This window comes from Lagopus leucura, unplaced genomic scaffold (genome assembly GCF_019238085.1).
Source record: "Lagopus leucura isolate 7727_CA_CO unplaced genomic scaffold, USGS_WTPT01 Super-Scaffold_73, whole genome shotgun sequence".
NCBI classification, from domain to species: Eukaryota; Metazoa; Chordata; class Aves; order Galliformes; family Phasianidae; genus Lagopus; species Lagopus leucura.
Window position 1 is genome coordinate 13,698,611 of NW_024962252.1, and position 144,179 is coordinate 13,842,789.

Here is a 144,179-nt window from a genome sequence, read left to right on the forward strand (position 1 = left end):
CAAGAGATTTTTCATAGAATCATAGAATGGCTTAGGTTGGAGAGGACCTCAAGGATCATCCAGTTCCAGGTTGCCACCCACCTTATCAGTCTGCCCAGGGCCCCATCCAAACTGGCCTTGAGCACCTCCAGGAATGAGGCATCTACAACCTCTCCGGGCAGCCTGTGCCTGGGCCTTACCTCCCTTTGAGTGAAAAATTTCTTTCTAACATTTAATCTAAATTTCTTCCCTCTTTTGAAGTCATTCCCACTTGTCTTATCATTATCTGATTCATTGCCTAAAAACTCATTCTTCCTCTTGCTTGTAAGCTCCCATAAAGAATGGAAGGCAGCAGTAAAGTCTCCCTGGGTTGCTTTATGATTTCCAGTGTACAGTATCCTTTGTCATGATGTGGCATCAGAAATATTACCACAGGGCTCTATAAATAATTAGAACTACTGCAGAAATGAGGAACTTCATTTCTAGTTACCAAATTGTCAAGTCATGTGAGGCTATGAATACACTAAAAGCATCTGAAGAAATCAAGAGCTAAAATATTAAAGCCATGCTTCAGAAGATGTCTTTCATAGATGCAATATGTTTTCCTGGAAATGTAGAGAGAAAAAAGCACAAGGCCATCACTGAGGAAATCTTGCAGGCAAAAAGTACTGCTATATTTCCTTTCATTACTGTTCTGATGTTTCCTCCAGTAGCTAACAAAGCTAATGCATCTTTTTTTCTGAGCTCTGTTGCAGGTCTTGGTCTACCCCTGAATGGGAATAGCTGAGCCATTACTTAAGCCTGTACACATGTAAACTTCCTACAACAAGAGGTTGGGATAAGACAGAGAGATAATTCTGAAAGACCACATTCACTATAAAGGATTTTAGCACGAGCTCAACTTTAAGTACTTGAATAATCCTTTTGATACCCTGCTAAATCTCGGGTTTAAAAAGGTACCTCTTAGAAAAGAATTTCTGTTTGGGAATTAGAGGGGTCAGGAAGAGGTGCCTTTAAAGAGGAAGTTTGTACCAGGCCATAATCCAAATTTTTTTATAATTAAAATATTGGATCATTTTTGGATTGTAAGTGCCCTGCTGCCTAAATTTCAATACCACCGAATGACACAATATTGCTGTTCTCCTTTCTACTCTGTACTGTAAATAACTACAATGAGAAGGAGAATTTTTTTTTTTTTACTTACCTGGAAACAGTTTGGAATCAGCCCCTGCATGACTATTTCTTGCCCTGTTCTGCTCCCCAGAGCCCTCAGGATGCACTCTCACATTTTTGACATCCAGCCATGCCCTGAGGAAATAACTTAAAATAGAAGAGAGCTCAAGTGTTAGGACAGACAGACCAGGCTGTATGTTCCTCCATTTCTTTATAGAAAATAAATATAGCACAAGAAATTTAAAACAGAGTGTAATGAGGACTTTAAAATTTTCCTGCAAACTTACCTTTTGCCTCCTAAAAGATAATGAAATAGGAGAGCAGGAGTTCTGTAAGTAAAGTGGGTTTGCTCTGTTTTATTCCATGCTAATTGACAGCTGCTTCTGAATCAACATCTGTGCTCACTGCAAATGTACTCATTCTACCATGTCTGTCTGCATAGATCTAATTCTTTCAGACTGAACTATAATTTAAGATTGAAGGGAGGAAGGCAGAAGTCTGCATCAAGGAAAGAGTAGTCCTACGTTATGAGAAGGTGAGAAAGATCCTTAATCAGAATTATTTAGGAACTTTGGATAGGTTAGAATTGTCTGGTTAAAGGCATCCCTTACACGTGTGCATAAGAAAAAAACATGACTTAAAAGTATGTTTTTCACATATCAAAATTTCTTATACCATGTGCTGAAAAATCTTAGTTGCCATTTAGTGACTTTCGTTTTGATCCCATTCTAACACAAGTGAATTAAAAATAGATTTTGTTGTTTTAAAATACTTTGAGCATCCATTAATTGCCATAATTATGTGCTGCAGTTTTGGTGACTAGACTCACTCTTTGTGTCATTACCAGCCACGTTACAAGGTGCCATTAGGTGTGCCATATATTCCCAGAAACATTGTCCTTATTTCCAGGCGGAATAACAGGAATGTGATTGTTTCTTTACACTTGTCACAAAGCCTTGTTAAGGACCTGTTCCCTTCCTTTCCCGTCACTCACGCCATATGACAAATCTCTACAGGATTGCTCACCAGTGGAGTAGAGTACTATCACTGAGCCCATGCTCATCAGCTCAAGCAAGCACTGCTGTGCCATCGCATCTGGCAGTGTCTGAGCCACCGCAGCAGTGCTGTGTGCTGCCAGCATCCATGCTTCTGCCCTAGATCTACCAGATGAAAATCTGGGAACCCTACAGGCTTTGAATATCCATTTTAGTTGGTAGTAATCAGGGATCCTCAGAGTCTCACAGAACTGTGTGCTTTGGGTTGTTTTCTTTTTTCTTCTTTTTTTTTTTTTTCTTTTTTTCTTTCTTTCTTTCTTTCTTCCCCTCCCTCCCCCCAACGCACATTGATATATACCTCTATGCATATTAATTCCTCTTATGTTACCTATGTGAGGCAGAGAAATCTCTCTTAGGTTGACCAGTGACATTATAGAGATGGAAACAGTGAGTAGGAATTGAACTCTCTTTACACCCATGTCAATAGGCTTTTTATATAGTTGCTGTGTCTTAATATATTGCAGTCATGTTCTCCAAAATCCACGGAGCTCTTAAGCAGGCAAGAGAGAGGCTCATTTTACAGCCTGAGGCATCAAGGGGATCTCATGTCTCTACTTATAAGATTCTGGGGTTTATGGCTCCTCACTGATCTTCTAAGTTACTGATTATTTTAAATCCACAACCACTTCTAAATAAAACGTTAAAACTGTTTTCTCACAATAAACTGTTTGCCATGTGCTTGGTGTCGCACTTTTAACAGAAACTGTTTTATTTAGAAGTGAGGTCTGTCTTTTATGAGAATACAGCTTAAACTGCATATGTGTTAGGGCTTTTCTCTCATCCTTATATCACACCCTTACTGCCTATTAGGCTGACCTCAGTTTTGGGAGAATTACTTGGTTAGTTCTAAATATAGCATTGTATCTGCCCTTAAATGGGAGCGAAGGGGCAGTAGCCTTTAGAGAGGGGAATTATTTTTGTTTTCCTCAGCCAGAGTCCACTAAGCTGGGAAAGGCTGATCTTCTCTGCTCTGCAATTTTTCTGTATCCCTTGGTAAGTCCATTCTTCATCTAACTTACTCTTGTTCAGAAGAAAGGGGAGTGATTATGGGGAAAGTGTTGCATGTCGAGTGCCTTTCTGTTCACAATAAATAACTTTCCATGCTTGGGGAAAAGCAGCAATAAACAGGACATTGATAAAATTATAAAAAAAAACAAACAAAAAAGAAAAGCAGAATTGTTTCATTCTGTACATAGCCAGTTGATTTTATTGTGTACTGTGTGCTTTGTTTTACTTTTTTCTTTTCTTTCTTTCTTGCTTGCTTGCTTTCTTGCTTTCTTTCTCTCTCTCTTTCTCTCTTTCTCCCTTTCTTCCTTTTTTCCTTTCCTTCTTTCCTTCTTTCTTTCCTGAATATAAAGAATTATGTTGTACCAATATATATTTCTATTGGTATATGTGCATTCACACTTGCATGTGTATTGATGGCGCACTTTTTTTTTTTTTTTTTTTTTTTTTTTTTTTGTGGGTTTATGCTGTATGAAGAGATAAAGCATGAGTTTTATGGTGGATATACTCAACAAATAAACATGGAATTCATCCTGTACTAACTGGCAAAACTATTTGGCATGCTGAATAATGAAAAGTAGCTGAGACAGAAAGTTTTACTTTTATTTTTACTCTACCATACTTTTAAATGCATCTTCAGAAGATGCATTCTTAGTGCCTGTATTGCTTTAGGCTACGTGATTGTTCTGTGCCACATGAAAATTCCAGGCAAATTCCACTGATAGCGTCTGGGGAAATCACGTTCATGCTCTTGAAACTTTGCCTGTGGGATGATAATACCTGTGAGCCAATGAAAGCGTCATAATTAAAGATAATAAAGCTTGGGATTATGGGAAATGGCTGACTTTCATCATCTCACTGTCTCACATTCCTTGCTGTCCAGCTGGAGGGATTTACTACACTTGCCAAGCAAATGGAAATCTTAAAACTGTACTGGAACTTGTTGCAACTCCTTAAATATTTGGAGTGCTGGGATGGCAAAGTTTCAGGTCAACATGGCCAAATGCAGCCTCATTTAATTTCCAGTGAAATAATAACATAAGAAATCTTCTACTTAAATAGAATAGAATATATACTGCTTGGCTTATAGCAGTGATAAGGCAAAATATGTTAGATTGTGGCGGTGAGTTGTGCGTATGTCCTCCCTTCCATCACAAGATTGTGGAAAAGCCAAAATTATAGATTAAACTTTCAAGAGTGCAAGAACCAATGCTCCCCACATGGCAGTGACCTCACTAGAGGGGCGGGTAGCTGGGGGGGGCAGAGCTATGGCCCTGCCTCCTGTCTGCACACTGCAGAGTATAGCTGGTGCTGAACTCTACCAAGGGTTATAGCTGTGACCATGTTATACTGTAAATTGCCTTCACGCTTGCTGTGATGGTTGAAGGTAAAACATACCAATAAGTCTTCGCAAACAAGACCACTTGATACAGTGAGATGTTAAATGTCTACTCATTCAAAATGTGAACTTATTAACAGAAGACAGATACATCTATGATGGCCAGTATCATCAGATACTTGAAAATGTTGCTTTGTTGGATGTTCAGATGCCTAGAAGCTGGTCAGAGAGTCCTTTTTTTTTAGGCTTAAAGAGGAAAGTGATGCATGTATTTCTCAAAATGATTTTAACCAGATCAAACATCTTGTCCACAAGATTTCTGTTTAAAACCAATTTGCAAAACTGGCAAACTCTATTCCCAGACAGCTGAGATGTGATCAGTAAAATACGAGACCAGCTGTAATGTAGCTAAAAACAAGACAAGAAAGAAAAAAAGACAAAGAATCTTGAAGCTTGATGACTAATGTCTGGAGTTCCATATGGTTTAAACATTGTGAATTCCATATGCTTTTTTAATTTCAGAAACATTTATATTCTGTTGCCAAAAAAGTTGAAGCTGATTTCTTATTATGCAGAAGGAAAAAAATTCAATGGGAAAGACAAGTGTCTTAAACTAACAGTAGATTGTGTGGTTTTTTGCTTTTTTTTTTCTATTTATCCTCTTTCATACACAAAATATAATTTTTTTGTATAAGATCTAAATACAGACACACACAGAGATAAAAACTGAAGAAAAATATTAACATTTTAGAAGTTTATTATTAAAATGGAGATGTTATCAGACCCTGTACATGCCATTCTGTTATAGGCTACAGCGTCTATGAGTGGCACAATGATTCATGCTATCTTTACCAGATTTTCACCAAAGTGAAGTTTCCTGAGGGAAAATGTTCTTACGTATCTGATGTAATTTCTATGGAATTGATTAAGCCATCTGGAAAAAACTACATGTTTCCTGAGGCAGTATGGTAATTTTGTAAGAAGGATATTAGAAGCAAATGATGTCTACATATATTTTTTTTCCCTTCCCCTTCCCCTTCCCCTTCCCCTTCCCCTTCCCCTTCCCCTTCCCCTTCCCCTTCCCCTTCCCCTTCCCCTTCCCCTTCCCCTTCCCCTTTCCTTTCCCCCTTCCCCTTCCCCTTTCCTTTCCCCCTTCCTTTCCCTTTCCCTCCCCTCCCCCTTTCTCTCTGTCTCTCTTACAGGTAAGTAATAAGGAATTAATTGTATTTGATCAGCTAAATATAACAAATTTTAATGTACAAGAGAAGTATGAGTTAGAAAACCAGGGCTTCTGAAAAACTTATATTGTGTAAGTAAAAAGAGCTACAGATTTTCAGAGGGAGCAATTCCATGAGGAAATCAGGATGAAACTTTGATTCAGTGCAAAAGTTCAAAGTTATTTAAGAATGATGATGCCAAGGAGGCTCATGGATTTATGCACATAGGAGCAGGATGTACTGATCTTACAGCCAGAATGAGAAAGATAGGCTATGTGTACCAAGATAGGCAGACAAGAACCTGAGAATCCTTTTTGGCACTTCTGCAGATGGGCAAGGACAGAGATGAGCAAAGGAAGTGCACGTTGCATGGTATGGCATTGACAAGTCAGGCAGTGAGAGTACATACTGTATAGTGCATCTCTCATGACATGATCCTCCTAAGTCTGAGAATGCAAATCTCAGTCTGTCTGTGGTGAGCAAAACCATGTTCTCTTTCCCATGATATCTGTCAATCCCACTCATAAATTTATTTGGTTGTGAGCCTGCTCTCTGAGGTTAGGTAAACAATCATGCTAGAATTTACTGCCTATCCTTTAAATCTTAAATTAACTCACTTATCAAACAAACAATGTCTCCATATCAGACGCTTGGCTTCCTGCTCCCAAATGTGGCCCCTTGTCACATGGCCATAGATTATTGCTTTCTATTCAGATCAGTATTACTATTGCATGAAGCTATGCATATCTTGGCCTGGGAATTCTTCTATCTATTCCTGAGTTTTCTCTTTTATTCACATATATAAATTGTTATACAGGTGCTACCAAATGTGAGGAAATATGTATTTGTGTAAACTGATCTGAACAATCTAACTCACTCACATTTTATATCATTAATTCTCATGGGCATTTTGGTTGATGTAATATTTTTGTTTGTGTTTGATAGCCCTCTGAGTGCTTTATATAGCACACAGATCCTGCTGATATCAGAACCATCATTTAGAGTCAGAGAGATAAATAAGTGTAGGAAATAAAAATGCAGGAATAAAAAGGTACTATGCACTGCCAAAAGAATGAAGGTCAGATAAGAAACTAAACACCTTGACCTGTAACTCCAGATCTTTTTCTTGAAATCCAGGGAAGTTAACTGGATCTCTATGGATAAATTTCAAGAGCTGTTTCATGACCAGTTCCCTCTAAATCTTGCAGTCACATATCAGTAGAACTTCATGAATAAAACTAATACTATTAATTTTTTACAATTGTTCAAACAGTTAATTTGTCTTTCTCTTGGCCCATTTATGTAATTTTTTTTGCTGATTTCTCAGTTTCCCACTGGAAAATGTACGTTTTTTTCTTTGATGCCTCTATCAGATCATTTTCTGCATCTTGCTATTGGGTTAGTTCCACTGTTTGGCACACCAGTATAATCAGGGCTCCATTAGTAATAAAATCCTGATTTACCTAAGTCAATAAATTCATTGTGGCTAAGTTGTCACTTGTGCATCATGTTAACTAACTCTGTTTCTGTTGACTAAATATTAATATATATTTCAAATACCTTGTATAAATGTATATCAGCAATAAACTGGAAAAAAAGCCAACATCTTATTCCTAGGAAGACAGTAGAAACTTCCCTTATCCTAAACTGAAGATACCCTATGGGTTCTGTAGACTCTGCTAAAGCCGTTTTTACAGTAGGTCTGCAATTTTGTTCTTCAGATTGTCATCTTTGCAGGACTACTAAGTATTAAATACATACTCCGCAAGCATCATTGTAATTAACTGGTGATTATTATTGCGTTTGGAACTGTTGCCAGGCAGCTCCCCTCTGTGTTAACAGAAGGTACAATGAGTCTGGCTGCTAACAAGCTCTGCTAATTGCTTGCATGTAGGCTGGGAGCAAAGGGCTATGCCTGCTTCCGTTCTATAGATGCTTAAGTAAATGTGAAGAGTATCTGAACTGAAATTTTGAGATTTGTGTGCTGATTAACAGAAAAAGACATGCTAGTTAAAATGTAGGTTTTACACTTAGTGGAAAAAGTGGAACTGTAAATGGCAAAGATGTTTGTTCCTATCTCAGAAATGAAAATAACCTAGGCTGTGATCCATCCAGGCACCTGGGAATTACTGTGCAGCCCTTGTACACAAATCAGATCTCAGGGGGAGTTATACACATAGCATACACATAGCAACGCATAAGTTGCATGTTGATAAATTCATAGAATTGTTTAATGGGGCCACATGTAAACATGAGTAGCCCTTCACAGCTGAGTCAGCTGAATCTATGGGTTTGCCATTTGCAGCTTCATTTAAGTGAAAGGGCTAATTAAAAATAGAACAGATGGAACATTATACTATTAACTATTTGGTTAACATACAAACTTTTGAGAAAGACAAATATATATGCATAATAGTCACACGGTTAAACAACTGGAAGAAAATCAGTATTTGATCACTGCAGGCATCATGTCATGTACTGATATGAAAAGTAGGAGAAGCAAGGCTGCTAATCTGTCTGTATAACTGTGTTTATGTAGCTAAGACAATGTGTTACTCCTATAATGAGTTAATAGATTCAAGTCAGCTCAGCACTGCATGAGGGCACATAACCAAATCTGCATTTCTGCAAGCTGTTGCACCATGGTGTACTGACTTGAATGGTGTTAACTTTTTTATTTCTCTAGAACTGTTATAATACATTTCTTTAATGTCTCTTATTAATGCTGTAAACCTGCTTTATTTTTGTCTCACAGCATATGGTATTTTGCCTAAAGCTCTCATTCCTGCATGTGTGACTAGTAACTTTCATATCTCTTTAAAAAAGGAATGAAAAGGGAATGAAGGCTAGAGACTATGCAGAAGGTGCAGCTGTCAGGTGCTAAAATATAAAACATATAAAACATTGTGTGATTAAATATTATGGCTTTTTTTTAATTAAGATCTTTCTACTATTAAATGTAACTACTAAATACACCTAAATATACCTGCAGAGATTTTACTTTGAAAAGTAAGACTAGCTGGTGTGAGAATGTCATGACTTGGGAGAGTCTGATTCAGCTTTTGAATACCTGAAACTAACACTCAGATGCAGCTAGAATTTATAGTATCATATGCTGGAAATTGGGTATTTGTAGGTGCTTTACCAGAGTTTAAGATTCAGTTTCTTAGCCTTTTAAGCATGTCTGTTTGCTTGTTCGCTTTCAGTTAATTTGGATTTAATTTTGTAGGGTTCAGGCAAATTGCTAAACACAAACACAAAGAGGAGGGACATATTAAACTGAGTTGCAATTTTTCAGTGAATCGTCTTTTCTTCTTCCTAAAAGTCTAATGTGTCCTGTAAGAGATCTAGCTTTGATTTTTTCAAGAACAACAAAATGTATGAAGTAGTTTCTTCTGCATACATGATCTGGCTAACAGTACAGTTAGGAAAATCTTTAAAAGCTCCCACTAAAAATGCATGCAAAATTCTTCATTATATCTGTGATTTTCAACAATTTTATAATTGCTTACCTATTCTTAAATAGGAATTTTTTTTTTTTTTTTAAACATGAGATAATATTAAAAATGCAGGTACATGACAGAAAACATCACTGCTTTCAGAATAAGTATTTAAAAGCTTATTTTCAGTAAATGGATTGCACGTGCTTTTTCCACAATACAATTATTAATTAAGTAAAATAAAGTTATTGAAAATTGAAAGTTGAGAATGATGTGTGACTAAGATTATTTAGTTTTGAATTTCATTTTAACAGAAATATCTGTTTTCCAGAAAGAGTCATTCCTCTGATTTTGATGTGTGTATTAATTTTTCTCCCCAAAGCACAGGTATCTGGTAGTAATTAGAAATCAATTAAAATTGGTCATTACTAGTGTCTTTGAAATTAATTAATGGGAATTCCCATTGTACCTATAGGAGCAGGGCCTGTGTGCCCTAGGATAACAGGGAAGGCCCAGGAAGGTTGGGCAGGGACAAGTAGGTCCATGACTACCATGGGGCCTTGAAATCTCTCAGTGTGGCCCCTGGTTGACCTAGTGGTGTTTCACATCCCAGAGTGTGTCCCAGGCCATGCCAGAACTGCTGGCCAAAAAACTGCATAGGAGTGTAAATAACTGGGGCATTCTCCTATCCTGGAAGAAGGAAATCAGATGTTCTCTCAGGAATTTGCCTAACTTCAGGCTTTGGCACAGCTACTTTATAGACTTTATATAGGGAAATTGCTTATATTGTTACTAAAGAGCAGCCATCTCTTGGAGAAAGTGTCTGATTTGTTCGCCTGCTGTTGTCCCTCAAAGCCACTTAGACCAAGTAGCCCAGGAGCACAGAGCCTACATCCAACTGAGAATACGAGTAGGACTTACAGTTGCATAGGCTGACACCTTCTCAGGATATAGCCAGTAGCATTCCACACTTTTGCAAAAAGTTTTCATCATTTTCCTAATGAGCATAAAAAAGATGCGGATACTTTTGTCTGCTTTTAACAGCTTAACTGGGAATTCGGTAAATGCCGACACAGTATGCTTGCCAACCACATGCTTTTGGGAGCTCCCTGAACCTTCTATCATGATCAAACTCTGCAAATGTTTTGGAGGCATTCTGCAGGACAACTAGAATGACTGGTCTACAGAAAGAAAAAAAAGAAACACATGAGAAAAAACAGCATGAGCCAGCTTTTTTTGGTTTATATAGGAGAGCTGATAGGAGATGTGAATGCAGTGTTGGAATCTTCAACATGCTGATGCAGAGTGGATTAATACGATCTATTTTGTGTTGTCATGGTGAACTGGGCTAGAAATGGTGAGTGTAAATTGCAGGAAGGGATAAAGCAAAATATTTGAAAAGTGGAGAGATGAAATAGCTCGAAAAGGTCCCAAAAGCTGTCAGATTTCTGTCCCTGGAAACTTCTAAGGAGGTATTAAACGACATCTGGAAAGAAGAGAAAAATCATTCATCAAGATCTTCTTGCTCTATTATCTATGATTTTGTGGCTTATTTTGTGGCTAATAAACAGCCCGATGTGCCCATGTATATAACTGACGGCTCTGTTTGCGACAAAGTGATGGAATTTTGTACATCTGTGCTTGTACATATGTATATGTATGTAAAAATATCAAACAAGTATCTGAAACATATGGCTAACTGTGATTTCATTGCAGGAATTGCTGGTTGTAACAAACTGAAGTATGTCATCAGTAGCAGTGCCATTTTACCAGAAAAGACACAAACACTTTGATCAGTCCTATCGCAACATTCAGACAAGATATGTACTTGAAGAATATGCAGCAAGAAAGTGAGTACCATGTATTTCTCATGTATCGCATACAGATGTTTCTATACTGGATAATCAGTCAGTTCTTCGAATGCAGATATTTGTATTCTCCTCTCCCTTGCTGGTGATTTATTCAGAATGGTACTTTTTGCAATTCCTTCCATAGAGATGCTTCTTGTCTGTCATCTTCCACCAGCATAGCTAGACTATCTAGTTAGGTAGCAACCCATCTACACAGGCTTTTTATCTGAGGTTTCATCCTTTTTACTGCCTCCAAATTGGAAATTCCATTTTTTAAGCTCTGATCGAATCTCACTTTGTCTTAAGTAAAATTGCACTGAAATAAATTGTAAATAATAGAAGCAGGTTTTTTATCCATTCTTCCATACAACATGAGAAGAATATTAATTCTCCCGAAATTGGCTATTCCTAATTATGTTTTTTTTTGTCATTCAAATTATTTCTTTCTTAAAAAATCAACTAAGCAACAAAACAGTTTCAATTCCTCTCATGAAGTCTCTGAGTTTTAGTTTTAAAGCCTGGAACATTGAATCTGGGTTGCTTAGGAATTACTGTCCTCTCTCTTGAGTAATTAAGATGCCTAGCTAACTGTCCAGCTTCTGCAGATTCCCTTATGAAAGAGGGTTTTTATGAGGAAGATTATGTGAAGTGTAGAAAGGCAAGAATATTTAGAAATATGCAGTATTATAGGGATTCTGTGTGCACTGATTATTAGACAAGCTGGTTCCCTTGTGATTCATTTAGCAGTGCTACCACAGCACTTAAAGGACTGAATATGGACTATAGACTATTTAATAGAATCAAATGAAATAAAGTGTCTAATGACCTCAAGTGATTAATGATGGGCATTAAGCCTCTGAAGGTCGACTGGGAATCAGAACATCCTAGTAGCACTGCAGTTAGTAAGGAATGCAAAGTAGCATCTTTACCAAACTATGCTCGATTACAGAATTTAGCTTGCTTAAAGTAATTTGTTTGACTTTTATGAATGCATTTTTTTCCCAGAACTGTTGGGGTATTACAGTTTTGGCTTTTTTTTTTTTTTTTTTTTAAATATATTTGAAGGGCTGCTTCTAGGCAGGCTGCTCACTATGAATCAATTGGCCTGGGAAAAACAACATGCAGACTCTGTGCCAGGAGGGCACGCAGCTTGGCTCATGAAGCAATGCAAGAATCCAGAAAAAGGTAAAGCTGTGTCCCACCTGACCTGTGTAGTGGCTCTGGTTCCATTCAGTGTCTCTTTTTTGCCAGGGCTCTCTTCAAAGTCAGCAAGACTGGAGTCTTCTCTGTCACTGTTCAACACTAATCTATTTTGGCTAGAATACTAAATCACCAAGTATCATTTTCATTCTCATATTTCAAACCAGAGTTGTTCCCCTTAATCCCCAGCATGGTCCTTGCAAATAGCTTTAAACTCAATACAAATTAGAATCTGCTCAGGATCCAAAACATTTTCAAACAGATCTACTGCACTATTCCTACATTTCTGGTTTGGATCAGTTTGAACATTTTGAATTCTTTCCTTAATATCAAGATGGCTTTTTGTCATGTCTCAATTACAGCCTTGGTATGAAGTCTTAGAATAAATGTGCTGGCAGCAATGCTCCAATTAGAGAATTTGACTGTTTCTGCTCTGACATGCTTTACAGTGACTGTAACAAATATATAGACAGTATAAGATACAAGAATTAATTCTGCCTTATCTGTAGAAAATTTGTTGAGAATATCATACACATATTTAGGGTTCTTGAACTTTTTTTTGAAAGATACATCCTAGGAGTAGAATGTTCCAGGGGAATAAAACTCATTAGCATAATACAACTTATCTTTTAAAAAACATCTTAAATTTTATTAATATTAAATTATACATGGCAAAACAAGGCTGGTGTTCACAATACACTGAAGTGAAAAAAAACAGATACTTAAAAAATAGCAGTGAAAACAATATCTTGATCTACTTGTTCACTGAAGATCATGCAAGTCGTCTTCTTTGCTTCACTGCATCTTGGGTTATACTTTAAGAGTCTGTAATTATAGCCGTGTTAGAAATTGCTGATAGCTCCTTGCTTTTGTGCTGTTGTCAAGGCCAAGTAATGTAGGCTGCTTACAGAATCATCATGAATGAAGAGGCGTGAGTTAGCTCCTCCTGAAAATGTTGAGGTTTTTATAAGAATTCTGAAAAATCTATGGAGTCAGTTCTTCCTCAGTTTCCCCAGGTGGCTCACTAACCCTTTTAAAACCAACAAATTTCTCAAGAGAGTCTTTTACTAGCAGTTTCTGTAGCATGTCATCCTTGCGCCTGTCCAAGGATAACTTTGGTGTATGCAGCAGTTCATCACATCTTTGTGAACTCCTTGGTCTATATCTGTCAGGTGAGGACATTTGATGCAACCCTTGGATCTAGAAGTGATTCTCAGGTGCTAGAGCCAGGGACACACTAGAAACATGACACAACTTTTATCATAATATGACGTAGGCATAGAACCTGCCTTCACTACTCTGCCTTATTGCATCCATGGGAAGGAAAGTTAAAGCCAGAGTGAAGCCAATCATGTTATTGATCTTGAATAAGGCTGTGGAGTGTCAGGACAGTATGACCATGCCTGCTTCCAAGAAATATGAAGCTATGGCACAACATATATGGGGGAAAGACAGTGTAAGAATCACAGAATTGTGAGGGTTGGCAGGAACCTCAAGAGATCATCAAATTCAACTCCCCTCCTAAAGTAGGTTACAAAGATAGGTGTCCAGATGGGTCTTGAATATCTCCATACAAAAAGACTCCACAACCTCTCTGGGCAACGTGTTCCAGTGCACCGTCTCCCTTACTGTAAAAAAGTTCTTCTGCATGTTAGTATGAAACTTCCTATGTTCAAGTTTTAGACCATTATTCCTTGCCCTATCACTATGCACCTCCACGAAGAGCCTGGCTTCATCCATTTGCCACCTACTTCCCTTTAGATATTTATAAATATTAATTAGATCCTCTCTCAGTCTTACTGAGGCTGAACAGACCCAGGTTACTCAGCCTTTCCTTGTACTGGAAATCATCTATCATCTTTTTATCATCATCATTTATCATTTTTGTGAGCATACACAGGGCTCCTTCTAGAAGATCCCTGTCTTTTTTGATCTGGGTAGCCCTATGCTGGACTCAGTAGTCTATATGTGGCCCCACCAGGGCAGAGTAGAGGGGGGGAATCACCTCCCTTGACCTGCTGGCCACACTCTTTTTAATGCACTCCATGACACCATTGGCCTTCTTGGCCACAGGGCACACAGCTGGCTCTTGGCCAACCTGTTGTCCACCAGAACACCCAGGTCCTTCTCCACAGAGCTCCTCTCCAGCAGGTCAGTCCGTAACCTGTAGAGATGCATGTGGTTATTCCTTTACAGGTGCAAGTCTCTGCACTTGCTCGCATTAAACCTCATTCAGGTTCCTCTCTGCTCAACTATTCAGTCTATGCCATAGTCATATGCACCTCACAAGCTCACTAGGATAAACTCATAGACTGGTAGACTAATTCCTAAAATAAGTTTTCCATCCTGATGTGGTTTCAAAGCCCTTAGATGCCTAATGTGTGTAACTAATAATCTTAAAGCTTTATATTGATCGTTCTTATCTGACATTTTTTCTTGTTCTACAGGACTCATGAACAAAAGTCTCATGCTAGTGATGAAAAAAGGATCAAATTTGCCAGTGAGTTGTCATCTTTGGAAAGAGAGATTCACATGGCCAGGCACCATGCTAGGGAACAACTGGATAGACTTGCTATACAAAGAATGGTACAGTACTGAATATTTTTTTGTCCCTATCCAAGTACAATTGTAAGATATACTAAAAATTAGGTGTATGTTTCAAATATTAGTAATGACTTAACATTTTTTGATATTGTGAATTTGAGATTAATCTTCTAGTCTATTTGAATCTAGTGCTAAATGCTTCCTTTCTTTTCCTACTTCTATTGGTTTCCTTTGTCTAACAGGTAGAAGAAAATATGGCTCTGGAAAGACATGCTTTTGAGGAAAAAATAAGTCGAGCTCCTGAAATCCTAGTGCGCCTGAGATCTCACACTGTCTGGGAAAAGATGTCTGTGCGTCTTTGCTTCACTGTACAAGGATTTCCCTCCCCTGTTGTTCAGTGGTAAGAAATTGGCCTTATCCAGGCCTCTAAAAATGTTGTTTAGCTTTTCCCATTGGGAATTTATGGTGTTAGTGATAAACTTCACACACATAATGGCTATTTTAAAACACTTCGTAATCCTCATGTATGGGCTTTATCCTGGTACTTGACACTGCAGTGGGAAGAGTGGGTGGAAAGCTTGCTGAATGGCCATGCGCAGTGCGAATTGCAGCAAAATTGAGCATTTCAGAAGGCAGATTGTGGAAAGCATTCCAGTCTTTTTGGACATTCATTTCCCTGAAGATGAAGTAGAAAATGGCACAATATGCAAAGTTCACAAACTAGGCCCAGGTTAACTTGCACAGCACTATTGTTGTCATAGGCAATTGCCACAGACTGAGTGTTTGCTTTGTGTCAGCCCCTCTTGAGGTGGACATTAATGTAGAGACCCTGAAGCTGCCCTCCTGTCTAGATATGTTCTGTCTGGTATATGGAAGAGCTACAGACTGAACTGTGAATATCTTACCCAATTGCTATTTCCCTTTTGTGAGCTGAAGTGCTCTACTCTGATCAAAGTTTGCTTCCCATCTTGTGTCAGGGCTAGTGGACTGGAAAGTTCAAGTAACATCCTGTCTTTCTCTACTGCCATGTCTTGTAGTCTGGGTACATTCCTTTCCACTATCTACTGCAGCAATGGTCCTCCTTCACCTTTGTGGCCTGAATTGTATTTATTCACATAATATTGGAAAATACAGTTAGAGAAAATGTATAGAGTTCTCAGATTATAAAAAATGATTCCTGAATGTAAAAAACAGCCAAATCATTGCAATGAATAGAAGCTGCTATTAATTCATTCATTTTTTCTTGATTGTCAGGTACAAAAATGAGGAACTGATTACGCCAGCAAGTGATCCAGCAAAGTACACTGTTGAAAACAAATATGGAGTACATGTATTGCATATAAACAGGTACAGTAGATTTTTATACTCTATTCAAATTCATCACATTTCTCTCAAATTTAGGCTAGACGTGGTTCACTAAATAGCTGGATACTATGTCATGAAAATGAGTTGAAAATGAAAAAGTAGATATTTCTATTATTTAGCTTTGACAGTCTATAAAACGTAAAGCAGATGTAAGTGGCTGAACGAAGTAGTTATTTTTTTTGTTATAATTTTGTTTTCTTGGCAATCAAAGTAGAAAAATGTGTATTTTATGTTCTTTTCATGACAAAGCTCTTTAAGTTACCTAGAAATTCTGCTGGCCATGGCAAAGATACACAATTATTGGTTTTTGTTTTATTATATGGCGGGTTCTATTTCCTTTTGATCTCCATTTATTTGTTCTCTGAGAACTAAGGAAGTGTTAACTTAGAAAGAAAAATCTAATTTAATTTATTGTTTTTCAAAATGATGTTAATCTTGAAATATAGAAAATGCCTGTATAGAACATCTTCCTAAAACTAACACTCATACCAGGCTGTCCTAAACAGCTGAAATGTTGCCTGTTGCCTATGGCTCAGTACGAATTCTTTTTATAAAATATAAAATGCCAGAGTAAAATGAGGATATAACAGCAGTATTCAAAAAAGAAAATGAATATCTAGAGAAGAGGCACAAAAAAGACCTTTGCTTTTAAACTTCTCCAGACATGATTATCAGCTGTGGTCAAACAGCTGGAATATTTGTAGCTAGTCCTTATCTAATCAAATGTTTCATCTTCTACTCTGTCTGTCTACCTGTCAGCAGTGGAAGAGACCCTGAACTTGTGAGAAAGCGGAGCAGAGAAAATAACTGCATAATTCTTTCTATTTTTGGGAAGGAATGCTTGTCTTTGTTTCTGAAATGAAGTCCAACTGGACTTTTCAACTTTCTGTAGCTCAGGACAGGAGAAGCATATCCCTGTATAGAAGTTCTCAGCCATTACCACTCTGTTATTGCTCATAAGAGATTTCTAAAGGAGTAGTAGTACTTGTAAGTACCTATAAGATACTCACAGCCTTCAACCCCAGGACATGAGTAATTTCCTGGCTGCTCTCTGTATCTATGAGATGTCTCATCACAGCTAGTTCTATCTCACTAGCATTACTTTTGGAGGTGAGGTTAAAAGAGAAAAACAGGTTGCTCTATTGCAACCCTCTCCCTTGCAGCAGATGAAAATGAAAAATGCTCTCCTCTTTCTGGATCTGTGTGGCAATGAGTGATAGATAAAATATGGGTAACTTAATGCAAGTAAATGATTGTACTTGTGTTTATCTTGCTTAGCGTTAATAAGCTGCTGCTTGGTGAGTCCCGACATTCAATATGTAGCACAGTTTTCTTTTCTGACTTTTAGAGTGTAAATTGCTTTTTGAGGAATCGAGAATCAGTGAGGATAGTGCTTTTAGAGCATCTGTAGCCATCATATCAGAGGTATCTTATAATCCCCTGGTACCTTTTTGTCTTCTGTTACTGGTTATCAGTCATGTAGACAACATTCACAGCCACCTTTGGGATTGTTCAGATAGAGTTGTACTTATTCAGACATACCTTAGAGTCATTCACTGGCAAACACTTAAGAGTCCACCCCCACTCATCATCATCCACTGTTTACCAGGCACAGATCTGTGTGTATTCATATGTGGTCACTCATGCTCAGTTAAGCTGCCCTCTTCAACTACTGTTGCTCTGTTCCTTTTCTGTTCTGTCTGGTAGCATGGTCTTTATGCTAGCTAAGGTCACCTAGGTGCTCTCTGACAGATCTCCCTTCTCCACTTAAAAGACTATTGGGGGATTATTATTATAGACCCAAAGCTATGATTTATTTACCATAGACTTTACACAGTTCATCAACATAAAAAAAGGTCTAAGTTTAAATAGAATTTTTAATTACTGATTTATTTGATTTCAAAACTTGACCATTAATTTCTTAGTGCTTCCCAGTAGTTGGAAAATCAACCTGTGGGAAATGAAAGAATGTTTTGATAGTTTTTCTATTGCTTTTATTATATGTACTAGTATTTGACAAATTATATGTATTTGGTTAAAATATGTATTACTAAAGTTTTAAGTAAAAACATTTATCAGTTCACTTTGGATCTTCCATAAATATCTGTATGCATGCATATTTGTAGCACTATTTTTTTCCTAGAAGTAGAACAGTTTGGATTTTCCACCTATCCACTGCTGTGCTCTTCTCAGCTGTTCATACCAAAGTGCTGAGCTGCATATCATCTGATCCACAGCCACTCAGAACTGCCTTGGAATTTCTTGGCTACCTTTTTAGTGCTTCAGGGAAGCTCAGGGAGTGAACTTTTCCTTCTGATGCAAGTGTGATATTTATTCCTACGAGTATTCCTTGATCCCAGTGGAAAAATTCTTGAGGCGCCAGAACCAGGACGTCACCTTGTCAACTTAAAACAGTAACTGGACACAATTTCATCCCTTGTATTTGCTGTCTTTGAGGGCCCATGTCTATAGAAGATCATTTTCATTTCTCAGTCTCCTATTTTCATGATGCCTTGTGCTCAGTTTACCATATTTTCTACATTCATTAAGCACTATAATTACCATATAGTTCCCCTCTCTTGCTCATTATAACCTTTCTCAATTCAGAGTCTGAGCTCAAGATTTCCCTTATGCAGTAAAGAAGGGGGATATGGAGCTTTCATGATAAGTTTTGAACTTCTCACAGTTATAGGGCTTGTTTAATATTTATTTCTTTATTCCATTTAATTTAACTACAGATAGTCAGATGATACAATAAAATATTTCTCTATCAGAGGTAGAAAAGATTAGTACACTCTGTTTCTCTATTGCATGGCTGAAAATATTTTACATGTTAGTGTCTATCTCAGTACTTTAAATTTTGGATTAAATTAAAACATTTTGGATTTCTTAGTTGATGCTATTTGTTTAGCCACAGGTTTTTGTTCTATTCTCTAGTGTTTTTTTTTTTTTTTTTTATTTCTTATGATGCATGGACTAGTTCTTTCACTGATATGAAAGTCAAAGTGCTTCTCCAATGAATCACTTGGCTTTACACAACCATGAAGGGCTATACTATGTATTCTGATATGGTGACTGGAGTATAGAGCGGACAGTAGCATGCTCCCAGTATTCCAAAAGCCCTGCAATGAGCAGGCAGATGAACTGATGAGAAATGATAAGCAGAGAAAGACGTTTGATTTTCCAGAGCAATGTCAGCGTGGTGCAGTTGCACACTGCCACTTTTACAATCTCAAAATTTGGCAGTGTTTTATATTTCATTAGGGCTATCTCCCTTTCCTGTTCCAGTTCACTGCTTAAAAATGCTTCTAATTGCAGCAAGAGTTTGTGGTTCCATCAGTGAAAATGCGTGGCAAAGCCAGTAGAGTGCAGTGTAATACCTACTGCCAGAAGGCAGAGCTAGTCCCTAATCGAGCACTCAGCTCCTAAGCATCGTCAGCATTGCTTTAAAAAAAGAAAAAAAAAAGCTTAAAAATTGAATGAACCTTCTTTTCTAACTATTCTCATTTAATAAATGACACTGTGCAGTCAGTACAGTGCTATTTTAGTTTGATTAGGAACAAAAGGCTTGGAATAATTTAAGCTGGAACTACAGAATGAGGCCTGCCCTTCCTCCTGCTGTGGGTGGAAGCAGGACAGAGTGCAGGCACTGCAGCAAAGGTACTTCTCCAGCTCAGGAGGCAGAGCCTTGGAGCTGCATACAGTTGATTGTGTGGTGATAGGCTGCAGGTCCTGGCGCCTTGCAGGTATGCGCTGCCAGTGTATGTATAGGCAGCAGGTATGGTGTGCTTCAGTTCTTTTTTTCATCGCAGAAATACAAACAATATCCCCCAAATGAAATTATCTGTAATTTTCTGGCCTGTCAGTCACTTTCCTCTACAAGCTGCAATAGCTGGGAGCCAATGAGATGGGCATGAGACAGTGTCAACCTCAAAACAGAGGTTCTCTATTCAGTAAGAACAAAACCTAACCAATTGAAAAGAATCTATCAGGTTCAGTCTGCCTAGAGAATCAGAATATGAGATGGTGATCCTGCAGAGTGTTTCCACATTTTGGTATCATATAGATGTAATGCTGAATATTTTGTCATTTAAATTCAAGGAGGCAACTTTAATTCTTGAAATGTACTATATTATGCTTCCTACTCTTGACATGCACTAAGTTGTGTTCTAATTCAGGCAAAAATGTTATCTTAGTCTCAATCCCTATGTTTAAATGAATATATGCATTTTAAACAGAAGTATCTGCCTGGGGAATATTCCCTTCACAACCACAAGAGCTACAGAAACTTGTGTGGATTGAGGGCAATTTAATTTTCACAAAAGTTATTAGTACCTTGGAACATGTGTGAGGTGCCCTTACACCTCATATTTTCTAAATGTACTCTAAGCATATTTTAACTGACCTTTGTAAAGGTTAGATAATACATTCTCCATCATGATGCAAGGAAAACTGGTGTACAGTTTAGGAATGGTCTTGACTCAGGGCACTTTATGGTGTACCTAGGAAATCTATTTTTTATATTCACAGAAAAGGAAGTAGTTTCCAAGGTAATCCTCAATCTGAATATTATCTGGCACCAAAGGAGAATTAGGACTTGATGTACCTTGCCATCCTGTTCGACTTGTGTCGACTTGCGTGTATTAAGCCAATGCACTGTGTAGTGCTAACCTACTAACCCCATATACCTCCAACATCAAATTTAAAGGCAGGCCATTGAGTGTGAGGCTATCTAAGATGGTTTGATTTATCCCCTGGTGAGTTCAGTTAGAGGTTATGGGAGAGTACTATAAAATGGTTTCAAAGCAGTGACCTCCAGAAAATGGATAGAATTAGTAGGATCTCTTAAAATGCCTGGACTGGGGAATTATTATCAGTATGTTCATAATAACAACAAGAATCTTGTTCCTCATCATAAAAGAAAATGTACTGTAAAAAATAAGCGTGCTCCATCCTTTTATAAAATTAGTTCTCACACCATCACTAATCTAAACAATTCTGTCAGATAGGTCCTTTAATACATCAAGATGGTTGTGCTAAAGAAACAATCCTTTTGTGACTCTTCTGTCTGTTCTGGAGACTTTTATGGTTATATTCTCTTTCCTCTACCTTGGAGACCCAAAATACATAGAGGCATTTTGCTGTTCCTTATGAGACTGCAAAGTTATGGAGAAAGGACTGAGAGTAGCACAGCTATATACCTATCAAAAAGTTAATCAGATATTTGATTCATGCTGTTCCCTCATTTTCTGATTTTTTTGATGCTTTAAGTGGTCAAGCAGAATGTGGCCTCACATTTGTTCTCTATTTTCTTAATTATTTCTATGCCAATTTGTGGTTAATAAATTATGTTTCAGTTCCTGAATCCTGAGTGATTCTTATAGAAATTAATTACTCCTGATTGTTTTATCTGCTATTCTGCTGGAAAATGAAGCCAACAGTGAAAGCAGATGCTGGCTATTTTAAACTGATAGTTGAATTAATCTCATTGTGTTGAAGAGCAGCTAAGTAGTATTTGAGAGAGGCCTGAAGTAGTGCTTTGTTTATGAAAGGGAGCAGCCTGGTACAGCAGTGATGAGGCAGCCATCCATCACTCCATTATGGTGTCAGTGCTGAGAGCTGCCTGAACTGTGTGCAGCTGGGGATGGATCAGCACTGGCCCTGCAGCATGTCACCTGGAGAAGCCTGGAGGTGAAGGCTGGTGAAGTTGCAGTACACTTCTATAGGTCTCTAGACGGGTTGGCCTGGACAGTGGCCTGGAGAACAGGAAGTCTTTATGGGGCATGTATCAAGGGATGAGGTCTGCAGGGTATGCTATGGCACTGCCTGCCACTGGTGACTAGGAATTGCTGTCCTTCTATAACGAACTAAATGCATCCTCTTCTACAGTGCTCCCCTGGTGTGCAGTGGATGACAGCCACGCAGCTAATCCTCTTATCCTTCAGGACAGAGCAGTTACAACCAGGATGCTTCCTGGGAAAAGCCCCTTGCTGTCTCCTGAGCTGTGCCTAGCAGTCCTTTGGGAGCTGTTACATGCTAATACATGCCAAGGGCTGTTCAAGCAGGGTGATCTCTGTATATTACATATCTTACTGTATGTACTGCATACTATGTACTACATATATTTCCTTTAGAACAGGTGTAGTGCAGAGTGACTTGTACACCTTAGATTTCTACCACAGTCAATTATCTAATGCCCCTTGAAAAAACTTCTTGAGATGCCTCGTTTGCTGTTGGCTTGTTTCATTATAGCAAGGCACTGTACTGAGCTAGAACAGTGTGTAAGTTATGTATATTTCAACAAAGAGACATTGAAGCATGATTTAGGAAAAAAAACTGCACTAAAGTTTTAACTCACTTTTGACATAACACAAATATTAATACAGTGAAACTGGGATACTAAAAAAAAAATATTAGTGTTAATAAGAAGTTAACGTCACTAACTCCAAGAGATTTCAGCTAAGTCCAGAATCATTTTAGCTTTATGTAGATTGGTGAATGGGTATTGATATTTTTAAAATAATTTCAGAAATCTCTGAAATATTGAGTAGCATTTAGCCTATTATTTCAATTCTTCTCTAGTGCTTTTCAGACTTACTTTTTCCTGCCTAGACTGCAGTAGAGTGATAATGGGTTTCATACTCTAACTCCAGGCTTTCTGGATAAGTGGGTTAATCTTAAGAGTCACTCCTCTGTCTTTGATAATTAAATGTATGATTGACTTGGTAGCATGCCATGTTTTGTGAATTGTGTGCTGAAGATTTGCCTCTAGGAGGAGCTGTTACTCCTGCTCGTTTAAAGAGTTAAACCACAATTTTATAGAGCTTTCATCAAGTTTTTTTTTTTAGGCATCACAGAACAGAAAGTATCATTTTTTACTGACACTGCCAAGAATATATATAAGAGCTGAAAAAAAGGAGTCTGATGTGCCTGTCTCAAGTACTACATGGCCCCAGATTGGCATTCTCTTATACAATTTACTTCAAACACTTTTATGCATTCCTTCTTCTTTCACACCTGGGATATAAGAATTCTTAGAAGACAAGTACAGGCACAATTTCATCCCTCTAATCTGGCAGTTGCCAAGAATATACAAATTCATTAATTCTTCTTAGAGGAAACTAAATGCACAAGTGTAGAACATTATGTATCGTCACTGGAAATTACTGAAGGATCTCCATCAAATGCATTGGAATACACAGAAGCAGAATTTAATTATACATATTTCAGACAGTGCTCTGATTAACTGATGGCTAATCATAATAGAAATTCCAAGAAATAGGAAAAAAATTGACAATTTTCTTTGACATGAACATATTTTTTAAAGGAAAAAAGCTCAAGAAAAGATATCAACTTTAGCCAAATTAAAATCTTTATTTATTAAAAACCAATATATGAGAATATTTCATATTAAAGTATTTAGTATGTTTCTGAAAATAAAGCAGATGTAAATCCTGAAATATCTTTTTGAACTGAAATGTTCATTCTGAAATGATTATGACTGTTTACAAGGATGAATAGTGATAGGATAAGGGGGAATGGTTTTAAACTGAGACAGGGGAGGTTTAGGTTAGATATTAGGAGGAAGTTTTTCACACAGAGGGTGGTGATGCACTGGAACAGGTTGCCCAAGGAGGCTGTGGATGCCCCATCTCTGGAGGCATTCGAGGCCAGGCTGGATGTGGCTCTGGGCAGCCTGGTCTGGTGGTTGGAGACCTTGCACATAGCAGAGGGTTGGAACTTGATGATCACTGTGGTCCTTTTCAACTCAGACCATTCTATGATTCCATGAAATATTAAAATGAAATATTCCAACTTTTTCAAAATTGTTTCTTCCTGCAGACTAATATTCTTTTTTGAGGAAATTTCATTCTATCTAAATCTGTATTTTAACAAAAAGGAGTCTAAAATATTTTTAATGCTCCTAGTCAGTGATGTTTATGCTTATTAGACACAGATAAATTTACTTCAACTGTAAATTAAAGTAATTGCACAAAAAAATGCATGTGCAAATAAAGAATTAGTTTTCTTTCCTTTATTTCAATTTTATGTCATACCCACTGAAGTAATATTTCTTGTGGTTTATCACATCTTTAATAGAAAAAGGTTTGGACTTGTATCTTAATTGGTCATATATCTGCTAGCGTAAATTCTCCTTCAAGGGAGGACGTAGTAGGTGAGACATTCCATCACTGGGCACTATTTGCCATGAAGTAATTATTTTTTTTAATTTTGTTTTCTTTTAAATTCTCCTTACATAATAGATAAATTTTGTCACTAACAAAATAAACCAAAATCTTTATGCCACAATTTAAGATGGATTCCTTTTTTTTTTTTTTTTTTTTTGTTTTGTTTTGTTTCGTTTGCATTTCCTAGGAGGTATGAGAGGCATAAAAAGCCCGTATGTACTTTCTAGGAATCACTGTAGAGCAATGTACTTCTGCAAGCATCACATCCTTTTATTCCATGTATCTTCCCTAAAGTATGTGGCAGAAGGGCAAGACAGATTACGAGCATAGTTACATAGTGAAAAAGAATAGCCGCACTGGTATATTCTAGCTCTCTTATTTTGATCATTCTCTAAAGGTCATCTCCAGTTTGCTCAAGTCATTGCAACCTGCACATTAATCCATGATAAAATCATAGAAAAACATAGAACCAGCTTTTTGATTGTCTTTCATCAACTTATACTGTTTAGTGTGAGTGAAGAGCTTTGCTCAGTGTTTGCACAGCTTGTTTTGTAATATTGATCATTAAGAGCATTTGTATTTGCACCGAGTCATTTATTTCCCTATTTTCCATTCTCAGAGCTGATTTCGATGATTCTGCTACCTATTCAGCTGTTGCAACAAATATCCATGGGCAGGCATCAACTAATTGTGCTGTGGTTGTGAGAAGTAAGTACTAATTTATGGTTAAAATAAGAAATAATTATCATGTTCATGCTGTTGAATCTTTATTGTGTGTTTCACAGGGTACAGAGAGAGTGAAGAGCCTCACCCAGCTGGGATAATGCCCTTCCACTGTAAGCAATTTATAAAATTTTTGCTTAAGTAGTTTATATACCCTTACCATTATTAAGAGCCATAATAATGTTTTACATATGAGGAAATTAAATATAACTTGTTTTTTTCTGATACCAATATGAGCTGTCCAGATGCTTTTCTTTCTCATTTGCATCTTTTGATCAGAATACATTATACTAGAGAGTTCCATTTTCTATTCAGATTAGACAGTAATCTGCTTGTGCCAACTACAATTTACTTAAGAATGTTTTCATTTTTTCACGCATAGTGCCACTGTCGCATGATGTTTGCTTCACACATTTTGATGTCCAATTTCTGGAGAAATTTGGAGTCACCTTTGCAACTGAAGGTGAAACACTGACCCTTAAGTGTTCTGTGTTGGTCACCCCAGAGCTGAAAAGACTACGGCCTCGTGCTGAGTGGTATAGAGATGGTAAGTCGGTACACTGTATAGAAGCTGCATGGAAAATGCTGGAGAAGACTCTGATCAGTTTAGAACATGAAATTCACAAGTTTAATTTCAGAATTAAGCAAATAAGCTTTTCTAGTATGAATTTATGGACTTAATCTCTCTTTAGTGACGTGGTGTACCTATTCTTGAGCACACACAGCAAAGGAGGTAACCTCATGTTATCTAATAAGATAATGGTTAAAATATTTACTGACTAAATGGAAATCTAAAGTCACTTCCTCACATGAGTGCCCCATATTGTTTCAGTTTTCATCCACCATGACTTAATCTATGGAACAACAAGACTGTTTGCCCTTTCAACAAGCCCTTTCAGATTAATACTTAATAATGCCTACATAATTCACTCTTGGTATGTAATGGATATGTAGATAGATCACACTATTGCCAAGAGATGTAAAGTTATATCAAGTGGCAGAACTTGTTCCCGAATACAGCAGGAATTCATGAACTATGAATCTCTGCTGTGTGCTACAATTTCCTCTGTTGAATCGCTTGAAATCTGGAGGCAAGGCATTAACATAAATGATGAGATGGTTAATAATTTGTAGAACATTATGTGCTTTCAATGTTGTGATTTTTTTAGGACAATATTTAATTCTACTATTTTATGAAGACAATCTTTATTTTTCCTATGATTTTTGAGTTTATATTAATCAAGTAATAACAGTTGAATCCCTGATAAGGTTTTTTCTAATAATTATACATGTTTATTCAGTATTAATAATCTTCACATGAGTGAAGCTTATTGAGGTTGTCTACTAAACTCCTAGGGGTGTATAAGTCAACTGAATCAAATCCTCTAATGTGGTTTGGGATTCAACAAACATGAATATGACGTCTACAATTCATGGTCCACCTAGAAGAATTTTAGATACTGCAAGAACTAAATCAAGATAATACTTCTGAAATGTCTATCCAATCTTAATAAGAGATGAGCTGGTAGCTAGAGCTTTCTGATATTGATCTCTTGTGTAATATAAGCATTATAAAGTGATATGCAACAGCATTCTGCAGTTATTTATACTGTAAAACAGAATATAAAGTTAAATTCAAAGGAAAAAATCACAGAGTGCACAACTGAGCTGATAGTACAGCAGATCAAAATGCCTGATGAAGATAAACTTCAATTATATAATTTCCTCTCTATATAAGAATTTTCAGAATAATAATGTTTTAGGAAAAATCTCTCATACTGAAAACAGCAAGTGAAGGTTGACTTACACTGACTCCGAGGTAAACTCTTGATAAGTGTTGGTAGAAGTGATGGAACTGGAGCATAACATATCAGTGTACTAAAGATTTGATCACGACTGTGAGGCTTTGGTATTGTAATATCATTGTGATCACAGGTGCATAAATACCTTCCCTAGTAAAACCAGAGAATATGTTTGTGGCCTCTGAAATTTACTCTTCTTCTTGGCTTCTTTTGTCAACCATCCAGGCTGCATTAAAAAGAGACCTCTTGCTTTCTTAAAGGATTTAGTGTGTCTTTGGCCTTTTGTGAAAGAAAGTTTTTCTGCTCTTACCAAACACAACTACTTCCATAATTTCTGGTGTAAGGTGCACATGAACAGTGGGAATGGATGATTGTGGCCTTAACAGGCAGTACAGGCTTGTTTGCAGTTTATATCAGTTAATTCTGGAGTGTCTGCCATTCCTCTCAGCTTGAAATGTATATAAGCGACCTTTTATTCAGAGGTGCTCATGGCTCAACTTCATTTCTTTCTTTAGGATTTTCCCCAGAACCCAGACACTAGTTAAAGATTCTAAGTGGAGATGTTTTCTGATTTCATTTAAAGTACTTCATGTCTCTCTGCATGAAGTGTCAGTTCCATTGTGACATGACAGAAAGGGGACAGGCAGATTTTCTAGGCAAGGATCTCATGATTAAGGATTCCATGGGAATAAATGTGACTAAATTTACTTTATACTCTTCTCTCTAGGAAGCTGTATGCTTAGATGATCACATAATTTACTGTTTTAGTAGCATGTTTTATTATCTGAATGTGTTATTTTTTATACCATCCATATAGTTCAGCTGGTAGCTGGAAAAATGAATTCCTTTGCAATCATCTGCACCAACATGCATTTAAGCAATAGAATAATAAACATTTATAGATATTCATTTCCTTTACATATAATTATGCTGAATTGATTAGAATAAATTAATATGCAATAGGTCCTAGGGATTTAGAAATAAAAAATAATCCAAGCAATTATTTAAAAAGTTAAGGTGAAGAAAGTCCCTTGGCTAGCATAAAATATCCTGCTCGTTCTTTTTCTCAGGTTTCAGTAGGCAATCAGATTAATTTTCATTAATCATGGGTCACCATCTCTCACCTATGAGGAATTCAAATATAATTTCATTCACTGCTGAACAGACATGCCTTGAGGAATTAAATTCAGTGTATGCTTATAGCAACCCAGATTAAACAGAAATCTCATTTTTAAACTTGGAGAAAGAAATTGAGTAATCTGACATTTGACCTGAACAGGTTACAAAACCTATTAATAATGAAACAAAGTTTCACCCTACATTTATTACAGAGTATGGCAGGTTTTTATATAATTTTCTTCAAAATGTTGGTGATATTTTTCTCTGTCAGCATATTCAAAATAACAGTGATGAAAGTTCAGAAGTTTGCACTGTATAGTATAGTCTGAGACCTCATATTCTCAAATTCATTGAAGAAATATGCTTAGGGAGTCGCAAGTTACTTTCTGTAGAGTTTTCATGGCATCAAAGCACTGTCCCTCTGAATAAAGTTAGTATAAAGCTGGTGTACTTTTGCCTCTCATTAGCACAGGGTTACACTAGGGCATTTGTGCTGCCCAATGTGCTAACATGGGTCTTCTGTTCCAGATGTTCTGATAAAGGACTCCAAGTGGACAAAGCTGTATTTTGGAGAAGGCCAGGCAGCTCTGTCTTTCACTCATCTGAACAAAGATGATGAGGGTTTATACACCCTGCGAATGGTTACAAAAGGTGGAGTGAATGAATATAGTGCATTCCTGTTTGTCAGAGGTAAGGTTTTCACCCCTTTCTTGGGAGAAATTTAAAATAGTAGTAGAAAGAGCAGTTTCATTAAAAAACCCTATGCAATAAATGATGCAGAAAGAAAGGTGGCATGGTGGTATTTAACAGTAATTTGATTTATATACTAGTTTGTACTAGACACAATACACTTGCTCTACATGAGTGAGAGCTTCAAGAAGTGCATGATTCTTCTTGGAGAACGAGATACATCATTCTTGTAAAAAACAGCTTATATCTTTCTTTAATTTCTCTTTTCCCAATAGGAAATGAATGTCTTTGCATGCTAACAGTCTGCGCTGTAGTTGTTTTATCTACATTACCAAGTGGGAACAAGCCTTGTTGGGCACACTCAAATTCTGGATGAGAAAGAAATATTCCCACTGACATACCAGGCACACTCAGCTTAATAAGCAGAAAAAGAAGCAAAGTAAGAAATTAGCTCATTGTAGAAATACAGTTTTCACAAGAGACATAGCTAAAAGAAAGATGAATGTGTTAAAATGGAATAAAGGTCAGAATTTGCCCTTGCATTTGCATACACAACTCTCAATGAAGGGAGAATGAGCTCCCATACGTACAGCTGTACAAAACTAAGTCTTTCCTATAATTTTTTTTTTTATTGAAATGAAAATAACTGGCTGGTTAGTGCTTTCATTCTCTTAAATACATTTGACCACATGCTCAGTCATTGCAAACTGGTGCAGCCACACTGAAGCTGTTGGAGCTGCAGTAATTTTAAATCCATAGAGATCTGGGCTGGTCTTGAAAAAATACTTGCAGAAGTGTCTTCCAGCCAATTTGTGTGGAGTGGAGAGGCATGAATGTTTTTTTTTGAGTGGCTGAGGTCCATCTTTCTTGTGGGACTAGCCCATAGGCTTCATCAGCTTTTCAATACATATTTAACAAGCCACCCTGATCTCTCTGGAAACAATATGCAAAAGATTTCTAGTTCCATTTGATTTCTAAAAAAGAAACTACCCAAGTGAAAAAAATGTTCACTAATTTATAGTAATTTTCCTAGAAATTATTCTCATGGTGGTGAGTTAATTTTAGGTACCTCAATGGTCCATTTTGCACTTAGTCTGATGCAAATGCATTCACGTGCACAGAATCTTGGCCTTGAGCTATGTACTCCAGAGTCTGTAGTGCCTTTTGTTGGCCTTTGTCTTGCCTATTTTTTATTCCCTTTCATGTGTACCAGGACTGCAGCTTGACTGAATTTCAGCCACCTCAAAACTGATTGCTTTTCAATATGGGAAAATTATGTTCTCATTACCTAAGGATCCTCTTCTGAAATACTTCAGATTCAGCTGCAAGAAAAATGCATAAAGCAAATCTATGGGCATTTTTACAGCATGTAGATTGTTATCAAATGACAGTACTTTTGGAACATATCTTGAGGAAATTTGAGAAAACACCAAGATTTTGGTTCAAATTAAACTTGTAACTTTTATTTGGTTATTTCAGAAAACAAACAAACAAACAAAAATCCATAAAAGAATACATTTGGACTCCCTACATGAAGTTTGCATGTTATGGGAACCTTTCTTTGAAAGGAAAAAAATCTTTCAGTAGACTCCATTAGAAGCCTTGGGTCTATAGTAAATATCTCAAAAATGAAGCCGCACAAGGATATCTTAATGAAAGTACATTCATTACCTAGGCTTGTTGGTACTGTAAAATTTTATATGAAAAGCAGCCTTAGAAATGAATCAAGAGTTTGAAAAATGTTAATTCCCTGAGAGATTTATTTTCCTCAGCTATACGTTTGTTACTGAGTACCTTGGTCTGATCAGTAACCCATTTAGCTACAGCTCTCAGTGGGAAAGATCAAAAAATACATTCCAGAACATTTTTATCCATATGGAGAGACAGATATAGGTCTGATTCATTAGCGCAGTGAATTAGAGTATGACAAAACTTTTTTTGGCTCACATTCACATAAAAGACTAGCAGAGCAGCTGAAAATTTTCCTTTTTGCAGTTGTTGTGGATTTCACAACCAAAACGGATTTACTTTTATTTGTGATCCAGATGCTGATGCATTGATCGCGGGAGCACCAGGGGCTCCAATGGATGTTAAATGCCATGATGCTAACAGAGACTATGTTATCGTTACCTGGAAACCACCAAATACAACCACTCAGAACCCAGTCATTGGATATTTTGTTGACAAGTATGTAAGCATTGGGACTTATTTAGTTCTGTTTATTGTCAAAACCATGTACATTCTGAAGAATAAAAATGCCATTATATTCCCATGTACTTAAGTTCTTTAGCTGTATTTCTATGCAGACCCCAGGCACTGTAAGTTGCCTACATTGCTAAATTACTAGAATGTTTTCTGGAACATTTTTAGCTCTGATTTTCTAGTACTTTCCCAGGCAATCCTGGACACTGTCTTGAAGCTAGCAAGGACCAGGAGTCCTTCCCAGTAATCATTTGCAAGCATCCACTCTTTATCAGATAATGAAAATGCTCAATAGCTTTCATGTGGCCAAATCAGAGAATGGGCCCTGGCACTATTTGATTTATAAGAGTCAGAATCTATGGGTACCTTGAATTAGATTTAGACTTTGTAGTCTGTATGCTGCAAAACCTGGAATCTAAGAATTATTACATTATCTTTTTGTTTTAGCCATAACTATGTTATAAGAGGGGCTTGAGGCATAGGCTCTTCAGAGCCAATAGTTTAAATCAGAATGGCACTTCTTTCTTTCCTCCAGTCTACAGTGCATTTGGCTCACTTTCAGCTCAGTGCAGGCAGCCCAGGATCAGGGAGTCCAATTGTTATTTTGCATCTCTCTTTCACTGAAGTGCATGGTTGCCCCTTGCAGCCAAGGTAGAATATCTGACCTTTACTGTCTGAAACTGACAGTCAGCTAAAAACATTACTGAAATGATTTTACAATGTACAACATTCTGCACTTAAAAGCAACATTTATAGTTCATTGCTGTTTGCTACCCTGTAATTTAGGGTAGTTCAGAGACAACTGTCTGGAAATTGCTGGAAAATGTTGGTTTATAAATAGCAGTCAGCATGAAGAAATTAATTTAAAAACTGAGGATTCTACCAGTTATATCCATTTTGTACAGTGAGTAGATCATAGTAATATTTCATCTACTTTGTATGTATCTATCCAGCTGTTCTTTTTGACATTTTGCCTGGATTACTGCAGCATGAAGTAGCCTTTGATCACGACCCTGTTTTTGACGGTACTGTCAGGGCAAAAGGCGGCCTTCTCCATTAAAGTTTATAGTAGTAGGAGGAAAAACGTGTGGGCATGCAGTGGAGCCAGTATGTGGACATCACTGTGCTTCTTGATGACTCCTGCAGTCATCTGCAGTAACCAAACCACTGTCAGAGAGAAAAGCCTGTTTGATTAAAATATGACAAGAATGAGACAGAAAAGATTAGGTGAAAGTTGCAATTTCAGCATGTTCTGTAGAGATACGTATAAAAATAAAAGTGGAATAACTTATGCCTTATATGGCAAGGTAGAGAAAGAACTAAATGGAAGCACAGAGAGTTGACAAGGACAAAAATAACCCATAACCATGCAAGGAAAATGGCATTCACAATTGCATTATGAATAAATATGAACAAGGTGAACACCGGTTATCTGATGTGAAGAAATCACATGAAGTGTGTAGCTTTCATTAATAAGTGATAGTTCAGTGGCTTTTGTGAATCTGACTTGGTGTGTGCGGGATGCTGTATTTCTATTGTGGAACAACACTGATAAATGCTGTCTTCTGCTACTTCAAGATGTGAAGTAGGTTTGGAGAACTGGGTCCAGTGCAATGATGCACCTGTGAAAATCTGCAAGTATCCTGTGACTGGTCTTTGTGAAGGACGGTCTTACATCTTCCGTGTGAGAGCAGTGAACAGTGCTGGCATTAGCAGGCCTTCTCGAGTCTCTGAACCAGTTGCAGCTCTTGACCCCGTTGACCTGGAAAGAACACAAAGTAGGTTGTACAAGGCTGGAACACATATTGAATATTTGATCTAACTTTTTTTCAGATTCTGCTGGTTTAAGTAAACTCAGGAGCAGCATTTGCTTCTTCCTTTGAATGAATATCTCACTAGTTTCAAGGTTGGGGGGATATAAATGGAATGCCAAGATCCGCATGGACAGTCCCTGGGGATTCCATCTCAGTTATTGTTGATAAGCATTAAGTATAAACAAGATGAATTACTACAAAGAACAGTGTTTTCAGAAGAGACAGTATGCCCTGGCAGCTTGTATCATTTGCAATGTGAAATGGGCCCAGAGGTCTCATAATCTTCTATGTTTGCTAGCAGCAACATTTGGAAAAGTAGTTGAATATGCCTGCTTTAGAAAAAAATAAGAATGGAATTATGATATAAATTCATCAATCCATGGACTGCTGTATTTATCCACAACTTTTTTTCACCTCAGAGAAGTGCCAGTACTGGCACAAAGCTCCCTTGCTACTGGTTGAGTTATCTGATATTATCACTTTTCTGGCAGATGGAAAAAGTCAATCTAATAGAAAAAAAATAACAACAAAAGCCTTTCTGAATGCTTGGTCTTGTGCTAAAGGCCTCTGAAGTCTGCAGAGAAGCCTTATGAGAGCTTCTTCATGAGAAAAGTGAGAAGAGTGTTTTGCTCTGGGGACTACTTTTATTCCATATATCATCTATTTTTGCACCTTCAGTTTTGTGTGCTCCTTTTATGTAGAAAGGAATTAAACTGATTATGAAGATGGCAGAGCACTGTCCCAGTATAGTCTGTAAAACCTGAGCTGAACATACTCTTTCCATTGGCTTTATGACTAATTCCTATAGCAAAATTCCAAATCACAATACAATTGTTTACCAATCTGTGACAGAATAGAGTAAAACTATTGTGACTATGGTTCTTACAGTTTATCACATCATAAATAGTAGTGTCTTGCTCAGTTTACCTATGAAAGTGAATGAAGTAGCGTATGACTTTCAGTTGATAACAAAATTATGGAAATAGAAGTACACAGGCTTTTTAATAGATGATGCACAGTAATTCGCAACATTTACAAATATGTTAAACAGAATATTTTGCTTAACAGCTGTTCATGTGGATGAAGGGAGAAAGATTGTTATCAGAAAAGATGACCTCGAAGGTATGTTATGTTTCTGTGATTTCATTCTGTCTGTTTTAATCCCAGGAATTTAGATTGTAATTTGAAACAGCTTGAAAAGAAATCCTCCTAGTGAATAAATGCTTTATAATAATAAATATAGTCAGATATTTTGGCTTGGAAGCCTGAGCAAACACAAGGACAGACAGCACCATACTCTTGACTGCACTGATTGCATTAAGTGCTGACAGTATCTCCTCACCTTTTGCTTTGGCTAGTGCTAGGCTGCATTTAAACAACTTAATATTGCATTTAATCACTCACATTTCCCTTCCATGCATGCTGCTAGGAGCTAAATATAGTTTTTTTGACTGCATTTGGTGACCTGAGCAAGTTGTTTCTGCTTTCTTAAAAAAAAAAAAAAAAAAAAAACAAAACCACTAACCACATACATAATCCATCGTGATTATGTAATTAATATATCTTTCTCTGAATGGAGATGTTGTTATTAAGGCTAAGGTTATGGACTAGACATTGTTTTTGTCAGGAGAACTGAAGAGATCACTGCCAGCTTTTGAGATAAAGCCCAAATTTCTTCCATCTTTGGTTGTTTCTATATGCCATGGTTTATTATTATTATTTTTTTTTTTGCTTGGATAATGATCTTCTTTTTACTTAAACTGTCAAAAATGTTAACTATAATAGCTCTAGATATATAAAAAAAATTATCTACTGTCTTTAGCAAAGTAAGCTTATAAAGTTGTAATTCCAATAAGAAACTAATAAAAGAAAATCCACCTGAGAATCGGTGCAATTGAATGGCGAATTTGAAGTTTTTCTCCAGTGCACAGGTAGGACAGATGAAATTATTCTATTTTGGCCATGGTACCCTAAATGAATTTTTATGGATATTATAGAATCAAAAATTACATTATAGAATCAGAATATGTTTGTCTGATTTTTATTTTTTTCTTTTACTTCAAATACATATTCCTCCTTTCAGGATTACTTGAGAATGATCATGTGAGTTAAGCAGCCAGTCTGGTATAGATAAGAATAATGATATTTGGATTCCTGTATCATTATTTCTTCAAATTTAGTAAACGAATATGATTCAGATAGATCACTAGTTTCATTTGTGAAACTGGAGAACACTACTGAAAAATGGATCTCCTAGACCACAAACAGATTTCTTTTTTAGTGCCTGGTGACCTCTTGTTCTGAGAGAGGGCTGTATCATCATGTTATACCATCAGAAACTGCCAGCTTTGTTTTTTCAAGAACGTAAAAAAATATATTGAGTTACGTAAAACCAATTGGAAGCCTTTTGACTACACACAGTGCTTTGCAAATCGTTATTTTTAATGTTTAAAATTGTGTTCTTGACTGCAAGTCAGCAATTTTGTCTTAGACTCATTCATGTGCCTTTCTTGAAGAAAAAGTATCTGCAGGCAATCAAATACTAGAAAACACTAAGAAAAAATACGTTCTCTTGGGGTATGTCACAACGTTGTTTCTGCAATTTAAAGATTACTATTAAAACACGTTCCTCTTTTTTTGTTGTTGAAATCTGGAAATTTAGGGTACATATGCTCCCTGTTAGTACGAGAAATGGGTAAGCTGACCTTAAAACAACAAAAATTTTTCCTCAGTTATAAGCCATAAAAGAATAAAATATTTGCAGTTGAACATGTTTCTGAACAGTTTCTGAACTGTTATCAAGAGGAAGCTTCATTCAGAGATGTGTAGCTATGTCTGAAGCGTTCCTGCATAGGTCTGGGCTTTACAGCACTGTAATCCTACTGGCATGGAAACTGGCTTCTTCTCATGCTGTGGAGGGTGACAGTGGAAGAGCCATGCTGAATTCCTTCAGCCTGGAACTGGGCATGCAGGTCCTGCCTCACCTTCCTGGTAGCCCTGCAGAGCAAGAGGGGAGAGGACTATGGTTAGGCCATTCCAACTGGTAGAGTCACCAAAGGGCTCTACAGTTTTTAGAAATGCTTTAGGCTGGCCAGTAATACCATTGCATTATATTGTAGTGAGTTCTCTTTCCTTTCCTGCTTTCCACTTTGTTTTAAGCTGTGTCTCTCCTTCCTGTTCTTCTTTTGCAGATATCCTCTAGTTGAAGTTCTTGTATTAACACATTGGGCTTCTGTCTTTGATCAAAAAATATCTTATTTGCATATATGAGCAGATTTTTCCAAGGCATTCTGCCCAGCAGATAAAAATAATTCAGATGTGATGAAAGAGAAAAAATATGTGACAAATGCACAGCTTGTCAGGGACATATTTAACTTTTACTGAAAAAGTAAATAAGCAACTCAATTCCTCAAAATGGAATTGAAGCGAGCAAGTGCACTGCAAGTATGATATCATAGCTGAGATTGTGCTGCAGGGTGGGAGGTCAGAAAGATGAGCTGTAGCATGAGCTGACTCTGAGGTTAATCCACTGTTTTACACTTGCTATGCTTATTACTCTTCCAGGCGATATTCAGATTCCAGGCCCTCCCACCAATGTACATGCTTCAGAAATCAGCAAAACATATGTTGTGCTCAGCTGGGATCCACCTGTTCCTCGTGGCAGGGAGCCACTGACGTATTTCATTGAGAAGGTAGTGTACTGTACAGAGGCATTTGATGATGAAGGGTTTCATTGCCACATGCAGTTATATTCAACTCATTTTTAGAGCTGCAGAATGAACCACTAAACTAGCACTTTCTGAAGTCTCGCAGGATTTAGTGATGGGATGTTAGAGAGGCCTGGACAATCAAATGATTTAATGAATATTGAAATTCAAGGTTTGGGGAAAAGGTTACCACTCTGCAATTTGATTACTGCTGTCTGAAGTGAGAACAAACTACATGTGTAAGGCAGCAGTTTAATGGAAAAAAAGCCATCTTATATTTCATATCCCTATAGACAAGACTGCCAGTTTTCACCTTGCCTGTATTAAAGGAGATGTTATGCTAGTCTTGCAAAGAAGCAAGGAAAAAGCAGTGACTCATAACTTGATACCCACTTTTCTTTTTGTATGCTTACTTCACCCTCTGCTATAACCAAAGATTTCCAGTTTATTCCCTATAAGGCCAGTAGCTGTGTCTCTCAGATTCACTATTTCTCATCAGTCTTTTTTGTTGCCTTCCTCTTCCCTTGAACTTGATATGGAATTTCGTTGATCACAGTAGATGTTTGTTCTTCCCTGTAGCCTACAGAGATTTAGATACAGCTGCCCCCAAGTCAGGTATCTAAATTATGTTGAAATACAGCCAGACGTTGTAGTCTTTCTTCCTTGCAATGTTTTGCCATCACTTCAGTAAGTAAATTGGACCTCACACCTGACCTCTAAAACTCCTACATGTGAAGCTATATTTAGTTTTTGTGAATGATGTCTCTAGCATATGCCTGCTCTTAATGATTCGCAAACAGTGAAACCATCCATAAAACTACCACATGTTCAGTTTCCATCTTAAATATTGTGACAACATTTTCTTAGGACCTTACTGTGCAAGCTTTTTCTTTTCGAAACTGCTCAGCACATTCCTTTGAAGTTCATTTATTAGCCAGTCATTTTGTGAGTATCTTGGCACTTTTTGCAGCCTACCATTCTGCCTTTCCCTTCTAAGTCACTTTGAAATCTCCACTTCCAGAGCCCTTCAGCTCTACTTTATCAGTATATATTGCCAGCAGGGTGCTATAACATGAAGATCACTCACAAGATTTACCAGAAAGTATGTTTACAATTTCTCCCTTTCTGCTTTTCACATTCAGGAAAACTAATGACAAATTCCATAGAAATAAATGTTTTGTTTTCCCTCTATGCAACAAAATATCATGTTATTTCTTATTTGTACTTATGCCTGAATGTAAATGTATGCTCTTATGTATAAATATAATGCAATTTAAACTAAGAATTTTGAATTAGGTCTTTCTTCTGTATTGGTAAATCAACTGAAAGTATTTTTTGATCTCCAACTATGGTTTCCACAAAAAAAAAACAACTGACCAAACAAACAAACAAAAAAAAACCCCAAACCAAAAAAACCTAACACCAAAGCATGCTTTCAATCACAGTCTGACAGAAAGTATAGGATTTATCTTAAGTTTAGCTGCCTATAATTTGAGTAATTTACCTTCACTTTTCTGTAGCAGTGAAAGAGAAACCAAAACTTTGTTTGTATTAGATAATGACTTGGATGAGGTGAGACCCGAAAATACCTACTTGTTTCCAGAATATGCAGAACTCTTCAAGATGAAAAGCTGGGATGAAAGTTTCTATTGAGTGGACATTAAGATTTAATTGAATTTCAGTATAATTGTGAATTTGAAAATACAGATATCTGCATATTTTAAAGGAAATGCTTTATACAGCTTCAGAAACACTGTACGGCAGTGGCAGAAAGGAATAAATGAGTCTTAATTAAATGCCAAACTTACTGAGAGAAACTGAGAATGAAAACTAAAAGGTTATTATTATTAAGAAAAAAAGAGAGTTCATTACACTAATTAATACTTGACTGTAAAATTCTTTGGCATACAGATAACTTGTGTAAGTGAATATCCCAATCAGTACGTAAGTGTATGTTTGGTTTTTGCTTTGCACAGTCATTTGATAATTTAGGAAAGCTTGATAATTTAGGAAAGCACATTTTCTAATTAATTTCAAATAAAGAAATCTCTGCCCTGAGTAATAAAAGGAGTTTTTAAAGGCCTCAGGAAACACAAATTGAAAGTGAATTCAGCATAGCAATGTTCCCTTAAAGCCTTTCTAACACATATATTGGATCAAAATGCAGGGTTAAATATGATATTGATTCTTGCCTCTATGAAACCGAAATGCAGCTATTTATGTTTTTCATTCCAAAAACTAAAATAAAATAAAGTTGAGATTTTCCATCTTATTAAAGAAGAAAATGTTACTTTTTTTTTTTTTTTTTTTTTGCTGTAGACAACAATAGATGAATTTAGTATATATAAAGGAAGATTTTGATACATGGGCTCCAGATGTTTACTTTTTTATTATTTACCTATAGTAAGCCTCGTAATGTACAGGATATTTTCCAAGGACCCATGAAACATGATCTCTTCTGTGAGAAGTCTGCAGTCTATTAAATTTTGTTTTTGGACTCTTTGCTTGATAATTTATGAAAATTTAATTTTTATGCATGTTTCTGTGTTGGAAGGCAATTTATTTACGCTATTTACTGGGCACTTGCATTTTACTAAACATATTGAACTACAATATGATTAATCTTTGTTTTGGGTCAAGAAATTACCTGGGGAATCCAATGGCAGAACTTTCTGAGAGTGCTAGTTTGCTGGCTCTCTTCTATGTGTAGTTATAATATTAACTAGCTCAGCAACTATACCAAAAGCAGTATAACAGAGAGTATTCAAAAGTAATTATTTAATTTGATGAATGATTCTAGGGATGTGACCTTTCTAAACAGAGTACATAAATATATGGCAGACTGTAAAGTAACCTCACACCACAACATACTTTTCTGCTTAATCTGGGTTATACTGAACCTTTGGGTGTTCAAATAAATTTTACAGAGCATAAGACCTTCGGGACCAATCTTTTGGGACTAATCATAGCTCACAGTCATGGCCTTAAATGAAGGTTAGCTATATGTACAAAAGCCCATATATTGAAGTCTAGACAGATAGGGAGACAATGAAGTACTCAGACCTTTCTTGTAGAGTAATTGAATGCACAAGTTATGAGAATTTGCATATGCTAAAGTAGGGCATTTGAGAATAATCATCATCCATTAGTTCATGAACAAATTCATGGCAGGGTGCAATATAGCAATATGCTTGTTTTTGACAGTTCCCAGAAGTGATTTGCAGATTTTTATTTCTTTTTTTTTTTTTTATGTTTTCTTTTTTTCCAGTCTATGGTTGGCAGTGGAAGCTGGCAAAGAGTCAATGCACAGGTTGCTGTAAAATCTCCTCGCTATGCAGTGTTTGACCTTGCAGAAGGAAAACCGTATGTCTTCCGAGTCTTGTCAGCAAACAAGCACGGCATCAGTGATCCGTCTGAAATCACAGAACCTATTCAACCACAGGATACTGTTGGTAAGGCATTAATTGTAAGGCATTAATATTAAATACAATTGATATTGTATTGTACAAAATATAATGAGACAACTACCACTGTAATTAAATCAGTCTGATTACAATAATAATAATCAAATTAATTTGTGTTCAATATTGCAGAATTTAAAAAAGACCAAGTTGTTAAATTTTGAAAGCATTCCAAAATCTTTGATACTGATGAGAACAATAGTTCCTAAAAAGTTAAGTGAATTTTAGTTAGTCATTCCTCATAGTGCTCTCGACATGTGACTTGTCGAAAGATAACATGGGTTATTACTAACTTGGATAATTACTTTGTCTAGCTCAGGAAATTATATACTACTTAATTTCCTACATTTTCAGCTTGATAAGGTAGCCTTTCCTTTCTTTCCTAGTATTCTAAGTTGCAAATTACATCTGGTGCAGAAATCCTGTGGCATGCAGATGATTAGATTTCAGTGATGGGGAAAGATGCATCTTCTTGGTCAATGGTAACATTCCACATGAAAATGAAGTTTGTGTTTTGGGGCCACATTCAATGACACAAGTGAAAATTTAGGGAGTGGTTATTCCTCTTGTTGCTTAAATATCTGGTCTACTCTTGAGGTTTAGCAAAGCTTAAATGTGACAGCCTCATGTATTGACAGCTGTTACCTTCAAAGAACGTAACTTGTTAGTACACTTGCTAGAAGTTGAAAAAGTTATTACATCTGATATACCACATGCAATAAATGTTGACAGATGTAGCCTTCTTAACATTTACCATAATTTTTAAAACCACTCTCTTTTTTCTCAATCTCTTACTATACAAAATGAAATAAAATCATCTTTTGCTTTTATGTATTCTTGATTTGATATTTCATTAATGAATAAAAAGTATTTAAACTATTCAACATTCCCTAAAGTAGGAAATAATAACGCTGTATTTATTTAACTTAGTACAGAAAATAGACTACCCCTTAGAAGTTAACACAAGAACTTCTGAATAAATCATCATTACAGTTGAAAGCAGAAAGCAGATGATTTTATTTTAAAGAGAAACTGCAGGAGTACTTGCAGAGATGGAGTTAACCACCTGAGTTAAAATGTATCAGATACACATGATTTCATTCAGTTTCTGGAACAGCGTTCCTAAGGGTAGCTGAGACAACTTCATGGGACTGCTAAACATTATGTACAGATTATGGCTTTTTCTCTTGAGTGAAAACTAGAGGGAAAAAGAAATATGCTAGGCCATCGAAAATGGCATAACTGAATTGAGTGGTAGAAGGGAATTGAATTTGAGACTTACGTCTAAATTTAAGTAGATTTATGTAGCCATCTATATAGGTGCTCTGGATTTCTCTCCTCTCATACTAAAATATAAATCATATAACAAAAATAACATAGCAGGAAAAACCATAGCCAAAGTAATTGAATATGGTATAAATGTACAGCATTGAGTCTACTTTCACTTATTTTTATTTTAATGTGTTTCATAATAATACATATTTTTCTCTTTTTCTTAGTTGTCCCATCAGCACCTGGTCGGGTAGTCGCCACAAGGAATACAAGAACATCAGTTGTAGTCCAATGGGACAAACCAAAACACGAAGAGAATTTGTATGGCTACTACATTGACTATTCTGTGGTGGGATCAAATCATTGGGAACCTGCTAACCACAAACCTATTAACTATAGCAGGTACTGACAATACTTCTGTATTTTGGGGAGATTTAAAAACTGTAGTTAGTTTTAATTCAGTTTAACTGCTAAGCAATGGTGTTCTCATAGTTGTGAATGATGAGTGTGATGAAAAATAGTCTGCAGATTCTGAGCTAAACTATGCTGGGCAGACTCTTCCTTCCCTTGTCCACCTTTCTATTCCATCTAAACGGGAGGCATTTTTATCTATTTGATTAATCATAAAATAAGGTTCTGCAGGCATGATTCTGAATGTCTTGAGCATGAGAAAGCATAAGTCTTAAAGTCTCAGTTATGGTATAAAACGGACAGACCTGATGCACCTGAGAGAAAGTATGAGGAAAAGAAGGGACTCATAAACTTTACAGATTAGTTCTCTTAGGAGCTCAGAGTACATGGACATCAGGGCAAAAGGGCAAGCTGTATCTGCTATAATGGGCATCCTGTGCCAAAGCCTCATCACTCTTTCAGAGAAGAAGCTTTTCTTAATTATCCAACCTGAACCTCCTCTGGTGCAACTTGAGGCTGTTCCTTTTCATCCTGTCATTAGTTACTTGGAAGAAGAGATTAGCCCCTACTTCACCAGAACCTCTTTTGAGGTAGTTGTAGAGTGTGATTATGTCTCCACTTTTCTTCAGACTAAACAATCACAGTTCCCTAAAGCTGATCCTCCTAAGGCTTGTTCTCCAGTCCTTTCAGTGGCTTCACTGCCCTTCTTTGGACACAGATCTCCAAGATCTCCAAGGTGGACGCTCTGCAACCCCTCCAGAAAAACCTGTGCCAGTGCTCTATCACCAGCGCAGCACAGAATACATCATGGTGTTCAGCAGGAACCTCCTATGTTCCAGTTCGTGTTGATTGCCTTTTGTTCTGTCACTGGGCACCACTGAGAAGAGGCTGTCTTTGTCCACTCTGCACCTCGCATTCAGAAATTTATAAATATTGATGAGATCCCCCGAGTCTTTTCTTCTCCAGCCTGAACAATCCCAAGTCTCTCAGCCTCTTCTCATAGGAGAGATGCTCTAATCCTCTGACAATCTTGATAACCTTACTCTGGGCCCTTTCCAGTAGGTCCACGTGTTTCTTAAGTTTAAATGTGTAAGGCATATTTTCTTATGGGTTTATAACAAGCACATCATATTCTTTAGTATATTTTGTCAGTTACTAATAAATTTTGAGTGACTTTGTGTTCTGCTGAATCCTTTGATAAAATAATTTGTTGAGAAAAAGTAGATGACTAACTGTTGGTCAAAAGAGTAGGGACAGAACAAAAGTAAGAAAATAGTGAATCTATCCTGCGCTGAGATATTTGTGACTATTCTAATGCTACAGTAATTGCCCAGAACCTTATAACATAACTGAAAGCTTCTTTGGATGGTTACTACGAAAATGAAGTGAAAACTATAGTGTCTTCCAAGAATAGATTAGAATTTGGCAAGCCAATATTCACATGAAAGATACTACAGTTGGCATGATTCCATCCAGTAGATCAGCACTAGCAATTCAATATGAATCCTCTGGCTGTTTTTCCAGTGTTACATCCAAATACATTGTATTCAATCATAAAATTATATTTCAGTTTCCCTCCTGGAAGTATTTTCCTTTGTGAAGTATTCATGTTGAATTTATGATTGCCAAGATTTCATGTTACAGCAAAGAATGGTTTTATAGGATATATTGAAAAAATGTAATGCTATTTTTATTTTTAAAACACAGATTTGTTGTTCATGGTTTGGAAACTGGTGAACAATACATCTTCCGTGTGAAAGCTGTGAATGCTGTAGGATTCAGTGAAAACTCACAGGAGTCAGAGGCTATAAAAGTACAAGCAGCCCTCAGTAAGTACAAATTGGTGCAACTAAACTTCTTGTTGAATGTAACTCATTAAAGAAACAACTAGCTCATTTACTATAACAGTATATTTCGTAGCCATTGAACACATTTCCTCACTGAAGTTTATATTTTAGGATGTGGCTGCTGCACAAAGAAAAGATGATATTAAAAGCAAAAGTTATTCATACAGACTTAGAAATATTGGATCAGATTCATTATAATGCCCAGGATTCCTGCAGTTCCTCATCCGTAAGAAATAGTAAATCTTGATGATGTTAGGCAGTAGCTTCTGGGTGACGTGGAGTGGTGTAAATTAGTTTAGAATGGAATCCGCTCAAATTAGAGAGCTTTGGAAAACTTTATTACTATGTGGCTGGACTAAACAGGAAATTGCCTTGGGCTGTTCAAGGTCAGAAAGCAATCTGCCTCCTCTTATACCCTGCAAGCAAAATTCCTGTGTGAGAACCCATGGTTCTACTTCCAGTAAGAACGACACATGGAGAATACAGGGCTGAAAAAATATTTAGAACATAAAGTATACAGATTTGGGCAATTTTCATTTCTTCACTGTTTCAGTTTCTTACTGAAATACTTAAAATGGAACAACTTCTCCCCAGCCAAATGGCCTGCACTTCTTAGGGAAGACCAACAAATAGCCTTGTCAAAAATACTCTAGAAGTTTTACAATTCAGAACAAATATTAAAGGATGCCTTCCTAACTTTGCATGAGATTTTACTGACAAATCTACTCTTGAATTTTTTTTAGGGCGAAGTCTGTCTCATATGGGTAGGTGGGGCACAAGCTCATTTATATTTGTCACTCATATGTCATAAATGCACTCACACCTTTTACTTTGTCACTGTATGTTTTGAAATGAGAGTTGCATGTAGTATGTCACCAAACACAGAGCAAACAGACCTGATAAGAACATACAGGATGTGAATGGCTTTAATCCATTTTAGTTGTCTTAAAAGAAATTTAGCTCAACTATTTGTAAGGGACTTACATAGTTCACTACAAAAGTAATGCCTCATTTATTTCCGTGGAAAATTCAGTGAATACAAAGAGCACAACAACATTTGATAGATCAAATTCTCAGCTACAAAACACTGATTTTCAGCATGTTCACCACCATTAGCTAAGCATTTTCACTTTCAATTTTCATTTTCATTTTCAAGTGTTGAAGAAGAGCCTGAATGTCACGCTTGTAAAGATTTGGACCAGCAGAGGTGACGCACTGTTGCTGTCACCACTGCTGAAATGCACCACCCACTGCTGCACTGTGCTCACATCCACTGTTATGTCTCCAGAAACGTTCAGCAAGTGTCGATGAATGTCAACCTTCATCTATTTCTTCTTACCACCTCCAGAGAAGCCAGGACAATGGGCAGATGTTCCATACAGGAGCTTCCATAATTATGTTTGGAGATGAAATTAATTTTGATTTTTTTTTTTTGTAGCTTGCCCATCATATCCTCATGGCATCACACTTCTGAACTGCGATGGTCATTCAATGACCCTTGGCTGGAAAGCACCAAAGTATAGTGGAGGCTCCCCAGTCCTTGGTTATTATATGGATAAACGGGAAGCTAACCATAAAAACTGGCATGAAGTCAATTCTTCCCTTATTAGCCAGACAATTTATACGGTTGGTACTTTTTAATCCTTAACTTTCTGGACTTGGTTTGTACTAATTCTTTGCTCTTGGCAGAGTTCTACTTTTATGTAGATAAATTATTTAAATTTACTTACTACAATGCTAGCAGGCCATTCCACTGTGTATTTTGGGATGTAGAAAGTGTGAAAGGTGGAGTAGAGACACAGTAAATCAGCATCATCGTTACTATGAAATGGAAAGACTGATATGGCCATTTAGATGAGGAAATTTTGAAGAAAAATTTGCAAAGTAAATTCCAGAATGAGTTATAGAACACTTCATAAAATGAATACGGTTTTCATTAATGAGTAGCATGCTTATCACCACTGCAGTAACATCCAGAGAAAGGATAGCAGTATTTAGTAGGACAGATAATCATGCTGTCTGTAGAACTGGGAACTTGAAATGGAGATGGGCTGAAAACAAATCTAATGAGCTCCTGTTCTTTCTCTCAACTTTTGCCTGCACCTGGAAATAGGAGTATATAATAAACCTACCGTTATGTCTAATACCTTCCTTTCCAGTGTACCAGATCAGTAATTTTAGTTTTGAGATAAATTGTATCTGGTAGCTCCTATAATTTATTCAGTTGGTTAACAGAAGAAATTCCTAGTTAACTTGAATGAGGAAAGATTAGGAAGATAGGATATAGCAAGTAATTAATCAATATGATGCTTATTAAACAATCAGATTTTTTTTCTTAAAGAAATTCTTGAAATTATCTCTGCAAGCCAGCAAATTGTCTGCCAAGGAATAAATTATTCTTTAGGAAAAATTTGACACTAAAGTAAAAAATACTGGTGGTGAATTTGGAAAGAATTTTTCATGCATAGAAGGCAGTCAGCAATGCTCAAGTACACATATGTTTGTGATTGAGTTTGTAACTGGCGTCTCTGACACAGCAGACAGAGAATGGGTAGTGAGAAATAAAACAGGGTAGATAGGATAGACTAGAAATGGCAGAGCTAAACAATGCTTTTCTGATATTTTCAATTTCTAACTCATTTGTAAACATATGAGTTATTAAGGGAAACCATTCAGAGCTTAATCTGATATTTAAGTCTCCATCTTGCTAGTAGCTGGATTTGTACCTTAAGGTGTATCTTCATACATTATTTTTATGGACTGGAATCTGAAATACTTAAGGGAAATAAAAGCAAGACAGCTTTTAGTAGTCCAGAATATTTTATGACACTGCAATCAGACAAAACCCTCAGATACACAGTGTAGCACCAGGAAATCACTGAAGTGTAACTGCCTCCGATTAAATAATTCTATGGGAGCCTACAAATATTCTTTCCTTAATAACCTGGGATTTCAAAGTTATATTTACTGGCTGAATTATTGTTGTAAATTACAGTATATTGCTCTTTATTTTCAAACAATCCTGTCTAAACTGTATCAGTGCACAGCTTTACTTAGCTTAATCTGTTTGCTTTGATCTTGCATCTAATGCTCAGATTATCATCCCATCGTATATTTGTTCCCCTAAAGAATAACACACTAAATTTTTTTTTTTTTTTTTTTTTTTTTTTTAAATCTCATGTTTTCCCAGAGAATGCAGTATAGTTTGTTTAATCATGAAAATTCAAAACTGTTCAGTATCTGTACCAGAATTACTGGTAAAGGAAGGAGATACTCAGGGTGTCAAGATTGCCTTACAGATTGCATACACTGATCTCAAAGTCTGAGATAATGATGTGAAGACACACTCACTGAATGTCTGGTTTCACTTACCAGGCAGAGAGGTAGCATGGATTCTGCTTATCCCATTTCCAGTGCTTACTTCCTCACTATTTAACGATAAGTAATGTTGAAAAAAACACACATAAGAGCAAGAAGAAAAATTGCCAGGAGACAGTCTTTCCCAAAGTTATAACCACTTACTACAGGTATTAGTTTCTCATTGTTTCCCTCTCTTCTCTGGTCAATCAAATATGACCTCTCTAGACCAAAGAAACGTTTGAGCTCTTAAGCGCATGATATATAAATATTACAAGAAACTATCTTCAAATGCTTCTCCCTAAGTATCTGTTGGTGGCCATTCATTACTTGGATTCTCTGGACCTTTTTGCTCTAACCTTTTGCAGCTTCTCATGTCAAAATGTTGATATTTCTAGGGTGATGTGTTTGAAAGCATGGAAGTACAGCCTATCATACCGTAGCATGTTTGGGTTAAGAGTAAAATCTCTAGGTTAGAGCCTGCCAGTACTCTAGGCACAGCAGTTAATCCTGATAATGAATTAACCAATGCTTATTTCAATGAATGCTTATTTCACGTTTAAACACAGTAAGTCATAGCTTTTGATTTGTTTTCTCCATAAAGGTAGAGAATTTGACAGAAGATGCTTTCTATGAGTTCAAAATTGCTGCTGCAAATGTGGTTGGAATAGGTCATCCTTCAGATCCCAGTGAGCACTTTAAGTGTAAAGCCTGGACTATGCCAGAACCTGGTAAGTCTATTAGTTTCTTATGGATTAAGTTTACAATAAGCTCCTTATACAACCCACATAATGCTCTAGTAAAACTATTTGATGTCTTTTCTTTCATTTGTGCCAAACTACCAAAATCTTCTATTAAAAGCTGTCTCTGGATTTCCACTGATGACAGCAGATGCTCTAAGAAGTGAATGATCTTTACTTAGCTTGCTAAATATCACTTTCATTTACTGTCTGTGTTAGAACAAAAAAAAATCTCAGCCGTTATTGTATGTTTTTATTACCATCATCTTTTTAGCTCTGGGCTATGAGCTCTATCTCACTCTCTTCTTTAGGGCAACATACAGTCATCCTAGCACAATAATTGGAATCTATTATAACTATTTCTGGAGTTTCAGACTCTCAGACTGGGATACTGATCATAAATAAGAATCAGCAGGGACCTGTTTCTTGGCCTAAAGGAAAGTAGCACAGCATTCCTCACAACTTATAGCTAAACTCTCACAGTCTCAATTACTGTGCCCCCCTTCTTTATTTATGTGATTATGCAGATTGTACCCAGGTGTTACCTGACAGATTGTTATTAACCAGGTGTTAGAACAAATTTGCTAACAACCACACAGTAGGAAACTGGTGTTTAGGTTGTCTATAGTTCACCAGTGTAGACATAGCTAAAGACTTTTAATTATGATGCTAACTCCTTAAACATGTTAAAGAAGCACTGTGAATTTAGGGCAGGCAGTAGAAGGAAGTTAACTTTTAGCTACCCTGTGAGCACGTATATTTGTGCTTGAATGTCAGGTACCAAGGGAATTGTTTTCTGTCAGTAATGCTTCAGTTCCGTAAATAACCTATGAAAGGCTTTTTGAAGGCCAGTGTGCTCTTTTTATAACACTCCTTCACACTGAGCATCAATTTTTCTGAAGCTGTTCCTGATGTTTGTTACTGATTTGCCTAAACAAAGGGTGTCACAGCACAGCCCCTGATGAAAACACAGGTACCTACCACTTTTTTGTTTCTATCTTATTTTCCCCTAAATGCTGTGAAATACTTCTATGTTGTTAAATTGAATTCTATTTACGACACTGAGTTTTGTAATACTGTTAAGGATCCACTTTAGTGCCTGTTTAAGTAATCAAGATCTGCCTGACACCTACTCACATCTGTTTTATTCTTAAGTGGTCATACAGTCTTTTTGTTGGTGAATCCAAAAGCTGAAATTATTTTTATAAAACTGTTGAAAACTTCAGTGGTATCAAAAAGACATAATTTGCTTAAGAAGGCTGGAATTTTTCATTTTTGTTTTCTATGTAAAATGTAGCTCTTGCCTAGAACAAGAAAGACTTCAATGAGATAATAAATACCTGTGTTGTTGGCAGAGGCTTGTTTAATACATCCGTAAAGACTTCCACCCATGAAGGATGCCCAGGCTATCTATTCCAAACTTTGCTATGCTTAAAATCCAGAAGTTTTTCTAATATTCCTGAATCTTTCTTGTAATTTAATCCTTACACCTTGTCCTGTCTACAGAGGATGTGAAGAAGACATTGCTCCTTTCCTCTCCTCAATGGATTTTTGTTGTTTTTAAAAACTTTTTCAGACTTCCAGCTTTCTTCTTAGCGAGAAAAATGAGTCTCTGTAGCATTTCCACATGGATCATTTATCTGCTACCTCTAAATAGATGTATTTTTTCTCTCTTTTGAACTTTTCCTAAGTGGCTCATGTCTATCTTGAATGGCAGCACGCAAACTGTAAATATTATTTCAAATAAAGATTTGTCAGTACTAAGCAGAGAAGTGGTAGTTCCACACATCCTGCAATTATTTGCCCCCTTACAAATCCCTTCCTATTTGCCATTTAAAAAACCATTATGTTATTATACTAAGTTTAGGGTTTACTTCTTTTTAATGCCAAGATTCTTTTCTGCAAAACCACTGCCAGAGAATTCTTCAGCACAGTTTCTATCTAAATTCTTCTCTGATTTCATAAACGTTGACTTCTGGGTTCCATGACATGGCAAAGCTGTCAATTACAAAATGTTTAATCTCCTAACAGACTCCCAGTGTGTTAATTTCATTTTCTTACCATTTTGTAATACTTAGTATAAATGCATCGGGGACAGTTATTTTCCTTAAAGAACGTATGATTTATACACTGTTCGTCAGCTGATTACATTGCTCTAATTATGAATACAGCTGAATGGAGTATTGCATTCTACTTGCTTAAGCAATAGCATAAAAAACTGTGTACCCCCCAAATCTTCAAACTTGTTAAAACGTTTCTCAAGTCTTTCCTAAGATAAATTTTTAAGCAATAGCTTAGCAATAGCAAAGGTAAAAACTTGAGGACTGTGGGAGACTGATCCTTTTCCCTGACTGACTGAAGACATCGATGACTAATGTGATGTGACTGCAAAGTACTCCCAGTGTCACCAAAATATTCTCCCACGTTTGATATAGAATTGCAAGACTTCTAGTGTGAGTGATGTATTCCAGAGCCCAGAGCCCATTATTATTTCATTGTTCTGCAGAACTCCAGTCCTATATCTGTGAGCCTCTGTGAGTTAGCAGTGATAGCTAATGAATTATTTTACATGACTTTAAAAAAAAAAAAAAGAAGCATCTGTGATCTCAGACTCCTCAGAATAGAACATGCTTCATTACACATTTTCTTCTATTGTCTAGATTTCAAATAGGTGCATCTGCCAGTGGAAATTTAATTATCTTTGGATATATAGACATTTAGGTTGGAATCTTAATCAAGCCCTAAGAGAAGGCTTTATCTTCCTTGAAAATTGTGAATTTTCCTTGAGAAATCTAGTATTTAACTTCTTAAGATCTGCAACATATACTCAAATGTTACTTTTCTGAAATGTACTTATCTACTACCGAGAAAAAGTCTTTCTGTTATGTGCTGAATCTCAGCCCTGAGAAATTTCTCACAGGTTGCCATCATGTAAGCTGGAATGGCAATCAGATTAATTTTTAAGGTTTTCCTGCTTTTTGTTCTTTTACATGATGAGAAGTAGTTGGAAAAAATATTTCTGATGTAGGCCAGACTAACAGCACTGGAAAATCCATCTCAGGTTTCCTTAATTTAAATTTAAAACACAAGAAGCAAACTTCCAGATACATTATTTGTCTGAAAGGCAGTGTTCTGCTATAGATGTTGTCACCTTGCTAGTAAATGGATATGATTATGCCTTGATAGTCTATGGATAGAAATAAATACCAAGAGTGTAGTAAAAATTAAATACTATAAATCAAACTGAATGGTTCTGGAACAGTTAAGTGAAGGTAAATAGCAGTGAGAATATTCCTTGACAGCTGCAAAGGTAAGAACTCTCATTTATTCCTAGAATAAATTAGAATGTTTTTGGTGGAAATAGTATTCTTAGCAGATATCCTATGTAAAAATTATTCTTGGCTACCGTTATCCACTTCAAAATGAAAAACGCTCTTCTGCCAAAGAACATGAAGCCTGATCTAAAGTCCATTGGTAACAGTTGGTTTTGAACCAGGCTGGAGAATGTACACCAAGAGAAAATAAATATCTTTATGTTAAGTTGTGAACCTGAATCTAAGCTCACTGAATCAACTTTGTTTTGGGGCTGGAGAATTAAATATTACATAAAAAAACCTCTGCTTCTTGTTGGAAAATTTTGAACTGCGTGGATTGCCCAGGTGAATAACTTTCTCTTATAATGGAGATACTGGCATCCAGATAAGAATGCCTTCTTTGGAATATTCATGTCACTCACCACATAAAGCAGATCTGTTTACTTGAATATCATGAATAGCAGGTTTATTACATAGGAGGAGATATCTGGAAAGCAATACAGTCAAAACAAAATTAAAATTATATATTTCCATGTCTTCAGCGACAGTTTTTAAAACTTTATTACAATGAAGTGAACTTCCATACATATTTGAAATGTTTTAGGTCCTGCATATGATCTCACAGTTTGTGAAGTTAGAAATACATCACTGGTTCTTCTATGGAAAGCTCCTGTCTATGAAGGCAAAAGCCCCATTACAGGGTACTTAGTGGACTATAAGGAAGTAGATGCAGAGGACTGGATCACTGCTAATGAAAAACCCACTTCACACCACTATTTTAAGGTAACATATAAATATTACGGTTTGTGTTAATTCAAAACTGAATTTTAAGAACATCTGATTGAGTGCAGCAAAGATACAGATTTGAACTTAGTCTTCTGCTAACATCATCAAATAGCTAAATGAAAGAGCTTAGACTGTTGTGTTTTTTTTTTTTGATTGACTTTGCTCTTCATTTTTTTCAAGGTTACTGATTTACATCAGGGTCATACCTATGTTTTCAAAGTTCGTGCAGTGAATGATGCTGGGGTTGGCAAGTCGTCTGAGATATCTGAACCAGTGTTTGTTGAAGCAAGCCCTGGTAATGAACTGTTTTACCTCTTCTGCTTCTGAAATATCTGAAAGTAGATTTAATGAATCTGACCAGATATCATAGTACAAATAAGTATATCAAGAGTTCAAAAGCTCTTAGCCTTAAAACTGAAAGAAAAACTCGTTATGAATTCAGAGGTACTGCCAAGCATTGTTGCTTTACTTACTGCAGGAAATATTTTGATAATTGGTTATTTTAGTTTTTTTTTCTCATAATCAGAAGTGCTTCTGCAGTAAGTGAAAAGTATAACATGACACATTCACTTAAGCTTCAGGACTGATGATAAAATTAATTTACTTCAATTGCTCCTATCTTCTCATATTCAGTTTCATTTTATCTCCTTGTTTCTCAATAAGCATGTATTATTTTTAGTATTCCTTATTTGTTTAAAGAAAGAAAGTGGCTAGAATGTGATGTTGAATCAAAATATGACACAAACATTTCAATATATACGAGTAAACCAATATTTATTAGTGGAGATGGTTAGAATCTGCATAGGTTTTTATCATTTGTGTATAGCAATGCTAAAGAGAAATGCAGCTTTGACATTTGATTCTCATTTTGCAGGAACAAAAGAAATCTTTTCAGGTGTGGATGAGGAAGGTAATATTTACCTCGGTTTTGAATGCAAAGAAGCTACAGATGCATCTCATTTTCTGTGGGGAAAATCATATGAGGAGATTGAGGATTCTGATAAATTTAAGATTCAGACAGAAGGAGATCAGTAAGTCATGCACTCTGTATCAAAGCCCTAGGAGTTTATACTGTTAATAAATACCAATAGCATGGTAAAACCCACTAATTATATCCTTCATTATTGATTATTTTAGTTCCAAGCTATTCTTCAAGAATCCTGATAAATCGGACTTGGGAACTTACTGTATTTCAGTTAGTGACACGGATGGTGTTTCATCCAGCTTCATTTTGGATGAGGAAGGTAAGGTTCTTACCATCTCAGGTCTGTCTTCATTTTGTGACCCCAACTACAATAAAAAACTTCAAAGAAAAAGAAACGAACAAACCTCCCAGTCTTTCCTGTGCATAAAGGACAAACAAAGAAAAACATCACAGTAGGTTTTGTGTTGTTAATTATTTTTCTTATTATCACAATAAAGAAGTTTTGTATATATATAATTTAATACCAGTGAGGTGCATAGAATTAGAGAGAAGAATCTGAGAAAAAGAATGTTCCTTTCACAAAATGTAAATTTATTGGGTTCAATTGTCCTTTGGCATATATCAATATCAAACTTATATCAATTTTGTTTTACTTTGTTGTAGCCATTTTATTTCATCAGAATTGCAGTGAATTTGCTTCAGTCTGACTTTGGTATACCATGCAGGGTTATGGAGGTGAAAAGCAGAAAGAGAACTTGGCTATTCTTTCACAAAAATATTTTTGGAGCTTTTCCAATCCACAGTCTGCAATTGTTGAGTTCTTAAATTAAGCATGATTTTCCCTCCAGCTACCTTCTTTTTAAGACATTTAAGGAGAACCAATGAGACCAAGTGAGAGTTGAGTTGTAGGCAGGATTTCTGTCATAGTGCAATCAGCTTCATTCCTTCCATTCACCTGCCATTCAAAGTAGATGTCAAGAAATTGGTTTTTTTACCAAAACAAACGAACAAAAAAAATTATCCAGGACACGGACCATGTATGTAGATTCTTAGTCAATTATCAATATCCTCTTCTTCTAGTGAAGATAAATTTTCAGTATTTTAAAATTTCTGTTGAATACTGTGGACATGATTGTCACCCACTTGACCAGCTGCTCAGGATCCCTAACAACCTGGCTTCGAACACCTCCAGTGATGGGGCATAGGAAATAGGAAAAATGAACTCATAAAAAATGAACTCACAATAAATCTATGCATTACAATTTTAAATTTATTAAAGCTTATATTTAGGGTATAATTTTCTAAAGAAAATTGGGTATTTCACATATAAAACTTTAGGAGATTATTTGCTGATGCTCATATGTAACTTCTTTGACAATTGTATTCTAGCCATGTTTTTCAGAATAAATTAAAATATGCTTTTCTGAATTTCAGAGTTTGAACGTTTGATGACAATAAGCAATGAAATAAAGAATCCAAGTAAGTTGAAGACCTGAATCTATTTTTTGCTTCTACAATAAATATAATTAAATACTAGTGAATGAAATTCTCAAAAGGATCTTCCTGATACAATGGCAGCTTCACTGATCAACTTGATAATAGAGTATAAGTTGTTTCTAGCCTATTCCTTAAATACTGTACAAACTGTAAATTGTAAACTCAGCTTTCTCTCTTTTTTGAAAAAGTAATTTAAAAATGAGCCAAAGACTGCATTAGATGTCTTTTCACTGCATAAAATTAATTCTATATTCAGTGTTCCATAAATAATGGGAAGATATTAACGCTTTACTACACTAGTCCCTTTTCTTAAAAGAATTCACACATTGTTGACTTTTGATTTCTTTTTTCTTTTTTTTTCTTTTTTCTTTTTTTTTTCTTCCCTGCAGCAATACCTCTCAAATCAGAATTAGCTTATGAGGTCCTTGAAAAAGGAGAAGTCCGTTTCTGGATTCAAGCTGAAAGCTTATCACCAAATTCTACCTATAGATTTGTTATAAATGATAAAGAAGTTGAAAATGGAGATGTAAGTGCACATTGAGTACTACTATATATTTGTGAATCTGCTTAATGTAACTTTAGACATTAATAATGCATTTATATTAATAGTTTAAAGCCAATTTATTAATTTCGATGTGATAATATTTGAAGAAAAAAAAAAAGAGAAAAACATAACCCTCAGAAGTCCATGCTCATTTTTCAGAGCCAGATGAGCAACAGGAAAAGAATAGGAGAACATAGGCCCTTAATTAAACACATCTGATTAAAAGCAGTGCACAAATATTTTAGGAAAATTGCTCAAGACATAGAAAGCTGCTTCAAAGTACAGTTTTTGACTGCAAACCATCAAGAAATATTGCTCCCTGAGACCCTCTGAAGCCAATGCTGGCAGTTTTATATATAATCTGAGAGGCACTTGACCATGCAAGAATAGTCATAGACATAAAAGCTTTAGACAGTATCACTTTCATTTTCTTTAATTACTGTTATTATTTTTAATTTTGGCCTAGACGTTGAATTGTTACTGATTGGCTACATGGAGATGAAAGAGCAAACCACAAGCTTGTTAGCTCTAGGAAGTCCTTTCATGCTAAGGGACACTGAAAAGATTGGGCTGTAAAGAAAGCAAGGTCATGTCCTTGTGGGCCTGTAATATGGTTCATTTACTGGCCATAATGTTCAGCACTGGAAATATCTTTTCCTGTAAGAAATACATGTACAGTACAGCTAGTTGAAAAATTCAGTTTATTCTTGAGGTTACAAATCCTGTTTTTGGCCAGAGGAACTTATCAGCATTTTTATACCACTGAAAAACAAGAAGCATTTCCTTTAATGATAGACTTGCTTTCTAAGCAGAATGCTCCTCTGTATTTCTTACTTCAAGAAATAATAAACTCTAGCACTGAAAACCTGAATTTAGTGATGAGAATGCATTGAAATGGCAATATTATGTTTTGGCAGTCTCAGTGGATCAGAATAAGCTATTTTTAGATCACATATGTTTTGAAAGCATTGACATCAGAAGGAGAGTCTAGAAGTGGAGCTGCTTTATTTCACCTTTTTAATTAGTAACCCATAGGTGACATTTACTTTTGGAGATTGATGATATTTTTGTGGAAAGTCACATAAAAGCCCCGTATTTATGGTGCCCATAAAATCATTGAACTTCATCTTGCTGCATAATGGCAATAGTTAGAAGCCTAATTACACTTTAAAACCTGCCTGGAGACTGGGCTATAGTCACTGAACATGTTCAATAGACCGTTGTGCTGGTGAATTGTAGTTTGATTCTTGACACTGAATAAAATGATAATTTTTTTCCTTTAGGTCCTACCCAGAGAACAGTTTCTGTAAGATTTTGAAATAATGTGAAAATGGAACAAACTAGGTCTCGATTAATCAATCAACTGTCGTTTAAATCTTTTAAAAACTTTTTCTTTACCCAAAGTGTAAAAATATTTTGGGAGGATGTGATAAAGGATCAGATTAAAATATTCACCTTGCTCTTTTTTTTTGTTCTGCTTCTGGAAAACCTCAATTTAACATTCTCCCTGGAAACTCATTAAATGAATGCGAGTGTTGTCCTTGACTTCTGTGGGCAAGAGAGTATAAGAGAGAGTTTGAATTTGCATTTCTTGAAAGGTTGCTGCTGTTATTAGCTCTCTTTTTTCAGCTCTCTCTACTGGCCGATATAGTCCAGTCTTATATATCAGTACTTAAATAAGTAATTTTTCTACTTACTTTTCTTATTAAGTCTTATCTTTTCATATGATATCTTCTAATATATATTTGAAAATGCATGTCCAATTATAAAAGCCTTTACCCTTGTTATTTTAGGCAAATGGGATACCTCAGTCTCTTCCCTCTAATCATTAGTTATTCAAATTGATCTGTTGGCTGCTGCTTTGTTTAATTCTGATATTTTTTTCTTCATTCTTCAGTTACCTAACAAAGATTTAAATTAGATTAGTCTAACTGTATTTCCATCAATGATAATACATTTTTAAAGAATGTTTCCTGGCACCATCTTGTTAAATATTTTATCATGCAAACAGTCCTAGCTCTAATTTTTGGTTATGCTACGTCATAATTGTTTGGGAACAATTCGCTTTGCACAGAGTCCTAGATAAGAGAAATAAATCTCTGATGTTTACACATTCCCTTCCTTTCTAATTGATTACTATCTCTTCCTAACACTTTTCATATTTTCAGGAGCCCATAATTACCTTATGAACTCTGCTCAGTTCCTTTCATTCCCAAATCTCAGTATTCCTTATTGAGAATGTTTTAGAAGAGAGCAGGTATCAGCACTGTTCAGTACAAACCTGGACCGAGGTCATCTAGTCCTACTTTCTTAATCTATTTTAAGATTATTTTGTTATTTCATGATCACATGTGTTCTTTTCCTGATTTTTCTGTTTTAAGAATAAGGGGAGTGAAAAGACATGAATGGATTTATGCCATATTTTTAGTGGCCGTATATTTTTTCTATTATATTGAAAAATGGCTTTCTGTTTTATTTCCTTTACAGAATTTACAGAGTTTGTCTTGTTTTCATTTCAGTCCTCTATGTACTTTTGACTCACCCTTTTTCAGGTGTTCTGTAATACCTTACCGTTTATAATATACTATTTATTAGATTTTCTTTTTTTTTTTTTTAAGTTACAAATTTTACAGCATTTTACAAGTTGAAATTGATATGTTGATATAGTTGAAATTGATATGTTGATATAATTGAAATTGATATAATTTCTTTTTGTACGACTGGTATGTTTGAATAAATAATAATAATAAATAATAATAAATAAGTAATAAATGGTAGCCATCTTGCTATGCCTAAGCTATATATAGGTGTCTTAAGTAGCTGCAAATGTGGCAGATTCTCTCAGCCTTACCACTGTTCTTCAGATGACTGCTTTGACAGGTTGTCCTCAGTTGGTAATTTAGTGTACCAAGCAAGCAATAAGTGAGTGGGCATACTTTGCAACATCGCATTAAGTTCTGCATCTGTTCAGGAGGTGGCCAGGAGGCATTCCTTAAAGCTGAAGACATATCTGTGGAGTCATTCTTTCTTATTCTAGACCAGTATTTGAAGTTTCTTCCACTTAAGGAATTGGTCCCAGATAGGATAACAAGTGGTATTTCGATTAGATTTCGTTTTCTTCCTTCTTCCTTCCCATTTATTAAACTTTGCCTGCTTCTGGCCTTTAACTATTTCTGGTTTTGGATTCCAAGAAGAAGGTTAATCAAAATATTCATAAGGTCTCTTGTCTCTTATAGCAGCTACAGAGCATATAGTAATTTATTGCACAGAACTCCTCTGTCCCCTCATGAATCGAAGAGTTAGTGTGTAGTATCCTTGACCACATTTGTCACCCCAAAATATTCACCAAATAAATTCTGTGAATTATTGTTGTTTTCCTTTTGGAATTTTGTAATTGAGATTCAAGCAGTATCACTGTTAGTAATATGCACAGTCCTCGTATTTATTACTCACTGAGTGAAAGAGGATCCTACTTAGGAAATCATGTTTATATCTAAAATAGTACCTGTAAATTAAATACATGTTTTTCGATTATTGTCAAGTTTTGCTTGTAGTTTTCTGTTTTCTTCAAGATTCCTGCTAAGAAATCTTTCTAGAATGTTATCTTTCTAGAATGTTTAATAGAAAGCACCCATTAAAAGACATTAACAGTGAAATCATTTTAATCATTTAAAATTTAAATTGTTATTTGGTATTTTCAGTGTTCTCCAATGACTATAGTGGGTAGCTAGATGTTTTGACAGAAATCTAATTTTCCTTTGCTGAACTTTGCTGATCATTTTAGTTCCTGGCAGTTCAGTTACATCTGAACAAGGAAGACACAAGTTACAAATTCTCAGTCATGGTCTTAGTCTTTGGGCTTCTCTGGAAAGAATTCATAGCATAAGATGAGCGAATTATTATACTCTCCCTAAATGTGTATTTTTAAGTAAGATCCAGTATAAAGCTGCCACATATACCTCAGAAAGTGCTTAGTGGTTATAATGGCTTGAATTTGTTCTGAAGATTCATTTACAGGGTACATGAAGTTCTGCATCTGTACCTATAAATAAAATATTCCAGCTACCTGTGGAATTTGCTAGGAATATTGCTTCAAACTAGGAAAACCCTTTGTTGAACTGGAAGCTGTAATGTAGCTAGCTGTGGAGGCATGTCTCTAAACATGTATAGTGCAATAAAGTATTATTTTTAAATGTAAAACATCCATATTATTATGATTTGAGGGTTCCAAATGCAGCAGCACACAGAGGTTTCCACCATCACTGGGACCTTGTTCAACAACAGTGAACAATCATGATCCTGTTATCATAGTACACGATTAAAAGGAAATGAAAATAATGAAGTGTGAAAGTGGAGTTTACAAAACACGTCTTATTTGGTAGGGAATCATAAGTACTTAACAATACAGTAAAGTTATTACTTGTTTATTTCAGAGGCACAAGATAAGTTGTGACCATTCAAATGGCATTATAGAAATGGTGATGGACAAATTCACAATTGACAATGAAGGTACCTACACAGTACAGATTCAAGATGGAAAGGCCAAAAATCAGTCTTCATTAGTTCTCATTGGAGATGGTAAGTTCAGTGAAAAATTAAAACTTTGACTCACGTGAAGAAATAAACTTCAATTGTTCCTTGAGTACCTTTATGACTAACTGATTATTCATTCACCTCTTCTAAAATTCAGCATTTAAGAAGGTATTGGCTGAGTCTGAGCTCCAGAGAAAGGAATTCCTCAGGAAGCAAGGTAAGAGAGTAGATCGGTGACTTTAGGCCCATTTTGCACCTAATGATGCATTCCTGGTGAATAACAGGTGCTTTTAACTTTCATACAACTTCATTAGAAGATGAGTATGTTGCACAGTTGGAGAGGATATTGAACTCTTGCTGGATATAGATCTTATTTTCCAACATTGTCATTTAAAACTTGCAAATTGTGACATTATTTTCATTAAGTAGTGGAAATCTGTATAAAAGGTTATATTTGCTGAATATTCATAAGAAGAGTGTTTATTGTAGGCTCTGAAAAAGCAAAACACTTCAGCACGTTTTGATATAAGCATACAAGTTGTCACTTCATTATAATTGACAGAAGAGCTGCCAGGACAGAGTCAGACAAGGAATATTAAAAGCCTAATCCTGTGGATTCTATCCAGGCAAATTTCAGGAACCAAATGTATGTGTATTTGTTACATAGTTGTTAGATGTTTACAGTTTGTTAGGTACGTTTTGTAATTTTTTTTGAGCTATAAGTAAGAATTACTACTAGATAGCTAATTCAGAATTCTATCACTGTGAAATGCTGAAGGAATTGAGTTTGAGCTCTAGTTTGTAATTTTTACTTGGCAATAACATGACTTTTAGAATGGATGCAATGACAATAATTACAAATAATTTATTCTAAACAGCTTAGGTAAAGTTGTCTGAGTAAGTACTGTAATTGTTATATTCTATCTTAAAAAAATTAATTATTCTGTTTACTGCATAAACTCACATGAGTTTCAGTTCTCAATGATCTAAGCAAAAATCTAGAAATTTGCCATATTTCAGATGTGAGTATAGCAATTACAGGCTCTGATCCTACAGAAAGGAAAACATATTCATGAATTTACTGATATGAGTAACCACAACTTCAAAAGGACTAAACATATCAATAAATTTTCTTAGGGCATATATATTTGGATTTGGAACAACAGTGGGGAACAAGAATGTTTTCAGACTTCAAATAATTTAGACAAAAATTGTCTGGCATGGTATTTTGGCTTCAAATATTCAATTGGTTGAGTGTCAGAGTATCAGACTTGCATTTGTCCGTTATCAAGTTCCACCTGATTCAATGAAGCATCTTAATTGCAACTATTTTGTTTCTTTCCCATGCTTACTTGGAAATTGAGCATGAACATATTTAGCAAGCTTGTTTGTGTCACTCACCTTTTTACATTTACTCAGGATTAAATTGGTACATTAGACACATGGGCTAATACAGTGAATACTTACTGCAGGACTTTTCCCTTTGTGCATTCAGGAGTGCCCTGAATCATTCTGATATAGGGATGCTAGAATGTAATTATTATTATTTTTGGTTCTTTTACTAGAACTGTCAGATATCCTTTCCTTCCTTCTACAACATAAGATTTAAGACTATTTTGTTTCTTAGGTCCCCACTTCTCAAAGTTTCTATATTGGGAAGTTACAGAAGAATGTGAAGTTCTGCTTGTTTGTAAGGTGAGGAAATACTCTTGAAATAATTTTTAGAATGTGTTGCTTAATAGTTGAGGAGAAAGATGCAATGAAAGATTTTGATGTTTTTAAAATTAAATCTTCTTAGACACGTTTAAAACTACACTTTCTGACATTTCCAGCAGTAAAATGAGTCAAAATCTACTCTCTTCCAGTTGGCTTTCTGGGCTGCAAGCGCACACTGCTGGCTCATGTTGAGTCTTTCTTTTCCCCCAGATCTTTCTTCTCAGGGCTGCTCTCAAGTCATTCTCCACCCAGTCTGTATTTGTGAATGGATAATCCAATCTTATAATAACTGTGAGCCATAAAATTATTTAAGTGCAATAACCAGCCTTAACTGGTTCTTCCTCTTTCCACAAAAGTAGTCTCAGTTCAAACTCTTTCCTCACTGTTTTCTGATTTGGATGTTCTTCTACTAATATATATATCTATATAATTTAATCAAATGTAGCCAAACATGTAACAAAAGTTTTAGAATCAGTATTATAAAACAGGATTCTTATTATATTTGGCTAATGACATTTGATTCTTTTGAAAGCTGGTGTGCACAGAATTTAGAATAACTTCTGCTGTTAAGGTCTTATATGCCATTCTTAATTGATGTGTTTACACTTTTGTTGCTCTTCTCTAGAAAGACTAATTAGAGGCCTCAATTAAGACCTCAATTAAGGTCTCAAACTAAGTTAATTGAATTCAGTAAGCGTCAAACTGTTCTTCACTGTCTTTTCCTGTAGCACATATTCTACTGTATTAATTTTCTCCATTTCTTTTGAATAAATTTTTGTCTTTTAATTAGACCAACTTGAATCACTCACTATGAGTAATTCACATGCATCTTTTTATTTCTTCTCTCTGCTCACTAATTAGGAGGCCTTTAACCTCAACTTATTCCCAGCAGATCTGACCTGGGTGGTGAAAGTGCCACTTGGTGAGCCCCGATTTTACCACCATAGCTCATTAGCTAATGTGGTACCTTTGCTGATACTGAAATACATAGCTGCAGCACTTTATAATCTCAACATGAGTCAGGCATGAACTCTGCTTATCCCTTTGTTCACATGTGGAATTGTATTGTTGAACCAATTATACTATTGTTAATTCTCTACAAATTAATCTGAAATTATCCTTCATTTTTTGACTGTAGAGCCTGTTTATTCCACTGTGAAAGGCCGATATGCTTTTCATTGGTGTGTCTTTTCTTCATAGGGTCAGAAAATTTTATTTAAATGCAATCTAGGATGTGGGCTGCCTGCAAACTCATCATTTTAACTATGCTGTTGACCTTGTAATATTTATTACTGTTAGTGTGTGACTGGACATTAGGTTCAGGCCATTGTTGATTGTGACTCCAATTAATTTTTATACATAGGAGGAAGTTGAACAATTAAGTCTGTATTTATCTCACATGAGGTACCAGATGTTTAAGTTAGAAGAAGTGTGGCTGCCTCAATCTGTATGTGCAGTAATGAAATGCTCAAGGAGCAATCTCTGCCTCTCCAGACCATATCCTTCAGGGTGGCTTATATTCATACTGCTCAGTTGGCTCCCTGTAGAGAAGACTGAGCACACACAGGCTGCTTAGCACTTGGCACAGGTCTCTTCTAGATTCTGCCTTCTGCCTGTGTGCAAAATAGTTTGCACGGGTGTTTTCACCTCTTGAAAGAGCCTGGGATAATGTGAAGGGATAACGTGATCTGCAAGAGAGGGCTTTTGGCCAGGATGTTATCAAAGTCTGTGGCATGAAATGGGGTCTTTGGGAACTGGATGCTTGGTTAGGGCAGAGAACTGATAGTATGATCCAGGTTCATAACAGTAATAATAAACAAATATGGATTGTGTTATATAATAACACATCTAAAGAAGTATACATTACCTCTGGTACCACTTCCTTTTTGTGAGATTGGACCTGATTGAATTTTTACTTAAAATTTAATTCTAATTATCTTATTATTGGTATTGTAGACTCTGAATGACAGAAAGATATATTTATCCATCTGAATGACAATTTGATGTGTTTTCTCTTTATTATGTGCTTATTTTTCTATACATGCCAGTGTCTACTGTCATTTTTCTTCAAGAAATTCTAAATTTCAGAATGTTTGGAAGCTACCTACTCTTGCATATCTTTGACTATTATTTATACTGCATCTATTGAAAGCAAGACTTTTGGTGTCTGACTAAACAGTAAAAAAAAGATAACTTTTCTTAGTCAATCACAACATCAAATAACTTCAGCGCTGCAAACTGCCTGTGTCTGAATCTCTGTGTATTTATTGTCAGATTGAGTGCTAACAGTCTTTGATGAAAAACTGTTGAAAAGTGTTAAAGGTTTCTTCCTTCAGGCTTTGTTCAAATAAAATTGCCACATATGTCATATGGCTACCGGAATAGCCACCTTATAGTTACTGGTAAATGTAAAATGCTTCTCATTTTTTTCAGGCAAGACATTGCTCTGGGCCAGATTGTGAGCCCATACACTGTCAGAGGCGTACAGCAACCACACTGATTATTAAACAGCAGGATACGTAATTATAGTGAGCAAATTTTGAAGACCTACCAGAAAGTAGGTCTTTTTTGTGAGAGCAAAAAAAAAGAGCTTTTAGGAGAGAGCAAAAAAACCCTCCTTGTATCTGGTCTATATCTGGTGATCTCTATAGTGAGTTTTTGTAGAGCTCTTTATCAAGAGTAAGATTCCTCTAATGTAAAAGGTTCAAAAACTGGTATATGTATTTTCCTCTAAGCAAGCCACTTGATATATGTATGTATATAGAAAAGAATTAACTTCTAGGCTGCCCAGTATCCATTTGTTTAGTTATTTTTCAAGATATTCTTCAGTGACTGCCTGGGGACTAAGAAATATCTTGCCAGCTATGTCCATCTACCAAAACCTTGTTAACTCTTCCCATGACCTGGAAGTCTTGGATGGGAAGAATAAACCATCTCATGATTCAAGTGGAAACTGTTAGAGGCTTGTTACACCACCTGGACTGCCACAAATCCATGCGGCCAGATGGGATCTACCTGAGAGTGCTGAGGGGACTGGTAGAGGTGATAGTCAAGCCACTTCTGTCATCTGTCAGTGTTCCTGGCCAACCAGATGACTCAGAGGACTGGAGGCTTGCCAGTGTGATTCCCATCTACAAGAAGGGTGATAAAGAGGATTTGGGAAACTACAGGCCTGTCAGCATGACTGGTGTGCCAGGGAAAGGTTATGGAGCAGATCATCTTGAGGGAGATCACACAGTGTGTGCAGGACAACCAAGGGATCAGGCCCAGCCAGCATGGGGTCATGAAAAGCAGGTCCTGCTTGAAGAACCTGATCTCCTTCAATGATCGAATGACCCAGCTGGTGGATGAGGGAAAGGCTGTTGACATAGTCTACCGAGACTATAGCAAAACCTTCAACACTGTTTCCCATAGTATTCTCACAGTATTATTGTCCTCTACAACTACCTGAAGGGAGTTTGTTGTGAGGTAGGTGTTGGTCTCTTCTCCCATGTAACTAGCAACAGGACTAGAGAGAATGGCCTCAAGTTGTGCCAGGGGATATTCATGCTGGACATTGAGAAGTACTTCCTCTCTGAGAGATGATCTTGTAGGTCTTTTCCAACCTTGCTGATTCTAGGATTCTATGATTCTGTGACTGGGGATTCAGGTTAGGCACACAAATACCATTGCATTTATGTGTTTTTTGGAATGAAAAGAGTATAGAAACATTAAATAAACTCTAGTACTTCTGAAAAGGAGAAAAGTAAAATATATTGCCAAGGTTTCTAGTCACAGCTGAGCTTTTGGCTTCTTTGAATTAATACTTCTATGCCATTCATCCAGCAATATTTTAAGTGTTTCTAATGCACAATTTATATTTCCAAATTATAACAGTAGATGAGGTATACCTGTACTCTATTTATGTATTGCTCAGATCAGCTGCTACTATTACAGCAAAATTTTGGCTTTCAAGAACCTTTTCTGCATTTACACCACTTTGTTAAATTCTTTTGTATCAAGAGACAGTCCTAATTGGTAGGATTCCTCAAGTCTTTGTATTCCGCATAGGACACGTTGTGGAAACAAGGATTTCTAGTGCAGCTTACAATTTCGAAGTCTCAAATTCTTATGGAATAGTAATTTCAATGGCTCTTTGTGGTGCTGCCCTGAAAGGTGTTGCTTATGTTGCCAGGATAATTGTACAAATTGACTGAATATTCTCCCAGATAGAGTCTAGATTCTGTGTTACAGGTCTCTGGAGACGTGGAAAACGCAGAGGTCAGAGGAAATTTCAGCAGCTCTAATTTCTAATTTTTTACAGATAGCTCTAGACAAATTGCAATCAGATGACAACTCTCTTCCTTAAGGGAACAGACTGACAGAATTGTCTTTAAGGATTTGACAGTGCTCTGAAGGCCTAAATTGCCTACTTCCAACCAGTTCTGTGCTGCAAATAAATGTTGTAGGAATAACATTCTGCTGAGCAGGACTTGGTTTGGATTTTTTTTTTTTTACTTAACTTGATTTGACATGTGTTATAAAAAATTGGCTTCTTATGCTGCAAGTACTTTTGTGACCATGTATAGTACAGTATCTTTCATCAGGATATAGCCATGACTATGTGCCTTTTTCTGTTGTGCAGGTTGCAAACACAAAGAAGGAGACTGTTTTCAAGTGGTATAGGAATGGTTCTGGGATTGACGTTGATGAGGTGCCTGATCTGCAGAGGGGAGAATGTCACCTCACTATTCCCAAGGTACAGTATCACCTACTGATCAGAAATGACAGCTTCTGCTTGACATGCTATAGATTTGCCAGGCAGATCACTCCACCAGCTATTATGATTTTTATGAAAAATTTTAAGAAAAGGCATATTTTGTACCCTTCAATTAGATAGTGAGTAGTTACTGCTAGTAAAAGAGTGTACATTTTTGTTACAGATTCAGACATGTCTTGCTTAAGTTACTTAAAAATCCTTTGGTGAACTCTTTTTTTTTTTTTTTTTTTTTTCCTTTTTTTTTCCTTATTCCTTAATTTTTCAGTTTGTTCCAGCACTTTACAGTTGTCTTCGTTTTATTTCCTAAGGTATAAGGCTTTTTAAGATTTATCTTCTTGTGAGGAAAATAAGCTGCTGAAGTATCCCCTGCATCAAGTCTTTGAGTTTTCAGCATAATGTGCATTCAGTTTAATTTTTTATTTAGTGTTTTTTCTTAATTGTCTTCATGTTTTTATAATTTATTCCCTTCATTTCACTTGCAATAGGATACTGGCTTTCCAGTGGCTTTATTTTTCCTGTGTAGACTTTTTGGAGAGAGGGTGGTTTCAGCTTGTCTTGAATTGCTGTCTTTAATTGTCATTTAATTACACGACACTTTTCCTATTGTAACTTTCTTGTGGGCTTGTATAAATGTAAGATTCAGTTAATCAGTCTCCAACCTGAATATAAGTAAGTATATATTTTCCTTTAAGTTTTAAAATAAATTAAAATAAAAACACTCAAACAAAAAACTACTGTCTTTAAAGCAGTATCACTGTGTTAGTTTTTGGAATGTAATTTTTCTAATGTTAATGAATGCACTATTGTAGTAGCATGTAATTTAACTATAGCTGCTGCTTGAAGAAATCCACTTAGTTGATTCTTGAGAAGTTAAAAGGAATAGATGCATTGTCTTGCTCTGCACATAATGACTCCAAAAAAGACAATAGATTTGAGTGAATAAAAATGGAATTTCTGAAGTTTATGTTAGTTGCAGTTACCCTCTTTCGCATCTTATTAAGCTACTTCTAGTTTCTGCTGATAAGGATCAATCCTGTTTGTCTTTATGGAACAAGAGGAAGAAGGAAAGAAAACCCACATTTATTAAGGCATTTGAATGGAACTTGAATTATGATTTAGGCTTAGGAACCTAGATATAGCTGCTTTAAAAAAAAAACATGTACAAGCCACTTATATTTTCCCATCTTATCTCTGGCAAGATTATTCAACAGTAAGTTGATTGCAGTACAATGTCTGTTGTTTGATTTAGAAAAGCGTGAAGAGGTTAAGCAAATATATTCATATCAAGTTGGTCAGTAAACATCTTGTGCTTTTCTTGTAGCTGTCTCGCAAGGATGAAGGAGTTTATAAGGCAACACTGTCAGATGATAGAGGTCATGATGTCTCTACTCTTGAATTATCAGGAAAAGGTAATATTCAGTTCACTGTATCAAAGTAATGATCTCTACATTCTCTCAAGAGATGTTCAAAAGCTACCTTTGCAAATTGCAAGCTAGCAAGCGTGTTTGGGGTTCTTCGTATTTCAGTGCCTTCCTTATGGCACTGAGGCCTGAACTGCAGATGGCAAGTTTAGAGGGGGGGACACTTTGCCTTATAATGATTACTTTCTAGCACCCTCACAGGCAAGAAGTGAAGTAAATTTTAATCAAGCAGGCACCATCTTTTATATGGGATCTTTTGTAAAGAGCTCTTTGTCAAGTTCGGTAAGTTTTAATGTCTACAAAAGATGTAGCATCAAGTCTTTCAAATATATTGAAGTAGGAGTCTCAGGGGGGACTGACTGTTATTCTAACTGTAAAGTCATAAAGCTATAATTCAAAAACTGTGAAAAAGCAGACCGAGTTGTAGAGAAAAACATGTTCACGCTCTTAAATGAATTACCGCCGTTCAGCAGAGTAGGATTTTCAAGTAAAGTTTATGCTGACCATTGGAATGAACAGAAGATACTGTGGTTCTCCATCTTACAAGAAAGTACTCCAGTTTTCTATTACTTTGTATAATATTCTCCCCATCCAGCATCCCATCAGTACTGTGATTTTTTAAAAGTTTGTTATGATACCTGATTTATTCTATTTGCTCTCAAGAAGTTTATATTTGCCAAATTCTCTGCTACCAGCAGCAGATGGGTATGGTTTTCTCCAAGAATTTGATAATTTTTTATTTCCCTTGCACTCTCCTCTGAATGTGAACTGTCAAATTAATGACCTTTTATTGTTTCTGGCATGAAGGATATGAAGCCAAAGATCTGCCAGCACATGGCAGACACTGCATGCAGTGGGTACATTCATTGGCACAGCACAGAATTCATATATTGTACACAGGTAGTCTCCAATTTGTCTTGTACACCTGTTACAATTTTAATGGTTTTCTTTGCCTGAGGATATGAAGATTTCCCATATCACTTTAATTAAACTAAGCATTACAAAGCTATATTTTGATTAAATTTTGATGCTACATTTTCTTTCTTTCTTTTTTTTTTCTCCACAGTGTATGATGATATAATTTTGGCACTGAGCAGAGTCAGTGGTAAGTAAATGCTGTCTTGGATTTTCATGTAGTTTTTTTATACTAAAGTCATCTGAGCCTAAGGCAGACAATTTTTATTGTAAGTGGGAAATCTATGGCAGTCATGATGCTTACATTTTTATGGGCATGTTATTAAGTTTCTGAATAGGCAGTCAACCTTGCTAATTGACACTATTAAGCGGGAACAAAGTATTATTCCACCTGGCTTGTTTGGTTTAGATACTGTGACAATGTTACAGCAATTATTTGTTTTATACTTCCCATTAGTAAATGAGCTTTATGATACAGATAGAACTAGATTCTGATCCTAATGCCAATAAGAAATTCAGAGCCATTCCAGTGAAAGAAGAGGAATTGCACTCAAATAAATTTTGCATGCTATTAAAATCATGGCGCCATTATTTTATGGCAATTATATGACTAGCTGATTACTTCACAAAGGATCTTGCTAGTCATAATATTTGTATATGATCATAAAACCATAAACTTCCACTAAAATTTCATCTGATAAAAATCAGCAGATCTCCTTTGAGAAGCATGAATCATTGTCTCTTTATGGTACTTGAGAACTTCAGATCTTGAACATTTTTTGGTTCTCCATTTGACGGTTTCCTGTTCATTTCATTATATCTCTTGATTTGCATATATTCCATTTCACCGTAGGTAAGACTGCTTCTCCTCTGAAGATACTCTGCACAGAAGAAGGAATAAGGCTCCAGTGTTTCTTGAAGTACTACAATGAAGAAATGAAAGTCACTTGGTCTCACAGGTAGATGAGAATATATTTTCAAGTTCGAGAAAAATATAGTCTTGAACATTTGTTATTTTGTATTTGGTGTTTCCTGTAGTAACTGGAGCACGAGTGAATTTCTCTTAACAGCGTTTTATATTCTCAGTTCGCATTGGTAGTGATACATTAAAAGAAATATTGACAGACTTGTCCAGTACCTAGAAGTAACAGCACAAAAAAAGTACATGCAGTATTTCAATCTGTTACTCAGTGCCGGATTTTTTGTCCTCCACTGTATTATCTACTTGGTTCAAAGACAGTTAAGAATTGGAGCACAGTTTTCTGTCCAATGTTGCTCTTTTCTATGAATAGATGAAATCCTCCTCCAGAAGTAGGTGAATTGCATGCTCTCACCATTTAATAAAAGCTTGTACTAAGAAAGCAGTTAACCACAACATTCAAACTTTTTCACACTAAATATTTTAATTCTATTCCTCTTCTTCGAAATGACAGAAGAGGAAGGGAAAGAAGTGCAAAATGTTTTAAGAATATCTGTCAGAGCTGAGAGTATAACTGGAATTCAGCTGTAAAATTTCAAATACTTTTTTTCACCCTCATGTTACTTTAATTTTAGACTTTGGTGGTACTTTTTATTCATCTGTGTATTTAGAGTTAGATGTGTGTCCAGGTGCTTTGGTATGTTTGGCCTCTATTATTTTGGAAACTGCATGGAGGATGTTGAAGGATTTTAAACCTCTTCAGGTATTCAATTTTCACATTCCTTGATGACCTCCAAAGATGACACACAGTGAAGTGTTCTGACCTGGACAGGAAGAGGATGGTGTGGCTGCACATTGTCTTATTCAGTTAGGAATGTGAGAAAAGTGTCAGTGATCATTAGGTTCACGGAGTGCAAACAGACTTCTGTGAGGGTGCTCAGTTGAACTCATAACTCAAGCTTTGTATTCAGTAAGTTCTTCTCCTTCTTTCAGTAAATTTGATGTTTGCGTGATGAAAAGGAGAAGAAACTTTTTTTTTTTCCTTTATCTTTTACTCAATCAGCTTCAGTTTCAAAGACTTATTCCATTCCACCATATGCTTCAAAGAAACATAAAAACAGAGAATATTGAAATATCAGCATGCAAATTTATATTTGATAGCTGATATCCCCCACATACTGATGTTCCATGTTGTGTTATTAAACATATTTTGAACAAATAACATTTCAATCATTTCATAAATATTATGATTAGGAGCTGGAGTTATTATGAAGAGCTAAAACAAATACTAAAACCAACCAACCATAAATAACCAGCATCCTCTACACTCCCCCAAACTTGTTTCTTTTTCAAATGGAGTTCTATTACATTATTCCTGGACAAGAAGACTGAACATTTCCTGTTTTTTAGACAGCTGCAGACATATCATGAAACATAGTAAACAGATTTCCAGCTAGCTTTGAATTATCCATTATAATGAATAGCAGGAAATATAATAATATAAGACCTGAAACCAGAATGCATTATCCACTCATGGCACAGTCGGGAATACAGTATTTTGTAATAAATAGTTATTTCTATCCAGGTGTGTATTTTAATATACTGAACTCAATGTAGTCCTCTTACAGACAGAGAAATAATAAAAATTCCTTTTCCTCATCAAACTGGCTATGAAGCCAAATCAACCATGTCTGTGCAAATAAATTAACTGATCAAAGAGAAGCTAATGTTGACTTTATCTGCTAAAAAAAATCCAGTTAAGTATGCTTTGGGCGAAGGGAAGTAAAAAATCTTTTCTCTAGTTAATGAGAGAAAGCAAACTTCACAAGTCATTGAACATAGCTTGGTTTCTGTACTCTTCCTAGACAGCTTCTTCTATTTCCACTCTTCAGGACAGATTACAGAGCAGAGGAACCACCAATATAAATTAACATAGCATTTCTTATACTTGGGAAGTGATGTTTAGTCAATAGAATGCTACACTTTGTTGTTTTTTTTCAAAGTATATATTTACTAATTATCAGCAATTAGAAAACTTGCTTCTTGTCTTGATCTCAAAAACAAATGAGCAAGCAAAGGTGTATTTTGTCTTGATGTGAGAATAATACATTCTATGTAAGTCTTTCATTATTTTATTAATATTTTTTGGAAGTTAATGAAAGGTAAACATTTTCTTCCTCTTGTAAAAAAAAAAAAAAAAAAAACAGATTTTTTTTTTTCCTTCAGTGAACTATTTTAATGCATTCCACAGTTACTCTGTTATTCATTGCGCATGAAGAGTTTAGAACTCTGAAGTCATACAGCATATTCACATTCAGATGTATATGGACAGTTCAACACAAACACAAATGTCTTTGTGGGGAGAAAAAAAAATGAGGAGAGAATGAAGGTGTAAACCATCAGAAGGAAAGCTCAAGCTAATGATTCCAAAGTATTTCATACTCACATTGAAAAGAAAAGAATTGCATTCACTAGTTGCAATTTATTTCTAATTTGGAAACAGTACGTTGTCTAACTTTTTATAGATGGTCTCCTATGGAGATTATATATGAAAAGAATGTTTGAACACATTTCTATTCATTTTTCAAGGGAATCTAAGATTTCTTCTGGTGAAAAGATGAAGATTGGGGGTGGAGAGGATGTTGCCTGGCTGCAGATAACTGAACCCACTGAAAAGGATAAGGGGAACTACACCTTTGAAATCTTTGGTGACAAGGAATCCTTCAAACGCACACTTGATCTGTCTGGGCAAGGTATATTTTTAAGATCATACTTATATGGTGACTTTTCACAGATTAAACAGAATTAATCAGGAATGAGAAGAGGAATGCAGTAAAAATAGATATTCTGTTGTCAAAATTATATGCAATTTAGTTGCATAACTGTTTTTACCAGTAGTGACACTGAATTCAGGGTTTGGTTTTCCCTTCTGCTACTGTTTAATGCTGTTGTTTTTAAAAAAGCTTTAGTAAGGACATGTATTTAAATACTTAGACCAAAATGCAAATGATGTTCACAGACAACAACTCTCTCAACTGTTTTCTTACAGCTTTTGATGATGCCCTTACCGAATTCCAGCGACTCAAGTAAGTGCTACATTTTTTTCATTTTAATGCTACAATAATCTTATCACAGGAAAATTATTTCATTAATAATTTATTAATAACATTACATATGTTTTTTCCTCTCTTCAACGATTTTAGGGCAGCTGCTTTCGCTGAGAAGAGTAAGTTGATTTTATATTTTATTTTACATGTTCTACATTCTAGTTTAGTGTTTTCTTTAAGACATCTATTGTGGTATGTTGCCATACCTGTCCAAGATCTGTAACGGCAGAAATCACATATTACTGCAGAATACTGCAATAATAATAGTAATTTGAGAGTTCATTTCTCTTTAATTCAAATGGAAACCCTCTGAATGCACATTTTACACATTTTGTAGTGATCCACTATGTCTTCCATGATCTGCAGAGTTTTTGTTAGGTGTTAGTATCTGAGTGTCACACAAGGAGGTGTTGACAGAAAGCTAAGAATGAGACTGAATATTGGGATCTACATATTAAGTAGAAAATAACCTGCTAATGACTGTTGAATATATAACATGTTGAAAGAGAGATAGTATGGAAGCTTTTTACTACTGGAATTCTGGTACAAGATGCAATGTACCTTGAAAGATGCTTCTGCCCACAAAAAAGATGGCAGAACAGGTTTTCATCTGATCTTAGATATCACTGCAATGCTGAAAGTACTTTGCTTTGCTCTTTTCCCAAAACTCAAGCTGTCAAGCTTGGTAGCAACTTCAAGGCTGTTGTGTCTATCAGCTTAGAACTCCATAGCACAACCTCTGCTAAAAAAGCGAGGGAACCATAAAATATGTTAATAAGAAATAACAGAAAATATTGTAAAAATTGTATTATTTCATATTTAATTGGCCAAAAATTCCAGTGTGTGTTTATTCTAAGATAAGTCCAAACAGAAGTCATGACTAGTGTGACACCATGTTAATAAAATAATTAAGAAATGAGTGACATTGAGCACTAAACCTCATTCATTCTTTTTTTCTTTTTTTTTTTTTTTTTTTTTTTTTAAACTCCTAGATCGTGGTAAAGTCATTGGTGGTTTGCCTGATGTAGTTACTATCATGGATGGGAAGGTAAGCTTTTATCAATGAATCACTCTGCTGAAATTTCACACTAATGAAATGTTTTCTTCAGTGGGGAGAGGGAAGTAATACAGATGATTTTGCAAGTTGAGAGAAAAAGGAAGAAAGGAAGTAGTCATTTAATTGTGCATAGGTTCCGTAAGCTGGCTATACAGTTAGGGGAAGCACAGCCTAATTCCTATCTCAGGCAGTCAAGGTCAGCCTCGAGAGATGCTGGTCTTTTGTCCTGATCACATGGAGACTGAATTAACTGTAGACTCAAATCTGTGTTGAGTCTCAGCTCTGCATACTGACCAGAGCAGTTCAAGGGGAGAAACTTCTCTTGCCCTCTAGGAGAATCTGAAGAGGCAGGAGGAGACAGCCACTCTGTCACCCAATGTAACACAAAGGGAGGTACTTGGAAATGATTGTTCACACAGTATGAGAACTAAGGAGTGCATAGTAAATAGTCATTGCAATGAAAGGGAAGTGTTTTTTCAAGAGGTTCATAATTTATTTGTGCCTTAATACCTTAGATCAAAATAGATTTGCATTCAAAAAAAGAAAACAGTATTGTTATGAAGAGAAATCTAGCATGGCTGTTAAACACAGTCTTCTCAATATAGCTCATACTTATAATCAGTTTATAATCCACAAATTGTGGAAAGAAGGAATATGCACTGGAAGTAGGATCACAGTGTTTATTCTCATTTTGTACACTTCTTTATGCAGTTGTTTTTGACTTCTAAAAGATCTAGGACTTTACTCCAACATACTATAGCAAATCAGCTTGTGAGCCAGTGTGACTCTTACTATCTGCAGTTTCTTAAGATTGTGTTGAATGGGGTGTTTAAGTGTACTGTGTGATGTACATCTTGAGAAACTACAGCTGCATTACCCTGTGTGAAAACTGTCCTCTTGGCCAGCGAAAGGGTAATGCATAGCTCTTCCAGATTTTATTGTACATGGCCATTTCTAGATATGCAGATACAGTCTCTCCTTAGAAGTGCTGAACCAAGGAGGCCTTGCAGTGGATGCTGAAAGCTGCTCAGCTCTAGACCAAATCAAGACGATTTTATTCTTGGCCCATTCCTTCCTTTGTGGTGCCTTCTAGTTGTAATAGACTAAGGCACTTCATGGCAAGAGAGCCAGTCTCTTGGGAAGTTAGGTATAATCCTCTTGATGACCAACATCTTAGTGTTAGGAAACAGCCAGGAGAAGTCAACCTGACTGCATGCACACAATAGCTGCAGTTTCCTCATAAAAAAATTATGCCCTAAAGCCTATGACCTTAAATTAAGGAAATACTACATAAAAACTTTCCAGAAGTTAGAGGATTTTGAAGAGGAGTAACCATATGAGGATTAAATAAGTGAATATCCAAAGGGAATACCTCTGATTCCTAAAATCAGGGAAAACAAAACATACCAGAAAGAATTGAAATTTTAAATTTACCTGTAAATTATATATGAACAGGTACCATGCAGAATTCATGTAAGTACAAGTGAGAAGTTGCTTTACAAAAACAAGAAAAAGAAAAGAGAGGTATCCTCATGCAATGGAATGGTATATCTATGCAAATATATGAATACAAAACAAAGCTTTACTAACTTTTGTTAAGAAGGTATAAATGATTTTAGGCCACATCTATAATTTAATAAATTAGAACAGGCCCAAATGATCTAAAATGACTGTGGAATATATCTGCTCTCTGGCAAGCTTTTAATTTTAACATATTAAGACTTGATTAATTATTATGATTGAATTATTAATTGCTCTTAAATTAGGTCATTTTTGAGGGTAATATTCATGAAATGTTGCTCAAGTTACAGAAAGGACAATGAGATTTAAACTTGCTATTTGCTATCAGAATTAGTTTGATTTCCCAACACTTTATTTTTATGTTTACATTACTCCTTTAAATATTTTATAGAAACGTTAGTTCCTATAGGTCATTAGTTAACTTTACATCCTACATGATATCACTTCTTTAAGGGTACTTCCACACTTAGGTAGCCATCAGGTTGTACCCAGTGCACATAAATCTTCCTTCAACAGTCCCCTCTGATTTTGGAGGAACACCATATGCAAAACTATTTCTATTTGTGTATGCATAGCACTTCCAATCACTTAAAATTTGTCAGGTTTTTTTTTTTCTCACTGTGTAATATCATATCTATTTGTTCATCAGAATTCAAGAAAAAATAGTGCAAAAAACATGCACGTGTGCACAAGGATGGATTTTCTCTGCTTCCTCTTGGTCAGGAATCTGTGGATCTTAAAGAGTAATTGTGAGGGGATGGTCATTCTGGTACAAGTTATTTAATTATTTTTTTAACACAGTGATAAAATTTTCATACTGAGATAAGTTACATAGGCAAGAATTTTGTATAAATGGAATTCAGTAAAAGATGGACAAAGTAGGCAGTAATCAGTGCAACTTCAGAAATGATTACTTAATGTATTCTGTCATCATTACATAAATGCATAAAATCTGTGCACATACACAATGGTCAAAATGGGATTCAGAAAGCAATCTATATAGATTTGGAAGAATAACCATCAAAATTTTGTGAGCTTCTTTAGTCCTAGTTCAGTTCTGAGAAAATACCTGGACTGTCAGGATCATCTACAAAGTCATTTTTGCTATTCTCTTAACACACTGAGTATGCACGCAACACTTTCACAACCTTTATGAATTATTTAGTCTTCATAAAATATTTCCATTTTACGAGTCAGCAGCATTTGTAATCAACGTCTGATGATTCATGTTATGTACTATTTTTTAAGTGATTTTTTTTTTAATGTCATCTTGAGCAATAACCTCCAGAGGCCTAGGTTGGAAAAGATTTGCTCAGTTCTCTTCCCTACTGTGTTCAGGGAATCTTCAAGGTTGTTTTTAAACCTATCATTGCCTGAATATCATGTCAAACTAACAGGTTGCCAGGAGTCTCCTGCAGGCAGGACTGCATTGGCAGTCCTACTTAGTATTCAGAATCTTACCTCGGGGCTATTACTGCATCACAGTCACTGGTAAGATGGTGGAAAATCTCAGTGGAAGCAAAAAATATAGAAACTCTACTTTTCAGTCCTCAAGAACGTGCTACCTGTCTTACTTTAATTTACTAGGAGTAAGAAGTGTCTGAAAGTAATACTGAGAATATTCTGTTTAAACAAACCTGGCCAATCCTTAAAAATATTTCTTTTTTAACTTCCTTAGACTCTGAATCTGACCTGTACTGTGTTTGGAAACCCTGACCCAGAAGTGGTTTGGTTCAAGAATGACAAGACTCTCGAGCTTAATGAGCATTATTTGGTTTCACTGGAACAAGGAAAATATGCCAGTTTGACAATCAAGGGAGTGACCTCAGAAGATTCGGGCAAATATAGCATTTATGTCAAGAACAAATATGGCGGGGAAACAGTAGATGTCACTGTAAGTGTATACAGACATGGTGAAAAAATACCTGAAGTTAATCAAGGCCAGCTTGCAAAACCTAGAGTAATACCACCATCAGGAGCTAGTTCTACCTAGAACCCAGGGGCAAGATAAAATGCCAGTAAGTAAAGCCTGTAACTATGTTTGATGAACAAAGTAGTATATGTGAGCTGTAGCTGAGGTATTCCCACAGATAACTAATTGGTACTCTCCAAATGGAAACTGAGCTTTTAGGAGTTTGCTTTAGGGTGGTAGCTGTGCTACAGTGCTGTACACATATGCACTGAAATCATTGACTATGTGTAATAGTGTAGTACTTCAAAATAGAAAAAGCTAAATGCCTTCCCGAAGTTCCTTGTGGGCAATGGCAGATTGCGTAAGCCTACAGTAAACCTCTATTTCTACACCTTCAACAAAACCCATTGAGCACCCTCTTGAGAAAATTGAGAAAAAATGTTTCATCAATGAAGGTAGTGAACTGTAGTTACATGCTCAGAAATTATTCCCGCTCTGTTACACATACAGTCCCTTTGGCTTTGAAGCCTCTGATTGCATAACTTTAGTGGATAGTCTCTATTTAGTAATTATATTGTTATTTTGTAGTGTGATTTTTTCTTTAGTAGAGCTCAGTAGTTTTACAGATGTTTACTGTCTGCTCATTGAAGCATAGGTTACATGGTTGTATTTTGTTTTTCTTGCATTGTGCTAATAAAACTTTGAAAGTCACCTTTGCTACTCACTGCTCCAAATCACACCTAACTAGTTTTGTTTACTCTCTTTCGTTGTTTAATTATTGCTTATTGCACAATTTCACAGCTGGTAGCATGCAGACAATCAACTTTCAATAAATGCAAATTATGGTTAATCACAGTCAATGGGTGGCACTTATGATATTAATTTCACTCTTTGCAATACAGACCAAGATGCAAGATCAAACTGGTATCAAAAGACATGTATATAACTCAGTCATTTAGGATAATTACCCCTCTGATTCTCCTCTATCCAAAATGAACAAAAAAGCTCTCCCATAGATGGTGTAATGTTCTGCTAAGCTAAGATTTAAATATGATATATTTATATATATGAATATCTTCAAAAGACTGTTCATATCTTTCATGAAATATATGACTGCAGCACTGTTTTTTTTGTTTTTGATGGTTGTTTTTTTTTTAGATCAGGTTCTCTATTTCAGTAAAATGTAATTTACCTACTTAGACAAGCCCTTGTTATTTGCTAAGCAGCTTTCAGCTAAGAGTTTAACAGTGAGAAATAGTGGTGATAGTGATACAAACATCCCAGATACAGCCCTCCTCTCTTTTGACTTCTCTCAGTCTCTAGGATAAAGGAACCTTGTGGGAGGCAAGGGTGGTTGCACGACCTGTGTCTATACAAAAAGCACTGCAGAATCTTCACCAGGGAAGCTGGATGTGAAGGTGTTTGGTACAAGTGTCAGGAAAGTAACTGTGTTTGAGGGTCATGGCTGAAAGCCATAGCTCAGATCTGAAAATATGGAAGAAATATTTATCGTTGTTTTGTTTTGTTTCTGTTTGTTTTACCCAGTAGACAAGTTGAAAAAAAATCCAACAGTAAATATATATATTTATATATAAATAAATATACATATATTATATAAATAAATACATATAATATATTTAAATAATATTATATATATATATTTACTGTTGGATTTTATATCTGTCATCTAGGTGATATAGAATTCCTTTTTTTTTTTTTTTTTTTGTCTGAAAAAGAAATAATTTGATTCAAAAATATTTTGAGACAGAGGACGTGAGAAGACAATTTACAAACGGTCAAATACCGTAGGTTAGAACAGTCATCCAGGAGACAGGAGAACAACATCACAACATTTAGTCGTTCCCCTTCTGCCTCTTCTAAATCCATGGGGATTTTGAACCTAAATCTCTGACCATCAGAGGTAGTGCACTAATCCCCCATCTTCTCTGTATTTTGCATTTGTATGTGAAGTGCTGCTTCTCCCAGTTTTTCATGTTTTTCCCTTTGTGTGACTACTAAATAGACACTGAAAAAAAGACTACACCTATAAGTCCTACCTCTCATATGAGCATGTTAAATGCAAAATTAGTGAGGGTTCCTCCATTTCTGTTAGTTCATCTTAGTTCCCAGCACTGAAGGAGGATATGAGAGTTTGCTGACTGCAAACTGCATAAGAACCCAATTGTTTGAACATAAATTTTTTGGTGATAGATTCATTGTGATTTCAAATTGCTCAAGTGCAAGCCTGTTTTGCAGTTCACCATCATCTGTGAGAATTCATGAAGAAAACAACAGCCTAGCTCTGTAAAGGAAATAATCACACTTTATTAGATGTTAATCTGCTTTTAAATAAAAAGTTTTTTAAAGACTCTATGAAAGGTGAGCTTATGTATAAATACAAAACAAAGAGCCGAGAGTTACATTACACATTGATCAAAAATGTTTTTTTTTGCGGGTGAAAAATTACTGTGGAACCAACATGTCTAGTCAATGAGTGAAAGTAATTGACAAGGTTCAGCACTCAAGAACACGACATTACCATGAAATAGTTTAAATAGGAGGTTTTAGCACAAAGCAAAGTAATGCTTCAAGTACATAACAAGGTAAGAAAGTATTATTTCTATGGATCTGCTATCACAAGAATTTAATCAAATCCTTCAATTACATAACTCAATTTTTCTTCCTTTCTATTCTAATTTAGTCTTTAAGGCCTTTAAGGTTTTCAAAATCTTGCTAAGGCAGTCTCACAAAGCAGCAGAGCCAGTCTCTGTAGCACACAAAGTGAGTATCAGCAAGAATTTAATATTTTTCTTATCTCCTTCTACAGTACACAGGTTAATTTTAGCTGAGACTATCAAATTATTGCATGTTATGGCAGCTTTTCAGAGGTATCCTTGGGCACAGGAGACAAGGTTAGCCTCGTCTCAGTTATACCTTTAGCTGGCCTTCTTAGTTAAGCAAGCTTCACTTATTTCCTTTCAGGCAAAAAGAAATAATTTATTATGACAGTTAATCCTCCGCTGAAGTACAGAAATTATCATTTGCAGGAACACGGCATTCAGAAGGCTAAGGACTTCCAATAAACTGTTTCACATTTTTCAGTGTTCAGTACAGCTTTGATTCTCCTGTATATATTTAAAAATCTCGTTACCAGTGCTAGGAAATGAATCAGATTAACTCTGTTAAAAAAGGATAATATTTTCAGAGGGAATGTGCATCTAGTTGCCCAGAGGGGCTATACAAGCCTGTGGCTATTAGAGGAACAAATAAGATGCTCTGGTGATTGTCAGACAGAATTCATGATGAGGCACATTAGCATTTGAGCACATTATTCACAGGCTTAATTTAGTTAATAAACATTTTGAAGGAGGAAGGGGAGAAAGTAAGAATTGCTTCAAAAGATCTGATGTCAATGAGCCTACCCCCATGGAGGTCAACAGAGATCTCATTCATAGTGCACATGAATCTTGTCTATGGCTTCCTCACAAGGGGAAACAGGGAGGCAGCACTGATCTCTCTTTGATGACCAGAGATAGAACCCAAGGGAATAGCATGAAGCTGTGATATGGAGGGTCAGGTGGACTATAAGCAAAAGGTTCTTCACCAGAGGATGGCCAGACACTGGCACAGGCTCCCCAGGGCAGTGGTCATGGCCCCAAACTGCCCAAGTTCAAGGAGCATCTGGACAAATCTGTCAGACATAGTATGTTTTTTGGTGGTACTGTGTGGAGCAAGGAGTTAGACTTGATGATCTTCATTGGTTCCTTCTAACATGGACTATTCTATGATTCTACGATTTTTACAATTTCAGGGCCTCATTACAGTGGATTAACTATTTCTCTTACTGTAAAGAAAAAAGTCTTTGAGGATGATTTTCTGGTAAATTTCAGGTAAATTTTGTGTAGCCTGAGTTTCATGCTGTGCTTTTCTAGGCAGTGCTGGCATGAAACAAAGCTGCTTTGTCAGAGGAGGCAGATAAAATGTCACCCACTTGTGGTAACAGGACAAACACCACGGCTGTGACTGTCATGTTGGCTGTCTGCAACAAGGCTGGCAAGGCTGCATTTCTTCTGAGCACCCATTTCTTTTGAATTAGCTTTGATAAATTGCCCTTTATTCGAGGAAAACAAGTTCTATGAAAGTTTTTCCTAAGGCCAATTTACAGGTACTTTTTATGAGAAAAAGTTATTTTTTATGTGACAGTGTTTGCCTCCAGTGTATACCTTTGTCCAGCCCATGAAGTTCACTTGCATTCCACACCTTAAAAAGCTGTGTATACTACATTAATCTACTCTTTCATGGAAACAGAAGTTCAGTGATAATAGTACCCTATGTGGTGTTAAGTTTTAAAAAGAAATAGTTTTTAAAACAGTTTTTAAAAGAAACTTTTGAAATATAATAAAGCACTTTATATTGTTTAGTAGAACTAAAAATCAAACCTCTAGATGGCACCAGAAGAACAAGATAGAAATGAACAGTCTTTAAAAAATTCTGCCAGCTATAGCATATCCATCTTTTTGATGCAAACACATCACTTAGGGAATGGGAGATTATTAAAAGCATTACACTTATGCTAGTGACAAGGACAGGTTCAACAAATGACTGTTTCCCGGAAATAGCAGGTGATTTTGCAAGCAATAATGCTGCCTCTTAATCTTTGCATGATGCACATTAAGAGGTTAAGTATGCCTCTGTAAAATATTGCAAGACTCATATTACAGCAAGTTTCTCCTTAGGATGTGATAATTCTAACCGCAGCACATTGACTATATTTACAAGGGGAGATTCAGGCTCTAGAGGTAAAACTCTCAGACTTAACAGCCTCCACTTTTCCTTATATTGTTAGATCCTTGTCCTACAATTTTTGTTCAGTCCTTGTAGAGGGATGATTCCATTTGAAATTAGCAGAAGGTTTAGGAGAAAAAGAGCTCAGGATCCAGCTCTCAGCACCACCACTGCAAGACCCAGTGATGCCAAGGCCTGTAAGAAATTATCAGTAGCCTTCTATACTGATATTCCATTCCTCATTGGAATGTGCAGTAAGTCAGTACTAGCTTTGTCCTTGGATATTAGCTCAAGGTTTATTTTAAAAACAGCTCACTTGACCTCACATCATTTCCATTATGAACATTTGAACTTTGTGTGGTAGCATTAAAGAACTGTTAAATTGTAATAAACTTCTCTAATTTTTTAAGTTAATGTAACTTCATTTTCTATTATTGTTACTCCTATCTTACATTAATATTGTACAGCTGAAAGCCTGATTGCAAAAATACAACCCACCGCAGTTAGTTGTGTTATGGTTAATGGCTGCAGTGGAGGCCTTTCCCATAGCATCCTAAACCATCTAGCAGGATTATCCCATGATTTCACCTGGCACAAGTGTCTCCAAGAGGAAATTTGACCTCTTCTCTGCAAAGAGCTTCTGTTGGAAGCCATTATCCATTTGATGATGGTGGTGCACACAGCATGTGGAACAGAGGCAGATGGAAAGAGCTACAACTAGTATTTAACACAGAGCTAATGCAGATTTTTCACATGTTAGGTCATGGAAAAAATGGTGATCAAAGTTTTAGTCTGCTGACTTAGTGACCTCCACGGGACCATTTTGAATGAAGTGCACAAAAAGCCAATCCAACAATTGTAAATCAACCCAAAGACAGTCCTGATTGCAAGATAATGTGTGGAAAAGTACCCCATGTAGTTGTGTGCCACTTTTGCTGCCTGGAAAAAAAATGCCTTCCATATATGAAAATGGCAATCAGCCTCCTGCATGGTGCTTAATGGGAGGTAAAACACAGTACGACACCCTGGCTGGTAGTTATGAGGCCACATGCAGATGTCTCCATCTGAGCTAATCACTGAAACCCCCTTCTTAGAAAATGGAGAGAAACAAGTACTAGTAGGGCACAAGTCACGTCATTCTAAAGTAGGTGTCTCAAATAATTGAGATGAATCATGTCTATTATTTCTACTAACTGCAAATGGAGATTAATGTAACCAGCTTTGATGGGAGATATCTACAAATTTGATGTTTGAATTTAGGTGTGATAAATTCTGCACCATGTTTTTCTAATTTAATTGGCTCTTTATTTGAAAAATCTATTTAAAGAGATGCTTCATAGCAGTTGTTCTTACAGGCTGGATTCCTCCACCAGACTGCTGTGTCTTGCAGTCTTTGCTCCTTTACTTGATATTGCTGTTATTTTGAAATCTCTGTGCGAGCATTTGCTGACATCCAGCTGCCACTTCACCCCAATTCATTGCCATCTCTCATGATTTTTTCTGTATCAAGATCACGTGCTAGGCTTTCTATTCTATTAAATATGCAGCTTTTGAGTGGCTGTACTATTGAGTACTGTTAGTCTGGGACTTGTTTCTGCCTTTGCTCCGCTCAGTGCCATTGCTCTGTGGCAACACATCAACCAGTATAGGCTGTAAGCATTTCATAGTCCATTAGTGCCCTTCTGCTAAGCTCGTAAGACTTGCTTTGTGCAGTTTCTCTGTCATTCTGACCAGGCGCATCCTCTGGCTGGAAAAGCATGATTCTGTGAGTCTCATAAGCCAAACTTCTGCCACTGTACCTAAAGCAGCTAAGCAACTGACCAAAGCTTCGAATCCTCCAGGACCTGGCTTTGACCTGGTCTGCTCTTGTCTTCTAGTTGTCTCTAATTAGTTCTCAGTTATCTGTCTCTTCAACTCTGTTACTCTCTGGACTTCCTGTTTACTTGATATGATCTGCATTTATCTGTAATTCAGTTTTAATGGCAGCTTTAATGGCAGAATTTTTATTAGTAAATAAAGCAGTGCCAAGTTTGATTATCTAGTGTTTAGGCCAACCTCCTGTAGCCATTATAATCTTCTTGCATCCTCTAACATATGTAAGAAATCAAAGAAGGCAGAAAACCAGAATGGCTGAGCAAGGACTTTCTGGTCAAACAGAGGTGTGAGAGGGAAATGTACAGGCAGTGAAAGTAGGGACGTGGGACCTAGGAAGAATATAGAGATGCCATTCTGACATGCAGCGATGGAATCAGGAAAGATGGGGTACAGCTGGATGTGAACCTGGCAAGGGATAAGAAATAACAGGCAAGGTTTCTGCAGGTACACTGGTTAGAAGAGACAAACAAAGGAGAGTGTACTCTGTCTGGTAAATGAGAAGGGAGAACTGAGTTCAACAGACATGGAGAAGGCCAAGTTACTCAATGAATTCTTTGCCTCAAATCTTCTCTAGCAGTCAGGCTTCCCACATTTCCCACATTCCTGAACTTCTATGCTGGGATTGGTGAATAAAATCCCTCCCCCTGTATGCAAGGAGATAGTTTAAGACCACCTGATGAAACTTAACACATACAGGTCTATGGGGCAGGAGGACATTAATCCCAGGATCCTGAAGGAACTGCCTGATGTTGTTGCCAAGCTGGTCTTCATCATATTTGAAAAATCATGGCTGTCACGTGAAGTCCCCAGTGACTGGTCACTCCCGTTTTTAAAAAAGGAGGGAGGAAGCCCAGGGGAACTACACACATGTGAGCCTCATGTCAGTGCCTGGGAAGATCATGGAGCAGATCTTCTTGGAAGAAATTTTAAGACACATGCAAGATGAGAAGGTGATCAGAGACAGCTAGCATATCTTCATCAAGGGCAGATATTACCTGACCAATCTGGTGGCCTTCTATGATGGAGTGACGATATCAATGGATGAAGGATCTATCTGGACTCGATTGACTTTTTATGTAGAGTGTTCTGAAAGTAATTTTCTATCCTATTTATCCTATTTATCCTATTTATTTTTCTAGAACCTACAACAGATACAAGAACACAATAACAACATTTGATAAGGTGAATTCTCAGCTAAAAAACACTATTTCTCAACATAATCACCACCATTAGCTATGCTTTTCACCAGCAATGAGCAAGAGCCTGAATGTTGCACTCATAAAAATCTGCACCAGTGGAGGTGACTCACTGTCGCCACTGCTGAAGCACTCTATCCACTACTTCACAGTGCTCACATCCACTGCTTGGTCTCCATAAATGTACAGCAAGCATTAATGAATGTCAATGGGTGCAATATTTTCAGCATAATGGAGTTCAGTTCCACATCTTTTGTATGCACTTCCATGTCAGACACCATTCTGTCATCTCTGCTGACATCTGTTGCACAGCAATAAAATTTAGTGGAATGTTGTCAGAAAGGTTCAACCTCTACTGCCAGATTTCCTATCACATAGATAGTCCTACAACTTACATTCAGTAAACACCTGTGGAAGCTTTTTTTATTAAAGGTATCTTCTGACCATTCAGTAACAGGTTGAGCCTCTAAGGTGATATTTCCCCTTGTCTTGATGCTTACTCTCTGCTGCTCCAGTCTGGCTGGCAATTATGGCTGGCCAATAATCTCAAAAAGGTTATCTCAGACATGCCTCCATTCTCTAAGCGTGACATGCAGAACTGTTTTATACTGTCATCAATCCTTAAATCCACTTTTGTGCTCACTTGAAACACAGTCTTGTTTTAAATGCATGGCTCCCCTTCTACTTGTTTCAGGTGAGTACATCTTGCTCCTTTCAGGCTTACTCATCTGAAGTGTATGTTCCATCCTGTTGTGACTAAAGCATCCCAATGCTCATCAGAGAGTTTGTCTTGTAGACCTCTGTCCTGTATCATCAAGTCACCTACATTGTATTCCATTTAATTAGCCATGATTTCTATTGTCAGTACCATCTCCTTACCTCACAGGACCAAAGTCTCTGAAACACAATTTGGATCACATTCAGAGTTCAGTAGTGTCTCTTCCATGTTGCTTCCTGGTGGGATGTTGTTGGAACTCATGTCCATTGTGTGCCAAAAGGTGAACTGATAGAACAGTTCCATTTGGAAGAACACAGCTAGTAATTCCTCTTCCATCTGAGCATAGTCCCTTTGGGCCTGGCAGGTTTTAATTGAAAATGCAATAGGCCAGTAACTTCGCAGCAACTGTGCTCCCAGATCTCCTCCTGAGGCCTCAGGCTGTAATTACAGATGCTTCACAGGCATTACAGGATTGGCAGCTTACTTGTATTCACCTCTGTTGTTTCAGATGATCTTGTAGCCTAATGTTCTGCTTGTTGTCTAGTTTCTTATCTAGTCCTAAGCTTTGCAAATGTCTGATATGAATATGCTAAATGTAGAAAAGCTTCTATCCACACCTGCTAGACATTTCCTTGAAGGCTCTCAGTTCTTCAGGATCTATTCATAGATGCAGAGGAGTTGGTAAGTGTTGACATCTTTTGGGGAATTATTTTAACATTATACTAAGAACCATTTTTTTTCCTCTTCATAATACATAAAAATGATTGCAGATAGCAAAAAGTCCAGCACATGAGTGTTTCTTTCAGTTTATTTCCATTTTGTAGCAGGTATTTGGGGCCTCATTACCAATAAAAAAAAAAAAAAAGGGGGTTACTGATAGAAGGGATCTGAATCTTACTGCATGTTTAACTTGAACTTGCTTACATCGTGCTAGCAAGATCTAGGCTTTGAAATGTTTGCAGTACATTCCCAAGACTTCCTATTCAATTAACTTACTGCAAACTAGGAAAACAAAATTATTGATCTGCTGTGGACTGAGGACTAACTTTTTATTATATTTTTTTTCCCATGAACTATTTCAGGCCCAGTTCATCCCCTACATGTAGCTGTTTAGGATTCATGCCCTTCTCCATGATCATTTAAGGAGATGGAAAGATGCAGTAGCAGAGAAAGTGGTAGCATTCATGCCTGAAACATCTCTGTGCCATTAACATTCAAGGCATGCTATTCTGTATAAACAGTTGTCAATAGGATATTCAAATACAGAATATTTTAATTCCAAATTCCTGATCAAAGAAATACTGGAATTGAAAACTAAGTCTAAAACAACACTGAAGAAATTCTGATTCTATTCATATAAAATTTGCTTGAAATATGACTGTTATACTGTTTTTTAAAATAAATATGCAAAACCTAAGACTACTGGTAGAACTCTCATTATATGAATGTTTCCAGTTCATTCAGGTATTTTGGATTAACGGATAAACATATCTCTGCAGTCTTTTCAACTGAAATAGTGCAAAACTGTTTGTGCCAAGGCAACTAGAATTGACTAAAACCACAGAATCAGAATACCAATTGACTGGTCTATATTCATTGTCTGAATGAAGAGAAAGGAAAAGAAAGCAGTACAAATGACAAAATTGTTTTTTAAATACTTCATGAACAATAATCAATGTGTTATGACAATAGCACCATAAAAAGAAAAAAAATCCATAAACTATTGGTAGTTTTATTGTCATTTGTTCTTCAGCTGTATTAATTTAAAATGTATTCCTTCTTAAAACACTTTCAGGTATTTTTTAGTTTTTATTTTCACTAAATGATGTCTTAATAAGCACAGCTAGATTAAAAAAAAAAACACATGTAGAAAGACGCAACATGCAGTTTGTGCAGACTTTGTACTAGCTGATAATAGCTTTGTTTCCCATTGTTTCAATATTGCCAGCCCAATCCAATCTGCAGTGCAAAAAAAAAAAAAAAAAAAAAAAGCACTGTAAAAGCAAACATTAACAATTCTAACACTTTTTGAAGTGGCTTTAGGTAGCAACACTGTGCAAGAGAAAATTTCTGTTTCCCTGGTCTACTTACATGAATAAACTGAAGTGCATGAAATTTCTCTTTGAAATCAGCCTTCCCACTGACTAAAGATGGCACACATGAAATCTTGCCAGCAATTCCTTTTTAAAAATCTTGTTTGCTGTTGCTTCTGTTGCTTTTATGTTTGACTCACTATATATATATTTAAACTGAAGTCTCTGCCTCAGGTTGTTTTTCTTTTACAATTATTTTATTTGGAGAGGAAAATGGGATTTTTTGGTAAATATAGCTGTGCTTGAATGCAAGAAGAATTACGTAAAGTTTATTGCAAGTATACGTACACGCATGTGTGTTATATATAACATGAAATGCATCTGCAAAATGAGCTTATTACCCATGTTATGAAAAGTGAAGCCCTTTCAAAACCTTTTTCTTTTCTACCTCCTAGACTTTTGGGACATGACTTTGAGGTCACCAAATGAAGAGGAGTGGGAAAAGGGGTTTGCAGAAGAAAGTTGCCTCTTGCTGTCCTTCTATAAACATGTCTAAATATGATCAAGTTACTAAACTGCAGCTTACACATGAGTGGAGATTTTCCAGAGGTAAAAACCTGCAATGATTCTTGTGTGCAGAGGTCAAGCTCCAGCTGACAGGCAGCTTGCCCTTTTCCTGAAATTACTCTGTTGGGATGCTGGAGGCAATGCCTGTCTCCTCCTAACTGGATGCTACAGCAAAGAGCATCTCTTCTTGTCCTTCTGCTGTCCCTGGGATTCAGGCAAGGTGGTTGTGGGAAGCCTGAGGCTGCAGTGAGTCCAGGGAGGAGAGGGAAAGAGAGACCATCGGGAGGCAGAGTGGGTAATGGAACAGCTCTGGGAAATGGAGACCCTGGCTGCAGAAACAGGTGAGAGTAGGGAAGGAGGAGAGCCTTGAAGCAGTTATATGGGGAACTGGCTAGAGAGAATGCAAGCTTCAGTGAGGGGAACTGAGGCTGAGATGAGAGGCTTGATACGTGTGTGGAAGAGGCAATAGTGAAACAGAAGGCGTCTGGATATAGAAGTACAAAAGCACAGTTCATGGAGTTCATGAAACACAGAAATATGGGCTGGATGACATCTCTGCAGAGCCAGAGATCATGGAGATCTCCTGGTATCTAAAACTTGTACATTTAATGAAACCTGCTGTTGATTCTCCTATATTGTTACTGGTAGCAGTTTCTAGGGAGCAAAGCACAGTAGGAGAATGGAGAATTATGAGCAGTAAGACAGTCTCGCAGGAAGAAAGAGACTGTTGAGAACCTGATGCTGCCATAACTGGATAAGGCTACATCTGAGCAAAAGCCAGATGACAAGGAACAGAAGCAAATGAGGTACTAAAGCAAGACTTGCAGTAATCCCAACCAGTGTGCAGTGAAGGGAGAAGTGAAACATTCAAACAAGCTTGCAAACTGAGGAAATTCGCAGTAGGTGTATTCATGTCATCTGAGAGCATTTTCAGTGGGAATGTTGGATTTTCAGTTTTCTTTGATGAAAATCTTAGGTGCAGAAGACACTGGCATCAGAAGCAGAGATGTGTGATTGAGCTGCGCAAGGTTCTCACTAGTCAGATGAATGCAACAGTTGTTCTTTTAGTTATGGCAGATACATCCCTGCAAACCTCTGACCCTCTACATTTGAAGACTGCCAAAGCTCACTAAGTACTCAGATACCCAACTCTAAATAAATCATTGAAAATCTGTTACCAGATCTTCAAGATGAACTTTCAAAATCTCAAGCTAAATCTCTCTAGCACAACCTTTTCAGGTTCTCTGTACAGCACAGGACTCTGTAAAGTTTACACACAGAGTTTTCTGAATGCACTGTTCATCATGAGAAGTGGGATTCTCTCTTTCTTCCTGAGGGGATACTGATAGGGATTTCTTTATTTTGAGGAATTTCTTGACCTTAACCTCAGACTGAACACAAACTACCAACCAAAAAAAAGTCCATCTCTGAACTACACAACTTGATTAAATGTTTTTTTTTTTGGTTGGCTGGCAGTACGATGGATCTCAAATAGGGCTGAGGAGGAATTGCACAGCTATCAGTATTCTCTCTGCAGTGATTTCATCTGTCAAGCTGCATGCAGCTTTTGCTTTAGTTTTATAAAGCCATTATCTTTAATAGAAAAAATAATAAGTGATACTGTGGCTGCTAGTTTCACAGACGTGTACCAGGTTCTCTGTACTCAACTCCAGAGCCACAACATTCCATAACCTTAATGTTATGACTCTCTTGTCGCGATGTTTCTCTTGCTCTTCTGGCACGGTACAAAACAACAGCCAAGAATATAGCATATATTTTTCTTATTGGTAGAAGCACTTTGTTTTCAAGGGATAGGTGCAGCATTACACTTAGGAGAATTAAATGAATTACAGACTGTTTAATTACCACTTTCTGATTTTTAAGTTTTGCATTGTTAGATTCTTTTCCTGAAAAATAATAAACTGCCTCAAAAATGAAGCTGAACCTAATTTGGAAAAGAAATGGGAAGGTAATCCAGAAACTTATTTTATTTTTTATTTTTTATTTTGGTGGCTAATTCCAGATAAGATATTTATATATTTTTTAAGCAAGCAAACAAACAGACAGACAGACAGACAGACAGGAACACATTTGGTAAAAACTGCCCCAATATTTCTATTTGAGACAGAATGGCAGCTCTTTGCTATCATTTACTAGCACAATATTTTAGAGTGAAAAGCTTTAGCAGAGGTTTTTCAGTGAAAATCAGAATCACAAGGACAGAATAGCAGAGAAAAGGTAGTTAATGCACTTGAAGTATAAAAGAAGTCATCAAATTGGTTACGTCAGACTTTCTTGAAAAGTTGTGAGCTACAGTAAGATTAAGAAGTGGAAATACAGAATGGTCTGTCAATAAAAGTGTAAGCACCTGATATAAACAGATATTTTATAACTTCTCCTACCTGTTACAAAATAAAGAGGAAATTATAAGAAAAATATTCCTCCTCTTCCAGTGTCTTAACATAGTGGACTACATTAGTAATGATAATTGTTCAATTCCTCTGGAGTGAACAGGCAGAATTGAACACTTCTGCATGGTGATTGAGCCTCCGTTAGATCTCAATTTCTCTCCAAGGATACGATAGCCTAGAGGTGATTGAACATGCTTCTAGAAACAAAGAGATGACTGGGTGTCTTTTATGATGCAGAATGCTTCATGAGAGCACGCAAAAGAAAAGAAAACACTGAAAATATCACTAGTACTGCAGTCCAGCTCTTATTCCATTGCTTCATACATGAATAAACATTCAAAACCAGATATTAGGAGGAAATAAGCCTTCAGGATATCAGAATTCAAATTGGAAGCAGGTTGCTCATCTTCAACACTGAAAATCAGTTAACATATGGGGCTTACCTTTCAACAGTAATTAAGACAGTAGGTCTTTCTGAATAGTTACAGATTCATTAACTTACAAGATCTTTAAGAATTGCTAACAGCTTAGCTTAGTGTGTTTTCTTTTTTTCTTCTTATTCAGGTTAGTTACTATCTTCCCACCTTAAAAATCTACAGAACATTTTCAATAGTCCTGATGATCTTAAGGTATTAAAGTGAAGCCCTAATTCTTTCTTCAGCTCACAGGTTTAGGAGCAAGGTCCTGAGCAAAAGAATAAGTGACTCTGTCATCATGAAGGTCATTCACTTCAACAAGTAAATGAGAGGGGAAATTTGACAAGAGGTTCCTGAGAGGGTTTCCCTTACAAGGGAGGAGAAGGGAAGCATTTCTTTGACAAAGATACGTAATGAGATACAACTTCATTTCCATCAAGAGATGGGGTTCATTAACAATCATGAGTAGTGTGCAACTCTTCATATATCTTCAGCCTGAAATTCTGAGTCATGGGCTTGCCATATTATTAAAATAAATGAGGTCATACAAAGTGACACGTTCTTGAGCATAGAGAAGGTTTGGCCACCAAGGATTTTACTTACCATGCTAATTCAGCTAATCATTCAACTGGTCATTCACATTTAATCCTGGCAATAAAACATTATTGTAGTAGAATCTTAATTTGTGAGCTCCTTGTTCTCTCTTGGGAGTCAAGAAGTTAAACCAATTTGATATTGCACTCCCCTGATAATGAAAAAAGCTTATGAGAGTAAGAGAGATTTTACAATAGTCTGTCCCATTGTATTGCAGTAGTTGGATGGTTTACCTTTCAAGTAGTGTTTATGATACAGGACAGGTTAAAAAATTGTTCAAAACTCATTAAAAATATAAGTTTACTATTTTTATTATAATAATGTTACAATTTCTGGTAGAGATCACATCTGAATGTGCCAGAAGTTGTACAAATATAAACCATCTCTGTGAATGAGATATAATTTTGTCAATGGCTGCAATTTGTACTGTAATGCCTCACAACTTATACTCCAAATCCTAGGCTGCAGTAATAAGCTGGGTTTTAATTTAAGATACAAGAATGTATTTCTAACCTTGTGATGGTGTGTAAAAGCTTGAGAACACAAACTAGAAAAGGTCAGAAAAATGAGAAGGTAGCAAATAGGGAAGTATGTACCCTCTAAAAAGAAAAAGTATATTTAACACTCTCCAAGAGAGCTAAAATTAATCTGTTCATTCTAACCACATCATCCACAAGCATGGCTTCCCCAGGTACAACAAAAGAAGTGAGTGGTCTGGTGCCACTGGAGGCAGCTGGAGAACCAGTTGGAGCTTCTTTCTTGGAGGCTATGTGGAGTGGGGACAGCTTTCCTCAGGCTGCAAGGACTGTCTTTGTTACAACTGCAAACTGCTCCTCTTCACTGTTGTTGCTTGAGATCCTTTCCTCCTGACATGTCAGCAAGATAATCAATTTATTAACTGAACTCCCTCTCCCAGGCTGTTATTGAACTGCCTGCAGTGAGATGGATGCTGAAAGCAGCTATACTCTGAATTATGTGTTCTGGTTGGCCACAAGTAACTTCATGGGCTGTGGAGTGAGCATTCCTGAGCTATAACATCATCATAACTTTGAAGGCATTTGGCTGATAGCTAATGATATATGCACTCTGAGATTACCTTCACTGTAATTAAAACCATGTGAGGATCAAGACTTGTCAAAAAAGAACCTGCTTAAAACTTAAATTCAGAGCTTTACTCGTAGACAGGTTTGATTTCCAGGGAAAACAGCGTGCTTATCTGTGCAAGAGGGCTTCTTGATCATATTCACACTATTCGCACTCTCCTTACTGCAACATGCAATAATATAACGTGCAGCTTTTATGACAGTCTGTTATCTTTAGCCATGAGCTTGTAAATAAAGCTTCTTTACCCAAGGAAATTTTCTGTCCTTTTCATTGTTACAGCATTTTACTGTGCTACTCTAAAGCAAAATTTTATATGCTTATGAACATAACTGCACATAATATCTCTGCTCCTTATTACAGAAACCAAAGCCTTTTATTTTTTTAATTTTTTAAACAACAAAAAAAATCTACGTCTCCTTTAGCAGAAAGGTTAGTCTGAACCCAACTCACATTAAAACAGGAGTTATTGACTTGATTTATTTAGTTTAATTTATATTTGATTTAATATTAATATTAATATTGATAAAATTTGATTTATTTATTTAGTTATTTAGTTTAAAGGAGAAAACTGAGGTTTGGGAGTACCTAATATCTGGTGGGCTCATAAAGATGAAGCATATTTCAACAACTTAAGCTCACATTCACTGGTAAAAAAAACAGCTTACTAATATTTAAAATGAAGAAAGGTTAAGGGAGTTGGGCTTATTTAGCTTGGAGAAGCGAAGGCTTCAGGGAGACTTCACTGCGGCCTTTCAATACTCGAAGGGATCTTGTAAGTAGAAAGTGGAGCAACATTTTAAACAGTATGATAGTAATAGGACCAGGGGAAATGGCTGTAATTTAAAGAGAGGAAATCTAGGCAAGATGTTAGGAATAAATTATGTGCTCAGGTTGATGAGGCACTGGCACAAGTTGCTCGACGAAGATGTGGGTGCTCCACCTCTGGAGGTTCTCAAGGCCAGGCTGGATGGGGCCTCTGACAGCCAGGTCTGGTGGGTGACAACCTTGCCCACAGCAAGTGTTTGAAACTGACAATCTTTAGAGTCCCTTCCAACCTAAGATGTTTAGAGATTCTATGATGATTACCTACATGTCATGAAATAAATGTCCATTTAGATTAAGGGTGAAGACAAAGATGAGGAACAGGAGCTGATTTCTTTTAAGAGTATGAGTAGATGCCCTAAGACGCCTGCTAGAGGTTCCCAATAATGTTGAAAAGCAGACCACATGCATGGCTGCCCAAGCACAGGTTAATGAATATGTGGCCGTGTGTAGCCTCTCTGCACTGCTGCAGTGTTCATGAATCAGATAATGGCGGCATCTTTGCAGGCTGCTGAATCCTGCAAATGTTAATGAGGCAGTATGCAGAAGTCATAACAGCTGCCACTGTCAAGTGGCCATGAAAATGATTATCTGGTAAGATCCTGGAGGTAGAGCTCCTATCACCTAAATTCTCAAAGAACACATCTGATTTACTATCTTCTCATTGCATCAAGATATTTAGTTTGTCATGGCAACCTAGCTGCAGATTGAGTAATAGGATGCGATCAGGCAGCAATCATAATGAAAGCATAAGTTAAATGCCTCTAAAGTTAATGATCCAGATTCTTCACTGCAGCCGTGGGGCACACAGTGTAACTTGGAGGAGGTGCACAGATGCTGTAAATTACTTTGGACACCATTATCATGACCTGAGCCAGCTGCATATGAGAACAGATCGGTGGCATAAGTTACAATATTCCAACTGCTGCTGCGGGTGCTCCTGAATGGCTGTTATGGCAGCTCTGCAGTGCCAGGTCAACGCTGAATCCCTGCCAGGCTTCCTTTCCCTTCTGCACTCTGACTGTGGGACTGACAGTATAGAAATGCCATGTTTTCTTTTCTGTCCCACTAAAAGATTGCCCAACTCTGAATAATCTTTCCATTCCTCCTGGCCCTTTTAATTCAGTAAAATACTGTAAATCGTCTTGGATGCAGAGTGTGAGCTTAAGGCAATATACTTTCCCTTGATTTGCACTTTTTTTCTCTATCATAATAGCATGGGCATTAATTTTGCATTAATTTTAAAGCCCAGATTCAAGGAAATGCTTTTAATAGTATAAAAAACTATTAATCTGAGTAAGAAATGGAAGAAATGGTAACTGAAAAATGATGTTATAGACAACATTCTCTGTCAGTGCAACAGCATCCTCTCTACAGTTGCCACAGTGTGATCATATTAGTGTATGTTAGAGCTGCCAGCCTGCTATGCTGCCTGCTTTTTGATGATAAGTATTATCTATTATATTGCAGGGGCTTTTGGTCAGAGACTGGTTTATTTTGCAGTTTTCTGAATTTATTTCAAGATCTTAACTTCAGGTTTTATCACCTGCTGATGACTTCTGCAGACAAACTAACAGAAATTAATCTGGTGGAAGAACAGGGAGCAATGTCTGCATCCAGGAACAGCAGCAAACTGAAGTTTGGAGACAGCAGCTGAACCAAGTGAAAGTAGGACAGCCCTAGCAGGGAACAGTCACTGTTCTGTGCAATAAAATCCATGCAGTAAAATTAATGGAGTTTTGGTGAGCTGCCACTCCCTGGAGATAATGCTCAGCCTACAAAAAAAAGCAGGTCTGGATTTCTTGCCTCCTTCTTTCCTTACCCCAGTCACCAAGGCTGCTGAACCCCTTTTTACATGTCTTGCCTCTCTTTTCTTTTCCCCCATGGAATATGCCAGAATGGGGCCATATGTCATAAAGCAGTCATGGTATTAGGAGACAGAAAACTCCCAAAGCCTGGGTAAATGTCAATGCCACGGAGCAACTTTACCCCTGAAAGGTCACAGTCTGCAGTTCCAACACATTCTGGGCCAGGTGGCAAGCGACAAGTCAAGTGTATCTGTTCAGCATAATACCACATTATTACATTTGTCTGTCCAGCATTAAGTGAGCTTCACTCACATGCTTTGTTTTCCTTGACTCTGAATGTGTAAGAAAGCTACTGCAGCCCATCCTAAATCTATTCACTCAAAAATTAGTAAAAGGCCATGATGTCTGATCTGTGATTTAGACTAAATGGAAACACCTAACACCAAAACTGTGATCCTCAACCTGAGCTTCTGTCTAATCCTCACCATTTACATTTGCTAAATATCTAGTATAGAACATTAATGGCGCTTGAAGTAGCACAGCAGTTGTGAAGCGTTCAGGATGCCCCTGGGATGAGGTCTCTTATTTGCTTGAATCACCCTTGTCCTGAGCCAGGGATGCAGAGAGGTGAGCCTTGATCTTGAAGACCAATAGAATGTGTGCAGTCCTCTCCTACAAAAAACAGTAGCCTGGTGATTTCTTCTCTCTTTTTTGGGGGGGCGTGGAAGAAAGGGTCTCAGAAGTTTCCAGGCTGGAAACTTTGCGAGGCCCAAATGTCCATGCAGCCTGGTAATGATAGGGCACTAATATATAGTACAAATCCACCCTGCTCACTGTGTGGAGCAGTTGTTCCTTGTGTGTCCACTGCACTACTTAGCATTTTGACTCCTGAATTCACATTTCCTTTATTTTTTTTTCAATTCTGACTGGTTGTTGTGTATGGGAGTGCATATTTTGGGAGCTAGATTTTTGAATTTATTTAATTAATTTGTCAAATTGTCAACCTGTTGAATTTGAAAAGTATACCAGGAGCAGGTGCTTAATTTTCTTGAATTTACTTAAACAACAGCACAAAGAAGACAGCAGTGGTGGATGCTGATAGATCCTTCATACTCTTTCTGGTTGTATTGCAATGGAGTAGAGATTATATATTGATTCCGTATTATTTTTTAAAAATATTAGCTCAAATTTTCACAATCACTGTGACTGATTGTTCAGACAACTAGTGATAAATCATTTATCTGCTGATTACTCACTGGTAATGACTTCTTTTCCTTGGATGATTATTCTGTTGGAGATCATTGCACACAAACTGTAAAAGTTTCCAAAGCAGTGCTTTATTGTTGGTGAGCCAATAGCTTTTAAGAGGGCTCTGCATATTACAACGTTGCCATTTGCTAGGGCAGACTGCTGATTGCTACCTTCACTTTTCTGAATATTATCAGAACATCTAATTTTTATTCCGCTTCAGGGTCACGCTAAGTTACCAATTTAAAACAGTTGCTGTGATGTTGACAGTTTTAATTTGTTCCACTTTATATGCTGGTAGGCCTATTGTCTGTTCAAAGTAGATTTTGTGGTTCTGAAAGAGAGAGTTTCAATACTTTCTTAACACGATGCAATTTGTACTCATATTGCAGCTTCAGACATCTCCTTGGGGGCAAGTCTAATTGAAGTTGCTTGATTTCTGTTACCAATCACGGTTTTTTCAAACTGCTTTCCTTTTCATCTCTAATGCTTTAAGTTTCTGCTGAATTAGCTGGCTCACTCAGGTGTAATATTTTCTCATATTCTGTCTGCTTGACCACAGACCTCTGGTCGGCTCCAGTCTTCCAGCTAACATTTAAAAAGCACCCAATGCACTCTGAGACAGACTTAGAAGAATTTGCTTACCCCTTCTTAAAATGGCTGTACATAAATTAAGCCATAAATCTGGATCTCATTCACCTTTACATGTGCTGCACCTTAAATGTCTGTAGTTGGCTTCAGTTTTACTCCCAAAAGTCGAGTCAGGAATCAGTATGAATCCAAGAATGAAAATCATCTGGATCTTTGTCATTTAGTAGACGTTTGAAGGGCTAATGTATCACACAGAATTGTAGGGGTTGGAAGGGACCTCCAGGGATCATCGTGTCCAACCCCCTTGCCAAAGCAGGTTCCCTATAGCAGGTCACACAGGTAGGCATCCAGGCAGGTCTTGAACATCTCCAGAGAAGGAGACTCCACCACCTCCCTGGGCAGCCTGTTCCAGTGCTCCGTCACCTCACTGTCAAGAAGTTCTTGCGCATGTTTGTGTGGAACTTCCTATGCTGCAGTTTCCGGCCATTTCCCCTTGTCCTGTCTCCACTCACCACTGAAAACAGTCTGGCCTCGCCATTCTGCCCCCTACACCTTAGATATTCATAGACCTGGATCAGGTCCCCTCTCAGTCTTCTTTTCTCAAGGCTGAACAGACTCAGTTCACTCAGCCTTTCTTCATAGGAGAGATGCTCCAGGCCCAACAGTATCAACAGTACTGTAGCAAGTTACTTAATTGGATTATTGCACAGAACTGTATATAAATTCCCTTCTTGGCAAAAAAAAAAAAAAAAAAACACCCAAACAAAACACATTTTGTTGTCAATTTCAAAAGTACATGGTGAGTTACAAGGAGATAAGTGTAAGCTTACATGCATTTGCATTATAATTAATAGAACTAGTGAAAGTGATAGTGAAGTTGGAAATTTTCATGGGAATACATTCTTCATGGTTAAAAAAACCCACAGATATAACCAAGCACTTCTTTAGGTTTTAGAAAAAGCATGGGATGCATTCCTTGACAGTTTTATTTTCTCCTTCGGTTTTACCAAGATGGCAAGTGCTTGACATTTGTATTCTATACCATTAATTATCCATTGATTATCCTAATGGACTTTTTTTGTATATTTGTTTTTTTCTTCTTTTATAGATCCTTGTGTAACCTGTATTTTAAATACCTTGGTTTGTGTTGAAGTTTATGTCTTGTGTTAGACCTAGGTTGTGGGGATATGTCAAAGTGCTTTTATTTTCTTTTTTCTTTCCAGAGAAATAGATAATCATGAAACGATTTCTTCTCAGCAGTTCATGAACTGTCTTTTTCCATTTGGTTTTCCTTCCTCGGACAAGGTTTGTTCTCCCACCACTTCTGCATTGGAAAGATAGAGAGGTAAGAGGGAATGACAGGAGAACCAGGATATGTTGTGCACGATTGTCATCAACTCTGCTGACGGATTCTCTGCCCTGGCTTTCTCTTTTCCTTCCTTTAATGCCTGCTTTTTTTTTTTTTTTTTTTTTTTTTTCCTTTTTTTTTTTTTTTCCTTTTTTTTTTTTCTTTTCTTTTTTTCTTTTCTTTTTTTTTCCTCACTAGTAAAGGCATTTAATGAAGAATGGAGGCAGGTGATTTTGACCATGGGACCAAGGGGGTGGATGGAGCCTATTGTAGGAGATGGTGAGAATGATTAGAAGGAGAGTTATTTCTCTCAGCATTAGTAGATGGGATTCACAGATCCTTTTAGTTTTGTGATCTCCAAATGACGCAAGATTGGCCTGGCTGTAGAGTATTGCCAACTGTAAGTTTCTTGCAAAGTGTATATGATTTATTTTATCATCTTTACCTTGGAGATGGGGAAATCAAACACAGAAAATTAAGTTATTTACTAGTGGGAATAAAGACAACCGAAGCTGGGAACTGCAGCAGAATTAATGCAATCCCACTTTCCAGATTTATGTCTGTTTACCTTTTGTCATAAGGCTGCACACAGAGACTTAGCAATTATTCACTTTTAAAATAACTTAAGATAATAGCTCAGACCCTTATTAGTTTTGGGTATTGTTGGACTTTCCTAAATATTTTAAGGTGGTTCAGCTAGATAATTGATTATGAATAACTGATATTCAAACACTCCTTTGAAAACATTCTAGAGTCAGATCCAGAGCTAACACAGATCAATATACTCCCACTGAAATCACACTTACCGAGCAAGTTCAGCATTGTAATATTTCCCTTAGTAATAATATATACAAAGTGAAGTATTTCTGAAATTACAGAATGGATATTATGAAAAAAACTACCATAAATTACTTATTGTAAATCATTAATAACTTATTATATGCTCAAGAGTCCCATTGTAAAGCATAAAAAATATTTATTTCAAGTCTTTTTTAAGGTCCAGCACTTTCATCCCATACTTAACATTATAAAAGTTTCCAATGAAATAAAATTGAATGGAAAATCTGTGTATACAAAATTGAGACATGCTAAAAATACACAGATTGCACAAAGGCTCTGATTTTTCTTGCATGTAAATATGAACACATAGAAGAAAACCTTTCCCCTGCAGGGCTGATGACCTCTGAATGAATTTTTACAGGAAAATGAATTCCTCAATAGAACATCAACATTCAGTACATGGTCCTGAGGATGAAGATGGATCCTTGTAAATCTTTGCTGATAAAGTACTACCTGTCACATTGTTGTCTAAAATAATGATGATTCATTTCTAAGCTAAATCACAGTGAAATAAAAATGCATGGAACTAGTAGTCTAGTGAACCATGCCATGAAAAATTACAATTGTTCTGCATAAGTCTCTGGAGATTTCAAGTCCATGAAGCTTTTATTAAACTTATTCTCTTAAACCAACTATGCTATTAACAGATAAAACAAGTGTAACAACAGAATTTTAGCTACATTAAAACTGTTTCTAGTAATATTATTTGTCATTAATATATATATATATTTCATACACTATAGCTGTTTCAATCCAATGAATCTATTCATGATATATATATTCATTACTGTGTAATAATCAGCATGGTTTCCTTGTGTCAGCATGCTAAATCATGAGGCGTATTAATTTGTTTGCTTTTAAGAGAGATTGGAATGGAGGTGTTATAGTCAGAAATACTAATTATAATATAATTTATTAGAGTTTACATCAGCTGATGACATTTTAAATCCATAGTCCAAATTTCTTAATTGATCTCAAGAGCAGAACATCATATTCAGCTTGCTGTTGACTCCTACATTTGATTGAAAAATGATATTGCTTCACCTTATGTATATGAATCCCTTTGCAGAGAGCTTTTCTGCTGCAGTGATATCTAAATTAAATTAGTACCACAGATTAGAAGAGGAGGAAATGTTTAAAATGACATTAAAACTGAGCAGTAAATCTTTCACTTTTAAAAAGAAATGAAAAAAATATTTCATTACTTATTTCTCATCAAAAGTAGGCAACTAATTAGTCTTGCTCCAATTAAGACTTGTGTTATATAGAAGATGATTGATTCTGTCTAGATTTTTGTCCTTTGATTACATAGCAACAAGGAACGTGTAAAGTTTTCATCATTTATGTGAATGTATGCTTTGTGCATGAGCAGTGGTGTATTATTTTGGCTGAATGGGTTGCCCAGCAAGGATGTTCTCTCCCTGGAGACACTCAAGACCAGGCTGAATGGGGCTGTGAGCAACCTGGTCTAGAGGGAGGTGTCTCTACCTATAGCAGGGGGGTTGGAACTAGGTGATCTTAAAGGTCTCTTCCAACCCAAACCATTCTGTGATTCTGTGATTTGATAACTTTATTTCCATGATTTTCAGCTGATAAAGAACAGGTGTTGGCCATGCAGGAAGATTACTAACCACATATAGAGTCTACAGATGGCTTTTGAAAGCGTATCCAGGCTGATGATTCCAGTGTGAAGAGGACATAACAATAATGGGCACTCATAAAATATACGTTCAAGGTATGACGCAGGATCTGGATCTTTTACAAGATAGCCTTGCAAAAAAACCAACTAGCCAGTCTTAATTCCCTACAGCCTGGAGCATATAGCTGCCCACTCTCCCAGATCTTGCTCTCTTCTTATCTTTTAAAGATGAGAAGAAGTTTAATTAACATTAAATTAAAAATGTAGAGGGGACTGTTTTCTTTGTAACCGCAGAAATCAATTGCAAATTCTTATACAAAGATAAGTTAAAAAGTGAGGAGAGACAGGCAAACATAGATTTCCCATTGTCATGAGCACTGAGCTATTGCAGACTGCTACAGACACTGGATCTCCTGCTGCAATACTTTCTTCATTTCTGTGTTTCAGATATGGTCCTTGGCATACATCACATCAGTGCTTACTGCTGCTCCCCACTGATGGTTGTCATGCTACAAAGAGAGAGAACTGATGAGAAGTGGACTTAGCACAGCCGGAGTTCTTTTGCATTCTGCATACTTTCCTGTTCCATGTGTACACAAAAGGGTAGACATAGTGCAGAGGCAGGCTGCTACTGAACTGTAGCTGTTCTTACAGGCAACAAATCTGCTGTTAAGCAGTAGGAGTAGTTACCCTAGGAGTAGTTACCCCTGTTTAATAGTGTCTTTACAAAATTAACCTGCCTCCAAGTCTCCTCTGTAGCATGAATTAGGCTTAAAGGTCCTCAGAAAATAAGGCTAAAGAAATCCACTCATCATGAAAAATAATAGACAACATAATTTGAACAGTATGTAATTGAACAATGTTACTTCCACAAGCATTTTCTGGCCTTACCTTGTAAATTAAATAAATTCCTGATAAATACATGAAAATCCAATATAATTACTTTTCTTGTTCATATCTCTTGGTTGAGAAATATTTATCTGTGACAAAGCAAATTTTCTGTACTGTTGAACTACTTTCATCTGAACAGGTTGTACCTCTTTTGAATTTATATGCTTAGCTGAGAGAGGCTTGCTTGCTTGCTTGCTTGAAAAAGGGAATTTTGTGAATCATGAAAACAGGGAAATCTCATATCCACAAACCACTGTCTAGGATTTTTGTCTCACAATTTGCACATTAACAGAAGAATTGTTAATTTTCAAACATAGTCATCAGTAACTACTCAGAGTTTTGCCTCATGAGATGTGAAACTGTGAATAGTTTGTTGCTCTGTGATAATGCACTGGAATGAAAAGGAGCTTCAGTAGCCAAATCCTCAGATGGTACAAATTTATGAATGTTGCTGAAGTAAATACACATTCATGTAGGCTGCCTCATGATGTTCCCTTTCATTCTCTGGGCAATGTATGTCATCACATTCACGCAAATCTAGCATAGCTAATGTTATCCAAGATGCTATTTGCAAAGCATGGTAGCCTTGCTCTCTATATAGTGAAAGGAGCAGTCATTCTCTATCCAGTTCATTCTCTCCTCAGTCAAAAAACTGCTCCCAAATTATTGGCTCAAGAAAATAACCAGAATATATTTTTACTTCCAAAGCAGAAAAAAATAAGCAGTTACTCAATGGTGTATTAGAAATTGAATAGAATGGAACTATAACCATTTACTATCATTGAAAGTTTGCCCCTAGCTTTCAAGTACATATTTTTTATAACTCTTCATTTTCCACTCACTAGCTTCTATTACAAATCACTTATTTTTCTGGTGCCCATCAAGTAAATTCGGACATCGGGTACTACACATAAAAAACACTGTGCAATTATTCTGTTTTGTCGACTCTAGAGACTGGAACAAAGACAGCACTGAATCAGGAGTTGGAAGGAGGGTAAAGGAGAAGGAGCCATTGAATAACATGCAGCAGAAAGATACTGAAAGAAACTCCAGAGGTGATCTTCAAGAAAAAACAAAAGTAGACTAAGAAGATAATGAACCATGAAATGGTGAAAGATGAGGAAGGCAGCAGAATAAAGATATTTGCACTTCTATTTGGCAGTAACTGCAGCAAAGCAAACTGTAGTTTTTGTTGTTTGTTTGCTTTTTTTTTTGTGCTCAGTGGTACCAATATTTCTCTCACAGATATTTTAAGAGCAGTAGAGATAACATTCAGCAAAGTTAGCAAAAATAAATTACTGCCAAGATTCAATTTAATTCAAGAAAACTTCTCTATAGTTTAAAACAACTCTTGTAAATCTGCTGTATGCACTCCTTTTAATTAGGAGTGATACTTTTGATTTAATAAGTAGTCATGCTATAAGTATTATTTTACTGTGATTTGCTAATAATAAATTCTTCGCATCACTTTTAAAGGAATCAAATAACATTCACATAAAACAAAACAAAACCCTAGAAAAAAACATATTGATTTATTTACTTTGACCACAATAGATACTTCAAGGATCCGTCTCTTCTGTATATGTCTAACCTACAGTCTTCAGATGGAATGAGCTGATGACCACTTCTTCTCTGGAGAAGGAAGGTGACATGTTCTGGACAGTATAGTTGTCAGTGTCTGGGGTTGGCATAAGAGAAACCACATGAGGTGTCCCATTACCTTGGAGAATTTGGGATCTCTTGACTAATATCTCCCATCTCCTAGTGGTCTTCTGAGCATGGATTTGTTACATTATAAGACATAAGCATGTATCAAAAGTTATTGAAAAAGCCTGTATGTACGCTTGGACTAGGCACAAGATGTCCAGGAAGGTTATGGAGTTCATGCTTCTCCAAGTTGTTGAAAAACCATCATGACATGATCTGGAGAGACTAGTTTGCTGATGACCTTGAAAGTACACGAGACCTCCAGAGATCCCTTCCAGTCTCAGCTATGCTGTGTAATTATGTGTGTATGGATAATATATTCAGTGACTAGAAATGTGCAAGTGCGTGACATTATTCTGAACAAAATATCAGCACCTCTGTATCTTTTTGTTGCTAGGGATTTAGAAATGTTCAAAAGACTGAAATCATGACATGTGTTTCTATCACAGCTATAAATTCCACAGCTATAGAAATAAGCATATATAATTGATTACATTTTGCTGGCTGAAGGACCAATTAAAAGAGTACTCTATATTATGAAAAACTTTGGGTTACAGCTGGTGATCACACATAAAAGTGGTAAAAATAAAACTGGCTTTTACACTTTATTTTTCTTTCCAATCTTTGATTCATGTAGTTAATAACACATTTGAAAGATTAAAAGTTTAATGGAATTTACTATAACTTACATTCAGACTTCTTTATTCCTAAAGGATGAATATAATTATTTGAATTCTTCACTTCATTACAGATGTTTAAAGTGAAGCCAATGGCCCTATTCAGATATGAATACAAAGTTGCTCTTTTTTTAGAAAAATTATTTAGTGAAGCAGAACACTTGTCCTTAAAAGAAAGCTAATTCCTCTCTTTAATGGATTGCGCATTTTTGTTGTCTGAATTGATATGCCCTAGGCAAATAATTGCTGGAGTTCATTTCTTCAAGCTGATTAGGTAGGTTTTCTGCATCTTTATTGCTCAGAGGAAACTACCCTCTAATTAGAAGTACAATAAATCTACAAGCATCCAGGTTTCATCTCAATTGTTAAGATACATGTTGGATTCTGCTACAAAGAATGATAAACCTAGTTCCATGGTAAAAGTAAGCAGTAGTAAACCAGAATTTAATTACAATGATATCAAGTGTCAGTTTTGATTTCTAGGTATATAGGAAATATAGCCATATGTTGACAATAAAACATAGAATGTATAGCATTTTTTAATCTTTCTTACATAAGAAGATCTTTGCAATGTTCTATATAATAAAAAAACAATAGCAGTTATGTACTGTGTTATATTTATTTTGTAACATAAAGGAATGAAATGCATGAAACAGGAGCTACTGTGCAAATATGGCACAGTATAATTATTCTTACTCTATAGAATTGGCAGTTCAGAGTCAGCAGAGAAATAACAAAAGCTGTGTAGAAGACAATGAGAAAATGTGTTTACTCTGTGAACCAGCAGCTGCTGTACGGTCAAATCTGTTGTTCTTGAGCCTTTCTGTGGAGGACCTTTGAGTTTCCTGTGGTCCAAATGGGTTCCATAACTTTCCCTTTCTTCAATCTCATTGTTGTGCTCTACAGGTTCTGATTTAATCTTCGCAGCACTTCAGTTTTATGATCCAGTTACCCTACAGCCTAAGGCCAATACTCACTGTGGTTGCTGTGTGGAAGTCTGTCATCAAAGAAATGATCAGTCTGTAGTACAATCACAAAACAGGAGGGCTGCCATAAGGATTATAGGACAACTACTCTTTAATTTTGATAGCAGAAATGATGTACTGGTCCAGACACAAGAAATAAACCACCTGTACAGATTACTTATTATATCTAACACCTAGAAATAACCTCTGACATATGGTTTGAGCCTTCCAGAATTCCCTTTCCTATATTTGTCTTTTCTTGCAGTCATAAACTGATAAGAGTGCCACTTCCTCTCCTTTTTTTTCTGATTCTTCAGTTATGCTTGTTCATTCATTGCTGAAATAGTGGAAACAGATTGTTTCTGCTATAAGAGCATGTTCATGTAATTCCTTTCCCAAATATATGGTTTTAAAGACTTCATTCATATTTAGCTTCTATGGAACAGCTAAATTGCAGGATTAACTAGAGATAAAACAAACTGCTTGGAATCAACTTGGCAGCATAACACATAGCTAAATGAAGGCTAATTTACTCAAATGAGAGATGGAGTATGTTAGTACACAGATGCTGTATGTGCTATGAATGACATCTAAGTTTCATTCTACTACATTTCATCTACTCTTAATCCTTTGATCAAGCTTAGACAGGACCAGCAGAAATTATTTTTACTTATCTTGTATGTCCTTTTATACTAATTGGCAAGTTCAAAAGTTTATAAATTCTCAATATTTGTTCAATCTAAACAGCTATGATGATATACACAGAAAATACATGCTATTTGCTACTTTTACAGAGTGTCTGTTGAACAAATATATTTTTTTACATTAGGACTTAACATACATGTCCTATGTAAAAAGAAAAGGAAAGCAGGAAAACCAAGTCATCATACCTCACAGAAGCAACAGAACTGCATAGTACTGTAACATGCTTTATAACATAGAATCATAGAATCACCAAGGTTGGAAAAGACCTCTAAGACCATCCAGTCCAGTCATTCTTCTATCACCAATATTTCCCACTAAGCCACATCCCTCTGTACAACATATAAACATTGGTGTAGGGAGCCTTCTTTGGCAGGGGGGTTGGACTCGATGATCTCTGGAGGTCCCTTCCAACCCCTACAATTCTGTGATTCTGTGATTCTATAAACATTTTTTGAATACCTCTACTGATAGTGACTCCACCATCTCCCTGGACAGCCCATTCCAGTGTCTGACCATTCTTTAGAGAATTCCTAACATCCAAACTGAATCTCGCCTGGAGTAATTTGGGGCCATCCCTTCTAGTCCTATCACTAGTTACATGTAAGAAGAGGATCCCCACCTCACCACAACCTTCTTTCAGGTAGCTGTAGAGATAAGGTATTCCCTGAGATTCTTCTTCTCCAGACTAAATAACCTCAGTTTCCTCAGCTGTTTCTCATAAGACTTTTATGACTTGTATAACTCATAAGAAGCATATGAAGATGTCTCACATTTCAGTTTGTCTGCTTTTAACTACATCATAAATGTAGTGTTATTGTTTTCATGGTAGTATTGTTTTTTATGAGTCTTTTAGATAAAGAACATACTTCTGTCCCTTTAGGATTCCTTAGAGTGTTGGATATCTTTGACTATAAAATTTATTTGAATTTGTAGCACTTTTAGTTTATACTTCAGTTATATATTACACTCTTAATGCACTATCCTGCTATTATATTTTTGCCTTGTGATAAATGCTTGTGAAATACTGTCTTTGATATTAATCACACAAAGAGCTGAGTCAGTTTGTATGTTTATGATAAAATATTTAGAAGACAATGTGAATAGGCCTTATGTACTGTAGATTTTACTCCATGTCTTGAGAAGACCAGATGTTCTCATTTCTAATGGGGTGTTCATTATTTATTACTGCCACTTTATTGAGATGCCCAGCTGTTTTATTGAATGTGTTTCTGAATCAGTGGTTGTCCATAAGGATGGAAAAAGATGCTTCATTAGAAGGAATCTTTACATTCATGAAGACAATATATCTTAGGATCTGTAAGACCTCTCTGGTTTTGCAGTAATATTAATGTCCCTTAGGAAGATTGTGTAAAATTGAGGACTATGATTATTACACTTCAGGAAACCAATGAAACACAGGTAAAGAATGGTAGTAACAGCTTCCCTGTAAATGCACTGCAAAACAAAGCAAGGTAATTTTTTCCATTCATATAGACTGTACTTCAAATAATCTCTTCAGAAGGTTCTTGAGCATTACTGAATCTTCAATGTGCACTCATTTTTGAACTCAGCTAAAGGTTACTTTTAAGCATTACTGACAATCCCTAGTAAGAATTTCTGAATTTTACCAATGTCTGCAGCTAATGGAGTTTGAAGGAAGGTCACGGTGGGAAACAAAGTTTTGTCTCCAAGTTCTTTAGTCCCACTCCTTAAACTTTAACTTCTTGAGTATTAAATGATAAGTAGCTGATTTCGTGTTTAGGGTTTTCTTCATTTTACAGCCCACTATTATCTACTAGCTGAAATTAGAACAAAACTGTCTCTTGAAATAATATTTTTTGAAGGAGCCAGTGCTAAAATAAATAAATAAATAAAATTTAAAAATATAGTCCCAAATTAAGGTATAACTTGAAGAGGCTGGTTCAGATACAGTGGGCACACTGAGTTGAAACCACGGCTTCAACTTTTTCAGATAAAAAATGTTAAAACATACACATCTTTTTAACTGCATCTTTTCTAGTCACATCCCTTCCTCTAACCTCTTTTCCAGCATAGTTATTACCAGTGGGAACCTTAAAATTAATTATAATCAGTATCCTCTAGTTTTTAAAGAAAATATTCTTTTCATCACTTCAGTCTTGGATGTTGCATCGTTCTGCTGTTAGGCCCCTCCTCCTATCAGTATTCAGTACGTATGCACGAATGTATCAGCTTCTAAAAATATTAGAGCAGTTAGCAACACAAATGAATTATGTGTTCTTATTGTCAGTGGCTGAAAAGAAAAGATGAAAATTTCAGTGGAGTACTAACACTGAACAGGTGGTCTGACGTGTTCATGGAGTCACAAAATCACAGAACAGTTGAGATTGCAAAGCAGCTCTGGTTCATCTGGTCCAATCCCCGTGCTCAAGAACAATCAACCAGAGCAGGTTATCATCATAGAATAACAGAATGGCTTGTGTTGGAAGGAATATTAAGGATCATCAAGTTCTAACCCCCCTTGCACAGGCAGGGCTGTCAGCTTCTAAATTTAGTACTAGGTCAGATTGCCCAGGGTTCCATGCAACCTGACCTTAGACACCTCCACAGAAAGGGCACCCACAGACTCTCTGGGCTCTCTTCCAATCTTCAGGAGCCTCTCCTGGTTGCCATAAATTTTCAAAGGTAATTCAGTATGGCCTTACAGTGACCTTAACCTTGTTCATCAACAAGCGGATGCAAACAGTCAGGTCCCATGCATATATATTTTTTGCATTTTATTTGTCCAGGTGAGCCTTCCCTGTCCTAACCGAGAATATGCAATCACATAGCATGTCTATAATCTTCCTTGGTTGATTGTCCCTGCTTTTCCATCCTGAAAGCTTCCTTTTCACATTAGCAAGGTGATCCTTGAGTATTAACTATGTGGATTTAGATACATTTTAGGAATAAACATTTTAAAAACATATTTTCTGTTGGTGGCAATCAAAAAAATGTAAGTAGCAATGCAGAAATATTTGTCCATTTAATAATTTAGAATGTTTTGTAGTAAAATGAATTAAAAAGAAGCTTCTCATAAATGTTTTCGGTAGAAGAGATGTAAAAATTTTATAAAAACTAAAAGATAGCATCCATACAATTTCAAGATGTAAACAGGGATAGATATTATATGTTGAGAAGATTAGGGGCTCTATTTAAGGAGGTTTCTTTAGGTAGTTAATTAAAATATTGATTTGAGCAATATTGGAACTTTAGAAGAAATGGATAGCTGTGACTGTCATTTTTGAAGTTAAAAGAATTTAAGCTGTGGACCAGTTTCTGGACATTAATCCTCAGTAAAATGATTGGGATTTAGAGCTTACTGAAGAATTTTAGTGTCTAAAAATATAATTATAGCCACACAGTAAGAACTGCTTTTGGATGGATTATGTATATTTATACTGAAAATTATGTGGTATGATATGATATCCAATGACATATTAATTAAAATTTGACCTATAGAATTAACAGGAAATGTATCAGACTAATTAAAGTCTAGTCTACCACAAATGTCAAAATTTACTTAGTATTTATTCCAAATTATAGAACTGTCTCTTCGGACTACTTGTCTAGTATTTATTTATATAGGAATTTTCTTGATGATGGTGAGGACAAAGCAATTTAAAAATTAGCCATAACATGACAAGTGATGGGAGAACAAGTAATGAGGACTGCATATTCTCATAGAAGAATATAAATTGCTTAGTTGAGTGGTCAGATGCCAACAAAAGATACTTCAAAAATTGCCGTGTGTAAGAGGAGAACGTAGATCTTGGAAAACGGCTTCAGAATGCCAGGAGCAGCCAGCTCCCTGTGTCCTCCACAGTGTAATGATGGGGGCAAGAAGAGCTAATGTGCTTCTTGTATAGGTAAAGAGTAGAAATAAGGTCATGAGCTTGCCTCTGGCTGCATCACTGAGAAAAAGAAAAGATAAAAAACTGCATCTGACTCTGTAATATGAAGGGATGTACAAAAACAGTTTGAAGGAGGACACTCAAAATGATCTACAAATTGGAAAACAATGTGGAACTTAAGGTGCTCAAACTATTGAACTTGTTGAAAAGCAGGCTGAAAGAACATTTCACACATAAATGACTCTGCTGGGTGGAACCTTTCTAACTTTCCTAGAAAAAAAATCAAAGCAGGAGTAAATAACTGTATATTAAATTTAGAGAAAATCAGCATTCAGGTAAGATGAGTTTGACTTGTACTGTGGGTAATTTAAAATCAAGCAAATGATGGACTCACCATTTTACAAGAAAAAATAAGTAAGATTGGATAGCTATAAGAAAAAAATTAATTCATTTTCTGAGAGCATTCATATTGCCCAAATAAGTGCAATTCAGCACTAGGGCAAAATGGATAGGAAAAAAACAATTCCAATATTTTCTTCAGGGCTTGGAAGGAATATTTTCCTCTAGGCACAACTATGCAAGTGTTTTGTTTATATTTTTTTATTTGATTTTGTTTTCCTGCCTCTCACCTCAGAGGTATCAAAGACACTGTTGTGCAGAGCCCTTAGGTTGACTGGATTTTCTGTCTGGAAAATAAACCGATCATTCATCTTTAGAAAAATGCAGCCTGACCAACTGTCAGTATTGGAGCCAGTAAGAAATATATTCTCAAATTTACAGAGCCTCCTTTTTTTTCTCCTTGGAAACAAAGCAGAAAGCACCTTTAGCATTATCAAGACATATACTGTTTATTTAGTTCTCTGTTATTTTGGGGCCCTGAAGTGCTTCTGCTGTACCCTGAACTTCACTACTTCTTTGCTAGAGCTACACAACAGTCCAACTGTCCCAGCTTCTGAGGATTTAAGTACTTCTGCACGAAGCAGATGGTTGTGGTTTTTTGTTTGTTTGTTTTTCTTTACCAATAAAATTTGCTGGAAGAAAATAAATGGTCTGAGATATCTGGGAAATAAACCTAGATGATTTGATGATCCTTGAAGCCTCAAATTCTATGGAGCGATGGAAGTAGTACATAAAAACACAATAAGGCACATTCCTTTAAAAAGAGTATGAACCCACAGGCAGTACTAAATTTAAGTCTGTGAAGATCTTCCTCCACCTCCACCCTCCTCTCCCATCCCCAACAATTAGAGGGCAATGTTTATGCAGAAAAATCTTCCATTAAACTCATAATTAACCATTTGTATGTGCATTCAAAGGACTAAAATGCTAGTGGCTAGCTTACTAGGTTAAATCATCAACCCACATTTGATCAGTGGCTCTTCAAATAAAATAAAGGCATTGAAATAAAAGAGTTTGCATAAGAAAAAGCTATAAGCGATCTCATTAGCATTTTTTCCTACATCAGTAGGATACAAGTGTTTAGGAAATTTTCCTGTTTGAGTGTTTGTCAATGAGCAGGGAGATCACTATGTGGCAACAACGTCAATAAGTTTAGAAACTGAGGTTTCTAATTAAATGTTAACTCTGCCTTGGGCTTGAAAAAGAGATAAGAAGCTGCTTCATACTGATAAACAAATATGCTTTCAACACAATGGGAAAACGAGATCACTAACTTTGCTTTGCCATATGTGGAATTATCACTTTTTCACTTTATTTAAATGAGAATTATAATACCTCGCACAATGTCTGTTTACACAGATCGAAGACATGATTGAGATTAAATGATGAAAGTGAAAATCAAACTTTATAAGGTTCATTTCTTGAGGAGTGGTGACAGATAATCACTACCATACTTTCAGTAGGTGACCTGTAAATTATCTGTAAATCCCTATCTTTCATGAGCACTAGTGATGATGTACGTGTATAGGTAATGTAGAGACCTTAGCTGGGAAGTGTCTCCTCTAAAAATCATTCTCTCTCCTCATCAGTACTGCCCTTGCATTTGAATCTCCTCATGTTGCTACTCTCTTATTTCTGCAGTCTTGAGCAGGTTTTCCAAGGATGTGGCTGTCTTGAAGACTCATTTACATGGCTGCTGACTTGATGTCTATGTGTTGAAATCTGTATTTCTTTTATGGCAAAATTCAAATTGGAATTTTCTTAGTGCTTATAAGCAGCTGATCTTTTAGTTTCTGTTCTCTACTGGGTTTCAAGTAAATTTTTGAGAACTAATGCTTACAGTCCACAGGTGAAATTATGCAAGTGACCTTCAAACTCAGTATCCTCTTCATTGAGAAGGTTGGTTCAGCAATGGAAAAGAAAACAAGAACAAAAGTCAAACAGTGAATAAAAAAACACATCACTTTGTTCTTTTATTTATGTTGCTTTAGGCAATCACTAATGTTTTTTCAGCTCAGTTTGACCTAAGAAACAATTTCACTTGAATAGTCTGCAAATTATAAAAACTGCACAAGAAAAAAAAAGTAGGTGGAGAAAATTATTTGTATCCTGTCCTCTGTTCTTATATGTGACCTGTTTTGGGAAAGAAGAGGAAGTTTAAAGCATAGAAACCTAAAAAAGCATAGGAACCTAAAAAGTGAATCTGTATGTAAGGCTAGTAACCGAACTTAAGAAAAAGAATTACTTCTTTTCATTTATTTCCTTTCTTTCTCCAGTCAAAGGTTATGGTGTCAAACTGTGATGAAAGAATGTATAAAAGAAAGGGCTAAAGAAATGGAATTTGATGCTACATGATATCCCAGAGAGATCTAGGCTGACCGAGTAGCCTATTCCATCTTTAAATGAAGATACAGAAATAAGTGATGTTTCCAAACTAAATCCTATAGAAACATGATTCAAGATGAATTTTCACAGCATGTCTTTTGTCTTTACTTAAAGCTCACAAAATGCAGATGGAATTACCACTTTCTTCTGACAGTGTTTCATAGTGATTTGATTTCCTTCACAGCTTATGTGTTCATAGAATCATAGAATCACTCAGGTTGGAAAAGACCTTAAAGATCATCAAGTCCAAACACAACCTAACCATACTACCCTAATTAACAACCCTCTGCTAAATTATGTCCCTGAGCACCACATTCAAACGATTTTTAAACACATCCAGGGATGGTGACTCAACCATCTCCCTGGGGAGCCTATTCCAGTGCTTAACAACCCTTTCTGTAAAGAAGTGTTTCCTGATATCCAACCTAAACTTATCCTGGTGCAACTTGAAGCCATTTCCCCTCATCCTGTCACATGTCACCAGTGAGAAGAGACCAACCCCACTCTCACTGTAAACATCTTTCAGGTATTGGAAGAGTGCATTGAAGTCTCCCCTCCATCTCCCTTTCTCCAAACTAAACAGCCCCAGTTCCTTCTGTCTCTCCTCATAGGCCATATTCTCCCAGCCCTTCACAAGCCTTGTTGCCCTTCTTTGGACCTGCTTCAGCAGCTCAATTCTTTGAGCAGCACAGTTCTTTCTGTTCTGAGGTGCCCAAAACTGAACACAGTACTCGAGGTTGGGCCTCACCAGTGCCGAGTACAGGGCAGGATGGCTTCTCTACTCCTGCTCACTGCACCATGATACAAGCCAGGATGCCATTGGCCTTCTTGGCTGCCTGAGCACACTGCTGGCTCATATTCAGCCGACTGTCCATCAGCACACCAAGATCCCTTTCCATCAGGCAGCTTTCCAGCCATGCCTCCCTAAGCCTGTAGGGTTGCCTGGGGTTGTTGTGACCAAAATGCAGGACCTGACACTTGGCCCTATTGCAACTCATACAGTTAACCTTGGTCCATCAATCCAGTCTATCCAAGTCCCTCTGTAGTGCCCTTCTTCCCTCAGGCAGGTCAACACTCCCTCCCAACTTGGTGTTGTCTGCAAACTTACTGTGGATGCACTCAATCCCCTCATCAAGATCATTTATCTCATCAAGATCACCTTTATTAGGTGTTCCTGCCATGTTTCCCAGATAGTGTTTGAACATTAAGAAATGGCCTTTTTGGTGTATAACTACGTTACGCTCTTTCTATGGAATTGCATATTCTGCATTGTTGTGCAAAGATGATGACAAAATTTGTTGGAAAATAAGAATATGCAAGAATGACTTTGTAAGACAGGAAAGTTCTTTGGAATGAGGTATTGTGGCTTCCCTTCTCTGCTCGTATGATTCCTGGATTTTAATCAAAGAATAGTTAACAGCAATCATGGCTTCAGAACTGAGATAGAGTGGGACAAGGGGAGCTACCTGAGTTTCAGACCTATGCTAGTGAAATTTAAAATACATTTTTCTTTTTTTCCTGGAACATAATGCTATGTTCTGCATGTATCTTACTGCACTGGTTATTAACCATGAGACCTTATAGTTAAATCTTTTCTGAGGCAATTAGTTTTTGTTTTTCTTTTTTTTCTTTTTTTTTTTTTTTTATATTACATAGAAAATAATAGATGTTTAACAAAAGCTGAATTGTGCAGAAGTGTCTACAGGTCAGACACTGTCTCTTCCTCCTTTATTTACATTGACTAACAAATGAGATAAAGGGAAATGCATGCCAAGAGTTCACCAGATGGTTACCAGAGTAGTTTGTGGCTTGGATTTGACTTGCACCAGCTATCTCTTTCTCAAATGAGTCCTTGATGCAGTGGTTCAGGAGTTAATGTGGGCCATGGCCTGCTCTCAGTAGGGAACATGCAGTCAACTATCTAGTACAAGAGGACAGAATGATTTAGTAGAATGGATGAAAGCTGTTTTGCTGAGACTGGTCTCTATTAAAAGTTGTTCCTTGGAACAACTTGTTTGTTACTAAAGAGTGTAAGTGTGGTCTATGTGTTGACTCCTGTTGTCTACAAAGACTAGTCATAATCAGGAAAATTTCTGAGATCCCATATGTACCTTAGAATGATAGAATTATGGAATGATTTGAGTGTGAGATATCTTATAGATCTAGTCTCTATACATTATGTTACATTATTACATTATATTATAGCATACATCTAGTCTTCTGACTCAGTGAAAAAGGAGACAAATAGATAATTAATATCTGTTTGGAAGCTCCAATGAGTGCAAACACAACAGCGGACTCCCAAGAGTGCATGAATCTTACTATTGGCCTTTACAATGCTTTCCTCTACAACAGACTTAAGGCACTTCAGAGCTTCTCTGTCATCCTTTGATTGCTCAGATCAGTTGAATGAGGTGAAGTTCCTTTTATATCCTGTAAATATAGTCAAAGATTTTTTAATGGATTCTCCACTTTTCAGTATTATTATTTTTTTTTTTTTGTAGACACACATCTAGTACAAGAAAATTTTAGAATATCTTGACTATCTTGATCTAAAACAAAAAATCTGCATAGTTTACACATATCTCTGTAAGGCTTCCTACAGAGAATTGGTGATGTTTTATTGTCTTAGGAATTCTTACTTTTTTTTTTCTTTTTTTCTTTATTTTTTTTTTTATGAAATATCAAGGGCTTATTGCAAGCTACAGGTAATAATTTTTTTTCTAATGCATATAAATAATGGGAACAAAGTATTCATTTTCCTTACTGTATTAAAAAATTGCTGAACTGTAACACAAAAAAGTAACACAAAAATGCCTCAGGCAAAAAGCAGAGGCAGAAAATGTCATTTTGAATGTTAGAAATTTGGTAAATTTGAGTGCAAGTGTAAACAAGTCACTGTGAAACATAAAGTCATGCAATCTTAGCTATTGGGTTTTCTAGGTAATGCTTTTTCAGATAAGCTTATCAAAGTGATCTTTCTCTTGCTGCAATTTCTGCTCAGATGAGACCTAAACTGTAGGAGCTTATATCTGTTTTGGACTACTGAAAACAGAGAGAGTGAAAGGTGCATTCATCAGTAGTAGGATAACTGGAAGCAATCACTGTGCTGTAGATGTGAAAAATATAAATGTGATCATGGGCGCTTTTTAGAAAAGGTAAAGAAGTATTATTAGCATAAGGCACTGGTAAAATCTGACAGTTCTGTTTATGTGTATTCTGTAAGGATGGTTCAAGGATTCTGGGAAGGTAAAAGAGATGAAAAAGATTTTATAATAGGAAGGTAAAAGAGCAAAAGTGCTTCTGTTTAGAAAATAATGGAAAGAGGTTCCAAAGGGTTATGAATAGATTTAGGCAAGGAATTTAAAGGAAATTTGTCACCACAGGACAGATTTTAGAAACATACTCTAAAGATAGTGAAGGAAATCTGAATTACCTCAAAAGTTGATCTTGTTCAATATATTAACAGAATTGTCTGTGATAACAGGAGATTAGATTTTATCCAGAAACTCCTTTCTTGTTCTCTGAACCTTTAACCTGGTGCATCTTCAGTTTTCAGGACAAATATCTCTTGCAGGCTCTCAGTACATACTAATTACAAAACAATATTAAACTGTATTGTTTTCTCATTTCCTTCATGTGTTTTCCTACAACCAATATATTGACTTCTGAATGAAAGAGCAAAAGCATCAATTAATAGAAAGTGTTCTTAAATAACTGTTACTGTTTTTTCCTCCAGCCTCCTAAAGGTGATCCAGATCAGTCAGTGTCATCAGAGGTCCATCATTTTTGAAGAAAGTTAGGACTTGTGAGTAGAAGACACTTCCCAGACTAGTCTTCTTACATGTGCCATATATTAAGTACAGGCTTTCTAACATAAAAAAAAAAAAAAGATTACTGGGTGGTTGCAGCAAATGTTAAAATAGAAATCACAAGTCATAAGTAGTAAATATATATATAAAATAGACTGATAGCTACAGGAGCTGTACTATTTTCAGTTGTGCCCAGTGTCAATGTGTCAGTGTCAAGTGTCACTGTGCCAAGACAAGAGGCAGCAGGCACAAACTGAAACACAGGACGTTCCATTTGAACACCAGGACAAACTTCTGTTCTGTACAAGTGTCAGAGCACTGGCACAGGTTCCCCAGAGGCTGTGGAAACTCTTCCCTGGGGACCTTCAAAAGCCTCCTGGATGCGATGCTGAGCACCCTGCTCTAGGTGTACCTGCTGGAGCAGGGGTTGGGCCAGATAGACTCAGAGATGCCTACCTACCTCAATCAGTCTGTGATTATGTGAAATTGAAAAATGAAAAATTTTCAGAACTGAGGTATGTTTTTGTTAAATTTTTTCTTTTTTCTCAATGTCTGCTTGAAGGAATATGAGTGTGCAGGCTTATCTCCCCAAGGATGAAATTAGGAATGTGTGAAACAGAAGGGAATGAGACTGGATATGGAAGGGCTGAAAAAGAGCACAGCTGCAAGGAGAGAAGGGTTATCAGCTGCATAAGGATTTATAAAGCTTGGTGTTTTTCTCCCCAGGTCTTCACTTCCTCCTTTGGGTGAATTTTCTGGTGTGTTAACTGGGAGTGCAGATAAGGAAGAAGAACAAGTTTTGCTGCATGATTCAAGGGGATGTTGGGTACCATTTCATTGAGAAGTGATCCTCTCCAGTGCACCTAAACACTGATAATCCAGGAACACTTCCCCAGGAACCTGAAGTACAATCTCATCACCTAGAACTGTCTATGTCTATTGTACTAAAAAGTGCCGGGCACATTAACTGAATTGCTTTTACTGAATCATTGCAGTGCTCACTGGAAGTTTTGACCTGGCCCAACTAACACTGCCTCAATCAACTGGGCATATTTCGGGTTAGCATAGGCCAGAGGCTACCTGGATATGGCCATTTTGTTTCAAGCAGATTTGAGAGCATAAAAATTGCCTGACAGTGTCACCCTGACAACACCTACTTTACAGGCACAGCCCTAAGCTCAGAGGTCATGGCCAGGCTGGCAAGGTTGCTATTAGAGTGGCTACTTCAGCTCCTTGTGCAGAAACGACAGAACAGAAAGCTTCTAATGCTTTCAGGAGCATCAGCCTTCTGAGTTGTCTTCATGAGTCGTTGCTGGCTCACTGGCAGGTGCATGCTGCTCATTGCAAAAGACATGTGTGGCACGTGGTAAACACAAATTCCTCCTGATTGTATCCGTGTTTGGGATTTGGGAAGAGAGAACCCACCTAGCTGATTTCCACTCCTGTTTGATGGAAAGCCAGCAAGTGACTTGAAAACAGCAGGAAGATTATTAAAATTGCCATCCTCTCTTTCCCAAAGCCATGAGCATCCTCTCTTAAGATAAGGCACAATGGAACCTCGAGAAAGAATGGTCACTCTCATTTTAGCATTATATGGGTTTGTGTTCAGTCTTTCCTCTCTGTGTAGCACCAGCATTGGTGGTAGGGCCTGGGAATGGGATGAAAAAGAGTTAGATTGTGACTTGTGAGTTCTGTGAATGCACAGTGCAGAGAACAGAAAAAAGCATCTGGCAACTCCTCTTGTTCACAGGAAAAAGAAATGTGCCTACTAGCCATTAGGTGTGTTCAGTAGAGGTAGATGCTGTAAGTTAAAATAGACTCTAGTATGCATATGGTACTTGCTAGCAGCACAACTTTTCTTCCATATGTGGATTTTCATTGCTACAGAGATTTATTTTGCCCAGCAAACTTAGAGCAGACACTAAATCTGCCACATCACCGGAAGGTTCTGGATGCTAGCATGGAGCATTAGGCAGCCTGGAGTCCTTTCTCTTTGTAACTGTGAGGATGAGGTGGGTGTAGGAAGGGGAAACTTCCTGCAGTGAAAAGAAATTGTTGGGCATCCTGTGAAGTTTAATACTTTGTTTGTTTGGTTTTTAACTCTGTGTCTTCCTTTCTGGCAGGAAATCAGGTGCTGTTTGTAGTGACAAGATGAGAGGATTGGGCATCTTAAATGGGAAAACAAGTAAGCACTGATGTGTGATCTACAGACATAGGAGTGTGTTTATTTCCATAAAGTCTTATTAAAATTGGCCAGGTCATGCTTGAGAAGGTACCAGTATAAGAATGAGCATTGCCAAGTTTCACTCTCCTGCAGTATAAATTTCATTTTGTGGGTTGTTCTAGAGAGCAGGCAAGTACTGTGGCAGACAGGGAATTAGAGTGCTGGAGCATAAAAGGTTGTCCTTATGGGGGAGTCCAGCTGCAGCCTGCAAGATTGATGAACACTTTTGCAAAGCTGCAACAAATGCCGGCATGAATCTACATCTCCTCTGCAATGCTCTGCAGCTCTCCTTCAGCCAAGGTCCTGTGCTAGAGCATAAAGTATGCAAAACAAAACAAAAAAAAAAAAAAAAAAAACAACATACAAATCAAACATCTGCTCTTTTCATTCCTCCAACAAAATACTGAAAAAATACATCTAAAACTGACTGTTGGTAAACAGTCTTACTTCTCTTCAGTTCATTAAATACAACAGTGTGAACAAGAGGAGTTGCCAGATGCTTTTTTCTGTTCTCTGCACTGTGCATTCACAGAACCCACAAGTCACAATCTAACTCTTTTTCATCCCATTCCCAGGCCCTACCACCTACCTACCACCATTCAGTACCAGTCTCGAACTGTAAGAACAGCTGATGTTTGTTGTCTCTGTTTGCTACACCAAAAACTAGCTGTTCAATTTCTTCGTGATGTTTACAGTTAGGTTCACACATATTGAACTAGAAATAGCAGTAATACCTCAAGGTACAACTCCAGAGGAACTGCAGTTGCACATTTATTTTAATTATAATTACTAAAAGATTGCTGTAATGACAGAAAATTAACATGTGTTTACACCATATAGAAATTAAAATTGATCAGAAGATGCTGCATGTTGACACTTGTCACTTTCAGAAAATAATTTTTAGAAAATGTTTTATTTTTGAGAAAAATCATAAATTAAAGACTGAGCTGGTATATTCAGTATGCTGTAGTAGCATATGACTGTTTCATCAACAATTTCTATATTACTTAATAAGGAGAAAAGAAGAAGAAATGAATCATTGATTGATTAGGACTTCACTAATTCAGCAGCATTTCAATTCAAATCTTGCCATCAAAACTGTCTGAGAGAGAAGTGGAAATTTCCTCTTATAACTTATAGCCCATAGATATTACAGAATCCCACTGCCGGATTCTGTTCTGATACGCACTGTAGAAGAATAGCAACTAATAAATCTCATTATGTCAGATTTGTGAATGAGTAGGATTTTTGTTTTTGTTTTTAATTTTGACAAGGATCTCTCCTCTATCCTAATTTCTACATACTCACTGTAATTAGGAAAACAAACAAACAAATAAACACAACCCTCTAAACAACCTAACCCAATCTACTACAAAACGTTAAAACTAAAAATTGCTTGCCAGGTAATTCAGTTAAAGTAGTGGCAATTATTGTGCACTTGGGAGAAATTTTTATTAGCTTATATTGGCAGAGACAATGGTGATTACTGATTATCATCTAATTAGAACATACAATTTGAATGTTGATTAGGTTACATTTTTTTAATATCTTTATTGAACTGTAAGACTATTTTCAAGTTTTAATACTCTTTTGAAACCAGATTCCCTTATACCTTGACTGCTTTATCAGGTGATAGAATAAAACATATTGATACATGGAAGAAAATATATATTTTATATATATGTAAATATACTTACATTCATTTTTCTGTTAAGTGGTTTCTATTAAAAAAATCTAGAATCACAGAACCGTAGTGATTGGAAGAAATCTCTGGGGATCATCAAGTCCAACCCCCCTGCTAAAGTAAGTTTCCTTACAGTATGTTACATAAGAAAATGCACAGGTGGGTCTTGACTAGCTCTAGAGAAGGAAGGAGACTCCATAGCCTCCCTGGGTGGCCTGTTGCACGGTTCTGGTTACCCTCAGAGTAAAGAAGTAAGTGTTGATTACTTTTTTAAATTACCGAGCACTATGTTTATCAAAATAATAATATTTTAACTGTGAAATTATTGTATGATGTGCATACTATGTAATTTTCCCTGAATCTAAGGAAGCTTAGAAGCTTTTTTATATTGTACCTAGTATATTACGTATTGCTATATTTTTTACTCATAATTTTTGCTTCTCCTTGTTTTCTTCTTGTTTTTTGTTTTATTTTGTTTCTTTCCCCCTGAGATTCATCTCTGAAAGAGATTGCATGCAGTAGAGCAATAAGTGCTGATTTGCTACTACTGAATTTGTTTCTATCAGCTGTATCTATGATTAGACTTTCTTCTTCCCTTAACAAGGTCTTTTGTTGTGGCATATTATGAGCTGATAAAAAGAAAATTTTAAAGATATTTTTTATCATGCATTTCTTGTGATATTTCATGGGTTAGATTCTCTTTGTTAGTGTCAAGAGCCTCAGCAAAGTGTCTAACAGTTTAGTAAACGCTTCTACCAAAGGAAAAAAACACAGTTTTATTAGAGGGTCTTTTTGTTTGACCGTAGTAATTGCTCATGATAAGCCAGCATATCAAAATCAACATTCTAAGGTGTCTGGTACTGGCACTCTTTGTCCTGGCAGTAAAGTACCTTGGCCCATTTTAAGGGTATCCAACAGCCTGGCACCGCATATGCTGCATACATCCTTCATGTCCCTGAGAGCTGGAGACCTTTGGATCACCAAAACAGAGAACAGTTTGTATTGGAACATCCCACTGATGGTAACAAATTGAGACATATGTCTTTGATTAAGTTTAAAAAATTAGATAATATGTGAAGCATAGTGAAATGGGAGTGCAGTTTTTTTTTGTTTGTTTGTTTGCTTTTAACAAAAGCCTAAATGCCATAAATATTTGTTTTATTCAAAGTGGACTGGGAAGAAAAGTAAAATATTTCCTATAGGAGATAGTTAGCAACAAATTCTTCTTTAACAGATAGCTGGCATGCTACTATTTATGGTTTGATATATAAGATGCTAGAAACTACATTATTCGATTTTAAAATTGAAACCCTCTGTTTTTTCTTTCAGCTTCAGCTATTCAACAAATGTTACATGTTTTCAGTAAATTCTTAATGACATTGTTTCTTGTATTTGAGAGCTTTCATTCTAGATCAGATACTTTTTCATCTGAGTCAAATTTTCATTGAAGTTCTATCTTTGAGTTCTGCCTGCAACATTTTATCAGGGAATCAGTTTCCTCTGCATTGCTTTAATGTCTCTTCCTATATTGTGGCATCAAAGACTTCTTTTACATTAGCAATAAAACACTTCCTTTTTTTTTTTTTTTTTTTTTTTTTCCCCCCAAGCATTTTACAATGTTTTCGTTTACATAAGTACTTCTTTACTAAATGTAGGAAGCTTATGTTTATATAATGTCATTTTAAAGGTTATTAAAATGTGCCTTTCAATATTTTTCTCATCCAGGTTATCACATAGGATATAAAACAATGGGAAATTTCTGTCTGGCCTGATAATGGGGAAAATAAGATTATATTAGCAATTAAAATGTAAAGAAACCTGTATGAATTTAAAAAACCCACATTCTTAAAATATCTAACACTAGAATTCATCCTAATAACATATGGCTTAGTTTAAAAGACAAAACTTCTGAGTCCTTTCTATTTCACTCTTTGGGATTTTTTGCTCATTTAATTTGAAGCTGAATCTTTGATTTATGGCATAGGTATTAAAATAACCACGGCATTAGCCAAGTTCCCACTGAAATGCACAGACTGACAGCATAATTTTTCTGAAAAGTATAAATCTTCAGTATCAGATAATATGCTGAAAGTATTTTGTCAAGATGATGTCAGCCATTTTGTAACTGTATGGGAACTGCTGAGTCACGGCCTGAACCTCTGATTGATCACCTGAGGTGAGCCATGAGTCAGCCAGAGGAGCACAGCTGAAGGCAATTCACCTGCACTACCGGAAGGGGTGGAGCCAGGCTCCACCCCTCCTAGACCTATTTAAGAGCTGGCTACCAGAGGGGAAGGATCTTTGATATCTTCTAGTGAGCTCAACCCAAGGGTAAGCTCTTCTACTTATTCTCTTTTGTGATCCTTGTTTGCCTTACTCTTTTGATTATATTGCAATTATAACATCTTGGTTATACAGCTTTGCCTTACTCTTTTGATTATATTGCAATTATAACATCTTGGTTATACAGTAACTTTCTATCAAACTTTTATCTTCCACCAGAAGCATACTGTGGTAGTAGAGTATGTATTATTTCTTGCTAAAACAAACAAACAAACAAACAAAAACAATAAAAAATAAAACTTGATTGAAGATATCTTTCCATTATAGAAAAAACAGCGCAACCATAGCACAATTTTCTTTCTTATCTGATACTATGTCCCAGTAGATATGTTTTCCTTCTTTATTTAAAATCATCACAGAGAATAGTTTCTTTTCTCTTACGTTTCCCAAAAGAAGACAAAAATTTCTCCTTAAAATATTAGTTATTTCATATACAAGTGGTAAGACAATCACGGTTTTGGAACACTACAGTTTGTGTTTTCTTGTAAGTCATGCTCATAAGCACAGACATCTGTTTGATTCTATTCCCTTGGCTTAACTTAAATAATATTTAAGAACATTTACTCATGTAAATTCATGTACTCCAGTATTTCAGACAGAAGATACGGTTTTATAGAGGCATGTTAAACTGCAGGTAAAAGTTCAGTTGGAATAGCATTCTCCCATGACCTACACATACACTAGAAAATATAAAAGCAGATAACAGAAGTTATCATGGAATCACAAGGTTGGAAATGACCTGTAAGATCATTTAGTCCAACTGTCTTCTCATTACCACTTTTTACCACAAGCTACTAAACCATATCTCGCAGCTCCTCATCCAGATGCCTCTTGAAAACTGCTAAGGAAGGCGACTCCACCACCTCCCTGGGCAGCCATTCCACTCTGAGAGAAAAAGTTTTTCCTCACGTCGAACCTAAACCTCCTCTGGTACAACTTGCAACCATTTCCCTGGGTACTGTTCATTGCCTGGGAGAAGCCAAATCCCTCTTCACCACAACCTCCCTTCAGGAATGCAATGAGGTCTCCCCTGATCCTCCTCTTCTCCAGACTGAACAATCCCAGCTCCCTCAGCCACTCCTCATAAGACTTGTGCTCCAGAGCCCTCACCAGTTTTGTTGCCCTTCTCTGGACACGTTCCAGGGCCTCAATGTCTTTCCTGTAGTGAGGGACCCAAAACTGAACACAATACTTGAGGTACGGCCTCACCAGTGCTGAGTAGAGGGGGATGATCACCTCCCTGCTCCTGCTGGCCACATTATTTCTGTATAAGCCAGGATGCCGTTGGCTCTCTTGGCCACCTGGGCACACTGTTGGCTCATGTTCAGCAGAGCATCAACCAACACCCCCAGGTCCATTTCCTCTTCACAGTCATCCAACCACTCATCCCCAGTCCTATAACACTGCATGTTATAACACTGTGGCCAAAGTGCAGGACCCGACACTTAGCCTTGTTGTACCTCATCCCATTCACCTCAGCCCAGCAATCCAGCTTATCTAAATCCCTCTGAAGGGCTTCACTACCCTTAGGCAGATCAACACCACCTCCCAACTTGGTGTCATCTGCAAATTTACTGAGGGCACACTCAATCCCCTCATCTAGGCCATCAATAAAGTTATTAAACATGATGGACCCCAGTACCAACCCCTGGGGGACACCACTTGAAATGAGTCACCAGCTGGACTTAACTCCATTAACCACTACCCATTGGGCACGGCCCTGTAGCCAGTTTCTTACCAAAGAAGGGTAAACCTGCCCAGGCCATGGGCAGCCAATTTCAGGAGAATATTATGAGAGACCATGTCAAAGGCTTTGCTGAAATCTAGGTAGATTACATCAAAAGCCTTTCCCTCATCTACCAGTCTGGTCACCCAGTCATAGAAGGAGGTTGCTGTCTCCCAGTTGGGGTAAAAACATTAGAAAATTTCACTATATCTTAGGAACCCCATAAATTTAGAACACGGATAGCCTTAACTAAAGTTCATGTCTTTGCTCTCTGAATATAGCCTGCATACATAGAGATACACATATCAGCAAATTCATTTACCTGCCTATGTATCAGTTATAATGTTCAGCCCCTGTCTTAAATATCTCAGTATCATTAAACTGACTGTTCACTCTAAAAACAATTTGTACCCCATAATACTATTATGACTTTATCATTATATTTTAGTAAATTTCATTTAGGCTCATAATACCACAAATGTATCTGTGTGCAGATAGCTGAAGGTTTCCTCATTTCTTTTCTGCTTCTTGCATTTTAGTACATGGACTTTAATAATCCTCCATTAATGAGCGTATGTCCATATTCATGGTTCTACATAAATCTAAATTTACTCTGTAATTTAGCTCATTTTTACCCTGAATATGTTTTAGTACTCATTATGTCTTCCTTCCTCTACTTTACATTCTCATATTTGCTTTTTTGTAGTCTGTTCTACTTAAAGAAATATTTTCTTTTTTTCTTTTTCCAAATAGCCCACTGACAAAGAATCATCCTTTTTCAAATTATTTCAATATATGACTTGTTCAATTTTAAGCCTCACCTTGTGCTTCATGTAAGAGCTGTCACTCTCTAATCTTTCTATCATGATGTATAAATCGAATGTGTCCCAAAATATTTTTTTTTCACATCTCTTTCTATCTTCCACTTATTTGACACTGGCATTTTCTGCCTTCTACTTTCATGTGGAGAGGAGAAAAGAATTAGAAGAGACCTACAAAGAACATGCTGTCCAACTGCCTGACCACTTCAGGGCTTACCAAAAGCATCATAAAAGCATCATTTAAGCATCATAAAGCATGATACTGAGAGTATTATCCAAACACCTCTTTAATGCTAACATGCACCCACATTAACTACCTCTCTAGGAAACCTATTCCAGTGTTTGACAACTCTCATAGTAAATATATACATATTTTCTAGTATCTAGTCTGAACCTCCTCTAGTGCAGCTTTCTGCTATTCCTATGCATCCTATCAGTGGCTACCAGGGAGAAGAGATTGGCACTTCCCCCTTCATTTCTACTCCTCAGAAATCTGTGGAGAACAAAGACATCTCTTAGCTCTCTAGTACTTGGAGTGTGCAATCAGAATAAGCTGGAACATTGAAGTTTTCCTCTGAACATCATTACTTTTTTTTTTCTTTTTTTTTTTTTTTAGCATGACCAAGCACTGGAAGAGATTGCCCATAGAGATTTTGGAGCCTTAATTCTCTGAAATATTCAAAATGTGGTAGGACATAGCACCAAGCAATCTCTTCTGGCTTACTCTGTTTTGAAAAGAAAAGTTGGACTAGGTGATCTGCATAACACTTTTCCAAAGTCAGCCAGTCTGTGATTTCTTTGGTGATCCTGAACCAGTGATCAAGACCATGCCTATGTGCAATTAGTTTATTAACACAGAAGTGAGAATAGGAGCATACTGAGCTGTCTGAAAGCATTTATTTAGATTGCCTTGCTTCAGGTGATGCTTCCTTTCCCATTGCTACTATATTAAAAGCTATATTATAAGGTAATGAAAGTCGGGGAAGAAAATAAGGCTAGATTGTACTTAGCATATTTTTAAAATTGCAATTAGATTTTGAATATTTAGCTCTGTTCCTCTTGACTTTCCTTTTAGGCCTTTGATTACTTTTGGGTATGTATTTCTCTAATTGACTCCTTCCCCAGTGACCAGAGATTATAACTAATTAACTCTCCAGGCCCAAAATCTAATTTCAGTTACTCAAGCTGCATTACAATTCACGAAGACATGTTCCTCAGCCATATTGTCACTGTCAAACAAGTTCCATATGTTAGAAACAACAGCTGGCTGTTCTTCTGATTAACCATTTTAACTGATTTAATACAAATGATGTTTTATGGATCAGCAGCTTAGTAACAAACACAGCAGAGACTTAGCAATATGAGCAATATCTTGTTCCATGCACCACGGAGATAAAGCTCTCCAAATTGTATTTTGCCTGTCCACTTAATAGCAGTAATGGGAATATTTTTTTAATCAAAGCCTACAGTATGAAATACAATCTGCTTTTCAAGTGCAACAGCAGACTTCATTGCTCCTCAAGCTCATTGTATTTCCTATGCAGGAAGCAGTAGTTAAAATAAGGACAAGAAAAAAATAAACAAAATAAAACTAGTCCTCTCAAATGAAACAATTTCCATAGCTTAACTCTGCTAGAAAAACAGACTTTTAGCTGCATATCAGCTAAAATCTGAAAAATTGAGTTCAAATCAATTCTTGTCATTGTGAAAAGAATCCTGATGCCCACTTCTCACACTCTTCACAAAAATAAAAAAAAAATCACACTAGTTGTCTCTATTCTAAATGGCAATAAAGTTAAAAGTGACCCGAATGTTACATAAATATCACTTTATTCAAGGAAATTGTTTAATTACTAGATGGAGCTCTGGCCTGTCTCCTGGGCAGTTACTTCCACCATGATATAATCTATATTTTTTATCTTTCCAACAAAAAGCTGAGGAGTATGCTAAAGTAGCACCAAATAAGTCTTCACCTTGTCCTTTAGTGGCATAGAAGGCAGTTTTAAAGTTATTCCTTTGGTTGTGAGATAGGCTTTATGTTGTCACTGCCCCCTGCACCAAGAACAAACAAACAAACTTTCAGACCACTCAGTCCTCTTGAGGCTGATGCTGAGGTAAACTAGTTTGTATTCTTAGGGAGAAAAGTTTCAGGTATACTTTCTGTGCTAAACCACCTCAACTTTCATATTTTCTTGTTGCCTTAGTAGTTCTTTGTATTACATTCATTGTATTACTTCATATTTTGAAATATTGAAGGTGCAAAACACATTGGGACTGCTGTCTTCTGTTCCAAGCCAACTCTCTGAGGTGACATTTTGTTGGCTGATTTTGAGTAGACAAAATGGCCTTGGCACTGTCTGAGGCAAAGGCAGCTGGTGTCTGTGCTGCTCACAAACCCAGTCAAGATGAGTGAAGTTGGGCTCTATTAACCTTCAGACAGCACTGTGACTTCCCAGCAAAGTTATAGTGTAGTCATACACACAGCATCTGGAGAATAAGATGTTTTTCCTACCTGTTTCTCTCAGCTCAATGTGATATTGCCTTGGCACCACTGGAAACAGAGATTTAAACAAGAATCAGAGTGGTGAAATCCCAGCCCTTATGCCTGGGAATTCAGATGTTGTGCGTCAATACACCTCTGATTTCTATAAACAAAGCAAACAAGCCTTTTAAAATTTGTGAATATTTTAAATACTAATGCTTACACTTGTGTTTTATGATTTCTAGCTAGCTTTGAAGCTAATTTTAAGTGTAATGTACTTAAAATGGAGCATGTAAAAATAAGGAAGATGCTAAACTCCTTCAGTCTACTAATGGCTGATACAACAATCCTGTTAATATCTTGAAATGGATCCCTTATTCATATCAACAATTTTCTGGATTGGAATTTAAGTATTTTTAATAAGAATCTTCTTATAAAACTTTTAGCTCCTCCTCCAATGGCAAAAAAAATTAACATAATTTTAGTTAGTGATTATTTTAGGAAGACTTTTATAACTGCATCCTAAACTGTTTGCAATTGAAATGTATATGTGCTGTGATTAATAGTTTTGCATGGTAATTTGGTCACATTTTGCTGCTTGATGAAAATGATGATTTAATTATGATAACTTGATGAGGCATACATTTAAAAACCTCTCCAGAGTTAGTTTTTATTTTTCCCTAAATTCTTGATTAGGACCAAGGTCATTGCTGAAATGCAAGGTTATGTTGGAATTATTCTGGCTTGAATATTCAGATCTCTCGTAATTTTGATCTGTTTCAGGTGTTCAGATCTTAGATTTATAGTGATTTTGTGCTGCTCAATTTTAGTGATTGCAGAATCTGTCACTTAGAAGTCACTGCCTTTTTTTTTTTCAATAAGTTATATCAGAACAATGGAAATACTTTGTCATTCCCTTAAAGAGGTTAAGATCCTTGTAAGTCAGTGTGAGGTTGGGGTGAGACATAAGGTAAAAAGGCACTATTTCTTAGTGTTTCAGCTTCGTATTTTCTCAGTGGAAAAACGGTTGCACAGCTGGTGATGGTGGGAATGTCTGGCTTGAAGTCAAAGAATAAGGAAGTCTTGTCATTTTCTATTTCAAAAAGTGAGAAGGACAAATCTATCAAGGCTTTTCAGAAATAAGTTAAATAAAGCACAGTATAGCACTGTGACATGACCCTTCTTAGGAATAGGAATTGTCTTAGGAATCTAAATAGATGAAAGGAAAGCTAAACACGGCAAGACAACTTGGAGGAATTTAATTACACATGTATGCACAGAGAGAACACTGAGAACAATGACATAGAAGAATGGAAGAGTTTACAGCAGTGAGGAGCTGAGAGAAAGTGTGTAGACAGTCATCTTCCTCGTATGTTGAGCTTTTATAGGTTTGAAGCATTAATTAAAAAAAAACAAAAACAAAAACAAAAAAAAAACAGAACAAAACCTACTTTTGAAGAAAATCAGAGATTTTCACTTTTTAATTTTTTTTTTAAATAAGGAACTTTGTGTTTCATATAGAAGATGAAAAATTTTCTGCTTAAGGATCAGTGTACCAGGAGGATAAAATTTCCAGATGCAGTGCTTTAGTAACAGTCTTGTTCTCAAATGTCACCAGTACCAAGATTGTAATCATGCACTCCTCCCACTGGCTTCTGTGTGTCACCGGGAACTGTGTATGCTTTTGATGTTGTTTTGTTTTTTTTTTCTGTTATACAATTCCATTTTCTTAAAAACTCTACTGAGTTTTCAGCTTATGTTCAAGCTAACATTTTTCTCTTTATTTTCTCTTCTGCTCTCACAGTGGTTCATGATTAGGATTTCCACCACTTCATTCAACCACTACCATTTACTCACTTCTTTGAATCTGCATCTTTCACTCTTTTCCTCCACAAAGCAGAATATTATCTAAAGTACTTTTGAAGTTAGTCTTTCTTCACTAGAAACTACTCCTTCCATTCAGTTTGTCATCTGTCTAGCTAAATAATTATCTTCTCACCTAGTTTAAATCTATGTAGTCCCATTCAATTTTCTGACCATTGCCTCAGACTTCAAACTCTTCTCTTGCCTTCTGCCTCCCATCTTCCCTCCAATCTTCCCTCTCTTTATCTATTCCTCCCTCTTTCTCTCTCTCTTTTGCTTTCCTCCTTCCCTGTATGGACTGTTTAAGATTACATTGTTGATAAGTAGCATGAATTTCAATTTCTTCTCATTTTTCTTTCCTTGCCTGCTTTCCTTCTGAAATACAATTATCCCTCTTTCTTACTGCTGATCTTATTATTTTCTACAAGTTTTCTCCAATATTTCCTCTTGTATTTTTGACCTTAATCTCTCCTAAACCCTCACCTTTTTCTCACTTTCTCACTGCTGTAAACTCTTCCATTCTCCATGTAACTTCTCACTACTTTCTGGATCTATTAATTCACGAGAATAGCATGGCAGTTCTTGTACTTTTAAAAATACCTCACTTCATTTATTGCACAATCCTGTCCCTCCCTTTTACTTCAAGCTCATTGAACACAGGATTTATCACTGCAGTCTGGATTTCCCACCTATTTATACTTTACTTCTTCTTTGCATTACAAGGGAACAGCTTTTTCTGCAATCTTTAGTTACATTTTAGCAAAATCTGAAACTTCTCAAATACATCTTCATCTTCTATGACCTCTACACCGCCTTTTATTTTGTTTGAAACGTTTTCTGTCTTTGCTTCAGTGACTGATCTCACCCGTGTCTTTCTTCCTGCCTGTCTAATCATTCATTTGACTTGTATTTTACAAGCCCTTCTGTATCTCTGCTTCCTATGTGTGTCTGTAAGGTCATGTCCTCCATTCTCTTCTTTTATTTAAACTTTACATCTAAATAACCTTATTTGTGTATCTAACGTCTTTGTTCATCTCTCATTCTCTCTTTGTGCCTACCTTTAGATTTAGATTTCTATGCCAGTAGAGAGCTTACCATCTGTGCAAACCAAAACTTAACAAAATGATGGCCTCAGTCAAAAGGCTAAGAGTGCTCCAGTGAGTTTATGTAGGTCTTCAAGTACTGATATTCCGGTAAGGATCTTAATTTACAACTAGCACTGCACTGTATGTTGTAAAAAAAAAAAAAAAAAAAAAAAAAAAAGGAAGGCAAATTTACCACAGGAGTTGTTAGTTGTCATGATGTGATACTCTTGATGAACTATTTCCGAAAACTGATTAAATTCTCACATGAATATGTGAGAAGGAAAGTTCTCCCCTCAGCTCTTATTCAGAGATATTCACAGAATTCAGTAAGTAGGATTAGTCAGTTGTGAGACCATATACAGAGGGATGGCTGTTCAACCTTTACCAGATATTCTGGTTGCTTCTTCACGAATATAACTATATGAAATAAATGGGGAATTAACCTGATAACCAATTTTACTTTTTGAAGAAACCTGCTGTTTATTTCCAACAGTGGATATCGATGGCCTCCATTTAAATCAGAGACTCCATACAAACACTTCATACAAATGGAATCTTTCTTTGGTTTATCAAATTAAGAACTATGAATCATGGAGTTTCAATCAACAACTCACAAGTCAGGAAGTGTAAACATCACAGCCCTGTCATATATTTTATCTAGCAATGAAAGAAGATAGCACTTTTAGGTTATATATTCATGATTTTATCACTGTTCATTTCTTACTATTCCCAAATACGCTAATTATCAGAGCTCTTTTGCTCAATTTAGGTGTGATACCTGGTATTTCAGCATTCAGAAATAAGCTGGATGCTTCAGAGAAGGCTCTGAAACATATGTCTCATCTACAAAAAATTGACAGCACAGAGCAGATGGAAGGCAAATAGATACAGTAACAGAGTGACACAGTAAGTTAGCTTTGGCATGCGAATATGTTTGCTGGTTCGTGAATTTTCTTCCTATTTTTCTCTGCTGATAAAAAAAAAAAAAATAAGATGAAACTGCGATAGTAATGGAAAAAGAAACTTGTTTTCTTAGCAAGTCCTTGCCACAGTGTTTAGACAGGTAACAATTTATCTCTGAAGATCTTGAAGCAATGTTCATTTTCTGAAAATGACACACTAAATACAACCATTAATGTCCAATTTTTCCCCCTTAAGTCACAGTAATTACTGATGACTCTTTAGGTGAGAGTCCACGACTGCTGAGAGAAATTACCAAGGTTTTGCAGGCATAGTGGTGTGTGAATTCATTTAGCTATTACTAACTAAGGAAGGTTGTGATTAAAATGTTTAAATCAAACTCCACAAAGTTTAATCAGGAAGCAGAGGAAACCAAAACCACTCAAATTAAGAACCTCTAGCTAAAGAATTAAAACAATACCTGCAATTTTATTTTATTTTTTTTTAGTGTGTGCCCATGAAGTGCAATTAGTAGTATTAGCTTCAGATTTAATACTAGAAAGGTCAGAGGAAAAGAAAACCCAGAAATCTGAGGGTTAAAAACAGACTAGAATATAGTCTAAACCTTGCAGAATTACAAACAATACAGGCAAACCTTAATAGAGGTTCCATAAAAAGGGTGGGCTCAACAAACACCAGCTGTTCAAAATAAAATGCTAATATTAGCTTAACTACTTTAACATCAGGTCCCTGCTAATGATGTCCTCAGCTTGTACTGAAATCACGAAGAATCAAAGACTATTCAAAATGAATTCTAAAGTGGAGACATTTATTTCTTAGTGCTTTTTGTCAGGAAAGAAACAACATGGATATAAAGTGTGCATCATCTGTATCAGTAAATTGTATTGCAGCTTAACTGTGGCATTATTTTTGGTCCCAAACATTTATTCTGTGGCCCCACAATTGAAGGTGTTGAACTATCTTCTGAAAGAATATACTGTAAGTCAGAATGGTCATCAGGTAGTACTGTAACTTCTTCCTACATGAGATATTTAAATATTTATGATTGCCTTTACTGGAAACTCATGCTTAAAAGCTAGATATGTCTTACCGTAACCTGGTTTATATTTCTACTGAAACTCTGCTTTTGAGAATTGTTCCCATGTGGCAGCTTAAGAACACAGATGACAAGCTTGTAATGGAGTTTTACTTTGTGCTTGCCTGTAATTAAAGCTGATCAAGGGAACTGCAAAGAAGGATATTTGTTTTGCTTTTGCCGTCAGTGTGTATACATTATGTGCTTATGAATGTATTTCTGAACACTTAGGTGATGATCTCAAACAAGCAGATACTGAAACCCAGAGTCAGATGGTGCATAGTCCCTTCCTTTATAAACCTTTTTTTTTCTCAGTGATCTCTGACAGCTGCCTGGAAAAGGTACTTGAAGAAGCAGTTCAGTGATCAAATTTGTGCTAAGAAAAGACAAAAGAGGCAGACATAAGTTGTTTTAGCTTCTTTTTGTGCATTCAGGATATTTTTTGTTGTTGAGTACATCCTGAAAATCAGTATGAGTACTATTTTTCTTTATATTCTACATAACATTCACTATAATTAATCAAGGCATGCACTTCACAGCTTAAAAAAATCTTAAAATAATCATTATATTAACTATCACATAATATTGCTTGTATTACAATATAGTAGAGAAAGTGGAATTCTCTTAATTCTTTGTCTCTTTTATATTCCAGTAATTATGCTGGGCACTTTACAAGAAACGAACCTTAAATCTTTGAATTCATGTTGCAGTTCCTGTTGTTATTCCCATTATTTTCCTTCTGTTGAGCTTGGTGTCCCATCTCAGTGCACAGAGAAAAGAAATAATTGTCCAGGGAGGAGAAAAGTGAGGAAGGCCATGTGTCCACTTTATTGTAGGGCTGCAGTCTGCATAGAGGACAAACCTTCTGGTGGGAGAACATGAAACCCCTGGGGCATTTCCAAAGGCAGAACACAAGAAAAAATTTTAAGAAAAAATCCTAATGCAGAAAACAATCCACACTTCAGTGAAGTGGAGATGAGGTAAGATTCCCTTTCCAGGTTCTGTGTTTTGTTCTAAATTATCTGATTCTGATCAAAGAGCTGGTCATCCAGTAGTTGTTCAGAGTTACAATTCTAAATAAAATGTTGTTCTTCTGAAAATCTTTACCTTCTCATTCTTTACTAACCAAAATTCACGTGAAAAAGTTGGCTTTGGCCAATTTTTATTCCTGTTGTATGACATTGAACTAAATCTGTTCAGAGAGATATTTAAGCACGCCTGAAGCCTTTGGCAGGCATAGATGTAGTACTCTGTATCACTGGCTATCTGTATCCTTCCTATTCCTGCAGGAGGAGAAACAAGGACAGCTGCAGCCTGGGGAAGCCCAAGTGCAATCACCTGGGGAAGGACAGCATCCCATGCGAGGGATCCCATGCAGAGCTGGGGTAGAGAGGGGCCATGGAGGAGCAGCAGAGTTTAAGGGACAAAAAATGTAACAACCCAACAAACTTGCCCAGGTGGCCAAGAAGGCCAATGGCATCCTGGCTTGCATCAGAAACAGTGTTGCAAGCAGGAGCAGAGAGGTGATTGTTCCCCTATATTCAGCACTCGTGAGGCCGCACCTCGAGTACTGTGTCCAGTTTTGGGCCCCTCACTGCAAGAAAGATATTGAGGCCCTGGAACGTGTTCAAAGAAGGGCAACAAAGCTGGTGAGGGGTCTGGAACACAGGCCATATGAGGAGAGGCTGAAGGAGCTGGGAATGTTCAGCCTGGAGAAGAGGAGGCTCAGGGGAGACCTTATTGCTCTCTATAACTTCCTGAAGGGAGGTTGTAGTGAGCTGGGGGTCGGCCTCTTCTCTCGTGTCATTAGTGATAGGACCAGGGGGAATGGTTTCAAGCTACGGCAGAGGAGATTCAGGCTGGACATGAGGAAGTATTACTTTTCAGAAAGGGTGGTCAGGCACTGGAATGGACTGCCCAGGGAGGTGGTGGAATCACCGACCCTGGGGGTGTTCAAGGAAAGGCTGGATGTTGTGTTGAGGGACATGGTTTAGTAGGAGCTATTGGGAATAGGTGAACGGTTGGACTGGGTGATCTTTTAGGTCTTTTCCAACCTTAGTGATTCTATGATTCTATGATTCTATGATTCTAAGATCTGTGGGATGACTGCAGCCTCACATTCTCCATTTACCTGCACCAAATATGTTTTTAGTTTGCTTTTCTTTCTTACTGTTCTAGTCTGTTAGGTAGGTACCTGCAATAGGTAACAGGTAACAGATAATCTCTCTATGTTGAGTCTGTTTCAGCCATGGCAGTAGTTGCTGAGGAATCTCCCTGTACTTATGCCAACTCATGACCCATTTTTTCATCAAATTTTCTTCAACAGTTTTTTTGAGGACTGGTAATGACAAAACGGTATGGTGGAGCTTACCTGTCCATCAGGGTAAAACCATCACTGCAAATACACTTTGGTGCATCTGAGTCCTGAGCAAGATCCTTAGGAGTCCAACGTAAAGGACAAAAATGTAACAAACAGGGATACCTTCCCAGTTACCAATGGGCAGCATTGTTGATTGTCACAAACACAACTCATTATGTCTGATCGGACAAGGGATAATAGCTTTAAACTAAAAAGAGGGTAAATTTCATAGTAAATTCTTTACTATAAGGGTGAGGAGGCACTAGAAGGTATTGCCCAGAGAAGCTGTCAGTGCTCCATCCCCGGAAGAGTTCTAGGCCATGCTGGATGTGGCTTTGTGCAGCCTGGTCTGGTTGGAGGCTGGATCTGTAAGGTCCCTTCAAACCCAAGCCAATGTATGTTTCTGCAGTCCTATGATTCCAGGTGAATTGGGAACAAGAATAAATTTCCCCTGGACTTCTAAGGAAGAACTAGATGCTTTTTACTGTCCAACGGTTTATCTTATTGTTATGTTTTTTAATTTTTCAGCAGTTATGTATTTTATTTGTAAGGACTTTGCTTAAGGATTAACATACTTTTTTTCCCTTAGGTAAAAATATTTCCATATTATGTCAGTCTTACCAATATTTATGCATTTTCTTTGCTGTCACAACAAAAGCTCTTCATGCTTTGACTAGGAGTCATTGTGCAGATGGAATTGAAGACAGACTGCTTATAATTCCAGTAGCAAAGCCTTGGATTCAGACAATTTGCTGTGTGTGCTACATGGCTTTAGAGCCTAAATATATGGCATTACAGTGATCTATTCATTAAAAGTCAGCCATCTAACTTACCATGTATTTTATATTAAATACCATGATAACCATAGTAGCTTTTTTTTTTTTCTTTTTTTCATTCTGGTGATAGATTTTATTAAAAAGTGATTAATCAATTCTTCTGATAAATGAATTGTGGAGGCTTAAGGTGTTCACTTTGCTTTTATCATTTATTATACCCTGTGATCCACACAGTTGTCTGGATGAAATTGAATTTGACAAATGTGAGCTATGATTTAACACTTATGCTACTGAGCAGTCTAACTTTTCACAACGCAGAATACTCTGGGATTCTAGAAAGACCTCATAGAGTAAGAAAGAAGTCAGAACTCACTCAATTTCTGAACATTTTCTACTCTGCCTAGACAGTTGTCCTGACTGGCATTGCGACTATATACATCCCTGCTAGATCAAGAGATCTTATCCCATCTATTTAGCCTACTTTCCTACTTAGTTAACTGTGGAAAAAAGCTGACAAATAGAATTCAGCTAAACAAAGAAGGACCTTTTTAATAGAGTATTAAGCATTCTGGTTAGCTTTCCACTTTGCTCTTGTCTTGGAAGCAGCAAGGGCTGCTGTTTGGTGGTACACAGAGAGAAATTTAGAAAAGCTGAGACAGAGCAAACTTAAACTGTTGAAACATACAACCATACAGAATTCGTGTTGATCGGAGCTTACACAAGAAGTATGGAAATTAGTACATTTTGGAAACGGGGAAAGAGTGCGAAAGAAATGGCAGAAGCCGATTTTCACTTTGGTAGGAAGGGCTGTGAGCTCTAAAATTTACCTCTCAGTAATATGAGTATTAGTCACTGTCACACACTGAACAGATTAGCAAAGGATGCTCTAATGCTACAGATACATTACTTCTAAAGATCTTTAAAAAATCTTTTAAAGAAGATTTTTTTATTAAGAGTTTGATGACTTTGATCATATGATAGAGATTTTTTATCTTATTAAATAGGCAATACTAGTCACTAACCATGGAGTATTTGAATGAGCTGGAAATATTTTTCTTTTTTGTATGAAAAAGTTATCATTTTTATTGCCTAATCATATTCTATAAATGAAAGGAATAGAAACTTTACACTATATTAACCTGACCTTAAAAAGCACAGTTAAAATAAAACGTCATTAGCAGTGTTAAATCAAGCAGATCAACCTTATGAAAGTATCACCAGGCTCCAAGTCTGACTACAAAACTAATCTAGCTTTTCTTTCTTTTTTTTTTTTTTTTTCTTCATTCTCAGTGGGAGAATGAGTGAAACTCAGTGAACTGTGACCGTGGAATTCATATGGTGAAAAGCAAGAAAAGAACAGTTCAGTACATCTTTCCAGGAGAAAGAAGACCTGGTCAGAATATTTGTTATTGACTTATTCTGTGATCACAGTTCCATAGTCTTTTTCAGGCAAACATGTAAAAAAAAAAAAGTGTCTTAATCGGTTAGGGTTAAAACTAAATCTGTAGCATATCTGCAAATGTACTTCCACAGTAAACCTGCAGAATTTATTTAACGCAGCTCACAGGAGAGGAACAAGCTGAATTCACAGTGTCTCAAAAGCTTAGCTTAGGAAGATGAATAGACAGTGCTAAGACTCAAAGAAGGTATTTTATCATACACTTCAAAGCCTGAGGTCTGAGACAGCTTCACTCTCAAATCACTCTCAGCTCTTGCTGTCATGTCAGAATAGGATGACTTGGAGTATACTGTGAAAAATGTTCCCCTTCACTACCATTTTCATTCCACTGCACTGAGAAATACTGTGATTTTAGGTCTGTTAATAGAAAATCCTTTTATATGGAATCTCACTTCAAAAATTCCTTCAATAGAAAAATAAATGATTGCCACTTATTTAGTGACCTAATATTTAGAGAAAGCTACACTATAACACATCACAGCCATCTAAAACAGATACGTACAGATACTGAATTTCACCATTCCTTCAGTTATTTATCAATATTAATTTTGAACAGAAGTGAGCTTTGTAAAAGCCTCTTAACAAGGAAGCAGCAGCTGGTTATAGAGGAAGTATAAGTTTGTTGATATGCATAAACCGGGCAGACTAATAGACCACATTATTGATGAAAGGAAAGCTAGTTCAAGCTCTTGGCTGGCTGCACAGGAGTTTCACTTCATTCCTTCCCCCAAGTTCACGTCAGCTTTTGGCTGGAGATTGGGACAGTGTGTAACACTTCTTCAAAACCTTACCTTTTGTTTTGTTCTTTTAACCTGAACCTCTGAGACATAAAAACTGTATGAAAAAATTTTCTGAGATCTCCTATATAACAGACTGAAGTCCAGCTGACTCAGAAACACCAAAATTACCTTTAGCACCATCCTAACTGTCCTTGAACAAATCCATTTCAAAATGTAAGAATATTGGAATATTTACCTTCCTGATCATACAGTAGGAAAAGAGCAAAATGAGACTCTTTGGGTCCTATCCCTTCCCTCCAGCAATACACAGTTAGCAATCTTTAGAAATCATGACCACACTGGCAGGATGAAGGTTTTTTTGTACTCCCAGTACTTCTTAAGTTCTTTTCCTTCACTTAAGTGAAAAAAAACAAAAAAAAAAAAACAAAAAACAATCCAACTACAGTGGTGGTTATCAGGAATTAAGAAGAACAAATGCAGTAAAATAAGGGAAAAATCTATCATTACAAGTGTACTGCAGAGAAGTCTATTAAAATCCAGACAAGTATGGCTATGATAAATGCAAGAGTAACTTCAATCATAAAAATTAAAGAAATATTTTATGTACAGTACCATGTGGAAAACTGCTATGATAATTAGCAATCAAATTTCCAGAAATGTGTATACAGTAGACGTTATCCTTGAACAACCAGGAATCAGTTCAAAACCTTTCTTTCAAGTATTTCCTGTACCAAAAACTTGTCTTTTCCTTTCCATCTCAAATAATTAAAGAAAATTTTGCAATTTCAAATTTGTGATGTAGTCAATTTGCAATGGAAGAAATAATCACATGACATAACACCATGTGTGTTTCTGCAGTGAATTGTGGTAGTACGTTAAATCAATTTGAAGCATGCTACTCTGAATAAAATATGTGAAAAATCTGTTAAAGCATGTACAGATTTTCAGTACAGTGGCTCAATGATGTATCAGGTTATTTCCTTCAGGGAAGGTTTTTTCTTGCAATCTCATTTTCATCAGCTGAGGCAGAAGATGAATATTTGAATTGATGTGATTACATGCTTATGTCTTGGTATAGGCAGGTGATTTTAAAATAAGTTTTGCATAGTTTTAGCATAGCTATTTGCACTGCAGTTTAACAGCCAGTAAACACACTTTTTTCTTCCTGCAGTAGTGACAAGAAGTGTCACTTGTACAGTTCTTGGCATTCCAATAGATGGTTGTAATGTAATTTCTATTAAAAAATGATATATTATTAATTTCAGAATTCTACACTAATGCACATACTCAGGTTTTGCATACATTTGGACTCTGGATTCTATGCAATAAAATAGGACTCCTGCCTTTGCACCTGGGTTAACAGTATCTTGTTATTGCATTTTTTTGTATTTTTGCTCTCATAATTTTTGTGGTGGATAAAATATTTCCTGCTATGATGGCGATGAAACAATGGAAAAATTTTCCTAGAGAAATTTTTGATGGTCCATCTCTGGAGGTGTTCAAGGTCAGATTGGGTGGAACTTTGGGCAATCTGGTCTAGTAGAAGGTGTTCCTGCCCTGTTTCTAGACTTTAGCAATATATTAATCACAGTACCCTGCCTTTTTCACTAGTTATTGCTTCACTCTGAAGACATTACACAGACTCACATCACTTCCTAGGACTGCCTAATTCTGCCTTGCAACGTTCCAAAAGGGAGATGGCTAGACGAAGCTGAGACATCACTCAGAGAGCAGTAAATCAATCAGCTCAGAAGTTATATAGATTCCAAGATTTCTGCTGATGAGTATAGAATATCATTTCTGCATTTGCACTTCTTAATCATTTCCAAAATATCAGCATGTCTAGTTATTCATTAGCATATTTTGTCAACAACATGAATTCTGCCTAATTTGTCCATAGAAAAATTACTAAATGATTTGACATTACAGACAATTACATTTTTAATGGGATTCAGAGATTCATTAAGAGCATTCACTTTTCAGGAATTGGCTAGGAATGTGATCTAAAGTTCAAGGATCCATTGTACCAAATGTGGTAACATGTAATAGCAAGATAATTTTCTCTCAAAAGAATTCATGTTTGAATTTAAATTGGTGAATAAAACAGCACAGGAAACAACTAGCATTATGTTCAACACTGCTGAAAACCAAAGAATTCCTGCATGGAGGACAGGCAGAATAATACTATCTAGATATGTCTATCATGTAGAAATATATATACACAATTTGAATAAGAATACCTTGACTTCCTGGACTCAATGCATTCTCATCTTGATTTTTCTTACAGAATTTTCTTCTAATTTTCTTATCTTTTGGTCTCAAACAACCAGCTAGAAGAGAGTAAGCACTAAACTACCTTTATAATTTGGTACTGGCAACTGAAGGTGGTGAAAATTTGTTACATTCCATTAGTGTAAACTACAACAGTAAGTATTTTGTAGAAAGCCAACAATCAGATAATTAGTAAAAGGCAGTAGAATTATTTCATATTTTCTGAACTTAATGTAATACATCCCCACTCAAATGACATGACTTCATAAAAGTTAATCAATCACAATAACAAGCGTTAGTAAAAGTTAGTTGATTGTATAAGTATACCCACAATTCTAGCACTGCCTCCTGAACCATGACATTACGGATCTTCAAGGTTTGTCAGGTATATGCTGGGATAAAGCAATGAAGTTAACAGTTTTTCAAATTCACATAAAAATAGAATATTTTCTGGAGATCGGGGCCATTATTTAGAGATTTGTTTGAGAGGAACGTGTAGAAAACATGCCCAGCTCTATCACTGATGTTCACCTCAGAAATCAATAGATACATAAACATCACCACTGGTGTCTGTAGGAGCAACAAGCATTTTGAAAAAGAGGTTAATCCCATTTTAAGATAGATTTCTAATTAAACAATGGAACCAGTCACCCATTTAAATCTCTTTATATCAATGAATAAGAGGATGAGGAAGATGTCTAGTTTAAGACCATGAGCTTTACCTGGAAAAAAACACAGCAGTATTTTACAGTTAATGTGCAAAAAGCAGAAGTAATAGATTGTTTGCAGTTAGTAAGTAAGGCTTTAAATAAACATATATCTTGAATTTTTGTCAGCTAGTATTCTAGCTTTTCTCCTTTTGAAGTTCTTTTTCACTTATAGTTTTTAGTTTTAATATGAAAAAAAAACATTCAACAGTAAAATAGAAATGAATTGTGCTTATTTTATACTCAGAGGGACTCTGTGCATCAGTGCTGCATGCACTAAAAAGCTTGAACAGCTCATGTATCTGGTGTCAGACATGGACTGGTGGACCACATCTTTCACTAAATGTTGATTGTTGGTTTTGGCTTTAATTTCTTCGTAATACTTTTTTTTTCTTTTCTTTTTTTTTTTTTCCCCACCACTCAGTCTGGCCTCTAAAAATTATCTAAGGAATAATAAAATGAAAGAATACTTACAGTCAATTCCCCTATGGTAAATCTCTTGTTGCATTAGTAGCTTGTTCAGTGTTGAAGCATATGATGCAGCAAAAGGGAGTAGCTCATTCATCTCACTTGCTGTGAATTATATTAGGAAGACCTTTTCAACCCTACTGTACCACCAAGATTCATACCAAAAAGAGATTATTTGTACGTTAGAGTATGTCTATTAATTTATTTATACTTAGAATGAATTCTGCATTTGACTTGTCAGCTTCACTGTGTGCTAATAAAAAAAAAAAAATCAATTTTCTATCCAACCTTTTAGTTTTAATTAAATCTTTCTTGCTCTTCATAAATATGTTTATATTTTTTGTCCTCAAAATAGAGATCATCCTTCTTATTTTAATAACTCATCTTTCCAGTTTTTCTTTTTATATGCTATTTGAATAAGCACTTCCAACATGAATAGGATGATAAATGTTACTAAAATGGAAAAAGAGGAAGTAAATTGCATCTCCACCCATGATAAAATAGAGCTAATAATTTCTACAGCTATTCATATGATTTAAAGGTCCAAAAAGCCAATAGAAGCACTTATTTACAACTGGAAGGTGTTAAATCAGGATTTACTCTTACCGTTTATCATTTAAGAAACCACACGAGAGGATCTAATTAATTGCAAGACTTGGCATAGAAATTCAGCTTCTTGTTTGGCATACAGCTAGTAAATGTCCTTGACAATTACAAAGGCAGTCTGTAACATAACTAGCCTGTGCAATAGTTGCACTGATGAGGCAAGATAGGCACGATAACCAGGGATAAGCACTGAATAATGCCAGAATCTGAATAGGCAGAGCTGAACTTCACCTGTGTTGTCTCAGTTCTATGTTCCTCGTGGGCGATGGACAGGCTTTGGTTGTTTCACTAAGATGAAATGATGTACTGTGGCTTCTTGAGCTCTTATTCAGAAAAGTATACATGCTGGATCTCCTGTGAAGGAGAGGTACACAAGGCAAAGAAAAGACAATATACGGTCAGGCATTTCCACTGCTACTTTTTTCTAAAGATTGAAGTCATCTATCCCCAGAATAATCTAAGCTTTCAGAGTATTTTTGAAAACTTTTCTCCATGTATATCATCAGGGTTTTACAGGTAAGGAAATAAATTGACTTAGGAAGCTGGATGGTAAAAGTGGAGACTCGGAAGCCTCTAGAACAATTTGATTTTTTCAAAGGCCATCCAGACAAAATTTAAATTCCTCTGGAGTTATGACCAAACAAACAAACTAAAAAATTAGGCCAACTTTCACAATGACAAAAACTGGAAATTAGTCCTGATGATAAATATCTATTTCAGAAACACTTTATAACTAAGATGGGTCAAGTTTACTTTCTTATTAGAATAAATCTTTCAACTTTAATATACCTTCTATTCACTGTTTACGAGTGCAAAGTCTCTCTGCTTGTGCAGAATCCCGCTCAAATATGTTTCATAAAATTGTGAATCTTGTTATCTTGTTGGCCTTCTTGGCCTGAAACTTAACCCAATGTATCTGTTTTGTTATTAATGCATGAGGTATCATATTGTACAAAGAATCATCAATGTTTTACTATATTTTATTTCAGTAATCTTCTCTTCTGTCTAAAAAAAGTCATGTTTGAATCTTGCCTGTTAAATGATGCTACTGCTCTTAATGAAAATTCTCAGGTTAAAATCGTTTTTAGATAGGGATACTGGCTAAAATTATATTTTATAAATCAGTCAGAAATAAAGATTACACTTTAAATCATGAAAAAGTTTTTATTCCTGTTGTTTTTTAGTACTAACTTTTAAAATTAAAGTGTCTATGCTCCTTGAAGAATTTCTCTCTATATCAAGGATTCTTAAGTATTGTGATTTCATGTTACAAACACAGAAAGGAGTATGGACTACTTTGTTGGAAAGAATATGAGCAAAATTATCATTCTGAAGGTATTTTGTTGGAAACTTCCTGTTTCCCAAAGGAGAATACCAACACAATTTTATATTTAAGCAACAAGATTAAGAAATAGGCAAAATATATATTTTTTAATTTTGATTGGAAAAAAAAAAAAAACAAAAACATTATGTTGCCACGTTGTAATGTGCTGTGGAATACTATAATTAACATCCCATAACACTGGCCCATTATTTACAACCACTGAAGTAGGAAGTCAGTCCCGATGGAAATGAACTGTGAAGTGGGAATGTTTCATATTTCTATAGCATTCAGATCTTGGTGTGCATTTGAAAAGAATAAAAATATTTAAATATTCATTTTGATTTTAAGTAATTCTGAAAATGAAATACCATGAAATGAAAAAAATATTCCCTTTGAGATAAAATTAGATCAATTTCACTATTCATAGGTACAATTATCCGTCATGATATTACAGGTGTGAAATGCAGAAAGAAGAAAAACAAAAGTTAAGCAACCTTTAAATGAGCGAGTCTTACAATTTCCATCTGAGCTGAAGATTAAATTTTTATTAAAGTCACCAAGTCTTCAAACCCACTAAAGTGAACAGAGGGAAATTTTAAATAGGTGCTAAAGAATACTCGTTCTTGCATGCGAGAAGTGAGCAAGCCTTCATACTTTTTGTTAGGAGTGGATAATAAAAATGCAATTGCCAAAATAGCCTATTTTGTAAATGTACATGAATTAAAATTGTGGGATAGATGACCTCCTAGAATCTCCTAAAGAAAGTGATATTTTAGTTTGATGAAACTTAAAGCATCTTTTTATCAAGTGAACTGTTCAAGTTTATATCAACCAATATGCTGACCTTTAAGTCTCTATTACTTTTGCTCAACTTGCAAATCTGGCTAGAAGCAACTGACGAGATATTTTATTTTGGGAACATCCGTGAAGCAAATAGTTCATATTAGTATAGTATCTCTCCATTAAGAAGTCTTTGCTACTGACTTAAATTCAACATGCTATATACGCTTTATATTCACTTTTTACTGTTGAATTTTATGAACCAAAATGTATATACGCTGAATAGAATGTACTTTCTATGCAGTGAGATAAACTAAAGGCTGTTCTCATTTCATTTTTTCCTCTTCATGCCCTGTTTGTTACTCACATCAATAGCTCATTCTACTGATCTACATAAAATAGCCCAAGAATTGCAACAAATTTCTAACTGTGCCTAGATTAAGCCTTTGAATTTTTCATGGCTTTTCTCCTTGAATACAATACGTAAGGACAGAGTTTTCAATAATCCTATTACTTAGTACAGAAATAGGCTACTGCTAGCAGAGTCTGATGTTTTCAGATTCCAATTAGCGACTGTGAGTCCTGCATATAAATTTGCAGAGTAATTTAACTGCTGTAACATTTATCAAA

The 144,179-nt window shown here is 36.3% G+C and overlaps 1 protein-coding gene and 1 long non-coding RNA gene across 3 annotated transcripts; both read left to right on the top strand.

The window, feature by feature from the left end:
- The first annotated feature begins 2,880 nt into the window (after positions 1-2,880).
- MYOM2 (myomesin 2) lies at positions 2,881-77,287 on the top strand. 2 transcript variants are annotated; one of them, XM_042890678.1, is made up of 38 exons: positions 2,881-3,200; positions 10,925-11,058; positions 12,124-12,243; positions 14,706-14,844; positions 15,045-15,202; positions 16,057-16,149; positions 24,976-25,064; positions 25,142-25,192; positions 25,462-25,626; positions 28,529-28,690; positions 30,736-30,877; positions 32,471-32,670; positions 33,775-33,828; positions 36,271-36,398; positions 39,682-39,865; positions 41,374-41,548; positions 43,265-43,386; positions 44,148-44,168; positions 44,843-45,030; positions 47,366-47,492; positions 51,420-51,598; positions 51,782-51,896; positions 52,476-52,632; positions 52,739-52,845; positions 53,961-54,005; positions 54,413-54,549; positions 59,001-59,145; positions 59,258-59,317; positions 60,728-60,795; positions 65,441-65,554; positions 66,897-66,984; positions 68,063-68,101; positions 68,765-68,870; positions 71,420-71,583; positions 71,880-71,916; positions 72,034-72,056; positions 72,930-72,985; positions 76,194-77,287. In XM_042890678.1, exons 2-38 carry the CDS (start codon positions 10,952-10,954, stop codon positions 76,506-76,508), a joined length of 4,380 nt encoding a protein of 1,459 aa, XP_042746612.1. In that variant the 5' UTR covers positions 2,881-3,200; positions 10,925-10,951; the 3' UTR covers positions 76,509-77,287. The 2 variants fall into 2 exon arrangements, with proteins under 2 accessions (XP_042746612.1, XP_042746618.1); XM_042890684.1 differs by lacking the exon at positions 44,148-44,168 and having other exon boundaries at positions 2,884-3,200.
- A 10,047-nt stretch (positions 77,288-87,334) lies between these two features.
- On the top strand, positions 87,335-102,611 carry LOC122181761. The gene is made up of 4 exons (XR_006179573.1): positions 87,335-87,643; positions 97,819-97,940; positions 100,373-100,518; positions 100,870-102,611. It is a non-coding gene; the product is annotated as an uncharacterized LOC122181761 (long non-coding RNA).
- The last annotated feature ends 41,568 nt before the right edge of the window (positions 102,612-144,179 follow it).

What these genes read in the sequence shown, in the direction of transcription:
- MYOM2 (XM_042890678.1), top strand. Translation starts at nt 10,952, where the DNA reads ATGTCATCAGTAGCAGTGCCATTTTACCAGAAAAGACACAAACACTTT. An exon ending in ATTGGATATTTTGTTGACAA is followed by an intron (nt 30,878 to 32,470) that starts GTATGTAAGCAT and finishes TGCTACTTCAAG; the next exon opens with ATGTGAAGTAGGTTTGGAGA. An exon ending in TGACCTGGAAAGAACACAAA is followed by an intron (nt 32,671 to 33,774) that starts GTAGGTTGTACA and finishes TTTGCTTAACAG; the next exon opens with CTGTTCATGTGGATGAAGGG.